Genomic DNA, 140,552 nt, shown 5'->3' with positions numbered 1-140,552 from the left:
GAACACAGTCTCTGTGCTTGGCTCTCCAACAGTATTTCCCCATAGCAGCCGCAGGTTGTGACCTATTAACACATTCGTGTACTGGAAACCCGTTCGGTGGGTCAAGGTTAAAAAACGGAACAGGATAGAAACGGTCAGATTTTAGGTATGTGTGAGTGTGCATTCGGTCAAGATGTAAAATGCATTTCTCACCGTAGGCCCCTTGGACGAGGTCACAGTGGTGGTGATGGAAGGGCCCTGCAGACCGTGAGAGAACGAGGTCAAGGTCAGAACTGATTCCTGGAAAGGCTGACTTCTGAGGACTCGGGCTTGGAGGAGCCTGAGGAAAAGAAGGCAGGGGTCCTTGCAGCCCCCATCCCCAGGCTGTGCCTTGTGGACGATGACTCACAGCTGGACTGAATGATCCAGAAAGACCCAGATCAGCTCAGAGGTGGCCCAGGTGAACCAGGCTTTTCTGGGGCCCGGGTTGAACTGATGGAGGTTGAGTGTCTGGGCCCAACTAAATACGGGCTCCAGACAGAAATCGAGTTATCCTTTTTGGAAAACACAAACAACTCTAAACTCAGGATGCCTCGGGTTCGAATCCCAGCTCAACCACCTACCAGCTGTGCAAAGGCTGGGAGGACCACTCCAGCCCTGCTGACCCGGGGCTGGGGGAGGGTCCTGCCCCTGGTACAAAGTCAGTGTTCCAGAAAGGGCAGTTGGCTTTTCCACATATCTTCTGATGCTGTGGAGGGATTGGGGAAAGAAGGGCACCAGGGTGTGGGGTCATGAGGCTGGATCTGACCTCCTGCCTCCATAAACTGGGGATGACCCAGGTTTTGTAACACTGACTCATTTGGCCCGCATGCTTGCCTGCTACAGTCTGGGCCCTGGGATAGAGCATTGTACAAGCCAAAGACCCGCCCTCCCCGGGCTTATCCTCCGCGGGAAGAGAAACTATGAAGAATAAAACTAAGCTACAGTGTCTTAAAGTAGGAAAGCCCTGCGAAGAAATAGGAGGCAGGGGAGGAGGGGAGAGAGAGGTGCAGGAGAGACGGCGGGGTCTACAAAGATACCTGCCCAGTCCTCGAGACTGTCAAGGTCATCAAAGACCAGGGAAACTGGAGCAGCCATCAGAGCCCAGAAGAACCTGAGGAGTCATGTGTCATGGCAATGTCACGTGGTGCCCTGGCTGGGCTCCTGGCACAGAAAGAGGACAGGAGGTAGGAACGAAGGCAGCACGGGTTGAGTTAAGAATAACGTCTCGACGTTGGTTCATTAGTTGTGACAAATGTGCCGTAGTCACGTAAGATATTAGCAAGAGAAGACACTAGGTGTGGGGTATGTGAGAACTCTCTATCCTCTGAGCAGCTTCCCTGTACATCTGAAACTCTTCTAAAATTAAACATTTATTTAAAGAAAAAAAATAATAGAACGGGGAGGTGTGGGAGGGGGAGAAGGCGTTGTGTTACAGCGTGGGATACGATGGTTTGGGGCGGGGGTCAGAGTCCCCGGGGGGGGGGGGCGGTTGCAGAAAGTGAAAAGGCGTGGCCCTGGAGCCTGTTGGGGTGGAGAGAGTATTTTTGAACCTTCCCTGGGGACCCTGAGACCCAGCCCTGCCCCACCCCACCCCCAGCCTGTCCCCTCCTTCTTAAGATGGGGTTTATTACCCCAGCTTCAGAGAGCTCGTAAGACCGACAAGAGATGTTTCGGTGAAAGTGGTTTGGAGACAGACGCCGCTTTGCAAACAGGGTGCAGACGAGCGGTGCTGGGTTTTGCTCGCGAGCTGAGCCCGGCCATAATGCCACCTGCATTATGCATCTAGACCTGTTCTGTCTAGATAAGTATCCCTCTAGATAGGTATCGATCATTAAAGGCATTGTGTCTGAGGAGCACCCCCAGGTGAAACCCCAAAAACCCCAAATGAGAAGGCATACGTCTGGTGACTTTTTTCCCCAGACAGGAAAATGAGACGCAAAGAGCATAAATGCTGAAGGAGAGAGAGAGGAGTTAGAAGGAGGACAGCCATGTTCTTCCTGGACGGGGCTGAATGGTGGCCTCCGAAAAGGTATGTCCAAACCCCACTCCCTGAGACCTAGGAATGCGACCTTATTTGGAAATAGGGTCTCTGCAGACGTAATTAAGTGAGGGATCTGGGGATGAGGTCATCCTGGATTATCTGAGTGGGTCCTAAATCCGGTGACAAGCATCCGTACGAGAGGAAGACAGAGGGAAAGTGGAGACAGAGGAGGCCATGTGCAGTTGGAGGCAGAGGCTGGGGCAAAGCGGCCACCAACCGAGGAACATTGGGAGCCACCAGAAGTTGGAAGAGGCCAGGAAGAATTCCCCCCTAGAGTCTCTGGAGGGAATGGCCCTTGGTTTTGAACTTCTGAACTCTCCCTGAACTGTGAGAGAATAAATATCTGGTGGTTTTTTTTTTTTTTTTTAGTTAGTTAATTTATTTATTTGTTTGTGTATTTATTTATAATCTCTACACCCAACTCGGGGCTTGAACTCACAACCCTGAGGTCGAGCGTCACATGCCTGGGGCGCCCGGGGTGGCTCGGTCGGTTGAGCCTCCAACTTCGGCTCAGGTCATGATCTCACGGTTCACGAGTTCGGGGCCTGCGTCGGGCTCTGTGCTGTCAGCTCAGAGCCCACTTTGGAGCCTCTGTCCCCCCCCCCCCCCCGCCCTTCCCCCGCTCGTGAGCTCGCACGCGGGCGCGCGCGCTCTCTCTCCCAAAATAAAATAAACATTAAAAAAAAACAAAAAAAAGTGTCACATGCTCTACTGACAGAGCCAGCCAGGCACCCCAAATTTCTGTGTGGTTTTTGTTTTTTTAACCACAGGGCTTGTGGTGCTTTGTTACGGCAGCCACAGGAAACTAATACACACTCGTTTCTTCGGGGGATTGTCATGGAACCGGTAAATCTGGCTACACGGCAAATGAACCGAAGCAGAACGATGGTGAGCGGTCAGCATGATCATGCTTTTCAGGCTATCCTGTTTCCTCCCCTTGGAGCCCCCTATGGAGCACATGCTGTTATTATCCTGACTTCACAGGCAAACAAACTAAGGCAATGCTGTAGGTAACTCGCCAAGGTCACCGGCGGGCAGGTGGGAGTGCCCTAAGTGGCAGCCTTCCTAGGCCCCCGACGTCAGGTGACGGGAAGAGTGTGAGGTCTATTGGCCGAGCAGCAGCAGGAGGTTGGGCACTGAACCAAAAACGGGAGGACGAAAGCGTGTCACCTTAACCCTGTGAAGGGCCCGCCTTCTCCCCTGGGCCAGAATTGTCCAGAGGAAGCCATGGCACGCCCACCTGACCGAATGGTGTGCAGCCATCGAAGACGGCCTTCTGAAGCCTGTAGCATCATGGGAAAGGATGACGTCGCCAAGCGAACAACGCTCCCTGCAGAATTGCCTCTGTGCAGGGTCGCCCCCCTGGCAGTGTGACGTGTGCACGTGGGTGTAGCTGGAGGGGACTCTTGAGCCACGTGGCTCTCCACACCGTCTCTGGTCAGATGTCCTTGCCTTTACGCATGCCCAAGTTGATGGCCCGGGGCTGGTCACCTGGCCCCAGGTTCGCCAGCCAGCGGTTCCCTTAGGAATACAGAGTAGTGATTCCTCGGGTGCCTGGAGCTTGGGTGCTGTGCACTCACGCGAGGGAGCTGTGGGTCGCTTACGCTGCTCAAAAGGACTGAAGCCATCAGAGAAGCTGCTGTGCAGAGACAGAGACTGAGAGAGAATCAGGAAGCAGATGTACAGAGAGGAAGAGACAGTCACAGGTGAGAGATACGATTTCAGGCAACTTTTCAGCTCCTTTCCGTGTATCTTGTTGAGGTTCCACTGCATTCTTGCCCTTGGGTTCTTTTTTTTTTTTAAGGCTGATCTTAGGGGTGCCCCGGTGGCTCAGCTGGGTAAGCATCCGACTCGGGCTCAGGTCACGATCTCGCGGTTCGTGAGTTGGAGCCCCGTGTCGGGCTCTGGGCTGACAGCTCAGAGCCTGGAGTCTGCCTCGGATTCCGTGTCCCCCTCTGTCTCTGCCCTTCCCCTGCTCACACTCTGTCTCTCCCTCTCAAAAATAAAATAAGCTTTTCAAAAAATTTTTAACGTTTATTTATTTTTTGAGAGACAGAAAGAGAGCATGAACAGAGTAAGAGCAGAGAGAGAGGGAGACACAGAATCCAAAGCAGGCTCCAGGCTCTGAGCTGTCAGCACAGAGCCCAACACGGGGCTCGAACTCACGAACCGTGAGATCGTGACCTGAGCTAAAGTCAGACACTCAACCGACTGAGCTACCCAGGTGCCCCTGCCCTTGGGTTCTTCTGAAAGTCGCTTACACCCTTAGGTTTTATTCCCTTATTTTGCTTAAAATCTGTATCCATTTCCCAGGACCGCTGTGTCAATTTAGCACAATCTGGGTGGCTTAAAACAACGGGAAGTTATTCTCTTATCGTTCTAGTGGCCAGAAGTCTGAAATTGAGATGTTGGCAGGGCTGGCTCCTTACAGAGGCTCTAGGGAGAATCTGTTCCAGGCCTCTCTCTTATCTTCTGGTGCTGCCTTCTTGGCGTTCAATGCCTTGTTGATGCAACACTCTGATCTCTCCCTCCGTCTTCACTGGCATTCTCCCCATGTGTCTGTGTTTGTGTTCAAATTTCCCTCTTCTTATAAAGATACCCTAATCCAGGATGACCTCATCTTCTTTCATCTGCAAAGACTCTATTTTCAATTAAGGTCACATTCTGAGTTTCCATGTGAGCATGAATCTGGGGGGGGGGGGATAATATTCAACCCAGTACAAACCCTCTTGAGTTGGTTTCTGTTTTTGTTTTTTAAGTAATCTTTACACCTAACGTGGGGCTCGAACTCACAACCCTGAGATCAAGAGTCACGTGTTCTACTGACTGAGCCAGCCAGGCTCCCTGATTTCTGTTTTTTTGAAAAAAAAAACAACCAACAATCAGAATTAATACAGAAATGGGCATCAGAAATGGAATGGAAAGAAACAGCTTTTTATTTTTTCTCGTTTTTTTAAATGTTTATTTATTGATTGATTTTTAAAATTTTTTTTAACGTTTATTTATTTTTGAGACAGAGAGAGACAGAGCATGAATGGCGGAGGGTCAGAGAGAGGGAGACACAGAATCTGAAACAGGCTTCAGGCTTTGAGCTGTCTGCACAGAGCCTGACACGGGGCTCGAACCCACGAGCCGCAAGATCATGACCTGAGCTGAAGTCAGACGCTTAACGGACTGAGCCACCCAGGCACCCCAAGAAGCCGCTTTTTATTTTTATTTATTTATTTATTTATTTATTTATTTATTATTTATTATTATTATTTTCCAATATATGAAATTTATTGTCAAATTCGTTTCCATGCAACACCCAGTGCTCATCCCAAAAGGTGCCCTCCTCAATACCCATCCTCCACCCTCCCCTCCCTCCCACCCCCCATCAACCCTCAGTTTGTTCTCAGTTTTTAAGAGTCTCTTATGCTTTGGCTCTCCCCCACTCTAACCTCTTTTTTTTTTTTCCCCTTCCCCTCCCCCATGGGTTTCTGTTAAGTTTCTCAGGATCCACATAAGAGTGAAACCATATGGTATCTGTCTTTCTCTGTATGGCTTATTTCACTTAGCATCACGCTCTCCAGTTCCATCCACGTTGCTACAAAGGGCCATATTTCGTTCTTTCTCGTTGCCACGTAGTATTCCACTGTGTATATAAACCACAACTTCTTTATCCATTCATCAGTTGATGGACATTTAAGGAAGCCGCTTTTTAAAGAAGGTATTGAAACTTGGGTGACTTGAGAGAGACTTGAGGGAGAAGGGTGATGAGGATTCCCACTCCCTGGACGAACATCAGCAGTTCGTGCCGGTGGTAACAGATCAGTTCATCTGTCTTCAGTGATCTCACGGGACTCAGAACATGTGCCAACCAAGGGGGACGCTTTAAGAAACTTGTCCGGCATGTTAGTATGTGAATTCCTTCTAGCAGCCTTCAGAAGGTGCCACAACATGAGCTTTTGTTCCATTCTGCTCAAGATCGGGGGGAAGGGCGGGGCAAATATTTAACTATGTTGGGGGAAGTCCTTTTTTCTATAGCCAGTGACAACCACGCATCAAATAGTCATGAACCTGCCGCATAGCAGGAGCCACATTGTGCGTGACCCTAAGGTTAACGCACCAAACACAAAAGTCTGTGAGCTTGGCAAGTGGAACAGGGATATTTGGGAAGAGCCACGGGAGTGAATAACCCTCAACCTCTGGCCCTTTAGCCTCTCATTGTCAAGTGCCATGAAGGCAGGTAGGGGTAGCATTTCAAGAGAAATTAGGGGTGCCTGGGTGGCTCAGTCGGTTAAGCGTCCGACTTCAGCTCAGGCCATGATCTCACAGTTCATGGGTTTGAGCCCTGCATCAGGCTCTGTGCTGACAGCTCGGACCCTGGAGCCTGCTTTGGATTCTGTGTGTGTGTGTTTCTCTCTCTCTCTCTGTCTCTGCCCTTTCCCTGCTCACACGCTGTGTCTCTCTGTCTCTCAAAAATAAACAAACGTTAAAAATAAAAAAAAAAAAAAAGAAGAAGAGAAATTAGATAAAAAGCCTGCTTTCCACCCAAGTTAGACGATGATTTCCTCTCCTCACCTTTAGGCTGAAAGAAGAAAACCAGCCACCATGCTTGCTGTTGAGAAACCCCAGCCCTGGGGGATGGCCCAGTCTGTGGCTGAATGTTCTACTGGACAGGATTTCATGGCAGTGGTTGTTGGGTCAATGACATGACCCAAAACAAAACTGACAGCCAATTAACTAAGCTTCTGTGGGAATTGAAACTCCAGGAAACCCTAAAACCTGGCAAACTGGGGCTCGTGACGGCTTACCCTCTGGGTGATTCCTAAGCCCACGTCCCAGCACCAACGTGAAGCAGGTTCCCGGGTAGCTGTGTCCCCTCCTAGAACAAGGTGTCCCAAGAATCTCTCAAGGGCGGGTCTGCAAGACCCCAGAGAAGGGATCCCTTCCCAGTGGGCAGGACCAGGGGCGGCCATGTTTGCCGACGAAGAAGCCGAAGAAGGTAACCAGTAAAGCAAACCCCGTGAATATCTTGTTCCTGAGGTTTAATTTACTCCTCCTGGCTAGAAGACCAGGATGTGTGCTCTGTATCTTCCTTCCCTTTTCTGCTCTAGAGATCAAGCATGGAAGGAGAGGTTAAACTGATCGCTTAGCCTACAGATGGAGACAGATCCAAGGAGCCACCTTAGATGAGACTCCGTAGAAATAGACAGGACCGGGTGTCAGCTGAAGATACCAGCTCTGAGAATGGAGCCCTGGACGCAATAGTTGGACCTGACTTGGATCGCCTCCCATTTGGCAGGGGGACGAGATATTTGCGGTGGACTTTGTGGCATAACGATTAAGCAAGAGCAATCAGAATGGAGACATCTGGGGAAAGCCGAAGGAATTAAGCGTGTGTGCGTGTGTGTGTGTGTGTGTGTGTGTGTGTGTGATGGAGAGTGGATGCTCTTGGCTGTCCATCTGGCCCCCTCTTCTCGTAGCCCTTCCTCGCTTTGTCATGACAGAAGTGTAGCATATAAACTTGACCGCTGGCCATAACCGATTCCTGCTTCCCGGGGTTTGGGACCCGGACACAGTTCTCTCTGGGAGAAGGGATCCAGGCCACATCAGCGTGGCAGGTGTGACGCAGGTGGGCAAATGGGACAGGCAAGCAAGCGGTGCTGAGAAAGAACCCAAGAGCTCTGAGTTCTCGTGCTCCAAACTGGGCCGGGTGTCTGGGCTCCATGAGAACATCCTGTGCCTTTGCTATAGAGTCTCCTTTCCTGCTTGAGCAGTCAGCGACTGATTTCTGATTCTTGGGGTCCCTCATTTGCTGGGACAGCGACCTACCCTGGGTCATGCGGCTGGAGAACAAACTTAAGACATCTAATAATCAAGAGAGCCAACTGGACTAGCCCCCCCCCCCCACCCGGGGTTATCTCCCACCACCTCCTCCTGCCCTTCAAGCTGCGCCAAGGGCTGCGACTTGTGGCTCCGGACCACCCCAAGCTCCCTGACTCTGGGCCTTTGCTCAGGCTGTTCCCTTTGCCTGGACTGCCCTTCCCAACTGTTCCTCTTGCCCTCTCCGCCTCTTTCCTTGCCTGGCCGGTTGGCACAGGTATCGCCCACTTGGCCCCTGTCTAGAAGGGTCTTTGTTCCAGGCTGCAGCATCCCCCACTGTAGCACTCGGTCTGCTCGGTTCCGACTGCCAGGGTGCTGGCTGCTCCTCAGAGCGGGGCCTCCGCATGGATCGGGCTGGCATCCCGGCGTGAGCTCGGTGTCGGCACCCAGAGTGTTACAAGCGAGTCTGTGGAAGTGTGGGATGAATGAATGAATGACCCAGTCATGGCTGGACAGGCTTTGCCCAGCAGAAGGGTCAGGGGTCTGCAGCCGAGGGAGAGGAAGGACAAAGGTCCTGGTCCTGCCAGCGTGGGAACAGCTCCTTCCTTTCCTTCCAGCAGGCGCCCAACACCCAGGGACTGGGAGCCAGATGCTCAGAGGCTTGACAGCCTCGGGGAGTCCAGACTCACCTTCCAGAGCGGCCCCTCCACCCCTCATATCACCAGACATGGGGGTTCAGCCTGGATCGGTCCATCCGGAGGTTCTGCTCCCACGTCTAGGAAAAACCACTGCTTCCAGAATGAGGATGGGAAGGAGGGCGCCTCTGCTCCTCCCATCTGGCAGCCGCACCCCCCCACGCCCCCCCCCCCCACCACCCCGGCTTCCCCCACCAGCCTCCCAACCTCCGCTGCTGCCTGTGCTCCGAGCTGGAGACCACAGAGCCCAGAGCCTGGCAGCTGGATGGCACAACGCATGGAATACACTGCTCTCCCCAGCTCCCTGAGGCCCCCACCCCTGGGATCCTCCGCCCCCCAGGGTTCCTTCCCCCGGCGGGCTTGGGCCTTCACCTTCACCTTCACCTCTCCACCCCCCAGCGTGCGCTGATGAAAGGGCAATGGTGCAAAATTCGTTGGGGAGAAAAACAGGAAGTGAAGGCTGCAGAAACGCTCCCCGGGCGTTGGCCGCCCTTCCACCCGCAGCCTTACAGGAAAGTGGCGAGGGGGCAGCCCCAGCCCGGGCTGTGGGGGCGTGGGGTGGGGGTGCTGGTGGGAGAGTCCAGGAAAGACCCTTCCGCTGTATTTTTAGGGGCTGCGTCTTACAGAGCAAACGCTACATCTGTGTTCTGCACTTGACATCTCTCACCTGTTCACAGCGGCTCCTCAAGGTTAGTACGCCCACCCCCGTTTACAGAACGGCCAACAGACTCAGAGAAGTTAAGCGACTCGGCCAAGGCCACACAGCCTTTCCCACGGCCGGGTCATGGCTCCTTGATTCTTTCTCAGACTTTGATTTCTATTTGTGGTGTGTTTTTGTTCTGGGCCTGTGAGCGGACAGGGGGGCGGGGGGAGGGCGGAGGGGGAGCACTGTTTCTGGCTCCTTGGTCTGAGCACATCGGAACGGGTGGTAAGAAAAGGCTGCCGACTGACGGCTCATCCCTTGAGAGCCTGTTTCCTGCAATGTGTGAGCGGGAAGGTCCAAGTGTCCTGGTTCCTTTGTTAGAGACGGGGGTGGCGGTACCAGGGAGGGGGTTCAGCCGGCTGACAGCCCAAAGGACTCAGAACTCCAGATGAGTCCAGAACCCTCTTTCCCTTTCAAGCCGGGGACTCGGGGTAGCCCCAGTCCTCTAGCTTCACACCTGACAGGCATCGTCAGAATGAGAGCAAGGAGAAGAGGTACCCAGGCAGGGGTGAGGTCAAGGAGCAGGGAGACAACGCCCCGAAGGCCCTCCCCCCCACCGGAGCCCTCACTTGGACCCCAGCTCTCCCGGCCCCGGGACACGACGTCCAGGTCCCCGTCATCCCACAGAGTCGTAGATGGAGCCCCCCAGGCCCACGGAACCTGGCCACCGGTACAGAAGGCACCGCGGGCCCCCACCCCCCATCTCTGAGGTCGAAACCACAATGTCGTGCTGTGGCCTTCACTCACCCGTCACGACAGGGGTCCCTTTCCCAGAAGCCTCTGGGGGCTGCCAGACCACAGCAGAAGCCAGGTATGGACAGGCCCGGAGGCACCATCTGCGTCACCGGTCCCTCTGCTGCTCTCTGGGCCGTGGGTGGGCTCTGCGCCCCCCCCCCCCCCGCCTCTGCCTCCGCTCCCCATAGGCCGGGCTGCTGGGTTGCAGACTGCAAAAGAGAGAGGCCCTCCGGCCTTCAGCCTCAAAGGCGTGCCCGCCCCTTTCTGCCCTCTTTGGATAGCAGTCCGCCCCCCAGTACCGAGCAGCTCCCCGGGGCCAGCGGGACGCCTCCTTCCCTTTGCAGAGGAGACCCAGCCTCGGGTCACAAGCCGCTCCTCGTAGAAGGGAACTATTAACATGAGGTGTTATGGGGGCACCTGGCTGGAGCCTGCAACTCTTGACCTCAGGGCTGTGAGCTCAAGCCCCACATTGGGTGTGGAGCCCACTTAAAATAAATTAAGAAATAAATTAAATAAATAACATGAGGTGTTCTATGTCAAGCGGTTAGAACAATGCCCCGCCCTTAGGAAGAGCTCAAGACAGGGCACCTGCGGGGCTCAGTCCGTTAAGCATCCGGCTCTTGGTTTCACCCAGGTCATGATCTCACCGTCGGTGGATTTGAGCCCCACGTCGGGCTCTGTATTGACAATGCAGAGCCTGCTTGGGATTCTCTCTCCCCCCCCTCTCTGCCCCTCCATGCTCTCTCTCTCAAAATAAATAAACTTAAAAAAAAAAAAAGAGCTCACTATATGTATATCACCATCACCATGTGATTTAATCTCTGCAACACCCCTGCGAGGTCGGGATTACGCTGCTATTTGCAGACGAGGAAACCGAGGCAGACGTGAAGCCACATGCCTCTGTTCAGGCAGTATTAAGTGGCTGAGTATACGGATAGAAGGCTAAGTCTGCTGGGGGCTCGGGCTACCAGTGCCCTCTGGTCCGGAGGCCAGCTTTGGGTGAACCCCACCCCCACCCCCAAAGGAGCGCAGGGTGGGACGCGAGGCTGCTCCCGACAAAGACGCCGAGGTGGGTCCGGGGCGGGGCCTCCCAGCTGGCCAGTCCCTCCAGTCCTCCCGCGGGGCGCTCAGCTCGGGGCCTCCCGCTCGGGCTCCAGGAAGGCATGGGCGCCACCTGGTGGCCGCAGGAGGTCAACGCCACCACCGTCCCATCGGCGCTCAGCGGCGTCCCGCACGCGCTCCCGGCGGCGCGTTGGGCGAAGGCGCCCGAAGAGCCCGCGCGCAGGCAATTCCTTTTCCTCCCTGCCCAGGGTCCTCCGGGGGTGGGGACGTGCGCCTCCACCCCGGGGTTGCCATGCTGCTGCTGATTTGGGGGCACGTATTGCAGCAGCGAAGCTCATTTTGCTGAGAACATATTGTACGTTCCCCCAGACTTCCTATTCCTTTCTCAATTCCTTCACGCAGGAGGCAGATTGTTCCAGAGCCGCTCTCTGCCTGAGCTTGGTGCTGGGCCGCTCCGCCCCGGCCTCTACCTTCTAACTCTCCCAGCAGCTCCTGTGCCCAGAGAGGGGAGCCCTCCGGCGCTTCCCTCCCAGCTCCCCAGCTCCTCCCCAGCAGCCCTGTGGCATCTCCACCTGGACGCTGGCAGTCCCCTCAACGGAATCTGACCCCGGCCCAATTTCCTGCCCAACCTAGCCCGGTCCTTCCCTTCCTTCCTGCCGCCGTGAAAGCGGTCCCTCTTGACACCCTGGCCAAAGCAGAAACCCGCCTCACGGTTCACTTCTCCCCTCTCCCCCGCTGCCCCTTGCAGGTGTCACCAAGCCTCGCGGTCTGGGCCACCACCAAGGGACGAGGCTCCAAGTTTCACTCATCCATTCAACACACGTTGTCAAATGTCACCAGACACGGTCCTGTGCCCTGAGGATACTGCGGTGACAACGACTCTGCCTGCGGGACATTCAGGTGGGGGGCGGGGCAGATTCGGAAATAAACAAGAAACAAACAAACGCATCTGTAATACCTCCCGTGGCAGTTGGTGCTCTGGAGAACGAAGCAGGGGGGTGCCCTCCTCACCCTGCTCGGGCTGCACCCCCCCACATCACGCAGCTGCTGCCCTCACCACACACATTGCCTTCCTCACTCTCTGGGCGATGACCCCATGCAAGGATTCCCCCCCCCCCATTCCTCCCCCAGGCTCTGATACCTCCCACCAGGCCACCCTCCCGTGTGGACTCCCCCCTCACCAGACTGTGGGTCCGACACCCCACCCGGCCACCCAGGACAGCTGCCTCCCCCCCTCCACCGCCCCGCTCCCCCCTCGTGTCCTTTGGACCGAATTGTAAAGGAGGGAAAGGCAAGGAACAGAAGGGGAGCAGGCAGAGAGGGCGGCCCCTGAACGGGATATTAAAAAAAAAAATTCAAACCCTCCAAAAAGCAGAAAGAGTAGCTCAGCGAACCCCATACACCCTGAAGAAAGGTGTTTTCCGGTAGGAGAAGAGCGGCCTGGTGGGAATAAGGGAGGGAAGAGACAACAGCGCCTGCAGGGGGCGCTACCGCTGGATGGGGTCGCGGAGCAGCAGGGAGCGGGAGCGGGTGCCCCGCAGAGGGGCGGGGCCCCGGGTGTCTGGACAGTCCAGCGACAGGCAGGGGGCGCAGGGGCAGGCGCAGCTGTCCGTAGGCTGGTGGCTGCATCGCGCGAGTGGGTGGACTTCTCTCCTGGGTTTTGTGGGTTTTTGTTCTGTGAAGTAGGAAGCGAGCTCGTTGGCTGACAGAGGAGAGGGGAGGAGATGTTGAGAATAGGGGCGGGAAGTGAGGGTGTGGAAAGTCCCCCCAGGGGTGGGCCTTCGGGGCTGCAGAGGGCCCCTCGAGGTTTTGTGGTCATGCAGCTAAAGTGAGAGCCAACCGCATGGCAGCCCTTTCCCCCCACTTTGGTCTTTGGTCCGAGTGGGTGTGCACCTGCCCTGTCCCCTCCATCTCCTCTTGCTGCCGCCTTGGGCTGCTGCCCCCGCCCACCTGCCCTCACCCAAGGAGCACCCAGCCCAGTTACCGGTCCCCTAGCGACAGGGGTCTGGGCTCAGCGGAGAGAGGCGGTAACCGGAGGCCTCCCCGCTGGGCGCTAAGTACAGAGACAAGTGTGTTGCTGCGAGGTCCTGCAGGGGTGGGGGTGGGGGGGCTTCCCATCCTGGCACAACCAAGCTGGATCCTCTCTCCCCCTGCCCAGGGTCTCTGCCGGCTGAAGCTGATCGGAGTTGGTTTCTCCCACTTTGTCGCCCAGAATGTTTCAGCCGGGACTTCTGACCCCAGCCTCTTGTCTCTGGTCGCTAGTGGGTCCTCCAGGGCACTTCTGCCCCGCCCGTCCCCCGTCACGCTCACCCAGTAACAAGCAGCGGTTTGTTACCCGTGTTCCCGACCAAGCACCTTCACACCGCGGACTCATTCCATTCGGGCAGCTCTAGGAGGTAGGACACAATTCCCAGTTTGTTTGCTTATTTGTTTTTCCAGGAGGAGAGACTCTTGGCAGAGTAATTAATTTACCCAAGGTGAGTGGACAGGTAACTAACTCACTTGCTAGAAACAAGAAATCCGCCCAGCTCTGCCCGTTCCCAGCCCACACCCTCTCCACTGGGGGCCTGGATTCTCCCTAAACATCTCCCCTCACGCGCTGGATATACACACATAAGTTACCCACGTTTGAGGGTTTGCAGACATGTATACGGTACAGAAGGTTACGAGAGAATCTTCCTGCTGTCATTCTTCCCCAGGGTTAGGTGTTGCCACCAGTCAGGACCGGCCACATAATTGGGGGGCCTGATGCAAGATGAAAATGTGGGGCCCCAGGTTCAAAAATTATTAAGAATCGGGGCGGCGCCTGGGTGGCTCGGTCGGTTAAGTGTCAGACTCTCGATTTCGGCTCAGGTCACGATCTCGCGGTTCGTGGGGTTGAGCCTCGAGTCCGCACAGAGCCTCCTTGGGATTCTCTCTCTCTCCCTCTCTCCCGGTGCCTCCCCTGCTCTCTCTCTCTCTCTCTCTCAAAGTAAATAAACTTAAAAAAAAATATTAAGACTTTCAAGGTGGTACAGGCAGAGCATTAAGTGGCACGTGGGGCCTTTGTGAACACGGGGTGGGGGGAGGGGGCTGTGTCGCTGCGTGGGTCTCATGCCCCTGAAGCCAGCTCTGCCCTCTGGTTTGCACCTTAAATACACTCATAAATACGTGCAGGCCTTCACTCGTTCATGAACCTCCTGACGTGTGATTCAGCAAACGGCTTTTGCTTGTTTATTTCTGAAAAGCCCCAAGTGACCCTAGGTAGCGGGCACTTCACACGCCTGTGTCGCGTTCAGCGCCGCGAGGTAGGCCCTGCGGGATATGGGAGAAACCGTCATTTATCCCCGTTACACAGTTGAGGGAACTGAGGCACAGAGAGGAGCAGCTCGTCCAAAGCTACGGTAGAAGCGGCGGACGGAGGACTGGACGTCGGGAAATTTGGTCTGGAGTTTGCGCACCTGATCGTATTTAATCAGTCTCCTGACGACGGACACCAGGTCGCTTCCAGTCTGTCAATGTCACGACCAAACCCGCAGCGGCCCTCCCAGGCTGCTACCTCTGCCTATTTCTGGAGAAAGGATGTTTCCGGGGATGTGGGCCCCCGGAGCTCGCAGTCTGAGCTGAGCCCCAGCCAGGGGGAATGTGCGGTCGTCAGGAAAATGAGAGCGCTGTGCCAGGGGAAACACTTGGCCTGGAACAGCCAGGCCGAGGACGAGAGTGTGGAGGGTCCATTCGAGCCCCACTGGGTGGAGAGATTACTTAAATAAAGAAAGAAACTTAAAAAGGGGGGGTGCTTGTCTCAGAGGAGCACGTGACTCCTGATCTTGGGGTCGTGAGTGTGAGCCCCTTGGCGGGTGTAGAGATGACTCAAACAAATAAAACAGAAAAGGAGTGTGGGGGTGCCTGGGTGGCTCAGTCGGTTTAAACATCCGACTTTGGCTCAGGTTCGTAGGTTCGAGCCCCGCGTCGGGCTCTGTGCTGACGGCTCAGAGCCTGGAGCCCGCTTCAGATTCTGTGTCTCGCTCTCTCTCTGCCCCTCCCCTGCTTGTACTCTGTCTCTGTCTCTCTCTGTCTCAAAAATAAATAAAACATTAAAAAAATTAAAAAAAAAAGACTTAAAAAGAAACCTTTTGGGGGCACCTGAGTGGCACAGTTGAGCCTCCGACTCTTGATTTCAGCTCAGGTCATGATCCCAGGGTCGTGGGATACAGCTCCACGTGGGGCTCCGTGCTGAGCAAGGAGCCTGTTGGAGATGCTCTCTCTCCTATCTCTGCCCCTCTCCCACTCTCTCTCTCTCTCAAATCAAAACTAATACTAAAATAAACCTTTTGGAGTCATAACTTAAGAACTGTAAACTGCATTGGCTGAGTTTTGACAAATGTACTCAACCTTGAAACATGGCCTCTATCAGGATAAAGAACATTCCCGTCATTCCTGAAAAGATTCTGTGGGCCTCTTAGTACCAGTCTCATGTAACGACTGATCTGTTTTTTTATTTTATTTTTTTAATATTTGGCTTTTTTTTAAGTTTATTTATTTTGAGAGAGAGAGGGAGAGGGAGAGAGAGAGAGAGAGACAGTGAAGGAGGGTCAGAGAGGAGAGAGGGAGAGAGGGAGAGAATCTGAGAGTGCAGAGCCCAACGCAGGGCTAGAACCCATGACCCGCAAGATCGTGACCTGAGCGGAAATCAAGAGTCAGATGCCCAACCGACTGAGCCCCCCGGGGCCCCTAAAGTTTTGGGGTTTTTTTGTTTTTTAATTACAAAACCTGATGTTTATTGAGGACAAAGGAAACCAGTTGGCACAGAGGTCCGATTTCACGTCCTCAAACTTCAGCCGAGGGGGGCGGCCAGCCCCGAAGTCACCCTCCCTGGGAGAGAGGGGCTGTCAGGCCTCAGGGCCGCGTGGGGTCTCTGGCCCAGGAGCATGTGAAGGAGGAAGGCGAGAGAGGACCGAGGGCCCTGGGTGGGGGCTGGGAGCAGCAATGGAGGGGCTGCTGAGGTGGTGACGGTCCAGGGGGGAGGCGGGGAGAGTGTGGTCCACTCTCAGGGATTGACATGGGGCAGGGAGCTGAGCTCAGGCAGCAGCTGGGGGGGGGGGGGGGGGCGGGAGGGGGGCTTATCTTGTTGTTATTGTTTTTAAATGGTTTGCTTATTTTGAGAGAGCGCAAGCAGGGGAGGGGCAGAGAGAGGGGGACACAGAATCGGAAGCAGGCTCCAGGCCCTGAGCTGTCAGCACAGAGCCCGAGGCGGGGCTCGAACCCACGAACCGTGAGATCGTGACCCGAGCCGAAGTCAGTCGCCCAACCGACTAAGCCACCCAGGCACCCCGACAAAACGTGTTTAGAAGCAACATAAGCCTGCGGCACTTGGGTGGCTCAGCTGGTTGAACGTCTGACTCTTGATTTCGGCTCAGGTCGTGATTCCAGGGTCGTGGGATTGACCCTGCGTCGGGCTCTGTGCTGAGTGTGGAGCCTGCTTGGAATTCTCTCTCTCTCTCTCTCTCTCTCTCTCTCTCTCTCTCTCTCTGCTCCTCTCCTGCTCTCTTTCTAAAATAAGTATAAATAAATAAACAAACAAACAAATAAATAAATGCAACTTAAGCCTGCTGCTTACTCAGCATAAAGGCAGAACAGGGGACCTGCTAATTTGGTCTCTTTCTAGACTGCTCGATCGTGCCAGGGGTCACCTGGGGACATTTATATCAGCCTTTTTGTCAAGTCATCAGCGAATGCAGTCAGCAATTTGGCCGGTTTGAGTGAAGGGGACACATAAAAATGAAATATTAATTCAGCTTCCCCTCTTTACTATTTATAAAGTCAAAACAGAGAAGGCTGTTCCTCAAGCCCGACCACAGTGGGTGTGGAAGCTGCAAGTTCATGGCAAATTGTCAGTGTCTCGGCAAAAAGAAAACTAAATCTTTAGACGAAATCCCAGCTCAGCAAACCCCTCAGCAGCTGTGGGGAGGACTCAAGGTCACAAAATGCCTGGACCATAAAATACAGTGACGGCCGCTCTGTACTAGACTTTGCCGTAAGGTCAAGCTCAGAAAACCACCCCGGTCTTCTTCCTGTGTCAGGTGTGCAGCAAGCTAAGAAGGGGAAACCCCGTATCTCCTTGCTGGGACGGAACACCTAGCAGGCCCAGGGGTCTGCAAGTTGGGGCCCCGCAATGTGGATTTGTGCTAATGTGTAGCATTGGCGTGGATTAATCTGGAAAGTTCCACTAATATTAAATTTCTTTTTTTTTTTAAAGAAATTTTGAGAGAGAGAGCGTGAGTGGGGAAGGGCAGAGAGAGAGGTGAGCAGAGGATCAGAAGCGGGCTCCGTGCTGACAGGCTGACAGCAGCGAGCCTGATGCGGGTCTCGAACTCACAAACTGTGAGATCATGACCTGAGGGGATGCTCAACCCCCTGAGCCACTAGGTGTCCCTACATTTTTTTTTTTTTAACGTTTATTTATTTTGAGAGAGAGAGAGAGCATGCAAGTGAACGGACGGGCAGAGAGAGAGACTCCCAAGCAGTCTCCACACCATTGGTGCTGAGCCCACGTTGGGGCTCGATCCCGTGAACCTGGGAGATCATGAACTGAGCCGAAACCAAGAGTCCGATGCTTAACCAACCGACTGAGCCACCCAGGTGCCCCTCCACTAGTATTAAAAGGAAGAGTTAGATTCGTTTACAGAAATTATTTCTGTAAAAGGCACCGAGTGGACCCAGAAGCCTGTCCGTGACCCCTGTAATTTCTCGTGTTTACTAGTTTATTAATTTCCACACAAGATTCAAGCTAAGTAAGTGAATGTTTGATTCAGTTCGGCAGAGGAAAACACCAAACACAGAAAATGCTGCTCTGCACGTGGATCTCGGACTCAGACCTTTTTTGGTTCTCCAAAAATTGGACAACTTTTAGTTAAAAAAAAAAAAATCAGCACCTGGGGCACCTGGGTGGCTTGGTCGCTTAAGTAGCCGACTCTTGGTTTCGGCTCAGGTCATGATCTCACGGTTCCCGGGTTCGAGCCTGGCGTTGGGCTCTGTGCTGACAGCAGGGAGCCTGCTTGGGATTCTCTCTCTCCCTGTCTCTCTGTTCCTCCCCCACTTGTGCTGTCTCAGTCTCTCTCAAGATAAACTTCAAAAAAAGATCACCACCTGAAAACCCTTCCCATCTGCAGAATCCGCAGAACGATAAGACCTCCGTGAAATCTCACCTGCACCCCCAGCCCGGAGTTGGGAGACTTTACTGCACTGAGTGGGGCAGAGAAACAAAGCCCTGGGAGTCACCCCCCAGAATTGTTCTCTGTAAACCCAACAGTATAGAAGAGAGATGTCACTTCTTCTGTCCCAGGGGCACTTTGACATCGTATGTGCTTTTCCTGGGCAGCAATGACTCAGTTCTCCGAGGTTTTCTCCAGGGAAACCTCCAGCCCCGGGGCCTGCGCCGATCCAGTGGGAAACCTGGTCCCCAGCTCAGGAGCTTTGTTGACATTAGCTTCTTATTTGGCTTTAGGGGGTCAGGACAGATACCCCAAGGGTCAACCGAGGCTTCATGCCTGGTTCTGTGCAGGCTCCGCCCACAGCCTGCATGCTCCCTCCCAGGTTGGAGGTCCATCTCTGGGGGTGACCTTGGGACCTCGGAGGGAGGCCATCCCTCTGCCCCTGCTCTCCTCTCTGTGATGGCCTCCCTGCTGGCCAGAAACCCACTGTCCAGTGAGGTCCCGCCCCGCAGCCCCAGATCCAGCCTGTCTCCCTTAATCTTTGTTAAGGTCACAGCAGGCCGGTGGCCAGACCAGTCGGGCCATTCCCAATTGCCTGTCCTCTCTTCCTCCTCCTGAGAGACTCCCCCGTCCCCGACCGGCCGACCCCCAGCCAGTACCGGTGGGTGCCTCACCTCTGAACGGATCCAGGAGGTCGAAACTGCCTAAGTCAGACCCGTCCCCCAGTGACTTCCAGTAGGAGACTGGAGGTGGGTTTCCACCCGCCCTCATGGCCCGGGGACCATGCACCCAGGGGCAGCTTGTGTCACTCAGCTCTTTGCAATCTGAAATGCTACAGATCCTCAGGACCCCTCCCTCAGATCAGCCCCCCCGCCCCCCCCCCCCCGCCAGGGTCATGGGCGTTCAGGGTATGAAGGGGTTTTGGCCCCTCCCCACCTCTGCCATGGAGATAGGATACGCTCGACCCCAAGCCTCCCTGGGGACCTGGTCTCAGCTCAGCCCCCAGCTCACCCCCCTCCTTGTCTGCTCCTGTTCTGTCCTCCAGTTCTGTGAGGGTCCCACCAAAGCAGGTGCTGTTAAGTCTCCGCTGCAGGTAGCATCTGGCAGTCTCCCCTGGCTTCAGAGACCCCCCACCCCGTGTCCCCTGTCCCCTCTCCTCAGAGCGAGACCAGGAAACACCTGCGCACCAGCTTCCTAGTGGACGTTCATTCGTTCACTCAACAGTATCTTGTGAGCCAAGGTCTCTGCTCTCGTGGAAGTTACTCCTCCGAAGGGGAGGCAGCCGCTGCCTGTAACTCAATGGAAGCAGTAGGACGCTGAGGAGGAGAATGACAGGGGAACCCAGACGGCTGCGGAGGCCTCTGAGAGCAGGTGGCCTGTGAGGGGCGCCTGAAGCTTGCGGCTGGGGGAGGAGGGCTCCAGGCAGGGCTCAGCAGGGGCAGGTGCGCATCGGCTGTCTCCAAAGCACCCAATGCAAATGCTCAAAGCTGAATTTTAAAACTCTCCCGTCCCCCGCCCCGTTTCCCCACATCAGGAGGGGCCCTCCATCCAGCCGACGGTGCACGCAAAAAGCCTAGAGGTCAACCTGGAAACCCCTCCGCCCTCACCTCCAATAGCCAAGTCCTGTGGGTTGCCCCTGCTGACTCCTCCTTTCACTCTTTTTTTTTTTTTAATGTTTATTTTTGAGAGAGAGAGAGAGAGAGAGCGCTTGAGTGCAGGGAAGGGTCAGAGAGAGAGGTACAGAGGATCCGAAGCGGGCCCTAAGCTGACAGTAGATAGCCCGATGCAGGGCTTGAACCTGTGAAACATGAGATCATGACCTGAGCCAAAGTCGGACACTTAACCGACTGAGCCACCCAGGCGCCCCCCTCATTTCATCTTGGGCTCTTCCAACCCAGTCTTCCTTTTCTGCCGAGCGGCCCTTTAAAAATGCACATTTGCTCCTGTGACTCCCTGGCTTGAAATGCAGCATTGGCTTTCCCTCCCTTCTTAGGATGGAATCTAAATTCCCAGCAGTCTTTCACGGGTGACCTTCTGCTCTCCTCTCTCCTGGACTCTTGCCACACTAACCTTCCAATTCCTTGAAAGCTGGCCCCAGGGCCTTTGCCTTGCACACAGCGATCTCCCTCTTGTCCTTAAGCTTCACGTCCGGCATCCTGACTATTCACACGAGACACCGTGTCCCATTACTTCACAGCCCCTCCGCCGCGAATGCATGGACTGTATGCTTACCCAGGCCCGCCTCCCTGCTCTGGGTGGGCTCCCTGGAGCAGGGGCATCACCATTTTGCCCACCATTGTTGCCCCAGCGCCTGGCGCAGCCGTGCACACGCTAGGGGCACCCTAATACTCATTGAGCAAATCTGGCCAGAGACAGAGGAATGAAGGAAAGAATGTGCCGTGGAAATCCTGGGACCCTCTCTTCCGTCACCGTGACCCAGCTCTCTCACCTAGTGAATGGGGGGGGGGGTGTGGAGCATAAACAAAGCCAGCAAGTGTGCACCGTCCCACGGTGGCCCTGAAGCCACGCTGGCTGCACCCTGGTGCCATTCCCCACGTCCACCCCCCCAGCAAAATGTCCTCAGAGTTGCTGCCACATAAAAACACTCTGCAGTGGGGGAACCACTCTGGACCCCCAGCTGTGCCCTCCGTGGTGGCGGCTCTCGCCTCTGGTCACCTCCGGGAAGGGCCAGATGAACTAGGTCCTGCTGCTCGGAAGGGTCCCCGCGTCACACGACTTCTTGGTAAGAGGCGGTGGGACGCCAACGGCGGTTTCCCGAACTTTTTAAAAGATCAGCAGAACTTTTCCTGACGGAACAACTCAAGTGGAGCCCGGCACCGAAGTGGGGGTGGTGCCGGGCCCCCCGCCCCCCACCCCCACGTTCTCTCTGCACAAACATTACAGAATTCCAACCCGATCCCTTGCCCATCCCGCCACGTAAGCTGTCTGGTGACTGGTGACCGGGGGAGCAGGTTTGCAAAGCAAAGTCAGCTGAGGACTTTTGGAAGGGAGAAAACAAACACCAGTGCAAAACCCCAGGACGACACCATTTTCTGTCCTTTCTAGGATGCGAGCAGCCAACACATAGAAAAGCCGGAAATACAGAAGCCGCGGGCCCGTACAGAGAGGTTTCTGGCGGCCCCAGTTCTAAAAGCGGGGAGAGCGGACAAGCCTCCGGCTCGGCAGGCGGGGACAATAAGCCAGAGCCGTGCTGCACGGAGACGGCCTCTGGGTGGACGAGAGCTCCCTCGACGGCACGGAAGTGGACATTTGACGGAGCCGGGAGAGGAAGAAAGTGACAAAGTGTTGGGCACAGAAAGCCTGTTTCTGTGAAAGTATATGTATGTAGTAGACACAAGTTGGGGGGCGGGGGGGGGGAGAGCAGGCCAGTACTTGAGTTGTGGGACTGTGTATGGTCTTTCTTGCTCGCTATTTCCAGATTTTCTACGACGAACAGGTTCCCCTTTCATAAGGAAACAACAGAAGACGTCAGCAAGGACAACGCAAGGGGACTGACCCTCCGGTTCCCTCCTCAGCACAGGCCAGGGGACCTGGGAGCCCCCAGCTCTTCCCCTCCTTGCAGGGTGGTCGGTCAGGGCCTCGGGGCAGGAGGACCCTCGCTGTCAGTGAACTCCGGGGTCTGTTTGAGGTTCCACCTGCCATCCCAGAGGGCCAGTTTCTGGGAAGAGCGACTGGCCCAGCCCAGCCCCCTCCCGGATGCCCCCCGGGGAGCCACCCCACCCCCACTCCCCATCCTCCCCTTGGGGCTGTGCCCCTGCGTTGTGCTGCGGTTTGATCATCCCCTCACCTGTTACTTTGGAGTTAAACTGAGCCCACAGAAACACAGACCCTGTGGTCACCGGGCAGCCCGAACAGAGCTCATACATAGGACACTAAGGAGGCCCACCCCTTGGGCCCTGTCCCCAGTCTCCTGGCTCAGTCTCTGTCCAGCGTGGCACCTTCAACTGCTTTCTCCAGGCCCACCCTGCACCTGCCCAGGCCGGGCCTGAAGCTGGGTCTGCTCACCTGGGGGGCTGTGAAGCGTCAGCGGCCGAGGCCGAGCCCCAGCTGCTGGGAGGACCAGGGGGCCATCCCGAAGGGGCTCAGAAAACAAGGTCCGTTGCCCCTGTAGCTCTGGGGTCAGGTTGGGGACTGCTGGTTAAGATGGGCTTTTCTGCGGCGACAGTCAGCACTTTCTGCCAGAGCCCTTGCTCATGTGATCCTTGGTTCCGTGCTCAGCAAGCTTCTGGTCGCCCCTCCTGGGCAGGCCTGCCCTGCACAGCTGGTCTCCCGTTCAAATCCCTGAGCCTTCCAGGGGCGGCACGCTGCACTCACATCCCCGCCAGCAGCCCCAGGACCCCACCCTCAACGCTGTACTGAAGGCAGGAGTGACTGACTTCCAAGGGCAGCCAGGACGCTTCCCCCAGGTCTGAGCCGCCCAGTGAACAGAACAGACGAGACGGACTAAGGTATAGTTCAAAGGTTGGTATCTTTTTTGGTTTCCTTTTTTTTTTTTTTTTTTTTTTTTTTTTTGCTTTTGTAAAGAAAAATAAGGTTGTGTTTTTTGTTTGAAAGAAAACAGAAGCCCCCCCTCCCCACTTGGCCTCTCCCCGGCCCCTGCGGGGTGTGGGGACCGGCGGTCCCGGGCGGGAGGGGCCGAGGAGAGGAGAGGGCACTCTTGGGGCTTCCTCAGAGCCACAGAGGAAGGGTACTAGGGAATGGAGTTTGGCTTTGTTAGGCAAAAAAGAAAATTTAAAAACTTGGACACACGTGCCCACTATACAAATGGGGGCCAAGAAGCACCATCTTCGAGTTGGAATCATCTCTGGCAGCTGGACTCAGGGTCCTGGTGCGGCCCCTGGCCCCCCCACCCCCACGTCCTGGGGCGGGGGGCAGGGCGGGACACAGCTCTCAGGACAGGAGCGGGGGGAAGAGGAGCGAGGGAAAGTCAGAGCGACTCCTTCCCCACATGGTAAAAAAAATCACTAAAAAAGCACCCAAGGCTTAAAAAAACGAAACCTCCCTGGCAGGGAGAACTGGGGGCATCCTGCTTACCGGCAAAATGCCTTACCTGGCAAAAATGCGTAGAAAAATAAAATTAAACTTTATCCCTGAATGATAAAGACCCTTCCTCTTGCCCTCACCACCACCACCCGCCCCCAAGTCTCAGGATTCACCAAGGCTGCCAATTCCTCCCCGGGTGCACATGCCTGTGTAAGACACAGGCTGCCGGTACCTGTGTGCGAGGCCCCGGGTGGCAGGGGCCGCGGGGCTCGGACGGCCACGTGCACACACACACCCCCTCCTCACAGCAGTGGGGGGGGGTTCCCCGTGCCAGACCAAGGGCCCTCCTTCCTCCTCTCGGGGACAGGACAGGACCCCGGCACGGGTGGGGAGGGGAGGGGGCCGGGCTGTAGGAGCAGCGGCAGGGCCTGAGGGGGCGGCGGAGTGGGAAGGAATGAGAGCTCAGGTGGCCTGGAAACCGAGGCCACACAGAGCCCATGGAGGCAGCAGAACGAAAGGGAGAAAAGTAGGGTCTCAGGGGCTGAGAGGGGCCAGGCTCATGGCGGGGCAGGGGCAGGGCAGGGAGTGGTCTCACTGGAGACTTGCAGGCTGACGGGGCCCGTCCCGCAGTGCAGGCCGGGGGCTTGAGCAAGGCCCCTGTGGGCGGTGCGCGAGGGAGGGGCCCAGAAGCACAGGCGTGGAAGCGGGGCAGGGTGGGCCCTGGGTAGTGTTCTCGGGGTAACGGGCCGCTGCCCGGGAAGGTCACGAGAGGTAATAAAATAGGGGCACAAGCGGGCAGAAGGGAGGCTGGCCGGGGGCAGCAGGGTGCTTACACTGGAACTCCGAAGGGCCCTGGCCCGGGGACCCCAAGTACCCGCCTGCCCACCCAGGAGAGCCAGGGGGCTGGTAGAACGGGGGGAGACACGGGCAGGTGATGCCCATCCTCAAGGGGGCCTGCCCAAAGGGGTCTGTTCTTCACCGGGCAGGGTCGAGAGCGAATGACACAGGGACCATCCCTCCACCCTCCCCCACCCCCCGCCAGGGAAGCCGAGGCAGCCGCAGAGGGACGGGGAGATACAGTACGAGATGCGGGCACAGCCCCGCAGCACAGGGTCCAGAGGCGGCCAGCTCCCGCTGTAGCTACAGTAGTGGCACTCCCGCCGGGCGGGCCGGGTGGCAGGGAGGGGACCGCAGGGCCCCACGGCCCCTCGGGGATCCCTGGCTTCAGGATCAGGGTCAGCACCAAACACAACTGATCTCGGCCAAGGAGACGGGCAGGGAGGAGAGTGACCGCACGGACACGCTCAGCCCTGCGGTCGGCCAGGTGAGGTGCAGGGGTCCCGGAGGCAGGACCGGCCCAGCGAGGTCAAAGGCCCTGGCGAGGATGGCGGAGCCCCTCAGGGGGGCTCTGAGGCCGGCAGTGGTGAAAGCAGCGTGCACCTGGGCGTCTCCAGGCCCCTCCGGGCGCTGGGGGCCGCGGACCGCGGGTCAGCGCAGGACCTGGTACAGGTAGGCCGAAGTGAAGAGAACGTTGGCAGCCAAGCTCACGGCCAGGAGGCCCCGGACCAGGGAGGGCCCAACGCGACCTTTGAGAGAGAGAGTGAAGAGACCCGGTTAAAGGGTCCCCGTGCAGCAGCCCACCGGCCCAGCCCACCGGCAATGCAGCTGTGGGGCCCGAGGCCCTGCTCCCAGGAGCCTCCCTGCCCAGAAAGACCCCTGAATCTAGGGTCAGTGGGCCTAGTCCTGCCTCCCGGAAGGCACCTCGTCTCCTGAGCCCGTGCTACCAGGCGAGGACTGGGTGTGCTGTACTCGTATCCCATGAGGGGGCCTGGGGGCATGACCCCACTTTACAGACAGAAAAGAGACACTTTAGAGGAGCAGTACCCTGCCCAGGCTTCCGGACCGGGGTTCCCGCCCCAGGTCTGTGCTCTGGGGACAGCACCCATTTCCTGTCGGCTCCAAAGACAGGGAACCATCTTTGCAGAAAGACTCCCCTCGTGACTGTCCATCCATCTTCTCCACACGCGTGTCCCCTGGGGACACCGGCAGTTGTGCTGGCCTCTGGGTGCTCACAGCGTGCCTGGTGCTTTACCTGGAACCAGGATTTGACCTCATACTGTGCCTGCAGCCCCCGCACTAGCCCCGCGGTGCGCCAGGCTCTCTGGCCAGCGTCTTCCCCCCGTATTTGTGCTGGCGCAGAGGAGCCACTGCCCACACAGGGCAATGGGGACTTGAGACGTGGCTGGAAGAGCCGAGGACCTAGGTCTTTACTGTTACGCAATGTTAACTCTGGTAAATGTAAACAGCTCCCAGGGCACCTGGGTGGCTCAGTCTGTTAAGCGTCCGACTTCGGCTCAGGCCATGATCTTGCAGTCTGAGTTCGAGCCCCATGTTGGGCTCTGCACCGACAGCTCAGAGCCTGGGGCCTGCTTCGGATTCTGTGTCTCCCTCTCTCTCTGCCCCTCCCCTGCTTGCTCTCTGTCTCTGCCTCTCTCTCAAAAATAAATAAACATTGGGGAGCCTGGGTGGCTCAGCCGGTTGAGCGTCCGACTTTGGCTCAAGTCATGATCTCACGCCTCGTGAGTTCGAGCCCCACGTCGGGCTCTGTGCTGACGGCTTGGAGCCCGGAGCCTGTTTCGGATTCTGTGTCTCCCTCTCTCTCTGCCCCTCCTCTGTCTCATGCTGTGTCTCTCTCTGTCTCAAAAATAAACAAAAACATTAAAAAAAATTAAAAAAATTTTTTTCTTAAACGTAAACAGCTCCCTATGACCTTCCGCTGATGGGGCCTGATCCCAGGGTGGCCACGTTGTACGCCGGGCGGTAGCTGGACCTAGAAGGCGCTGGGTGGGTTATCTAGTTGCCCTCTGCCACTCGAGGGCCCTGGAGGGCTTTCTCTCTCAGGGTCCCAGACGGACCAGATGACCGCGGCTGCGGACCCACAGCCCCTCCGCCCCTCCCCCGCCCCCCTCCCAATCGGAGCACAGACCTTTCCAGGCGGCGGCCTCCTCCACGCACCCCTGGGTGGTGGTGTCCACCACGCAGGTGGATGACTGAGAGGAATCATCCTCCTTCTTGATGGAGCGGCTGCTGCAGGCACTGCCTCTTTCTGGCATCGACCTCATGTCTGCAGAGAGAAGAGGTGTCTCAGCGGGTGCTCACGGCTCACCCCCAGGCAGAGACGTGGGCCAGCTCTACCTCCAATCCCAGGACAGTCCTCAGATGTGGCCAGCCGTGCCCGTCCCAGCCCACCTGCCCTACCCCGGGCAAGGGGAGGCCGGGTCCTCATTCATATCCCGGCTACGTGGCTGCCGCGAAGGGAGCTGGTTATAGATGTGCAGCAGCGAACTCGGTCGCCAACAGGCGGACGGCGGCCACAAGGAGGCTTCTGGGGGCACAGGGTGGGGCACGGGGTGGCAGAGGCTGGGACTGGGATCTCAACCCATCCTTCCACCTGTCTGGCCAGTGTTCAGACCCGCTGTGGCCGGGCCTTCCGACATTGTAAGAGACACAGGAAATCCACATGTTAACGTGAAAGTTCAAAATTTTAAACGCTGAAGCCTAATTTTAAAAATTTAAAGATGCTTTACAGAACAACATCACTTGAGCACAACAAAAACATCTGTGACCAGACAGATGCAGCCCAGCACGGTATCACGCGCTTTTGACCCATCCCAAGGAACAAAGGACCCTCAAGGTCAATTGCAAAAGAAGAAAATAAAATCAGCCAACAGAGGGCCACGTCCTGGAGCGTTCAAGGTCACCAGAAGCCAGGCCGGGAGCGTCTGGAGCTTGGGAAGAGTGGCTGCACACGCTCGGTAAGAGCAAGGACAGACCCCGTGTGGCCGCCTGCAAGGCCGTCCCAGCGCCGCACACGACCACAGGCGCCGTCACGGCCCTGCTGGGCTCTCCCACCTCCTGGGAGGGTGGCCGGGGGGTGGGGGGGGTGCTCGTACCCACAGGGAGCTTCGTGTCCTGCGCCGGCGATCTCTGTGGGACGTGCGGCGGCTCGATGGGGAAGAGGCTGCCGTTGTGGGGCGAGTGTTCGTCTGAGCTGCTGGGGGTGTTGGGGCCCTCCCCGGGGGGCGACGGGAACAGCAGCAGCTTCTGCCCCTTCAGGTTGAGCCGGGCCGGGCTGATGAGGGGCCTGCGGTGGCGCAGAGAGCCAGAGCTGGAGGCCACGGAGCCGGCCACGGAGGGCGCCGGGGAAGGGAGTGGGGACGAGGCACAGCATCCCGACAGGAGAGAGAAGTAATCTGGAGGGCAGGAGGAAGGCAGAAACGACGGCTTACGGTAGGAATGAAAACAAGGTTGAATGTTTGCTACGGGCACCGTTATCCCTGATACGGCTGCGTGGTTCCCGGTGCTTTTCCTCTGTTAACCGGAGAGGAAAGATGAGGCTGTACCAAAACTTGGGGACAGAGGGGAGCCTGCCAGGAGCTGAGGGAAGGGAGAGGATCTCAGACCCTTAGCCGCGTCCCCCCGCCCCCTGAGGGCACTGACTTAATTACTGTCGGCTAACTCAGCTAATCCCGAGTGTGGTCTCCATCAGTCATCACTGATAAGGGTGACAGCATTATAGCTAATCCTAGAAACCACCACGCCCGTTTCACAGAAGAGGAAACTAGAGGAAACTGAGGCACAGGGCTGTTGGTCACTTGCCCAGGGCTGCAGAGCTCGGAGGCACAGGACTGAGACTCGAACACAGAACCCCGTGGGACCCCAAAGCTCATGTTTAACCAGGCTGCCGTCCCATCCCACAGGATGCTCTGGGGACCCTGGCCCACACTTCCCTGTCCTCCTTACCTGGAACAGGAACCTCTCCAGATCGAGACACCTGAGACGGTGGGCGGCTCCCACTGAACAGATACCCTGAGTCTGGAGAGGAAACAGAAGGGGGACAGGTCAGGCCCGTGGTAATGACAGCCACCCACCCTCTCCATTCTCCAGCCCCCGTTCTGCTGACATCCAGCCTTTGTCACTGAGGCCGAACTTTCTCGAAAACACAAGCTCTCAACGGACTCCCTGAACTACTGTTAGAGATCCGCTTGGCCTGCTCTCGTTTCAGGGATAAAGAAACCGACACCCACCCTCTCCCCCCGTAGCCTGCTCTTTCTGGGGTCTTGCCCCTCCACTACCCTGTGCCTGCCGGCCTGCACTGCCCCTCAGGGAACACTGAACACGCTGCTCTTCCTCAGTCACGTGCACCCCAAGGGCAGAGACTAGGCCCCACGTACCCTGTGTTCCCCCAGCGCTTAGCCGAGAGCTGAGTGTGGAAAGATCCAGCGACCACCGTGTGCCACCACGAGCAACTGCTGTTCCACCACCCTTGGGGCTCTGAGGGTCCCTTGGTCACAGCACGCTGCCTGCCCCTTCCCCCCGCCCCTTCCCCCATAAGGCCCAGGGACACAGATTCAGGCCAACCCATGTGTCTGGCTAAGGGTGGTCACGTGGCCCAAGCACAGAGTCCTTTCCAGGACTGGTTGTATGGATGCTAGGAGAGCAGTCTCTTTGCTGGGTGTGAGCTGTAGGGACGCAGGGATGAGCCTGCATCAGGGAGGTGCAGGGGCGAGTAGGGCGAGAAAGAGAGACACAGGAAAGCAGAACCTGGCCCAGTGCCTGAGCCCCAGACCACCAGTGCCTCCTGGTTACCTGAGCCAAGGAGCTGCAGAAATCCTCGTTAACGCCCCCCGGCAGTGGAGACCCTGGGGTCCCTCCGACCACTGAACGTTCCGAGACCAGCCTGTGTCCACAGAATTGCCCTGCTGCCCCTGGGGCGGGGCTGCTCCCGAGTCCCCTTGCCTCACATCTCACAGGGCAACAGGGAGACCGTGGGTCCTCCACGGTGGGTGGGATGCCACCCACCCCTCCCAAGGGGTCTGAAATGGAAGCTCCTCGGCTCTGCTGTCCTGGTGGGTGAGCACAGAGAGTCCTCCCAAGAGTGTCGGGCCCAGGGCAGGGCTGCTCCTGACGCCCCAGGCATCTCCCCTCTCCACGTTCTACTCAAGAGCCACCGGGGACAGAGAAGGACGCCTCTGCTCAGGGGAAACGAGGAAAGCCATCCTACTGTCAACTCGGGGTACAAGCAAAATGGCCTTTGGCCACCTTGGAGGAGCTAAGCCTCTGGTCGTTGCTGTTACGGGTGTTCTCATCCCATACTAACGCCAGCAGCCGTGTCTGCTGAGGGCTTTGTTCTAGAAGCTTCCCTGATATGCCTACCTCAGCCCGGAGACACGGCCGTCCATATTAGACCCTCCCAGGGTCACGGGCTGGGGGCCTGCTTGGCTGCTCCCGGCTGTTGGCTCCTGGCACTTGGCTGCCACATCAGGTGCTCACAACCACCCCGTGACGTGTGTATTATCGCCAAGCCTGGCTTACAGCTGGGCAAGTCTGAGCCCCCTCATTTTGCCCCCGTCAGACTGGCAGCTGCTGGGCTTTTCTCCAGAGGGAGGGGCGGTGGGGATGCGCCTCAGTTTCTCAACCCTGCGTCTGCTCTACAGGGAACAGGAGGAGCAGGAAGGTGCCTCTCGGAGGTCCGGTCCCTGCCTTGCACCCTGTGGACATTAACTGGTCTTTTTTTTTTTTTTTAAAGTAGGCTCCACATTCAGCGTGCGGCTTGAACTCACGACACGGAGATCAAGAGTTGCATGCTCTACTGACTGAGCCAGCCAGGTGCCCCAGTTATTTCATTTTTTTTTTTTAATGTTTATTTATTTTTGAGACAGAGAAAGACAGAGCGTGAATGGGGGAGGGTCACAGAGAGAAAGAGACACAGAATCCGAAGCAGGCTCCAGGCTCCGAGACGTCAGCACAGAGCCCGATGCGGGGCTCGAACTCAAGAACCGTGAGATCATGAGCTGGGCCGAAGTTGGATGCTCAACCAACTGAGCCACCCAGGCGCCCCTCCTTTTTTAAAGAGCAAAAACCAAGGGGCGCCTGGGTGGCTCAGTCGGTTAAGCGTCTGACTCTTGATTTCAGCTCAAGTCATGATCTCGAGGTTCATGAGTTCGAGCCCTGTGTCAGGATCTCTGTGCTGACAGTGTGGAGCCTGCTTGGAATCTCCCTCTTCCTCTCTCTCAGCCTCTCCCCTGCTCACGCTAGCTCTCAAAATAAGTAAATATTAAAAAAAAAATTCTTTACATAAAGAGCAAAACGAGACTGCTGTCCTCTGCAGTTGGCACCTCTCTCCCCAAGAGGGCCCTCAGAGGGCTCTGGCAGGATCTGAACCCAGCTAGTCCCACAGAGTCCTGGGAGCTTGGGCCCCTGTCCCCACCTTGGGCCCCTTTAGCCCCATCCCCACCTGAAGGCCTGATGGAGAGTTCTCGAGAACACTCCGGGGGAAGGGCTCAGCTGCTGGGCCTCCCGGGTTCCCACACCCAGGGAGTTTCACGGTCGCCCCCACACCCCTAGATGCCGTTCACAAAGAGCCCACAGAGGTCCCACCAGCTCCAGGGCCACAGGCAGGGGGTCAGGAACTCTGCTGGATGACCATTCCCAGAGGAGGAGTCAGCTCGTGTCTGGTTACACAGAACTATCTGGAGTCCAGGCATCTGGACTCAGGGCAATCCCACCTTGGATCCTACCCACCATCTGAGCCGTTCCTCCTGCGGTACGACCCACCCCCTATGCGGGAGGCCGCTGACCTGCACGTGACAGGGCCAGGAACCTGAGCTCAGGCACAAAGCTCAGCTCCAAGCTGCAGGGGGACCCTGGGCAAGTCACGGGGGTAAGAAACGGGAGCTCAGAGGGGCACCTGACTGGAGCTGGAGCCCCCAACCTGGCCGAGCTGCCGAGGGGCTCAAAGGAGACCCTGGCCGCAGGTCACCGAGCCCGTTCTTTTGTTTTTTGTTTTTCAATGTTTACTTTTGAGAGAGAGAGACACAGTGCGAGTGGGGGTGAGGCAGAGAGACACAGAATCCGAAGCAGGCTCCGGGCTCCGAGCTGTGAGCACAGAGCACGACACGGGGCTGGAACCCACGAACCGTGGGAGATCACGACCTGAGCGGAAGTCGGACGCTCAACTGACTGAGCCACCCAGGCGCCCCTACCAACCCTGCTCTAACCCCGATGCCGCCCATATTCTTGGAGGCTGGGATACTTCCTCACGGCGGCTTCCCACCCCCAAAGCTGCTACCCCGGGAGCCAGGCATCAGGACCCACCCGGAGGAAGAGGCAAGCCCAGTCTGGCCAAGTGGCTTCCCAAAGAGCTGAGGGCGACGAGGAAAGAAAAACTGGATTTGATTTGCAACGGACTTCCCAGGAAGATTCCACCAGAGAAGGTGAAGGAGACAGAGGGTCTTGAGGCAAGGACCAGGTGGGTCTCAGCCACACCAGAGCCCACGTGCAGCCAGCGCTCGATAAATGCGGCGGACCCGAGCCACCCCCGGCCCTCTGGGTCACACCAAAAGGCTAGGGGCAAATCTTCCAGCCCCCAGGGTCTCAGAACAACGGCAGCAACAATAACAGCGGGAATGGTGGGAAGAGACAGCCCCCAACGTGTGTGTGGACGTCGACCGGGTGCCCGCTGCCCTTCCAGGAACCTTACACGCGTCACCTCACTTGCCCCAGACACCCCCGGGGCAGGTTCTCCTCTACCACTGCCCTCGTTTTCTTTGAGGGCAACTGAGGCTCACGGCGGTGAAGACCCTTCACCGGAGGCAGCCGCTGAGCGGGATGCACTGGGGTTTGACCCCAGCTCTGCCCGTCTCTACAGCAGGAGCTCTAACCACCTCCCGCCCCCAGCCCGCCCCGTGCCCGGTGGGCGCCCCCGTGTCCCCCGCCTGCCCACGCTGGAGCGCCTCTTACCTGCCCGAGTCAGGGAGGGTATGGTCCCCAGCGAGAGGGCCCGGCTGAGGCGGCCCGGCAGCGAGGAGGGCGAGGCCCGTCGAGGCGAGCGGAACAGCTGCTGGCTGGCGAGCGGCAGGAAGCCGGGCGGCGTGGGGATGAACAGAGACGGCGGAGGGCCGGTGGCGCTCGGGCAGGGCACGGCCAGGCCGGGGCTCGTGGGGAAAAGGCCGGCCGAGTCTCTCGGGAAACACCTGCGGGAGCCCGTCGGGCGCGGGAGAGAAGAGGAGGGTCAGCCCCGGGAGGCCCTGGAGGCGGCCTCCACACAGGTCCCGTCCCCTCTCCCCTGGTGCCAGGCGGGGCCGGAGTCGGGGTCCCAGGGAGGCGTGCGTTAGTTGAAGCGGAGGAGCGGCTCGACCACAGTCACGCCATTAGGAGCGGGTGGCTGGGAGGTGCCAGCGTGACCCACCCCTCCCGGCATGCCCCCTCGGGTCCCACTCAGCCTCACAGCAAACTAGCTCCACTACGAGTCTCGGGATTAAAGTGACACTGTCGCCCTTGCCAACCTCATGCCGACCCTTCGCCTTGAAGCAAGAACGCCCGACCCCCGCGCCAGGCGCTCAGTAAAAGGCCAAACCTCGGGCTCCCCCTCGCCGCTCTGTGCTCCGTGCCCAGAGCCTCCTGACAGGACGGCTGAGCTCAAGGCGCCCCCTGCTCCCTGGGGCCGGCCTCTGGGAACCCCACTGCTGCTCTCTGGTCTGGGACGCTCCTCTAAAGCCCCTTGCGGAGCGGAGGGGGTGGGGGCGGCCAGGCTGGGGACTCCCCGGGGAAGAGCTCTTGCGGGACGCAAGCCTAACTCCAGCTTAGAGAAGACCCGTCAACGATCGCAAGGCTGCCCAAAAGACGGAAGGTGACAGTGTCTCTTTAACTCGAGAATGGGACAGATCACACGATGGGACCCGGTGGCCCCAAAAGCCAGAATGTCAACCATGCTTCTGATTAAGGCAACCGATTATGGGGGGCGGGGGGGACGGAGGCAGTTAATACATTAGTCCGCCGTCTGGACGGAGCTGGGGGAGGTCCAGCCTTACCTCAGTGCCAAGGGACAATTGGGGCCATGGACAATGTGCCGATGGAGGGGCAGGCTGGCTCAGGCCCTGCAGCAGAGCCGGGGGCCTAAGGGACCCGCCCTGTGCCCATCACGACCACACTCTCAGGGCGCTGTTAGCCACACTCCACTCCACTGACTTGCTCGCTACTTCTCACCCCCATCCCCTTAAACACCCCTTACTACGGGGCAAGTGTGGGGTCTGCTGCTGCCCTCCTAGAGAATCATGGGAACTTTTCATGCCTTCCGGGAGCACCAGGAGACCACCTGGATGTCAGAACCAAGGGCGGGGCCCTGCATTTGGGGGACATGGGGAAACCGAGGCAGGAACTCATCAAGCCAATCACCAGAAGGGTCTGGACAACCCCAGGCTGGACGTGCCCGCACTCCACGTGCTAACTTTGTCCTGCCCAAGCTTGTCTGACACCTCCCTCCCCACCCCCACAACAGCTGGGATAGAGTCTGCCTTTTAACAGAGAACAGGATTTTGTGTCGTCATTTGCAGAGCAGTGACACCGTATGGCAGAATGGCGCCACCACCTCGGGGATTAGCTGGGGGCGGAAGGGACACTGAACTCACTGAAGATGCCCTGGGACCGTTGGCCAACTTGCTCTGATCACGTGTGAAGCCGTCCCCTGCCGGGGCCTGCACCTCCCAGAGGATGCAACGGGGGCAGGGCTTGCCAGTGCCCGTCGGGCAGGCGGTAGGACCCTGCGCTGGGCTTCCTGCACCCGCCCCCACCGCCCACCCCCGGTAACCAGCGAGTGAGGGGAGAGGCTCCAAGGTGGGCTGTGGGGTCCAGAAGTGGTCAGCTGTGCCCGGGAGAGGCTTCCAGCGTCTTTCCGGCTCTTCCCTGCTTTTCCCAGATCCTGCTCACACCTGGGGCCGCCACCCCAGTGCTTAAAGCTCAGTCTCTCATCCATCTGGCACGGGTGCTGTTCCCAATCTCTGATCCCACTAAGAATGTTGGCACCGAGCAGGAGACACTTCTGTGGTCTGACCCCTCTTGCCGTGACACGCAGTGACATCAGTCAACCAGCAGATCCTCATAAAGTGCCAAGCGAGCTCCCATCGTGGCTCTGTGGCGGACGGTCCCTGGGAACCTCCCGTAAAAGAGCCCAATCTCTGCCAGGCTTCGGAGAGCTCACAAGTATCGAAGCTTCCTCTGGCAAGGCCCCCTCCTCCCTCCCCCACCCCGACCACCCTGCACCCACGCACCCCGTCTCAGAGAGGCACTCAGCCCTGAGTCCGAATCTACGTCCACTGGGATAGACGGGTTCCGGGACAGGCCAGGAGGTTGTACCGTGTCCCATCTGACACTGAGGGGGCTGTCTGGTCTTTTTCGACCCAATCCCAGTCCGAGACGGGAGCAGAAGGAGAGAGAGAACTACATTTTACGTAGCAGTTTATTGAGACGGAGGAAAAGACGACCCAGCAGGGCACGTGAGGGCAGCCAGGCCCGGAGCCGCCCGATGCCCACGGCGCCAGCACCCAAATCTGACCCCCCGTGGGCATGCCTGTACCCCCGAGTCCCCTGCCCCCGGCACAGAAACCTCTGAAGGAACGTGAAAGAAAAAACAAAAAAGACATGGTACCTGACGGCCGCCGGTGAAAGCAGAGTCCCGGAGGCATTTATTGAAAATACAGCATGAAAAACAAGACATCTACGGCCAGGAGTTACGGTTACAGCAAGCGTCACCGGCCAATCGTCCACGGTTCTACTACACGACCAGAGGGCAAGACACTGCGCAACAGTCACGGACAGAAGACACACGGGCTCCTCCCGGGCAGGTGCGTCGAGGCGGTGGCTCAGCCCGTGGCGGGGACCCCGGACGCCGAGGGAGAGGACAGCCGGGGGGGGGCCTCCCTCGCGTCTTGGAGACGGTCACCCCGACCCCAGGCGGTCTGACAGTCGTCCCCAGTGGAGGGGACAGAGGTCCTCGGTAGGGGCAACACACTTCCAGTTAATAAGCCATGATCCCAGTGATGCCTGCACTTCCTCAGCTGTTGCCAGTAACATCAGAAGGTGCTGAGAATATGCTCCAGGTCATGAACTTTAAAGGACAGACACGTAATTTTAAAAAGTCACACAAAACTCTAAAAAGCGCAGGAAGCCTCCCTCCTACGAGGCTCGGCTCACGAGGGCGTCTTTCCGTCCCCGGAGAGGGCAGGAGAGACATCTGCTCGGCAGGGGCTCCTGGCCAGCACGAGAGCCGGTTATGGTTATTATAAATAATTTAACTTAAATACACACATACACACAGATGTCCTGCTTCTACTCAACGCCAAGAAAAGCAGTAATTAGCATCACGCCATCAGTTTCCTTGAGAACAGGGGATCCACACAAGAGGGTGGCTCTGCCGTCAGACCAGCAGTTCTCCGCCCGGTACCTGCCGCCTCCTCTCCCCCCTCAGGCAGGCTGACTGGGGGAGAAGGGACAGGCGGACGGGCAGTCCCCCCCACCGCCCCGGCCCAGCAGGGTCTGCCAGTCACCTAGCGCCTCGCCCTCTACAGAGAACAAGCAGAGCCCAGCCAGGCAGGGCCCTGACTGAGGCCACACGGCTAAGGGGGCCGCTCCAGACCCATCCGGATGCCAGGCGGGGCGTGAGTGGTGTGGGCTGGCTTCTTAGGGCCCCAGGAACACGAGGACCATGACGGTGGGGCTCAGGCCCCATGAGGGGCCCGTCGGGCTGTTAGTTGGTGGCCCCTTGCCGAGTGTGACCCTCACACGCATGGAGTCTGCCTCTGTCCTCCCCAGGCTCTGATGTGTTGTAAAGGGGAGAGCACGGGGTCACTCCTGGAGGGAGACTTATACTCAGAGTGACGAGTGGCAGGGCACCCCGGCTCTGGAAGGATCTGGGGCCCAATGTGGGATCAGCAGAGGGCAGAATGCCTGGATGGAGACAGCCTTGGGCCGCCTGCTGCCAGGGCGGGTGGGGGGCGGGGGCACTCAGAGACAGTGCCCCGGGCTAAGTGCTTCCTCGCACGTACCCACATCAAGGTCAGCATTCAAAGACCCTGGAGAGAGGCCCACCTTGCATTTCACAGATGGTAACCGGAGACTGGGAAGAGCAGGGGCCCTGCCGGGACCACACAGCTACTGAGTAGCAGCCCTGTTCCCCTGGAGCGGTGACTCTGGGTCAGCACTGTCCCTCCCTACCCTCCCGCCTGACCCACAGAAAGGAAAGTGCCTCACAGGGAAGCACAAGGCAGGAGGCCCGGTACCCTCCACGAGGGGCTCCAGGGGTCAGGAGGGTGGTGACAGGCCAGAGAGGGACAAGGTGACAAATGACCTGCTGCCATGTGTGTCGCTCTTGGGCCCTTGCCCTGTGCTGCCCATAGGGAGCGAGAACTTTCCCCAGGCATCCCGTGGGGGTGAGCGGAGGAGACGGGACGTACCAGGCGTGGGGTGGGGGAGCAGGCCGAGGGCACTCGGGTCTCCACCGCCAGCCAGCGAGGGCAGCCTTGGCTCAGGAGGCCTCACCCCAGCCCCTGCAGTCCTGCCTTTTCAGGGGAGAGCCAGGCGCGTCTCAGAAGAGGGAGCAGCGCATGCGTGCCCTGGTTCCGTCTGGCCCCCAGCAGTGCCCAAATCACAGACGAGTAAGACTGCTCAGAACTCCAGCTGGGCGAACCCCCCCACAGCCTGGCTGCTAAGACGCTTGCTGACCACAGGGCCAGTGGGCCTCTCTACGGCCCACTGCGAGGAGAGCCTCACCCCACACACCCGTGGCCAGTCTGGACCCAAGAACTGTGTTCTCTGTTCCCAGGACAGGAGGCTGAGGGACAATGGGTCTCAGGAAGGTCTTGGAGGAGGAACTGAGCTATGAATCCTGGGGGGGCGGCAGCGGCGAGCCCTGTGTCCTCTTGGGTCCCCGGCTCCGTGAGGGCTGGCTGGACAGTGGGCAGGACCGAAAGGACAGACCGGGGAAGTGACGTGGAGACAGGGTGGGGGGCTCTGCTCTGGCCCCTGCTCAACAGCACCCGCCCACGCCCAGCAGCCCGAGTAGTCAGGCCACACGGCAAGGGCCCAGCCCGCAGCCACTATCACCAGCCCCTGAGATGGGGCAAAGTGAGAGGAGCAGCAGGCAGCAGGGACCTGACCCCCACCGCCCGCTCAGGACCGGGGCGTGGCCTCTTTGCACTGCCAGCCAAGGCCCCCGGTCAGAGGCAGGTCGTGTGGGCCACCCGTGTCCCAGTTTGGGGGCAGCGATGGGCTCTTTGGCCAGAGAGGTGCGGCAGTGGTGGGTGGCTCTAGGGCACTTGGGGAGTGGGCGGGGAGGGTGGCTTGCTGGTGCTGGAAAGCACGGGGGGGCTCTAGGCTGGGCGGGGGCAAGAGTGAGGCAGGTGACAAAGACGCAAGTCACAGGGGCCCTGCTCTGGGCCCGTCCGTCCGTCTGTCCTCCCCCCCGCAGTCACTGCTGCTTCTCTGACCTTCGGGGCCGGAACCTCCGCGTGCCTGTCGCCTTCCTTGTGGCCACGGCTGCCGTGAAGCCCACCAGGCAGCACAGGGATGTGGTACTGAACTTGAGCGTCTCCAGCCAGCCGGGCGAGGCGGCCTGTAGGTACTGCTCCGCCAGGTGCAGCCCCAGCAGCAGGGCCCACAGGCAGGTGGAGAAGGCGTCGATCCTGCGGAGCCTGCGGGGCAGAGTGGGGGCGGCGGTGAGGGCCCCCAGCAGCAGGACAAGAACCCCCCCTCCCTCCTGTGTCCACTCCCCCCCCCAACCCGGCTCGGAGGACAGAGTCCAGGGCCAAGAGGAGAGCGGGGAGCCTCGGACTCCCACTTCAACACCTCCACGCTGCACGGCTGAGCAGCTCAGTTCCTCCCAGTCTATACAACCGAACCTCCCTCAGAACCACTGAGCCGACACGGATGCCGCTCATTACAGGGTCTGCAACCGCACAGGGGGCACAAGGGCCCCACCGGACCCCCGACGACCGCAGAGGCAGGTGACTGTCATCACCCGAGGGGGGACGAAAGCACGCCACGAGGCCCAAGCGCACAGCGGTGAGGGGCAGGCTGGCTCTGGGTGCCACCACTCCCTCTCAGGCAGGCCACCTGCCTTCCTCTCGCCCCAGACTCCCAGCTGCCGGGGAAGAGAGACCGTGTCTGGCTCCAGCCACACCGCGGAGCCTAGCGCGTGGCCGTGTGCCCGGCAGAGCCTCTCGGCTTCAACCCGAGCGCGTTTCCTCCCACCGAGTCCCGGCCCTGCGCGGCCCCACACGCACCTGATGCGGCCGGCCAGCAGCATGGCCAGCAGGCAGGTGAGCAGGCCCAGGGCCACGACGCCCATCTGGTGGCTCTGCCCGAAGGCCCAGGCCTCCCGCAGCTTCTCTGCCGCGTGCTCGGGCAGCAGACCCAGCAGCTGCTGCCAGCCGTCGACCCCGGGGGCAGTGCCGTTGTCAGGTGTGGCCGAGCCGTTGCCACCAGGAGGCAGGGCCGGGGGCAGGGTGGCCTCTGGGGCGAAGGGGTTGCTGGTGCCACAGAACGCGATGGTCAGCAGGAAGGTGCAGGCCAGGAAGGCGAGGGCGCGGAGCGCAATGACCTGGACTGGGGCCTTCGCCGCGGAGGAGAAGCTCTGAGGGAGAAAGACCGGTCGGAGGGGTGGCCAGAGCCGCCGACAGCCATTCCCGGTGCCCACTCTGCACGAGGGCCTGGCCAGCGCCCCCGAGCGCCCGCCGAAGAGTCCACCTGGTTCCTGATGGTCAGAGGCGGCGTCTTCCTCACGCCTTAAACCCTTACATAATCCCAGCTTGGTCTCTAGGTTTCCTGCTGGGTTTCACTCATCTGCCTCCTTTCTTGGCCTTCACCCACTGGGGAAGTCACCCCGGCCGGCAGGGGACTGCTCTACCACGCTCTTCAGAGAAACCCTTTTGGTGGTAGGGTGATCGGGTTTCTTTCAAGTAAGTTTTTTAATCATTTCATCAGGTTCTCATCAGAAATCCCTATTGTGATTTTGAGTGGAATTGCAATAAACAGAGAAGAGAACTCCGGCCAAACTGAAGTTAAAAAAACCCAGTCAAAAAAACACAAAAAACGAGTTGTTTGGTCTAGGAACACAGCGGTGAGGGGGGAAGCTGAAGGTCAGCGTCCTGCTGTGCAAAACCGGCCGTGCGGGCCGGTGGTGTGGCCTCGCGGTCAGGGGCCTGGCGCTCAGACTGGAAACCACATGCCAGCTGGACACAGAGCACATCTGGGCAGGAACGTCTCTGGCAGGGGATGGTTTTTACTTCTAAATCCACTTGCTACTACCTCAGGCTTTTTGAAATTTTTTTAACGTTTTATTTATTTTTGAGAGACAGAGCACGAGTGGGGGAGGGGCAGAGAGCGAGGGAGACACAGAATCTGCAGCCTACTACCTCAGGTTTTTTAAACCAGAACGTTCCATTAACCAAGTATAGTGATAATTTAAAAAGTTTTTGGCCAGGTAGTCTTGGGTTCAAATCTTGGCGTCCAGCCCTCTGCAAGTTCTGGAACTCCGAGTCTGGCTTCCACAGCTGTAAATGGGAGTCACAGGGCCTCGGGGGGTATCCACCACGAAGGGTGCTGGGGGGAGCGCGTGCCTGTGTCGGGGAAGTGCCCGGGTCCGGTAGGACCCTCACAACCCCTGGCTCAAGCACACAAATACACATGTATTGGGGCATCTGGGTGGCCCAGTTGGTTAAGCTTCTAACTTTGGCTCAGTCATGATCTCGTGTCTGTGGGTTCGAGCCCCGCCTCGGGCCCTGTGCTGACAGCTCGGAGCCTGGAGCCTGATTCGGATTCTGTGTCTCCCTCTCTCTCTGCCCCTCCCCCACTCATGCTCTGTCTCTCTCTCAAAAATAAATAAACATTAAAAAATTTGAAAAAACATATGTGCGTATTACAACACTGACCCACTCTTCTTGGGATACCTGCTCAGGCCAGTGGCACGAAGGGGCCTGTGAACAGCTGGGAGAGGGGTCCCGGGGGAAGGCTACTGCCTCCAGGAGAAGGGTCTCGGCTCTGAAGAGCTGCCTACAGTCTCGGGGGGCTCGGCCCCCCAGCAGGGGTTTCCTGCACAAAACCAAGGGCCGTGACTCCCCAAACGCCCCGCGGGGTGCCTTGCTCCAACCTGCGTGTGGGTCTGGTCGGCTTCCCGGCGCTTGAACTGGTGGCTGAGCAGCAGGGCACGCAGCTGGCGGTTCTGGTGCTTGATGTAGTACTCGACGGCCGCCTGGCAGGGCCGGCACAGCTTGTACATCTGCTCCAGGTGGTGCCGATACACCTCGATCTCCTCGTCATACCTGCCCTGCGGGGGGGACGACAGAGGCTCAGGGTCCTGGGGGGCGGGGGGGGGGGCCACTGGGGCCGCTCGTGTCGAGCAGGTCAGATCTGGGTTCACTTACGAGGGCGGTGACCACGACTAAGTCGTGCCCACTCGCAACCTGCTTCCTCCGTGCCCAACAGGACCGGTGGCCTCCTACTGCCTGCGGCGATGTTGGCCACGGGGGGCGAGGCCTGGCGCAGAAGCCGACACACAGCGGGGGCCCAGAGGTGACAGGAGCCACTCTAGCCGAGTCCTGTTGCCGCACAGGATGCACCCGGAGGCCAGGAGCTCGGGATGCGGTCCCTGCTTCAGGTTCCGCTCCTGGGTCCCAAGAGCTCCAGCAGGGCAGGTGAGCCAAGGGAGAACCCAGCTCTGGGTGGACGCTACTTAGATGGAGGCAGAGGCCAAGGGTCCAGAAAACACTAGGGAACCAAGGGCTTCAGTGGGAGCCGAAGGGTTCTTTGGGCTCCAGGAATATTTCAGAAGATTCGAGTCCCACACCCCCTTCTCCCAGAGAGGCAGCAACACACCTCTCCTTCCCTGTTGCCAGGGGAGCCTAACATCAGTCTGCAGTGGCCAGGAGAGTTATCAGTCTGATCTCTGGCTGGGACTGAATGTGCCACCAAAGCTTCTCTGCTTGCCAAACTGCACACGCCTTCCCTTCTTTATGCAGGTTCCCGGTCTCCCCCTGCCTCCTCCCCTCCCGGCGGGATCATGGGAAAGCCACAGTCTCTGGGCCTCAGCCGGGCTCTTCTCCCGCGGTCAGGGAACCCCTGGGCCGGGCGAGGCCTGGCGGGGGGCGAACTCCTAACATCAGGCTGCTCACCTATCTTCCTCTCCCCGGAACTGCAGGGCAAACTGCCTGCCCGGCCAGTGGACAAGACGGACTCAGGGACGCGGACAGGACTGGTCCAAGAGGGCCCGCGTGGGGCGCCCAAGGACCCGACCTCCCCCTGCCCCGGGACATGCCCCTCTGGCAGGCACTGGGGTTTCTACGACAACGTCCCGGGCTTGGAGCCCCGGGGCAGCAGCAACCGCGAGACGGAGGGAGGGCGAGAAGTGTGTTCCAACGGGGACGGAAGAAATAACACACCCGGAACGTGGGGCCGGCGCGGGAGGGGGAGGGGGCCGGGGCCCCGCCTCGTGCCCACCTCACCTCGTCACGCGGCGCGAAGGCGGCCAGCTGCTTGATCTTGGTGGTCTGGTGGTGGCTGCACCTGCGGCACAGCAGCACCTGGCTGCTCACCCACTGCTGCGGCTGCGCGGGGGGGCGGGGCCCCGGCACGCTGCTCACCACGTGGTTCAGGTGCTCCAGGTACTGGGCGGGGATCGGCTTGTTGTAGTCGCCGTTCTGGGGGTGGGACGGGACGGAGTCAGCAGCGGGGAGAGAGACTCAGGAGAGCCGCCACGGAAGCCCCACACAGCAACACCCCGGGGGGAAGTGGCGGCGGATCCCAAACACCCCCTTTCTTTACAAGCAGCGGCGGAAGACTTTCTTTTAAAGCAGCTTCGCGGGGAGCCCGACAGGCAAGACGCCGCGAGTGCGGCCTGCCGCCTCCCTCGGAATCCTGCCGTGGGCCGGCCGCCTGTGTTTGTGTTTTCAGGTCTGCACCACCTGGCAGAGCAGGGCCGCTGCAAGGACAGCCCGCAAAACCGAAAACACGATCTGGCCTCTGCAGAAAGCCTGCCGACCCCTGGTGTAAGGCAAAGCGGTGGATGGGCCTCAGAGCCGGAAACATCTCGGTCTGAACCCTGATCCGCTGCTTTTCGGGGCAGGGACACTGGACAAGCTGCCTGGGCCCCCGGCCCCGCCGGCCCCACCCGGCCGTACCTCCTGGAAGCCGTTGTACTGCTCGCAGTGCGGACAGTCCCAGCAGTTGCGGTTCCCGTACGGCACCACCGTGTCCTGGTTGCAGAACCAGCAGTTGACGATGGTGTGCGTCGGCTTCATCCTGTGGACGAGGACACGGTGAGGTCAGCCGGGAGGGCGCCGCCACCCGTGCTATGGGGACCAGAGAAAGCATGGGAAGTAGGACGGGGGACCCGGAGCTGAAGACGCCGCAGCCGCGAGAAGTGACAAGGCGAGGGGCTGGGCTGCAGGTTGAGTGCTGGCCAGAAGGACCTGCAGGGAGGCCGAGGCGGGGACAGCGTCTCCTCAGGCCTCCAGGCGAAGCCTGGCCTCCTCCCTCCCAGCGCCGGGGGACGGCTGAAGACGCACCAGATACCATGGCACCAGCCCCTGGTATCCTGGGGCTCAGGCATGGGGGCAACGCGGACCAGAACCTGCCAGGCCACAGGGCCGAGAGTGACCAGGCTCGAGGACCGCCCTCCCAAGGCCCGCAGACCTCCTGAGCCTGTCCCTGGGCTGTGCAAACAGTGCTCCTCAGGGAGTTTGCAGACGGCAGGAGCCTCCTGTGCTCCAAAGATGAAAAAAAAACCCCAAGAGGGTAAGGTCAAGGAGGCTGAGGGGCGGGGACTAGGGACAGCTGCTCAGACTGGAGCCAACCCTCTCTGCTGGAGGGATAGGGCAGGCAATCCAGTGGCCCTCGTTGGCCACACATGTGGTGACAGGTGGGGGCTGTAGGATAATCCCGGCCCAGACACTGGGGGATCTGTGCTCTGGGCCCCTCCACCCACCTCACTGGCTGCAGGGTGGAGTGAGGGGGAGGGAGGAGGGGGAGTACAGCAACTGCCCAACAAACGCCTCCAGTCCCAGGGATCTAGAAACAATGCAGGCAATGGGTGGCAATTGCTTGAGCCCTGGGGTCCCGGCCTCATGGCTCCTAATCCCCCTTGTCGTCCCCCAGAGGCCACCTCCAGATCTGGGGCGCTGCCTGGGCCCCCAACGTACTGGGCAGCCGCGCCACACGTGTTGCATGACCCCAGGAGTCCTGGCTCTGCCAGCCTCTAGATGTGAGCCCCAGGAGGCTCCTCCTCTCCGAGCCTGGCCTGCCCCTGCAAAACGCGAGCGGTCACAGAACCTGTGCGTCCATGTGTTACAACCATCCACTGACACGAGACACGTAAAGGTGCTGTGCGACACAAAGGGTCACTCTGTCACCCTCCTGTCCCCGGGCCTGTCAGGGGCCTCAAAGGAAGCTCCTGACACCGTAGCTGCCTCCTGGCCGTGCCCCTCCATCATCCCCCACTGAGCACGGGCAGGTTATGAGGGTTGTCCGGGCCTCAGTCTTAACCACCCGCCAACCGGGCACAAGAGCGTGTCAAGGATGGGAAGTAATGCCAGTCTAAATGCCCAGTAAGTGGTAGTTATGGTGAGAAGGGGAGGGGGGAGAGGAGGATATGCATCCAGGCGCCGCAAGGAGGAGCCCCAGGGTCCACAGAGGGCACCCTGGATCACCCCCAGCAACCACAGCGGCATACTCCCTGCCCCTGCTCAGGCCAAAGCCCTCATGAGGGACTAGGGACCGCCGCGTCTCGTCAACAGCAAGAGGCCAGAGCAAAGCCTGGCCACGGCAGCAGTGGGCAGTGTGGCACTGTGGTCACGGTTTTGTGGTGTGGCCTTCTGCGGAAACGCATCTGCCTCCCGGAACCTCCACTTCTTTATCTGGCCGATGGAGATAATGATAAGCCTTGCCCCGAAGGGAGGCTGCTGAGAGGGTAAACCAGGGAATTTAGGAAAGTGCTGAGCCCGGCAGGTGCTTGGCACAAGGCAAGCTGACGGCGTCCCTGGGCTCCACGCTAAGAGCAGTGGAAGGCGGCGCCAGGCAAGGTGAGAGGCGGGGAGACCCGCTCTGCCTGGATGCTGGCACTTTGGCTTTCTCTTTGTGATCTGCACCTGCTTTACGGGCTTCTTTGTCATAGCGCGGCGGGGAGGCGGGGGGCACGTCCCAGTGAGTGACGATGCAGGGTGAGAAACCTCTCACCTGACCCCCGGCTCCCTCCATTCTCACCACGGGCCTCCTCGACATCCCTCCACGACACACTCAGCCTCTGGAGAGAAGCCAAGCAGAGGAGCTGGAGGTCTGAGAATAAAGAGCGAGCTGGGCAGGAGATAAAGACGCAGGGCCCAGGAACCCATGCAGGCCGTCAGGACCTGTGGCTCTGGGCCCAGGGAGCCCCCGGAGCCCCTCCTGCCCCAGGAAGCCATCCTTTCCACTCTGAACCTCCAGCCCTGTTGCTCGGGAAACGAGCCTGGCCTGGAAGCGGGTGGCAAGAAGGGGAGGCAGGGGATTAGCTCTGGTCCCGGGGGCCAGTGGCTCTAGCTTGTCACTCTCAGCCCGTGGTAATCCCTGCCCAGGGTGGCGATGAGGCTGGGGAGGTGGCGGGGGGGGGGGGGGGGGGGTCCACGGGCCACCGAGTCCTCCCCCACAGTTCCTGCGCAGCCAGCCCCGAAAGGGTCCGGGGCCTGGAGCGGCGGACGGGCCAGCGAGCGCTCGGACGCCGGGCCCGAGTCGGCTCCCCCGCCAGCGACGCCTCTCCGCGGGCTCCGCGCGTGAGACACGACCTGGGCTGCGCCCACCTCCACCTCTACCTGTACCAGGCCTCACGCGGGAGGGTGGGGTCTGTTCTGAGCCAGCTCAGCGCCGGTCCTGCTCTTGCTCAGGAGGTCCCCCCAGGTCCCTTCATAAAATCTCCAAAGCGCTTCTCCCCCAGCCACCAACCCCCAGTCCAGGGAGGTTCTCGGACGCACGGCTCCGAGCCGGGGAGGAGTTCTGAGGTAACAAGACGGCACATCCCTGTGACACAGGCAAGACTGAGACGGTCCCCGGCCAGGCGGCCTTGGGGGGAAGGTTGGGCCCCGGCAGGTGGGCGGCCAGGAGGATCTGGAAGGGTTCACCCAGCTTCTGCCGCCCGCGTGCTGAGCTCCCCGGCTCTGCTGGAGCCAGAGGAGACCCGAAGCGGCCAGGAGCAGGGTGGGCCCCTTGGGAGGGGAAAGGGGCAGCTACGTGCTCTGGACCCACCCCTCCGCAGGTCCCAAACACACCCCACCCCGACCACGGTGTTGCCCCACCAGCCCCGACGCGCATTTGGTTAAAACAAAAGCTCGTGCCCGGGCATCCTGCCATCTCCTACAGATGGGGGCAGGGGTGTCTGCTGTAGGAGGGAGCCCGCCATCGGAGGGATGCGGCTTTAGGTCCCGGGCGCCTGCTGTGAGCCCAGCACGGTGCCGCACGGAGGAGACACAGGGATGGGGCTTAATCCCTATCCGAGGGGGTTTCGAGTCTGGGGAAGACTGTCGTGTCAATGTTCCCACCAGGCCGTGAGAAGTACCCAGCCTCCCAGGAGGGGCCTGGCATATATATAGCTTCTGACCCTGGGCACCGTGCATCAGCTGGGTGGGGTCTGGGAGACCGTCTCTAGGAGAGTCAGGATGGTTCCCTCAGGAATCAGGAGGTTAGCCTCTCGAAGGGCCCCAAGACGACAGCCCAGGACAGCCTCACAGGTGAGGGGGTCCTTGCTGGACCCCCAGGAGGCTCCTCACTTGCTCCTCTGTGCCTTGAATGGACAACACACGTGACCCTGCCCACCAAGCAGGTGTCTCCCGGGCTGCGGCACCAGCAGCGCCGAAAAGCTACTTGGTGTCAGAGCGCCTGGGTGGCTCAGGTGGTTAAGTGTCCGACTCGCGATCTGGGCTCGGGTCACGATCTCACAGTTTGTGACTTCGAGCTCCGCCGTCAGCACAGAGGGATTCTCTCTCCCCCTCTCTCTGCCCCTTCTCTACTCACTCTCGCTCTCTCTCAAAATAAATAAACTTAAAAAAAGAAAAAAAAGGCAACTTGGTGTCGCCCGGGGCCTCCGAGGCCTCACACCCAGCCTCAAGGCAAACCTCAGGGAGATCCACGGCAGTCCAGTCCTGCCGACACAAGACAGCCCCCGGGGCCACCTCTCCCAGGGGAGACCTGGCCTGGAGACGGCCGAATGCCCTCCTTCCCCTCGGCGCAACCTGTGATTACGGAGCACACGCCAGGTGTCTGAGAGCCAGAAACAGGCACCGCTCTCCACTTCTGATCTGGACACGAGGACAAGAACAGCAACTTCGCGGGGCAGCTGGTGACAGATGTCACAGGAAAGGCCAACAAGCAGAGCATTTGCCATCATCCTGAAGAATGGTCAGCAGGGTGAAGTGAGCAGGTGGCATTCAAACAGACGGGACTGCTAGGCCCAGGGGGGAGGGGACACCCCGCAGGGTTCCAGGGAGCGGGCCCCGCAGCCGCAGCCGGCGTGCGGTTCCATGAGTGTGGCCAGAGGTGGGCGGGAAATGGGGACTCTGGGGGCCAGGAAGAGGCTCTGCTACTTAACCCAGGAGGCCGCTCTCTTCGGTCTCCAAACACCAGTGGACAATGCAATAAACACCACGGGAGGGGAGGCCCCTGAGGCCCTGAGCAGACAGGAGCTGGCACGAGATGGACCCTGGACACAACGCTGAGCCCCAGAGTCCAGAGGTGGGGGGTCTGGGGTGGGGGAGGCCCCAGGAGCCATCATGACCACCTGGAGGCAGGGCCAGCAAGCCCACGGAAGTGTAAGTCGGGCTCCCACCCCACGCTGACAGTGCTGGCCTCCCGCGTGTGCCCAGCGAGTGTGGGGTCTGGTTAGGAGCTGAAGGGCTAGAGTGGATCTGCTGCCTTTTGTTGTTGTTTGTTTTTTAATATTTTTAAAAGTTTATTTACTTGGAGAGAGAGGGAGAGAGAGAGGGCGAAAGTGGGGAGAGGCAAAGAGAGAGGGAGACGGAGAATCCCAAGCAGGCTCAAGGCCATCAGCGCAGAGCTCGACGTGGGGCTCGAACCCATGAGATCATGACCCGAGGCGAAATCAAGAGTCGGGACACTTAACCAACTGAGCCACCCAGGCACCCCTTTGGATCTGCTGTTTAACAGTCGGGCACTGGAGGACAGGAGCCCAACTCCTCCAAGCCCTGGTTTCCTCATCTGGAGAATGAGTTTCTCGAGGTAGCGGTGTGCAGGTGCCTCCGCGGGTCGTCAGCAGTGAGTTACTGATGATAATCTGGGAAAGACTGCGGCGTTGGGAGGGCTGCAGCCCTTTGGGGAGGGAACTGGCCTCTCCCCCAGGCTCGGGGGGGGGGGGGGCAGTCTTCCCTCTATATCCCTCTGTCATCTCCGCCACTGCTGAGCCCACGAACACCCACCTGGCCAAGTCACTTTCCAGAAACAACTCTCACATGACCTCCCGAGGGTCATTCAAAACCCATGTGCGGCCAAAGCCAACGCTCCCCAGTCACAGCGTTCTCCCTGCCGGAGGGAGAAGGGCTCAGTCTCTGCAAGCCTGTCTTGCCTGTGAATCGTGACAGTGGCCAATTTATGACGCCCAGACAAAAGCCAATGCTTTCTGAAAATCTCAGAGCATCCTGGGAAAGGTCTGGTCCTTCTCAGCCCAACCAAGAGGTCCCGATGCCACACCGTGACACCCTGGTGTCGTGCCGCTGGAGTGAAAGGCCTTCCAGGTACCCTCGGGGCTCCCCTCGGAACCAGCTTGGCCAGCACTGCACCAAGTCTCCAGACTCCCAGGGAGGAAAAGCCGTGGCTGCTGGCCCGGGCGGGGAGACAGCACCCCTGAGAACAATCATAGCAGCTCGAGGGACGCTGAGCAAACCCAGTCAAAATTCAGCCACACGGAACACAACTGAAGCCTGGCCCAGGCCCTGATCCTTAGCGCAACACGCCCCATCCCAGCGTAACTGGGAGGCAGCGGCGTCCGGGAGACAAACCGGGCCCTGGCCTCTGCTCTGCTGTCCACATGCCCCGGGAAGCAGAGCAAATGGCCACCTGCCTCTGCACTTCAGCTCCCTTGCATAAAATGACCACTCTGAACCCGCTGGCCGCGCTTCCAGAAACTGGGCAGCGACTGGGACACTGGGAGACGTGGGGTGTCAGAGGCCCCCTTGGGAGCTCCTTCAATCCCAGCTATCTTCCCCTGGGAGGCCACCCCCTCCTCCGCCTGCCAGTCTGGCTCATCCTGCAGATGCAGCTGATGTCCCTCCTACCCTTCCTCCTCCAGGAAGCCTGTGACTCAGTCACCCTCACTTCTCTCTCCCTTGGGTGAGAAGCAGTACATAGGGGTGATTAAGGAAGAACAGCCAGACTGCCCAGGTTCAAATCCCAGCTCTAGCCGCTTGCTACATGACCGCAGGCAAGTTCCTTCTCTTCTTTCACCTCATAACCGAGCTCTGCAGGTCCCTTGCAGATCCCATTCTGTCCCCAGAACGTTCGCACAACCCCACCTTTTCCCCCCTGTCCTCTGAGAGCCTGGATCAGATGGGGAAACAGCTGGGCTGCTCCCGAGGCCCTGGCGAAGCAGGAGGCCACTAAGCTTTTTAATCCCTGATCTTGGGGGCCCCATCAGAGAGGCCAGCTCTGAATATGGGGGTCAGCATGATCTCTGAGCCCTGCCAAGGGCTGGGGCAACTATCGAACCAGCTCAGCTCAGCAGCAGCCCCAGCCCATTTAAGAGTATCAGGCTTTCCAGCTCTTGGGGGCAGTGTCGCCCAGGGGTTAGGAATACAGGCTCCAGGGCCAGGCTTCGGGTTCACACGGTGGCTCTTGTAATTAGTGGCAATTTAGCTCTTTTGTCCCTCAGCTTCCTTCTCTAGAGGGAGCAAGGGGTTGTGACTCTGACCGGGCCCCCGAGGAATCAGAACAACGCCTGAGACCGCGTATGCAGACCAGAAAGTGCCGGCTAGTGCCCTGCCACCCCAAAGCGCGCCCGAGGAGCAGGAAGCTGGGCTGAAGGTGGAAAACCGCGCAGTCCGATCTCCGCTGGAATCTCCCGCGGGTGTCGGGCGCCGAGGTGGGCGTGGGGCGGCCCTGCAGATCGCGCGGCTCGGCAGGCACGCGTCTCCGTGGGGGAGGAAGTTTGTAACCCACGCGCTGGCTGTCGTCGTCCGCCCCGCATTCCTGGGATCCCCCGGGCCCACCCCTCCACCCCGGCCGCTTCCCGGCCCCAGATTCCCAAGCCGGCCCCCACCCCGGGGACGCAAGCGTGCAGAACGGGTCTCCGCGCGGGGGCACACGGGCCGGGCCCCCACCCCCACGCCGCGGCCTCGCGGGTAGGGAGGCGCCGTGCGGCCCCGGAGCCGGCCGGGGCGGGCGGTGGGCGGCGGGTCGAGGCCGCGTGGGCCGCGCGCACTCACCTCCGCGCGATCCGGTAGAGCAGCACGCCGGCCGCGGCGCACGCCGTGACCCCCAGGCCGCCGGCCAGGCCGGCCGTGGGGCAACGGGCCAGGAGCGCGCTCACTCCCTCCATGGCTCCCCGCGCGGGCTGCGGGAGGCGGGCGGCGGGCCGTGGGCCGCTGGGTGGGGGAGGCCGATGGCCGCGGGCCGCAGGCGGGACGCGGGGCGGCGGCGCGCGCCTGCTCGCGCCGTGACCTTCGCCGCTTTGTAGCCGGCGCGGGCCCGCCCCCTGACTCGGCGCGCTCCCGCCGCGCAGCCAATCGGAGCTCGGGGCGAGCCCGGGGGGCGGGGCGCCGGCGGAAGCCCAGGCGCCAGCCTGCGCGCGCCCCCAAGCGGCGGGAGGTGGGAGGCGGCACGGCGCCCGGCAGCCCCGCCTTCCTCCTTTCCCGCCGCGCACGCCGCCTCTGGCAAAGTCCGCCAACCTTAGCGCCCGGGGCCACAGACTGCGTGTAGTTTCTCCCGCCGGTGTGGTCTTCCCAACGCGTGGCCCAGCCCGGCTTCTTGCAGAGCTGTTTTGCCCTAAGTTGCCGCTCTTTAAGCCACTCCGCTGGACAAAAAATTAGCTTATGGAAACATCAACATGCACCCACCCATAGGGACGAGGGCGAACAAATCACAGGATGTCCATGGGTGTCGTTGGCCTGGAGGGAGGATAGTGTTCAAGAAAAAGGGACACGCACATTGATTTCGCTAATAACAACGTTCGAATTAAGAACCCCCTAGAATATGTGTATCCTTGTAGGGAATCGGAGACTGTTAACACTGAGCTGGCAAAGTCACCCCGGGCAGGTGGATTTAGAGAAGATTCACTTGATGCCAGTTTCTAGGTTACTGGCTTGAGCTGAATTACTTTCATAACTAAGAAACCTCTAGCTGGTTGTAGATATTTGTGTTTAATTACACAATATGCGTCTCGGTGCACTTTTCCAGTGTTTTCTGACGTCAACATCAGAGTTCTTCCTCTGGTGGACAGTGTCGGTGTCCCGGTTATTTAGCAGCAAATGCTTCCTTTGTTTCCTGTTGCCAGTTAATCTGTCCCGCACCCTCGTCATGCATTTACTAGGACCCGCGGAGGCAGGAGGCAGGGAGCAGGGCCTGGAAGCTGGGCGGTGGCCGCACTGGCCCTTCCCTAACAAGCGGGTGTCAGAGCCAGGGCCTTTCCTTTGGCGGGTTGCTGCCTTCACCACAAATGGATGAACAGCAGCCGTGAAACCTCCTTCAAAACTGGTGGCACTCTATTTAAGTACCGTTTTCTTTCCAAGTTCAGAGTCAGTGACCGCATCACGTCCCCCACTCACAGGATGGGCTCAGAGTTCTCCGTTGACAGAGAACGCACCCAACGATTCCGCCCTGGGTGTCACTAGTATCGTGTCACTTGCGTCGGTGGTAATGCCCGTGAGCTCGCGATCCTTAAGTGAACGGAATGCTCTGCTAGAACTTGGCTTCAGTCTGACCATTCCACAGGCTCAGATGCCCCCTCTACCTTCTGGTCATCTGTTCAACGAAGCCACTATTGGCCATTTTACTACTTACCGTCTCTCGGACCTCGAGCACGTCATTAAACTTGAGGCTCTCTTATTTGTAAACTGTGGAGGGTGGTTAATGCCTGCCTCACAAGGTTGTGTCAGAAAGAACTCAGATGAGAAAATATGGAACCCCTTACACGGTGTGTGGCACCCAATGGGTGAACAATGGGGCTTTTACGAGTCTTAGGACAACTCAAAAATAATGCCATCCCGTGGACTAAGCCTGTGGAGAAGAGAGAAATAAATCGTGGGATCTCTCCCTGACAGCTCAAACGGTGACAATTCCCATTTCAAACAACAAACCCCTTTATAGAGTTTCCTGCTTATTTTCTTCCTATTTCTGGGGCTCACCTGTCTCATGTCAATGTCCTGGTGCAGGAGAAGCAAGCAGAGAACTAAATTATCCTAGGTCAGCATCCAAGTTATTAATTCGAGAACGCAGAAATGAAAATGATTTCCAAACAATTCTTGTGACCAATTAGTGAATATTCAGCGACCTTTTTTTTTAAGGAGGCTCCACACTGAGCACGGAGCCCAATGCGGGGCTTGAGTTCACGACCCTGAGATCAAGACCTGAGCTGAGATCAAGTTGGATGCTTAACCGACTGAGCCACCCAGACACCCCAAGCAACCTAGTTTGTATTTATTTAATATTTATTTTTGAGAGAGAGAGGGAGCGAGCAGGGGAGGGGCAGAGGATCTGAAGTGGGTTCCGCGCTGACAGAAGAGAGAGCCCGAGGTGAGGTTCGAACTCCTGAACAGTGAGAAATGACCTGACCTAAAGTTGGACGCTCAGCCAACCGAGCCACCCAGGCGCCCATAATTTTTAAACTTCGTATTAGATAAAATCTTGAGGAAAAATGCAGGTTTTAATATGAATAATAAAACAGGAAAATGTTGTTAAACGCCACTATCCAGCAGTTAAACTGAGCTCCTGGAATAGAAATCTCTTGACTGCCATGCATTTTATACATTTATTTATTTTTTATTTTTTTTAACATTTATTTTTGAGACAGAGAGAGAGCATGAACAGGGGAGGGTCAGAGAAAGAGGGAGACACACAGAATCTGAAACAAGTGCCATGCATTTTAGAAGCACTGATGCTTGACTAAAGTAATTTATTTTGACTTTTACACGGTTGTCGACTGTTGAAGTAAATTCTACTAGTGAGCTCAAGCACACCGATAACCTTCATGACTAAAGGTGAACAAAATTAAACTCTAATATAAACACAATTTGAGGGACGCCTGGGTGGCTCGGTCAGTTGAGCGTCCGAGTTCAGCTCAGGTCATGATCTCGTGTTCGCGGGTTTGAGCCCCACACTGGGTTCCGTGCTGACAGCTCAGAGCCTAGAGCCTGCTTTGGATTCGTGTCTCCCTCTCTCTCTGCCCCTCACCTGATCACGCCTTAGTCTCTCTCAAAAAAGAAAACGTTGAAGAAAAAACTTCTTTTTAGGGGCGCCTGGGTGGCTCAGTCGGTTAAGCGTCTGACTTTGGCTCCGGTCATGATCTTGCAGTTCGTGAGTTTGAGCCCCGCGTTGGGCTCTGTGCTGACAGCTCAGGGCCTGGAGCCTGCTATACATTGTGTCTCCTTCTCTCGTTCTGCCCCTCTCCCACTTGCGCTGTCTCTCTCTCTCAAAAGTAAATAAACATTACAAAAAATTAAAAAAAAATTTTTTGTTTAAACACAATGTGAAAACATCCTGCTTTCATCCCCACCAGAGCATCTACAACCGGGTCTGAAGCTACTGTGCGTCAGTCATTGGAGTCCGGCATCTTTCTGGATATTCAGACTGAAAACCAACCTTCGTGAACAAATAAGCAAGTTCCAGGGAAAGAGCTCTTGAAAGACCATTGGTCTTACCCGCCTTCTGTATTGCTTTTTGTCCCTTATTAAATTTCCTTTAAAAGCGGGGAGTGGTGGGGGTGCCTGGGTGATGCCTCAGTTAAGTGTTCAACTCTTGATCGTGGCTCAGGTCATGAGCTCACAGTTCGTGGGTTCGGGCCCCATCAGGCTCATGCTGGCGGCGCGGAGCCTGTCTGGGATTCTGGCTCCTCTCTCTGCCCCTCCCCTACTCGTGTGTACTCTCTCTCTCAAAACTAAATAAAGTTAAAAAAGAAAGGGGGAGTGGTGACTCAGTGTGGCTAAAATTCTGGTAATTTGTCATTTCTAGGTGTTTAATTTAAAAAAAAAAAAAACATTTAAATACACCTCTTGTAAGAATAAAGTGAACTCTCCAAGGGGTGGGCACGCAACCCTGTGTCAGGTTCTTCCCCTCCAGTTCTAGGGAACCAAGAACAGGGTTAAAGACCTGACAGGAAAGGTCTATTACTCACCAGATTCCACATTCACAGCCGACACTTAACAAGGTACCTGGGCTTGACCAGGCTTAACTTCTGGAAATAGGTCCAGGAGTAAGGCAATTGGTACACAGTTCGTTAAAACTCTTGCCTTTGGTTCAAACTGGGGATAAAGGATAGCTTTAGAAACATGTTCACAGTCTAAAACATTTGGTGGCAGAAAGTTTTAATTAATTTACTTTTTTTTAACTCGGTAGCCTGAAAGCTTAAATTATCAATCTGCACGAGACTTGGAAATGTATAGAAAAGAAAAATGGCTGGGAAGTCTGTCCCAGTCCACCCGGTGCCACCAAAATGTGACACCTCTTACTGTTCAGCAGTGTGGCTTCAGATTACGAAACAAGTTGGATTCTGATTTTACAGGTTCTCTCTGCATTTCTAGGGTTACATTTCACTAAATTCCTTAGCCATAGTTTATAGCACAGTGAACATAAAAAAAGGACACAAACCAAATTTATACTGAAATTAAATAGCATGATTTAATTTAGCTGCTGCTCAATCCTGAATCCTCTTAAGTTAAAAAACAAAACAAAACAAAACACCAAAGTTATAATTAACTATTAACGTTAATGAATTTAAACCTTCCAGAAAACACGAATCCAAAAGGAAATGTCCGACAGGTGATACGAGCCACAAATCTTACGGCCTTTCCTGTTTCCGTCCCAAACGTTCTTAAACATCAACGGAAAAAAAAATTCTCTAGAGTTTTTCAATTTTATTGTAGAGCACAATTTTCTGGCCTCTTACTGAGTACGGTCTTCTAACAGGTACACAATTAACTCATAGGTAGACAACACGATGGCAGTATTCGGTATCTGCCGGATGAGCTGGGCAAAGAGTCCCCTGTAAAAGGCAAGGTAACCTTCTTCCCGGAAGACCAGCCGAGCGGTCTGGATGAAAGACTTGTACTTGGTGCCTTCCTCCCGGAGCCGTGTCCTTATGACTTCTGCAGAGAGAAACACATACTTTATGCTACGAACGGACCGCATTATCAGGCAATACGATGAGAGAATTCAAAGCACACGGCCCCAGGACTGTCAACGTACATCTCCGGCTATTTGCCATCTCGGCTCTGTTTGGACAGCACGGTCACTTCGGAACAATGAGAAGTCACAATCTTTTTAGAACCTTTTCTGACTCTGGGAAATGGTCCATTAGGGACACTGCATGTAATACAAAAGTACAAAGTAATTTTTAAGGGATTAAAAAAAGCTTGGTTTGAATGGGACTTCATTTAAAGACAGTCTGTGGTTTTCTACCCTCAATTAAACCAACACTGTAATTTCACGGAAGGTGTAATTTTTATTAAGTGTGACAGTATCATTAACACGATTTTTTTTTTCATGTACTCCCCAACCTTCTCTCCTACTAAAATCCTTCTCCACTCTGTCCAGCTTAAAAGCCGCCTCCTCCATTCTCAAACCTTTGCACACCTGGCCCTCCCCCGCCCAGGCACCCCCAGCATGACACCTGTCACTGCTTGTCTCGCAGACCTCAGTGCACACGCTTCTGTCTCCCTACCCCACGGGAGGTGTCCCGCCCTCTTCTCCGTGAGCCCCGTGGGGCTGCTTCGTGCCCTAGTATATGATGGGAACTCAATTACCTGCTTGTGAAATGACAGGTACATTTGTCATAGCCGACAGTGTAGCAGGCTTTTGAAAACAAAACCTGTTTTTCGCGGTACAATAAACTAAGCTATTTTTTTTAAGTAGGTCAATGGAACATTACGTCTATAATTCCTTAAAAAATGGACTTAGCAGAGTAGCCTTACTCAGCACAAAGTGGAAGCTGAGAGGTTTGTTGTTTTGTTTTGTTTAGTTTGGCACTCGTATCATTTTTTTAAATCGAGGAATGTTAAATAAAATCCAGATTTTTGGCTTCTTTGAAAACATCTCAAGTTCTACAACACAGGGCCCACATTCTGCACAGTACATTTTGGCCACAATTAGCTGGAACGGAGTAGAGCTGAGTTCCTGCCACTCGTGTAACCTACAGGCAGCTGAAGCCAGTTCCACACGTCCCCTGTTACTTAGCACCCGCAGGTGTCTGCACCTCAATGTGAGCTGCGGATACGCTAGATAATACCGCCAAACGCCACGAACCTCACGGCTGTTCTACTGTTTGGGAAGAAAAAGCAAAACACACCGTGTGGATAAGCAATGCAGGAAGCACATCCTTTAGAAATAGCAGCGGCTGCCATAAGTCCAAAAAAACTCGTGGAATTTTTCTCAGTCCCATTTGTAGAAGAGGCTAATGGAGCTTCTTTCAGATACTTCTTTAAACTTTCATAAATAGCAAAACAGATGATGGTTTCTGAAATCCCGGCATACGAGGCGGTTAATCCCCTGTAGAAGCCACGAACGCCTTCCGTCTGGTAAACGTAGCGAGCACACTGGAGTGTGTTCATCTGCTTGGAGCCTCTCACTCTGTGGACACAAGACCAGCGAAAGCCGTTAAAAGGCACACTCACGAGCCCGGTTCCCGTCCCAAGCCGCAAAAACTGAGCGCTGAGCATAAAGAGAAATGATACGCACGGCAGGTGACATGTGTCTTCCTTCTTCTGTGTTTGGCTGAGCCCTAGCCCACCAGATGGGACACCTGATAAGCCCACAGAACACTACGTGCATCTGTACCAAGAGTCCTAAAAACATGTCCAGAGCTTCTGACCTAATTTTGCAAACAGCTATACAAAGGAAGATGTTCATCACAGAGGAAAACACAACCGCAATATAATCAGAACAATCCAAATATCTAAAAATAGAAATAGATAAGTAAACCATGATACACACACCAGATTGAAATAGTTGTAAAGGCAGGAAGCTAGGCGGAACCGCGTGAGCAGAAAGCAGGACAAAATTACGTGCAGAGTGAAATTACAATCATGGTACAAACAGGTTTTAAGAAAATGCTGAAGGAAACCTCACCAACATTCTGACTGGGCAGTGAGTGTAAGGGAGTGCTTTCTTAACCTGAGTCTCCAGATCCCATTATTTCTCAATTTATGAAATTATGAACATGGAAATGCTGCCCAATAACTAATAAAAGGCCTTAGGCTTGGCTGCTCTTGGCTCATGATAGAAAGCATCCGAAACTGCCCGATGCAAGCCGAATCCTGGGACCTGACCCTGTTTCCACTGGCCCCCATCAAAGACCCCTCCCTTGGGGCTAAAGCCCACCGCTTCCAACCGGTCACAGCAGGCTCTCTCGCTTCTTCACTGTGTCTTTCCACATCCTAGCTGGAGCGACCTTTCTAGCACCGAGCCAACCACACCACTGCCCTGCTTAAAATCCTCTAATGCAGGGCTTCTCAACCCGGGCACTGACACTCTCAGCTAGAGGATTATCTGTTGTGGAAGCTGTCCTATGCATCATGGGAAGTTTAGCAGTACCCCGACCTTTACCCAGTAGATGCCAGCAGCACCCTACCTGAATCGTCACAAGGTCTCCGCACACTGTCAAACGTCCCCTGGGGGACAAAGCGTTCCCCACTCCTGCCCTGAACCATGGCTCTAATGGCTCTCCATGGCCCTCGAAATACAGCCCAAGGCCAAATTCCAAGCCCTCCCAGGGTTTTTAAGAATGTGCCCCCCCACCCCCCCGCATTTCTGCAGCCTTGGCTCCTCCCCCTGCTTTAGCACGTGCAGGCGCAGCATACTCCAGATGTTTCCCTTCTTTCAGCTCCCTGCGAACAAGGCTTCTCTAGACATTCCCACACTCCGTTCTCTGCCCGATGCACCTGCCGTGCGGCCCACCCCCAGTTATTTTCCAGAAGGTAAGGGGCCATCACTGCTGGAGGAGGTCCTCCCTGTGCCCACCCTGCCTGGAGTGCACTAGGGACCCTTTGGGGTCCTTACCATTTCCAGTCCCTATCTCGTTAGACTCTAATGCTCTTTATTTCTGTAAAGCTGTGAGCTTCTGGAAGGCAGGGCCTAGGTCTTACTCCCTGCTGTTTCCCCAGTGACCAGTGCACAGCAAGCATCCACGCTCGTTGTTGCAGGACGTGTTAGCAGAGCCCATCCAAACAAAGCTTTAAAATGTCCTCAACGTGGAGCGTTCCCAGGCGGATTTAAAAGAGCGCACATAAAGGCTCTGAGCTGACTTGCACACGGACGTGCGACTAAGCAGGAGTGACTCTGTGTGGCACACCTGAAGTGCGGAGTCATCACCAAAGGTTTCCAGGAGAGGATGCGGCTCAGAAGCCTCAAGGACAAGCAGGTGTTCTTGAGGGACCGGAGGGGGAGAGGGAGTCCTGGCGAGGGACAGCACACGGGGAGACGGACGCATAAGAGCACACGACAGTTTTAGAAAACTGCAAAGGACCTTGGATGTTAAGCCCAGCAGTTAGGATGTGGCCGTGAGAGAAAACAAGACTCCTGGAAGGAGTGAGCAAGTGATCTGTCCAAAATAATGAGATCTGATACATTCTAGAAGGTTCTTTCGCACAGAATGGCTCGGGGGCAACATGGAATCTGAGACCAATTCAGAGGTTTTTGTGGTCACTAGAAAAGCTAAGGCAGACCCCTAGCTACGCTTCCAGGGGATGTTCTAGTTCTCCCTTTAGAGGTGGCTCAGAGTTAGACTAGACTAGCTGAAAGTTTCCAGAGCCCACACGCATTTCCCCACGACACAGTCACACAAGAGTTCTTAGAATTCTAGTACAGGGGCGCCTGCGTGGCTCCGTCGGTTAAGCATCTGACTCAGGCTCAGGTCATGATCTCACGTCCGGCTCTGTGCTGGCAGCGTGGAGCCTGCTTGGGATTCTCACTCTCCCCCTCTCTCTGCTCCCTCCCCCCACTTTCTCTCTCTCTCAAAATAAATAAAAATAAACTTAAAACATTTTTTATTAGCGCCCTGGAGGCCTGACAGCACTTGCTGTCCTACCCTTGTCCTACCCTTGTCCTACGCTTGTCCTACCCTCTGCCCACTTGAGAGAGAGGCCATCTGGAGGAGATCCCTCAGGGCTCCAACTGGGGGTGGGGTCGGCCTAGAGACCCACCAACCATCCGAGAGGAAGTCAGGAGCACCTCAGGGGCCACGGGTGAGTGAACTGCTAACCTCTGTTGGGTGTTGTTTCTGTTGGCCTTCACCTCCCCACGGTGCCTGGCAACACACATCTCAAAACAAAAGGGGTTTCTACATAGGCTTATGTTCAGGAAAAAAACCAGGATGGGGATGGCTAAGGACTCCGTACCCATCACTTCACCACTGGAATCGGGAGGAAGAAAAAGATCCCAAGAATATTAAGGAAGGAACAATTGGTAACTTACTTCCGTTCCAGCTGCATCCGGGTTTTAACCATCCATATAGGATTCATTAAGGTATTTGTGACAAAAGCTGGAAGATAAAATCCAGAAGATAGCATCATTGAACACAGTCCGTGTTTATTAAAGTTGTCTATTTCATATGATAAACTTTGAGGTCAGGAGTTAAATGGCTTAATACTAAAAATAGATACGGGCACCGGGATGGTTCAGTCGGTTGAGCATCGGGCTTTGGCTCAGGTCATAATCTCACGGTTTGTGCATTCGAGCCACACATCGTCCCCCATGCTGAGTGTGGAGGCTGCTTGGGATTCTCTCTCTCTCTGCCCCTCCCCTGTGCTCGCTCTCTCTCTCGAAATAAATAAACTTAAAAAAAAAAAAAAAAAGGAATAGTAAGAAGCAGTTCTATACTCAGATGGAAGTTACAGTCCCCTAAAATGTAACATCCATTGTTATGCTGGACCTAAAAGAAATCTCTCAATTTTCTAGAGCCCTGTCAAGTCTCTCCAACCTGTAGGTGGTGCTGTTGATATTTTGGTAAATCTAATCTCTATGGTAAATACGGAAACTATTCTAAACCTCAATTTATAGATTTCAGGTCCAGAAGTATGTTTTAAGAAGCTGGTGATCTAACCCAAAAAGGTCACCTTATATCAAATGTAAAACAGAAGCCACGAAATCTCCACTTATCTGAATTCAAACACCTACATTTTAATACCCAACTCATCACTTCAAGAAATTGAAGTTTTAAGACTGATATGCTTTTAGGAACCATTTTTTTAAAGTCGGTCTTCCTCATCTTAATACTACTGACTGTTCCAGACCAACCAAGACGCACAGTGTCGCGGTGTGAGCCTGACACACAGCGAGTTCTGAATTCCTCGTCCTCTCCACGGTCTGAAGCGGGTTCATTAGGAACCCAGACAGTGGTTTTGAAAACTCCTTCTGGGTCCGCTTTCCTTACCAAAGGTTCCTCGGAGTTAATGTGGCAAAAGTTACAAAACCGATGACAGGGTGGAGCTCCGGGCTCGCTACCGCCCTCGGAAGTGAGGACCCACTGGCTCCCGCTCCGCGTGTCCCCCCGCCCCGGACCTCCATGTTCAGTGGGGTCCCCTTTCTCTTGTGAGAAGCAGCTCTGCGTTCACTATCCTCCTGCTTGGGGTCCAGTAATTATTATCCGTGACTACTCAGATGGGCTACTAGAACTTCCGTCTGGAGCGACAGAGGCAGACAAGACTGGTGGACGCACACCTCACAGGCCGGCAGAAGGCAGAGATTTTTCACAGAATGCCAATTTAGGTTCTCCGAAATACCTTCTATCTACACAAGTCATCAAATGACACTTAGGGGCTCCTGGCTGGCTCGGTCAGTGTAGTGTGTGACTCTCGATCTCAGGGTCATGAGTTCGAGCCCCAGGCTGGGGGTAGAGATTACTTAAAAAAAAAAAAAAAAAAAAAAAAGATCTTTAAAAACAAAAAACGAAAACCGCATACAATATCCGTAAAGACGTAGCCTTCCCTCAGCAATCTGCAAGTCCGTGGTCTTTTCCAAGTATTTCCTGGGGGAATAAATCCTGTTACGAATTTTCTAGAGTAAGTGCAATGACTCCCTCAAGAGAATAGATACTATCTGATCTGGTAGGAGCCTTACTCAAAGAACACTCCACAAGCCCCAAGCCCCCGTCACAGTGTCCAGTTGTTAAGGCCAGAAATGCCAATAGTACACAGGGTAACGCTGGACACCGTGGGGAGTCACAAAAAAGCCCTCGAATTTTTCAAATAATTTAATGAAACAGAAAGACATGAAAATGCATTAATATGCCTTTATTTTTATTTATTTTTAATTTTTTTCATGTTTCTGTATTTTTGAGAGAGAGAGAGACAGAGAAAAAGAGTGTGTGTGTGGGGGGGGAGGGGCAGAGAGAGGGAGACACAGAATCCGAAGCAGACTCTAGGCTCTGAGCTGTCAGCCCAGAACCCAACGCGGGGCTCGAACGCACAAACCGAGAGATCATGACCTGAGCCGAAGTCGGATGCTTAACCGACTGAGCCCCCAGGCGCCCAATATTCCTTTAAAAGAAACAGAACACTGACCAGCAGTACGCATGGGCACATGTAAATTCTGAGGGAGAATAAAAGTTTTAGTTACCGGGGAAAATGGAACCAAGTTACAAACTATTCTCGAACATTCATGCTTCCTTAGTTCTAACATGAAGCGCCAGAAAAATGGTTTGAGGCAAAAGAGGAAGAGAGCGAATTTCGAATTCCTGGACAAAGCTGCATGGCACAACACGTGCTTCAGGAAAGCGAGAAGCTTGTCTCCACTCACTGGGGGTGACCTACCTGCAGAGCCGGCTGAGAAAATATGCACAGTATTACTGTTAGGCACGAAAATGCCATTGAACTGCTCTTTGGCTTTGGAGTAACACGCAAAGTACACAGCCCTGGTGGAAGAAAGAGAGAACACTACAGACATTGGCATGGCACTATATGCGTCCCTCCACGACCTCTGAAAAGTTTAGGAAATTAGGAGAAAGAAGGTTAACATGTAACCAAAAGCTGGACCTTATCTGTCAAACCAAAAGCTGCTGCAGGCACCTGCAGAAAGCTCCTGCGTGTCCCTCCAGAAAGTGCCCGGTGATGGTCAAGTATCCAAAATAACTGAGGCCGGTGAGATTTGGGTAATATACACGGTCCGTTTATATTCTTCATTGTGGATAAATGTCAATCCTTTAAGCATCAAAATACACACCAAACCTTCTAAAATCTCTAATACTACTTCTAAAATACAGCACGCTTGTCCTGTCTTACACCACAATGAGTACGTCAAATGTAATTTGACCGGTTTTTGAGGACTCAGGGTCAGTAGGAACTACCAGCATAAGTGTTTTCAGTGCAGAGCTTCCGCCATTGGACACGCACACCCCCCACCCCCACCGCCACCCCTATAGGTGGAGTCTGGCCTCCCCCACGGCTCTCTGGTCCGGTCTCTGCTTTCCCTCTTCTGACTCGGCTCTTACTGGGGCTGGGGAGTAGGCGCTGGTTGGTATTTTCCCCGCTTCTTCACCAGCAATGCCAGGGAAAAATGCTTCTTTAATTTGGCCGGCCAGTGCATCAATCATAGAGTGTATTTTTCAACTTAGGATCCGGACTACTTATCTGTTATTTAACATTAGTCTGCTTTTTATAGGACCCCACTGTTCTAAACAGGTGTGGCAGCCAGGAACCTACAGCAGGTTAACAGGCGTTACCAAACTATCCACAAGGAGATACAACTCAATTTTCTTTATTTGCTATATGTATCCACCATCTATTAATAATGCAAACCCTATATAATCTCACAGACTAGTACTTGTATTTCTTAAACAGCTTATACACCTATGCTATAAAATTCTAAAGGAACAAAGGGTTTAATAAGAATCTGAATTGTTACAACATTCTCAGGTGATTTGTGTATAAGTTGGGAGCACTGATCTGCAAGAATTCTAGGAAGCTTTTAGTCTTTACCTTGTACAAGACATTTTTGTTTTTTGATCTAAAAAATAATTCCCTTTAAAGTCGACCGGAGTATTATATGAAATAACAGAAGTACCTTACTCGTCAGCCAGCTCCCCGCCGGGCCTCCAGGCCATTTCTAGAAGCAGTTTCTCATCTACTTTTCACAGATATGCTATACACACACTCACCTATTATTCAGTCTTGTCAAACAGACTTTACAGGGCATTAAGCCTTGTGCTAGAAAGGAGGATGTTTTAAATCAAGTAAAGCCTAGAAGCCTTGAGAATTGCTTCAGATCAGCGGTTCCAAGCGCATATGAATCACCAGGGGATCTTGTTAGAATGCAGATTATGATACAGGTCTGGGGTACAGTCCGAGCGTGTGCAGTTCTAACCGGCTCCAGGAGACGCCCACAGTGCTGGCCACGCACCATACTTGATGTAGCAAACACTTGTCCAGAGAAGATCCCAGGTGACGTGAGCAGATGAATTTTCATTTAAGAATAAAAGAACTAGATTCTTTCACACACACACAGACACGCACACACAACACACGTGCACACACACCCACACTAAAAGACACACCAGCACTTAGCACTATTCCACGTGTCAGATGTTTATAGGCAAATCCCATACTGAAAAAGACACTGGCCATCTAGAAGCAATGCGCTTCAGTAAGAAAGAAGTCAGTATTATATACTACAGGTAGCGAGCCAGCTGAAAAGTTTAAAGCTTACCTTGATGGTGCCACTCCGACCAAATTTGGACCCAAGCCTCTGAAAAGTGACTTTGGTCCCTCCTTCTCCAAGATCGACCTAAATGATAAGAGAAGATCTTTAAAATCCTGAGGCAGAGCCTAGGCAAAACAATGAGGCGTCAGCCCGCACAGCTCCTGGAAGAAAGAACAGAATGTTTACAAGACCCCAGACTCTTATCGGATTATAGTACAATACAGCATCCGAAATCTGAAGAATACTGCTTTCATATTACAGTGAAAAAGCAGGTTTCAAAAGCATCAGTCTGACATGTTTTCAAGGAGCCTTTTCCCGGGCTCACACGGGACCGAGATATTCAGGGTCTGTACTCCACACTGCACTCCTACTAAGGCAGGACAAGCATCCGGCAGAGCATCTCATACAGGGAATGATGCCCTCATTGTAGCAAAATTCACTGAGAAACGGGTTCAGAGATCTCTCTGGATGATATTTCTTTGGGATTTTTTCCTGATTTCTAATAATCCTATCTTCCAGATATTGACTTATTGTAGAAGAGCCCCAACCAGGGATCTACAGAATGGAAAAACCTAATGATTTTCATAGGCTGGATGAATGTTACTTAATTTTTCTTCTTGAACATTTATTTTTGAGAAACAGAGAGAGACAGAATGTAAGTAGGGGAGGGGCAGAGAGAGAGAGGGAGACAGAATCCGAAGCAGGCTCCAGGCTCCCAGCTGTCAGCACAGAGCCCGATGCAGGGCTTGAACCCATGAACCGTGAGATCATGACCTGAGCCGAAGTCAGACGCCCAACCGACTGAGCCACCCAGGCGTCCCTGGATGAATGTTATTTAAAGCCAAAGCATAGTATCTCAGGGTCAAAGAGAATATCCCTTTCGCTTCTTAATTTTTTAAATTCACGGTGACATATACACAACATAAAAATTTACCATTTTAGCCATTTTTTAAGTGTACCGTTCAGGGGCATTATGTATCTCCACAAGGTTGTGCGACCGTCACCATCCATCTCCAAACCTTTTTCATCTCCTACAAACAGAAATCCACACCGGGTTAAACACGAACTCCCTGGGGCGCCTGGCTGGCTCAGCCTTCAACTCAGGTCATGATTTAACGGCCTGGGGCCTGCTTCGGATTCTACCTGCCTCTCTCTTTCTCTCTGCCCCTCCCCTACTTGCGGTCTCTCAAAAAAATGAATAAACATTAAAAAAGAAAAACCACCCCATAACTCCCCATTCTCCTCTGCCAGCCCTTGGCAACCACCGTCCTGCTTTCTGTCTCTCTGAATTAGACTACTTCAGGGACCTCATAGGAGTGGAATTGTACAGTATCTGTCCTTTTGCGGCTGGCTTATGTCACTCGGCAGCGTCACTGAGGTTCACCTACGTCGCAGCAGGTGTCAGAATGTCCCTTTTGAAGGCTGAGTGATACTCCATTGTGTGCCTACCACGTGCGGTTTACCCATTTATCTGTCAATTGCCTCCACCTCCGGCTACGGTGAACCAACGCGGCTACGAACGTGAGTGTCCAAGTATCCGTTCAGGTCCCTGGTTTAAACGCTTAGGGGAACATGCCCAGAAGCGGAATTGCCAGCTCGCGTGGTAATTTCGAGGTTTGATTTTTTGAGAATCTATCTACCACAGCGGCTGCACCATGTTCCATCCCTACCAACAAGCACAGGGGTTCCCATTTTCCCACACCCTTGCCAACACACTTAAAAAAAAAAAAAAAGTGCCAATGTGTTTTCTTCTTTTTCTCTTAAGTAGGCTTCATGCCCAGCGCAGGGCCCAATGCGGGGCTTGAACTTACAACCCTGAGCTGAGAGCAAGAGTCAGACGCTTAAACGGAGCCGCCCAGGTGCCCCGTGTTCTGACTGCAAGCGACTAAGGAAGGACTGTGTAGAACATTCTTTAGAGGCATTTTCCCACTCCAACATAGGATTCAAATTGAAGAATAAATTTGGTTAAATGTATTCTTTTTAATGGCTCGATTTTCATGGTGTCCAAGAGAAATTTACAGTTACATTGAGGTCTTCTCTAATTTAATCTCCTTTTCTTACTGCAGATTTTTCTGCACTCGGTAATTAGGGCCTCCGATCCGACAGCATTCTGAGTTTATCTAGAATTGTCGTCAACAGTTTATATAATGCTTTACCTTCATTATGACATTGAGAGTAAAATAAAAAGGTGTCTTCCCACTTCATGGAAAAGCTATTGGTAAAGTGAATCCTGCCAATTCTATTTCTGCTACCTTCCACTTTTCCCATAGAGAAAGTCTCTAAAAACAAAGCTGAAATTTTTGGTGAAGAGGTTAAATTGATGTTTTGGTCCCTGGCACGCTGGAAAATGTTCAAGTTTTATCCATTTGTAGCTTTCTTTCCTTTTTCAGGTCAATGTAATTTTTCATGGTCTAGAGTCCTTGAATGTACAAACTTAAAAATATAAATCTTCGCTTCTCGTCTTCAAATTTTTAGATGTTTATAAAATATTTCAATTGCTTAAAAATGAAAGAATATTTGTACCTGTAAGAGCTGCCCTCAAAAGTAGCAGATCAGCAGTTAGGTAAGAAAAAAGAAATAAAATATCTAGACTGGAAAGGAAAAAGCAAAGCTATCTTTATTCATACAGACTACATAATCTTATTACATGGAAATACTAAGGGGCGGCCGGGTGGCTCCGTTGGTTAAGAGTCCAATTCTTGGTTTTTGGCTCAGGTCGCGACCTCACAGTTGGTGAGATGGGAGCCCCACGCTGGGCTCTGTGCTGACACTGTGGAGCCTGCTTGGGATCCTCTCCCTCCCTCTCTCTCCCTCCTTCTCTGTCCCTCCCCTGCTCTTGCGTGGGTGTGCTCTCTGTCTCAAAATAATTAAGTTAAAAAAAATACTAAGGAATACACTAAAAAAATTACTATGGTTAAGTTCAGCCAGGTTACAGGACACCAGATCAACATATGAAGCAACTGTATTCAAACACAGCGGCAATGAACAATCTGAATACGGAAATAAAAAAACAATTCCATTTATAACATCATCAAGAAGGGTAACATTCCTACCCACAGAGAGATGAAGCAGATCAGTGGTCGCCAGGGGAGGGGTGTGGGGCGATGGGAAGGACTATTAATGGGTACATGTTTCCTTCTGGAGTGATGGAAAAGTTCTAGAATTAGATAGTGATGGTGGTTACAGAACTCTGTGACTACACTAAAACCACTTGTACACTTTAAGAGGATAAATGTTATGGTATGTGAATAATAACTCGATAAAGCCATTATTTTAATCTTTATTTATTTTTGAGAGAGAGAGAGAGAGAGAGAGAGAGCGTGAGCAGGGGACAAAAAGAGAGAGAAGACAACACATAATCTGAAACAGGCTCCAGGCTCCCAGCTGTCAGCACAGAGCCCGACGCGGGGCTCGAACTCATGAACTGTGAGATTGTGACCTGAGCCGAAGTCGGACGCTTAACCGACTGAGCCACCCAGGTGCCCCAATAAAGCTATTATTTTAAATAAGTAATAAACTAGACCTCGGTTCCACCGAAATACTTAAATTACTTCAAAATATTAGGGAGACAATAATCTTATTTTCTAATCATAGAATGTTTTCCTTACTGGCAGTTATCAACCCAGGCCCTTTTAAGTGATCCCATGACATACTCTGGTTTGTGTGCAGCCCAGCCTGAACCCTCTGGCCACCCCTGAGTATCACATGAAGGGCCTCTGACACACTGGACAACTAGACAGCACATCTCGTTAGAAGTACAATGGACATTTCTTTCTTTTTTTTTTCTTTCATGGCATCTGGGGAATGTCAGAGCAATGCATTTAAAATGAGACCTAGTTACACAACGTAATATTACTCGGCAATAAAAAAGGAAGGAAGTACTGTTACACAACACCAAGGCTGAACCTTCGAGAAACATTAGGTTACATGCAAGAAGCCAGACACCAAAGGCTGTGTGTTGTATGATTTCACTTATGTGAAATGTCCAGAGGACGCAAATCTGGAGATAGAAAGTAGACGGTGATTGGTTGCCTAGGCTGGGGCAAGCGATGGGGAGTGACTACAAATGGGTGAGGGGTTTCCTTTTCATAGGGATGAAAACGTTCTAAAATCAAATTAGGGGTGTTGACTGCACATCCTAAACACAGTTGAATGGTATTCTTTAAACAGGTAAATTGTATGGTATATGAATTACATCTTCATAAAGCTGTGTTAAACCAAAAAACAACCCAGCGAGGAGGAATGAAAGGCTCACTGAAAAAGGTCTAGGAAGCAGAAAAGATCTTGGCGGGAACAGAGTTTTAAAATTTTGTTCTTCTGTGAAATCAATCACTTATGGTGACTGCTTCATCGGAGTATGGACTGTAGATCACTTAAAAAGCAGTATATGAATACTGAATGTCTTGAATTTGAAAACCAATTTGAAAATTGGTGACTTGAGGTATAACCAAGTTATTTGTACCGTTTCTGTAACTCTTCCATAAGTCTGAAATTCTTCCAAAGTAAATAGTTCTTTAAAAAAAAAAAGGTATAGGTCATAGGTTATAAAAATACCAAACTCTTGACGATAGCTCATAAATTCACAGAAGCAAGGGTTGGGGTAAAGCTGGGTTTCTGTAAAGCTAATCCACCAAATGAAGCTCATGCCCTCCGAGTAACCTTTCACACTGGCTGAGAGATAACTGGCTCTTAATCGAGACGTGGCAATTTAGTGTTTTCAACTGTAAATACTTTTCCTCTTTCTCAAAACAGCCCTGTGCTTTTATTTTACTTTTTTTTTTTTTTTTTTTTTTTTTTTTTTACTAAGCGCAGCAACTTTTCATCCAGAGAAATCAGGACCGTGCTTTTAAAAAGCCAAGCTGTCTGAACAAAAACTTCTCTCAAGCAACACCTTGAAGTGACCTACAATTCAGAATACAGTATGTAAAAGATTTCAAACGGTCAGTGTGTTCAAACATTTTGAAAGTTTGGACTCGGTCTGTGGCCCCCGTTAATGTGCCCTGGGCAGCCAGGCCCGGGAGTCAGTCAAACACAATTAAGGGCGTCTCTGGCTCCAGGAAGCTGGAAGCCCTCATCTATAATGCAGCAGAGAACGCGTGTCCTCAAGTGACTCAGGCCTTTTAAGAACTGCAGAAAAACTGTCTCCATAGTGACGCATATTAACAGTGGGCAAAAAGTCAAATCTGTTACATAATTCAAACTTCTAACCTATCGGGATGTTTACAAAATTTTTCTGGAACAATCAAGTTTCTACTATAAATGGCACACTTCAAGCTTCATAATAAAGCATGTTGGGATCCAGACTAACTTTCCCACAGTCATATAAACTTTCACGTAGAAAAGAGATACAAAAGGAAATTAGGGTCTTGTTTGGAACATTTCCTTGTCTTCACTAGTTTTAAATCACAGCACGCATACTACGGACTAATCCAGAACAAAGATCTCATCGGAACAGGTACCTAAGTTTTCACAAGATCGAGACTAGCTCGCTAATAAATTACTTTACAGATTAAAAAAGGTACCTGAAAAAATAAAAATAAGGTAATGACGGCATAGTTTACAGAATAGGAGCTCTGACTGAAAAGGAAAAAAAAAGATTAACTCACACGATTGTTTTAAAAGCAGACCTCAGAGATAAAACGGATATATTAATACTCCCTTTAGCGAATCTAATAGAGCCTAAATATGCTAGCATCTTGCCTTTTTTAAGTAACTATGAAAAATGTGAAGGTTCCTGGTGCTCAACGGAGGATTCTTTCTTTCCTTACATGAGACACACGCAAACACTGACTTGCAGCTTGAAAAATAAACTCCCCGTAAACAAAGTCTGTTGGCTGTTAAGTCTTCTAAACTGGCACCGCCTGAGAGAGTAAGACTAGAGGGAAGGTGCTGAGTTTTAAATGAATAACCATTTTATTCGTTTGGGTTTCCGGTAGCAGTGCTTCTAAAACCTTGCCGGGCTTTGTGGTCTAGAGAAAAGGCCAGACACCTGTCACTTAGCAGGTCAAAAGCCCTGTCTGCGGACCATCATCGCTGCCCTTAGCTCAGCCGCCCTTAGCTCAGCCGCCTCAACAGAGGAAGGAGGAAGCTACCTAAAGATCTAGGTGCAGGAGGAGGGGGAGCTTCGACCAGGGTGGAGGCGGAGAGTGGCGGAGAGCAAAGTCGGAGAGTGGCGGAGAGCAAAGTCGTCGGGGTCTCCTGCGCCACCCTGAAAGACCTCTCAGGCCGGCGCTCTCGCTCTCTCCACGCCAGTGCTGAGCAACAGACTGCTTTCGGAACGTGCAACAGGGAAAGACACACACTTCCCCCGAAGAGCAAGTATGCTTTCTTCAGACGAGAATTATGTAATACGATAGATATTTCCCTTTTTGCCTTGGCCACCAAAAAACCCAGTCGTAAATCATGTTAAAAAAGCACAGGAGGTACCTATTGTGACAGCAGTTGGTATTCTTTTTTTTTTAATTTTTAATGTGTGTGTGTGTTTTTTTTTTTTTGAGAGAGAGACAGACAGACACAGCATGAGCAGGGGAGGGGCAGAGAGAGAGGAAGACCCAGAATCCGAAACAGGCTCCAGGCTCTGAGCTGTCAGCACAGAGCCCGACGCAGGGCTGAACTCACAAACTGTCAGATAGTGACCTGAGCCAAAGTCAGACGCCTAACCGACTGAGCCACCCAGGCACCCCAGCAGTCAGTATTCTTTACAAGGCGGGACGTGTGTGTGTGTGTGTGTGTGTGTGTGTGTGTGTGTGTGTGTGTCTGTTGAGCACTTTATACTCCGTATCTTCCCAACAGGCCAAAATTCATTCATTTGATTTGTACTGAAAGCTTAAGCTTACTACGTGACAGGCAACATTCTAGGTGAGTGGCGACACCTCAGGGACCAAAACAAATCAAAGTTCCCTTCTGGTGGGGGTAGAGAGAGAAAATAAACAATATAAATATGTAAACCACACTGTTGGATGGAGGTGAGAGCTGTAGATAAAAATAGAGCAGGAAGAAGGGATGGGGCGTGAGGGGAAGCTGTTTTAAATAGCATGGTCACGGCAAGGCCTTCCCGCAAAGGTGACTACGCGAGCCAGCCATGCAGATGACGTCCGGTACAAAGGCCCTTCCCGGAAAATGTTCCAATGTTCCCAGTTGAAAAGACTGCGAAGGAACAGCAAGGAGGCCAGGGTGGCGGGGTGCGGGCGGGGCGACGTCAGAGGTGAAGTGGGAGAAGTCATGGGAGCGGTGGCACCTGTGCGGAGCCTCGTGAGGGGGTGAGGGGCGACTACAACTTTGGCTTTCCCTCGCAGGGAGAGGACAGCCCCTGGAGGGATCTGAGCCAAAGACCTCCCGACTGCTCTGTGGAGCACACACTGAGGGCTGGGGTAGGGGCGGGGGTGGGGGTGGGGGTGGGGGAGACCACCAACACCGGTGAGATATGGCGGCTTCCATCAGGACAGTGGCGGAGCGAGGGGCGCAAAGGGGTCAGAGCCTGCACGCACTCTGAAGGCGGAGTTGGGAGGTTTTCCCGTGGGACGGCGAGAACACTCTCAGGATGACTCTGGGCTTCAGATCCGCACAGAAGGAAGGATGGACACCGCCTTTGATGGACACAGACAAGACTCTGGGAGCAGCGGGTTTGGGGCAGTTCAGTGGTGCACAGGTTCCGCTCTGGACGCCCGCTAAACACCCGAGCAAACAGGCAGGGGGACTAACGTGCGAGGCTCGGAGGAGAGACACGGTCAGCTTACAGATGGCACTTAAAGCCGCAAGACTCAATGCGATCCACTCCCGGAAGGAGGGGCTGCCGCTAGGGCAGGGCCCTCCAACATCAAGAGGTCACCGGGAGACTCGGAGGCGGAGCAGAGGCAGCGGCCGGCCAGGCGGGACTGTGGTCCCGGGGGACTCTGGCTGGAACTCGGCCGTCTCCACGCGGCAGCGGCGTAGCGTCAGGGGGCCTGCCGTTGTCTACTCTTAGCTGCTTCCGGTCGTTCTCAGAAACAGGTGAATGTACACGGAACGACACTGAGCAAGTCGATTTGCCTTTCCTCATCATAAAACAGGGGTAACACCACGCCAGGGTGCTAACCTCAGGGTTCTTGTGAAAAATCGATGAGATGATACCACATAAGCGTAGTCATTTTTTAACTTGAGAGCTAATAAATATCAGTTGAGAATCTTAAAACTATATATACACCAAGTTGAGGGCATAAAGCTTAACGAAACAGCTCTTGGGTAAAAAATGCCACTTTACAAATACTTTTCTGACAAAATATCACTATGACAAAAATTTTACTTAATACTTCCATTACTCCTATTTTGATGTGAATATAGAATAAGCGGTTTTAAAAAGTATTCACGTGTCGAGGCGACTGGGTGGCTCAGTGGGTTACACGCCGACTTCGGCTCAGGTCATGATCTCACGGTCCATGAGTTCGAGCCCCGCGTCGGGCTCTGTGCTGACAGCTCAGAGCCTGGAGCCTGCTTCACATTCTGTGTCTCCCTCTCTCTCTGCCCCTTCCCTGCTCATGCTGGGTCTCTCTGTCTCAAAAATAAATAAACATTAAAAAAAAGAAAGTATTCACGTGTCAGTGATGGCTCTTTTCTGTGGAGCTGAGGCTGCACGAACTGATGGCTGCTTTGGGTCCACAGTGAAAACAAATTGTCTTGTGTGTAGCGTGATGTGGGCACTGTTCCTGTATTTTACAAGATGGACAGGCTTTTTTCCCTTTGATTTACATTTTAATACATAATTGTGCCCATTTTGGGAGGGGGGGAGGACATACATATAGAGAGACAGGCAGACAGAGACAGAGCAGAGATTTACAAGAGATGGAGAGACAGATACCCGAGATATAGAACAGACACCCTAGAAACTTCAACTAGAGAAATATTCTCATGCCACATGTGTGGCCCTGCTGATACCCACAACTTCTGGGTAACAGTTTCCCAGTTACTGTAAATATATAAATCTACTTGTCATGAGTTATTTGGCAAGCACCTAAGAGGAAGTTCTTTTTGGATGTCAGTAAAGTTGGCAAATTACCTGTCTGTCTCATTATGTCCAAAGCACTTTGTGTTCCTCAGAAGAAAGGTGTCATTTGAGACACTGCCACCGCCCAAACATATAAGAAGGCAAACCAGGATGGGGATGTTCTCACAGCCATGGATTTAAGGATGCGGGCTTGTCTCTCTCTCTACTGATCTCGAAGTGTTACCTCCACGTCTCTGTGTTTCTCTTTCCCGGGCCTACCTCCAGGCAGGCTTTCCGCCTTTCACGTCTCCACTCCTGTCCTCGGTGTTTATCTGAACTAGCTGATCCTCCTGGAGTCTTGGGGACCAGCCTCCTTTTTCTCTAGCTGATTCTCTCACTTGGGTCCTTGCCCTCAGCGGCTGGTTTTGCTGTCCAGTTTTGCTCAATAAACTCAGAGGCTCCTTCATACACATGTCTGGCATGGACACCTGGGTGACTCATCAGTAGACTTTACAAACAAAATGTCCCTAAAAATAAATGAACCACTTTCCAATTCATTCCACCTTATCTGAAATGTGACTGAATTCTGTCCAAAGTGCTAAGTGATGGGGTTATTAAGACAGAACATTTCCATTTTATGGCATCTTTTTCTGATGTTTCCCCAGTAAACATCTACATTGATAAACAGCATTGTCTTCCTCGAACACACCCTTTCCCAGTGATGTCTCAGAGGTCTGACAACCACGTTTAGCTCCGTTCAACGGCACCTCTTTTCAAGTACACAGCCCCCCGCTAAAATGCCGGCATTGCCAGGCGCCCTTCTGAATTTCTGCTTCTGCCTTAAGCATAGAGACTAATAAGCCAAATTCAGCCGATGAATGTTCAGCCACTTTGTAATCAAATAAGACATATTTAATGCAGTAAAAATAATACACCACGAAGGCAGCCTCAGTATTAAACAAACACGGGAAAAAACAATTTCACCAAACAGGTGTTGCAACTTTTCTGTAAATGTAAATGATCTCCAAACAAAAAGTAAAAAACCTGAAACATTTTGTTTCTGTGTTGTTTTCTCTTAAAATAGTCACAATACTTCTCTGGTGCAGCTTTAACATTTTTAACTTCACTCTGCCACCCCAGATCTTGCTGGCCCTCAAAAGATCTGGGGCAAGAGCAACTCTGATGCAACACTTTCAACATGGATTTTTGGTTTGCTCTCTTAGGTTTACTCTGACCATCGCCGGATGATCACAGGCAGCCCCGCTGCCAGGGGAGGTCAGAGCTCAAAGGTTCTGGTACAGAAACCAGATTCTTCAGTTTGGACAGAGACCGCAAGCGGACCGTCTCATCTGACGGGCCCGATGAGAGCGGGGGCAGGGGTCCAGAAGGGGAGGGAACTTACTTCAGAACCTGGAAGAGCCCGGGCGTCACCGATGCTGGTCTCACCATTCCAGCCCCACTGATGGTCCCCAGATGAACCTGAGGGTAATAGACTGTCCGAAGAGCTAATCTGGAAGACTGCAACCGTGTCTTAATGACTTCCAGCGGACAAGTGAAAATAGCACCAACCGTGCCCCCACACCTGTCAGAGAAGAAATCACAACCGCATCAGAAATGCTATACCATTCCTTGTACAAAGAAAATGTAAAATTTAATGTTCCCCTATTAAGAAAAAAGGCACCGAGGTTTATTTCATAATTAGAACATGCTGGGAGGGCAAAAGAATTTGTTGAAATCCCAGCAGGTAAAGAGAGAACCATGGTTAACACATTAGCGCATCCTTTAGGGTTTTCATTACTGACTTTTTAATCCCCATGCCGCCCCCCCCCCCCCCACTTACCTGGATGCTGTGATGGTCTCTCTGTGTCACATCCACACCTACATCATCACTTGTAATGACAACGTACTATCACTCTGTGCCAATGTTTAACATTTTAGCCTGTTACTATTAGTCTTTTCCAACTTCACTGCCATGCTGCAACGAATATTCTAGAAAATGCAGCTTTTCACAGTCGAGTATTATTCAGGTAATGCTACTATTTTGAAAAATCAACGTTGACCACAACACAGACTTCTAATAAAATAGGATTGATTTGGGGGTGCCTGGGTGGCTCAGTCAGCCAAGTGTCTGGCTCTTGGTTGATCTCACAGTTCAGGAGCTCAGTCCTGCATTGGGTTCTGTGCTGACAGCGTGAAGCCTGCTTGGGATTCTTTCTCTCTCCTTCTCTCTGCCCCTCCCCTGGTCATGCTCTCTCAAAATAAACTAACTTAAAAAATGAAAAGAAATAGGATTGATTTGAGGGCGCCTGGGTGGCTCAGTCGGTTAAGTGTCCAACTCTTGACTTTGGTTCAGGTCATGATCCCAGGGAGCTTTAGCTAAAGTTCCTTTTTTTTTTTTTTTTTAATTTTTTTTTTTTTTTTTAACATTTATTTATTTTTGAGACAGAGAGAGACAGAGCATGAACGGGGGAGGGTCAGAGAGAGGGAAACACAGAATCTGAAACAGGCTCCAGGCTCTGACCTGTCAGCACAGAGCCTGACGCGGGGCTTGAACTCATGAACCGTGAGATCATGACCAGAGCCAAAGTCGTACACTTAACCGACTGAGCCACCCAGGCACCCCATAAAGCTCCTCTTAATGATGAAGTCCTCACGTGTCCCTCAGTCTCCCTGAATCAGGGCTCTCCTAATCACCCTTTACCATTTGTTCAAATCAAAATATTACCGCAATTAAGAATTTAAGTATTTTTCTTCAAAACAACTCACCTGTTTATCCTAAAATACTCACTTTCACTTTTCTTAATAATATCCATGAAATTAGGAAACAATCAGCAAAACTAAAAGGCAACTGACGGAATGGGAGAAGATATTTGCAAACGACATATCAGATAAAGGGTTAGTATCCAAAAATCTATAAAGAACTTATCAAACCCAACACCCAAAAACCAAATAATTCAGTGAAGAAATGGGCAAAAGACATGAATAGACACTTCTCCAAAGAAGACATCCAGATGGCCAACCGACACATGAAAAAATGCTCAACATCACTCATCATCAGGGAAAGACAAATCAGAACCCCAGTGAGACACCACCTCACACCTGTCAGAATGGCTCACATTAACAACTCAGGCAACAACAGCTGTTGGCGAGGATGCGGAGAGAGAGATCTCTTTTGACTGTTGGTGGGAATGCAAACTGGTGCAGCTGCTCTGGAAAACAGTATGGAGGTTCCTTAAAATCTAACTACCCTACGACCCAGCAATTGCACTACTAGGCATTTATCCACGGGATCCAGGTGTGCTGTTTCGAAGGGACACATTCATGTTTCTAGCAGCACTATCGACAATAGCCAAAGGATGGAAAGAGCCCAAATGTCCATCGATGGATGAATGGAGAAAGAAGATATGGTGTATATGTACACAATGGAGTATTGCTCAGCAATCAGAAAGAATGACATCTTGCCGTTTGCAACTATGTGGATGGAACTGGAGGGTATTACGCTCAGTGACATTAGTCAGTCAGAGAAAGACAAGTGTCATATGACTCCACTCATATGAGGACTTTAAGAGACAAAACATGAACATAAGGGAAGGGAAACAAAAATAACATAAAAACAGGGAGGGGGACAAAACAGAAGAGACTCTTAAATATGGAGAACAAACACAGGGTTACAGGAGGGGGTGCGGGAGGGGGGATGGGCTAAATGGGTAAGGGACATTAAGGAATCTACTCCCAAAATCATTGCTGCACTATATGCTAACTAATTTGGATGTAAATTAAAAAAAAAAATCCATGAAATTGCACGTTTGACATGCTAGTTATAATTAACAACGTGACATATCATCTAAAACCATCCTACCACCACAAATAAATGTTTTATTCTTTGGAAAACACTGATGATCAAGATCCATGTCTGAATCATCTTTGTATCCCTGGCATCGGGACTCACAAGTTCACAAACAGTATTTGCTAAGCAAAGGAATTATTAAATCGAGATTTCAAGGAGAATGTCTTTCAAGGGATCTAAATGTTTGAAAACGGCACATACTCTCTACCTTCTGTCACAGGCTCCCTTAGCCCAGGAGCTCCGCGTGGGGAGGGACTGTGTATTTACATGTTCTGGCACTTCAAGGACAGCACCTGGCAGACAGGTGGCTCAATAAAAATGATAAGCACCAGCACCTGTGATTGGGAAACAGTAACAACAGGAAAGGACAGGCGCTGGCAGACACAGAATTACTGAAGTTAGCTTCCCTACCCCACCAGAAAGAAGTGTTGGAAATCTGGAAGCGAATCCAGCACCCGGCACAGACCCTGAAGTAGTAAAACCCCACACAGTAGTAGTAGTAGTAGTAGTAGTAGTAGTAGTAGTAGTAATAATAATAATAATAATAATAATAATAATAATAGTATTACTATTTTGAAAGAGAGAGAAAGCGAGAGCATATACATGGGGAAGGGGGCAGAGGGAGAGAGAATCTTAAGCAGGATCCACATCCAGTGAGGGATTTGATCTCACAACCGTGAGGATCATGACCTGAGCCACAATTTTGGCTTAAGAGTCGCACTTAAGAGTCACACTTAGCCACCCAGGTGCCCCTTCACAGGCAGTATTTTAAAATCAAGAGCCCGAAGTTTGATAGAGCAAGTGAAATATAGATAACTAAGAGTTGGAAGCTAACTAGCTTCCAGTGATTATTTGTCACTTTAAATAATAGCATTACTGCCAATGACTGATTATCTTACAGTAGGCATTCAATCCTCCAACAAGCCTATGAGGTAGGAGTTATTATTTACCCCAATTTACCATGAGGAGTATGAATGGTAGAAAAAGAAAACGATATATACAGACTGGGGGGTGGGGGCTGTGGGAGGGTGGAGAGGAAAACAGTAAGTTTTGGCTATTTAGGCAAACCTGCTTTAAAAACATGATAATAACACACCGTAAATGACGCTGTTCATGCAGCGGTGTTTTCTGAACTGTGGGCCAAAGCCCACCAACCATAGATGCAATTTAGGGGATCACAATTGGCACGGGAAGGGAGAAAGGCAGGAAGGAGCTGAAGTATCAAACCACTATCATTTGACCCTCACGGACTTTGCAGGTGGCATTAGCCTTACTTTTTAGATGGGGAACATGGGTCTCAAGGAGGTCACACACTTTCTCAAAGTCACAAAGTGACTACGTGTCTCAACGGAGACCCAAATCCAGACCGTCTCCCTCCAAAGTCAGCGCTCCCCTCACTATACTCTTCGGGAGTATGACAGAAAGATGGTTTTGTTGGCTCATTTAGGCTATTTACTTTCACACTCAAAATGGGAAACGGCTGATTAGACAACTAGGCCTTTAAAACTCTGTGTTCTTTTGCATCAAGAAAAAATTGTGAGCCTAACTGAATACTGGCCTGTGTAACTTGCTCTAAGCACTGGAATATATCCAAAGAAAATGGGTCACCACTAAAGAAAGTGGTGGTGGTGAGGTGTTAAAAAAAAGAGATAAAAATTAACTTTCTAACTCAGGTATATTCACACAAAATAAATAACCCTGACTTATGAGAAAAATGACCACGTGCTTAAAAGGTGTAACATTTGGAAATACTGGAAAACTTACACACTGCAGAGTAAGATAAAGACATATCTGCCATCTCTTCATGTTCAATAACACCACTCCACACCGCGGGGAAAAGACAGAACTTCTGGGTAGTCTTTCATAAGTCAGTAAATTCAAACACAGGTCAACCACCTTTGCTTTGCCCCCTTGTCAGTTACATTCCTTCGTCGGCCAACCATCAACCAAATCCACCACCGATCAAAGGAGGACCCCCTGGAAGGTGCGCTCACCCAACAAAGCCAAGTGCCCCACTGAGAGCAGGGCGGTGACCTCTTTGAGGGCAACAGACCACACTCAACGCCAGTCACCTTTTGTGTTACACACTGTGCCTATGGCAGGAGGGGCAGGGGTGTGAAAAGGCCCTGGCCTTCTAGACCACTCACCAGGCGCCTCTTCTACCAGACAGAGGGGATGCCGCCTCAGGCTGTTACAGGAAAAGACTAAAGGGAAAAACACTGCCAACTGTAAACAATGGTAAGAAGTCACTACTCTGGGTGAGGCCCTCCCTACCTACTAGGAAAAAAGCCCCTCAGATGAGAGAAATGACCATCTATTTTAAGACTTTTTTTTTAAAGTTTATTTATTTTGAGAGAGAGAGAGAGAGAGAGCGCGAGCATGAGCAAGGGAGAGGGAGACAGAGAAGGAGAGAGACAGAATCTCTCAGTGCAGAGCCTGACATGGGATGGGGCTCGGTCTCACAAACTGAGCTCATGATCGGAGCTGAAACCAAGAGTCAGACGATGCTTAACTGACTGAGCCACCCAGGTGGCCCTAAAGTCATGTTTTAAGTCACTAGAAAACATTTTAAGTTATTAAGCTGTGATGGATACATAGCCGCTAAAATACTCAATTTTAATTAGAAGGAAAGAAGTTCCGATACTGAACTGAAATTCCCAAAGAAGATTCTTCCTGAAATTCAGGACATTTCATAGCAGAATTTTTTAAAATACCTTTCAGCTCAACTTTTTTTTTTTTTTCCTTCATGAACCAGCAAGTATAAGACCTTCACCTGTCTGAGAATATGAATAGAAATGTGGACTTCTCTGAACTGGCTTTCCAACTTTTTCTAAAAATATTTAATCACGTTGGGTCCAAAGCACTTATGATTACAACAAATTAATTACATTAAATGTAGGAAAAAGTTGCTGTCAATTCTCAATTCTATGATACAAAGACGACCTGTAATATTAGCTTGGCTCCTAACCGTGGTCACCTCAGCTCGGATAAAGCCCTGTCCACCGTGACTCTGTATTTATTTTTTTAAATGCTTATTTATTTATTAATAAGAGAGAGAGAGAGAGAGAACACGAGTTGGATAGGGGTAGGGAGATAGGGAAAGAATGCCAAGCAGGCTCCACGCTCATCAGCATGGAGCCCGACGTGGGGCTGGATCCCACAACTGTGAGATCATGACCCAAGTCGAGACCAAGAGCCAGACACTCAACTGACTGAGCCACCCAGGCACCCCATACAGTATTTTTTAAACTGGGCTCTTCCTGAGTCTCAGTTCAGAAAAAGGCATTAACTCTGTCCACCAGCCCTCTCCCATCTCTGCTCTTCAGGTGCACTCTACTGGATTCCCCCCTTTCTTATCTATGACAGACACCGTGAGCAGATTCCATGATTTTTCCAGTAACTTTCAGACCCTCAAATTCAGTCCTAAAACTTCAATCCCAAATCTGACCCAAAACGTCCCTCCAGCACCGCCAGCTGGAAGTGTGGCTTGATGGGACTCGGTCCGCTTTTTCTTCCCTTTCTTCCAGGGTGTTCTGGGCACGAGGACAGAGAGGAGCGCAGCGGTCTTCCGCAATTGGTTGGTCTTGCCGCGGGTCCACCTGGCTGTGTGTTACGTTAATGGCCTCGGCAAATGTTACGATTCCAGCGTAGATGCTGTGCAAGCCTGCCTGGAATGGTGTTCGATCTCCACCGCGAGCCCCAACACCGGGAATCCTACTGGTCCGACCAGCAATTTGTCCCCCGATTTCCTTTCAGCTTTACCTGCAGGCAGCACTAGGCGCCTTTCCTTCCTCTGCTCCCCATGCTCCGTGACGCCAAGCCAATGGGCCCACCAGAGTATTCTCCCATGCCAGTCAGGGGGCAGCAAAAACACCACACCGGTCCCTTCTCATCCATCTGGCATGGCTAATGCAGCAGCCTCCCACCTGCAGGGGGCACTGGCCATAGCGCAAGGTACCAGTCAGTCCTTTATGCTTCTAGTCCCCTCAAACTCTAGCCCAGATCAGTAGGGACCGGGACAGGGTATGGGACGGGACAGCAAAACCCTCTCTCAACACTCCACATCGCTGACAGCTATAACCTGTCTGCTCCGTATATACAGTGTGGGGTGAAGTGGTCAGCGGCAGTCAGGCAGATTCTGCCCCCTTTTTCTAAGTTTTAGGATAGACTCCTCTGGGTTCAGCTGTGGGGCGAAGGCAGCGGACGCACGGACAACAGGAAAAGTCACACCCGTGGTGACAGTGTTGGCATCACATCGTCAGGAAAGCAAGTCTGACTGGATACCAATATTTAAGACCACTCATCTCCAAAGCGGGGGACATGCTCTAAGTGTGCACAGTGGAATACAGGAAAATAATTACAGGAAAAATAAAATAAAATTCCAGTTTATTTCTAATCTCCACCATTTACTTTCTATGTTGTGTATATGCTTTATAATAGGTATGAAATCCACAGAATATAAACATATACAGATATGCGCAAACATTTTAATCATAGGGCTGTGTGATCAAGATTTGCAGAACACTACTCTAGGCCGGTGGTTCCCAACGGTGGCAATGATGCCCCCACCCGAGTGACATCCGGCTGGGTCTGGAGACATTTTTAGCTGTTGCTCTTGGGGGAGGGGGTACTGGGCATCTGGTGGGGAGAGACCAGGGATGCTGCCACACATCCTGCACGGGGCGCACAGGAAAGCGACAGTAACACCCTGCCCCTCCCCAAAGGATGATCTGGCCAAGGCTGAGAAACTCTGTTCTGTATCAGCAAACTGGACATTATATGTGAAGGCAGTAGAACCAATGTGGAGGGCACTGCTGTTTGCCTCGCCGGCCTCCACTCCCCTCTTCCTGTCTTCATAAGACGCCTAATTTCTTAAGTCATGCAGTTTGGACCGTATCGAACCCATTTCTGGTTTTAGCCCTGACTCACTCAATCAACGTAATACCATCTATGTTGCCATGTCATCTGTTCGGAGTTGGGCACATGATTCGGCCCAAAATAAACAGCATAATCCCCTGGGAGCAGTAACTGGTTTAGAGATGGGTGCATTAGAGTCGGTCCAATCAGATCAAGCTCAAGACTTTTCAATGGTGGAGAAATACTAGGAGCTTCTGGAAGCCATTCTGCATTCATGATCTCCAATCTTGGAATCATGCGGATATTTCTGGAACACAGGAATCACTGAGGGGTCCTGCAGTGATGATGTTGAGCCGTTTAAATAAGCCCTCCCCGAAGCCTGTTCTCTCTCTAAAATTTAGGTGTATGTGCCAATAATCAAGCCAGTTGGAAGTGAATTTTTATTACTTACAAATGAAAGCCTCCTAAATGAGCCTAGTCAATAAGAAAAAATTTACACCCTCACTAATTCAAGAAACCACTTACAGAATTTGAGTATTATCAATAATCTTCCAAAAAGCAGTTAGGACTTGTGTTTCTAGGAGGCTATGTTTCTTCCAACAGTTATGAGGAAACTCCCTGGATAGGATTTTGATTTTGCTCCTAAGGTAATACTGCTCTAACTACTGATGCCCAAGTTCAGAGATAACTCTCTGTGGGATATCCCACTCAGTGAAACCATGGAAAGGGTTTGAACAGGGTAGCAGAAAGGCCATGAGCAGCGAGCGGTTAAATTATGTCTTGAAGCGGTCATGAGAGAGAGCTGCTCTCTAGAATCTATTTGCCCAATTTTCTAAAAAATCTATTACCTGGATTTTTCTGTGTCTTCTCCCCCTTACTAATTATTCTTATATGCACCCCCCCCCCATTCCTTCAGCCCAGAACTGAAGTCTTGTGTTTATCACATAAACATGTATTTAACCTTTTCATTTTACCCGCATAAGCCGTACCTGATTATTTTCCCGCTATGGACTAGGTTTCTCTCTTCCAGTTTATGCAGAACAAAGCTAGACTATCACTATTACAACATTCACACTAGATTTTTTTCTATCTTTATTAGACCAGCGACACAAAAAACGTTTAATTATGCAAATTTTTACCTTTTAAACTCTGAGTATCAAGTAACAAGGACAGCTTTCAAAAGCTAGATGTTTTCAACAAGAACCGGTCTTCTACATACACAGTCACTCATCCTAGACACTAAAGCCGAGATCAATATGCTCTTTATTATAATTGCTACCCAACTGAGAGTAAACTGTTTTCCAGATTCACAGCTTCTACGTAATAGCTACAACGTGGATTCCACCAACAAATGATACCCGCCAGACAACCTGTGATCCCAATCTATGGAGTTTTCAGTAATTCCCCTCTTCATTGGCTACCTCTATAGTCACGACTTGAAAACACTAGTACCTGTTTCTATATAATATTCTGGAATGTCTTATTTGAATACCTGGCATAAGGCTTAGAAGATTTCAGTTATGCAAATTCTGTATTTACTCAAAGCAAAATGCATCGTTTTTATGCAGCTAATTATCTTTTAGATGCTATTTCCTATATTCTGTATCATTTAGAAAGAACATTTAAATAGCACCCTACTTTCTTTTTTTATTTTTGAGACAGAGAGAGAGAGGGCATGCGAGCGAGCGCAAGTGGGGGAGGGACAGAGAGAGAGAGGGAGACACAGAATCTGAAGCAGGCTCCAGGCTGTCAGCACAGAGCCCGCCGCAGGGCTCGAACTCGGGAACCGCGAGATCATGACCTTGAAGTTGGACACTCAACCGCCTGAGCCACTTAGGCGCCGGTAAATAGCGCCCTACCGAATGAATAAAAAACTCTACAGTATTTTCTAAACCTGAGGAGAATCATTTTTAGCAAGTCCACGAATCCAAAATAATGTTACTGTATGCCAATTAGAGTTTCAGCAAATCTTAATAGAGAACCATGTTCCCAATTCATAAATAATCAAAGCACTACTTTTATTTGGGACAATTTAACAGAGCACATAAATCTAAACCCCAGATAAGCCACACACTACCTTTTATTCAGTTAGTCAATCATTAAGTAAGTATCGATTAGGCATCTGTAACAAGTGTGATACTGTACTTGACGTGTAATGGTGATGAAAGGTGATGAAAACCGACACAGTTGCTATTCCCATGAAGGCTACTTCCAGCGGGAATCCCTCATACAAACACCACACGGCCTTTAAAACCGTCTGTCACAGGGGTGCCTGGGCGGCTCAGTAGGTTGAGCGTCCGTCTGTCCAACTCTTGATTTTGGCTCAGGCCCTGATCCCAGGGTCTCGGGATTGAGCCCTGTGCCGGGCTCTGCACTGAGCATGGAGCCTGCTTGGGATTCTCTCTCTCCCTCTCCTCCCCCCACTCTGCCCCTCTACCCCGCTCTCACGCACTCTCTAAAATAAAATTAAAAATTAAAAAAAATGTCTGTCACATATGTAAAATACACCGAAGAAGCAAAAGCCAACGTATATTCTCGATATACGTAAGTCTTCTATAAAATATTATGTGCACACTGTAACGTGTCTTTTACCAAAATTTCTTTCAGCACGGCAGGCCCCCTGTCAAACACAACACGCGCCTCACACTCCCAAGGTGACCATTAGCTGATACAGATTACATTCCTAGGCACAAGCAAAGTACAAGTACACCAGGTGACAGATGTCCATAATGCAGGCGGGGGTGGGGGGGGCGATACTCAATCTTGGACACACCTTGGATTACCTATTTTAAAACCTTAGAGACATACTATAGTCCCACTAAGATACATTTTAAAGGCCATGGTGAGTATATTTGACGACAAAGGAAAAAACACATGCCACCAAAATAGGACTAAAGCATATAATCCAGGTCATCTGCCTCTAACTCCCGGGACAGCTTAGCCCGGCTCTTCCAGGTGCTGAGCACGTCTACTAAGTCGTCGCCTGGCTGTCACTGCTTCTTCAGCAGCCGAAGGGTGTCACTAACATTATATGGACTGCCAGAACCCCCGAGACATCTGAGAAGGAAAGTTTAAAGGATTTTTCTTGTATTTTTTTTAATGCTTATTTATTTTTGAGAGAGAGAGAGAGAGAGAGAGAGAGAGAGAGAGGGAGGGAAGGGGGGAGGGGCGGAGAGAGAGGGAGACAGGATCTGAAGCAGGCTCCAGGCTCTGAGCTGTCAGCACGGAGCCTGACTCGCGGGACTTGAACTCACCTGAGATCACGACCTGAGCGGAAGTCAGACACTTAACTGACTAATCCACCCAGGCACCCCATTAAAGGATTTTTCTTAATAGGTATAACGTCTGGACCCAGAAGGGCCACTCCAAAGGATTTCGGCGTTTCTCTTCCTGAGAATGCTTAAACAGTAGAAAAGGAACCACGGGTTTTGTTATGTAGTAACAAAATCTGTTTAAATATGCTTTTTATTTTGATAACAATACAACCCAGATTTGGGGACGAGAGGGAAGAAAGCAGAAAACTGCAGTATCCCTAAAGATACTAAAAATCAACATCCAACGAATGACGTTCACCCATGCAGAAGTAACACATCGTAAGAGCTGGTTACGAATGAATGTGCGGGTAGGTGTCAAAACCTTAAAGATGGGTTTTGCCTCGGTGATTGTACCTTTAATGGTTTATCCTAAGAAACCGATCAGAGACCTACACATACATGTACACGTAAGGATGTCCAGTTATTTGTTTTTAAAAAATTAGACATAAGATTAAAAAGAAATTATCATCAGAATAAGTTAGGGAGCCCTGTCATAAAATTACTTTAACATCCTCACTGAACTCCAGTCACTGGGCTTGGAAATTGTGTTCACCTTTTTCATGGCAACCACTGAACAGTAGAGTGACTACAGGTACACTCAGAAAATTCACTCCCGTGCTGTCATTAAAACTCAATATATTACTAAGAAGAAAGCAATTTAAAGAATACGAGCCTATTTTAAAATTAGCTATGAGGGGCGCCTGGGTGGCTCAGTCGGTTAAGCATCCGACTTCAGCTCAGGTCACGATCTCCCGGTCCTTGAGTTCGAGCCCCGCGTCAGGCTCTGTGCTGACAGCTCAGAGCCTGGAGCCTGTTTCAGATTCTGTGTCTCCCTCTCTCTGACCCTCCCCTGTTCATGCTCTGTCTCTCTCTGTCTCAAAAATAAATAAAAACGTTAAAAAAAAATTAAAAAAAAATTAGCTATGAAATTACATTTGGTACACATATACATGCAGAGAACCTTTTCCAAAGAGCTTATTTTTAGGTGTTGCTTTGTGGGTGGTTTTTCCTGCAGTTCTCTTTTTTAAGGGTAACACTGTGTTAAAAAGAGGACTACTACAGATTAATGTAGGAGTATTTTTTGCCTTTGCAAAGAACCCAAGAAACTGTCTTTAAAAACAAAGTGAAAGAAACTTAAAGGACTAGGAGTTGTTTGGGACGCAGTTTTTATTTCCCAGGCTCTAATGTTAATTTTCAACTTAGTCGTAAGCCTCTTATACCTGATAAACATAGTTCTTCGATATCATTAATTACTGATAAGTTAAACTTGCTTGGTATTAGTTCCCAAAGGCTATTCACTAAATGGGAGGAACGTGACAAATTTACAAACAAAGGGCTCTGACTTCCTTACAAAGATAATGAATCTTAGAGTATTGGAAAGATGCCAGCTTCACAACAGTGGAAACTACTAGTTAGAGCAAAGCAGGGAGTCTGCCTTTGGGCCAGGTGGCCCCACTGGGTTTACTGATTTTAACTATATGACAGACTCATGTTCTTTCATAAAAGGAAAGGGAAGTAACATACATATCCTAGGCTAGTGGGAATGTATCAAAATCCAATTCGTTACTGCCAAAACAGCCCTTCGAAGATTCATTCTGTCTTGAGTATCCACAAGAAATCCGGAGCTGCTGTAGAAGATGGAACTGAAACCTGTTAAATACGATGGCTTCAGGCACCACCCTAATCAACTCTATATTTTAATCAGTCCGTGTGAGTTGTGCCGGCTGCTGCAATCTTCCTCCATCACCAGGGAAGAGGCTGGAGCTCCAGTAGGAGAATTAGCAGCCAGAGGGCACTGTGAAGGGCAGGTAGGGAAATTCATCAAGACAGGGCGATAGATTTTTGCAGTAAGCCTCACAGAAGCTGCTCCAGACCAGGTAACTCTCCTAGTCTGGGATACAAAGAATTTTTTTAAAAAACCACCTCACTAAAAACAGGAAATCAAAATTACGGAGTAAGAAATCATTTTTAAAAATTACCCTTCTTGGCTTGAGAAATGACTTTTGCACGGCCAACCTGTTTCAAACTCCCCAGAATGAAAATTAATACACTAGATTAATTTAGGAATACACCCCCATACCCGTTACTCTCAGGAAACACTGGGGGATGATGTGACCAGATGGAGAAGGAAGGACAGGTTAGAGATGAATGAGAAATTCTTCCTATCTATGAAGAACCAAAACTTTTTGGCTGGAGAAACAAAGTGGGTGATCACCTACATAAGAACAAAGAGTTCAGGAACATTTTCATCCCTTACTTTTGGGCAGGTTAAGTTCTCAACCGTTACTGGTTTGTAATAAGGAGCACACTTCAGGCCAAGCTGCAACTAAAATACTCAAGTCAAGATGATAATCCACAATAAATTCTATTTTATGCAGACTGTCCCACACTTAAAAAATTGCTGTGCCAGGCCTCTTATTTGAGGTCCTCAAATAAGACCAAATTCCTGGAAGACTGCAAAAGGACCCAAAGCCACCAGCTGTATTAAAAGGAAAAAAAAAAAAAATTACTAATACTCAAAAATATTTTCACTACTATTTTCCGAAGAATCGAAAGATCAGCTCCCTTCCTAACCCCCCCTACCACCCAACCTCCCTAAAACCGCGTTGCCACCGCTGAAAAATACAAGGTGCGTGACGATCAAAAAAATGCAGAGCTCTCGAAACAGGGCACATCTTACGGTGGACGCGTCCACCGGCAGGTGAGAAGCATTTCAACACACCGCCCTGACCTCATCCCCCCACCCCCACCCCAAGGCCCCCAGAGGCCCTCCCGCGGGTTGCGGGTCAGCATCGCGGCTCGCCAGCGCTACCTTCCAGGCCCCTGCTGATGCCCAACACCTGCAGCCCTCTAGGCTGGCTGAACTCGCCGCGGCGCGACCCCGAGGACCCCCCCCGGGCCCACCCCAGCGCCCGCAAGACTGCCCAGGCCCTTGGGAAACAGGCCCTGGAGCACAATCCGGGCAGAAGGACAGCGAGTGCAGCACAGCCAGGGCGGCCGGCCGGGAGGATGTGGGGCGGACCGCGCCACAGTGGCCAGGCAGGACCGCCCCCGAGTGACACTCGTCACGCCAGCCTCTGATTGTTTAAGAGGAGAAAAAGCCAGACTCGCCGAGGCGGGGGAGAAAGGGCGTGGGAGCGCGGCGGGCTCGGGGTGAAACCACCCCCGGGGGATGCGGCCCGAGGTGGGGGAAGGCCCGCGCCCCCAGGGCCTCCCCACCGCCGGGACTTCCTCCTCTGGGAGCCGGCGTTCCGGCCCGGCGAGGGCGGGTAACCGGGGGGCAGGGGGCGCCCCAGGGCGGGGGGGGGGGGGGGGAGGGGGGCGGGGACGCAGGGTCTGGACGGGACGCTCACCCGCCGGCGAAGAGGTGAAGCAGCGTGTTCTCCTTCTGCTGCGTGCCCGTCGCCATGGCCGCGCCGGCTCCACGGCCCGCCGCCTCCGGGTGCCCGGGGAGCGAGGCCGCTGGAGGGATGCGCGAGGTGGCCCGCTCCGCTCTCCCCGCGGCCCTCAGGCGGCTGCCGGCGCCGCCCCCATGCGCGCGCGGCCGGACAACCCGCTCCCTCGCCCAGCGCCCTCCGTGGCGTGGCCGCCGGCGCCTCACCGGCCTCTGCGGCGCGAGCCCAGCACCAGCCGGAGCCCGGCGCGCGGCCGTCACGTGGCGGGGGCCGGGCCGTGACGTCACGCGGCGGCGCGAGCCCGGGGCGGCACGCGGCGGGGGTGTGGGCCCGGATCCCGCGCGCCCATTGGCCGGCATGTGAGCGTGGGCGGGGCGACGGCGCAGCCTGGGCGGGCGTCTGCTCCGAGCGAAAGGCTGGGCGGGGCCGGCCTGGGCCGAGGCACCGGGAGCGAGAACCGGCCGACGCCGCTCGGTCCGCGCTCTGATGCAGACAGAGCCGCCTTGGCAAAGCCTAGGGGGACCCGGGGCCGGGACTCTTCCTTTTTTTTTTTTTTTTAGTGTATTTTTAGTTTAGTTTTTGTGATACGATGTGCAAAAAGGTGTGTAAATTACATATTGCATCCCGCAGCTCTGTATTCAACGTCCAGCTTAGGGAAAACACATAAAACAGCCTAACTTATTTTTGATTTTTCTGTAATTAGCATTATGTCCTGCAAAAACGCTTTTGGCCTATCCTTTCTGATCATCTGCCACCCAGGCTTCTGAGCTCCAAGCTTCTATATTCAAGCTGCTTCTCTACTTGTCCTTGGGTCACTGTCAAACTCAGCTGGCATCTTACCTCCAAGTCTGATAGGCAGGCCTTCCCTGGTCGCCCTGCAGCACCCTCTATCACATGATTCCACTTCATTTGCTCACATAGGCTCCTGCAGTTACTTTGCTGATTTATTCCTCTAAGCTGACCGTCTACCCCTGGAGTGTAAGCTTCAGGAGAGCAGGGATCTTGTTTCTTATTTCTGGTTGTTCCTGACAAGGTACCTGCCGCCAGTAATGACCCGAGAAGCTAATGAATACTTGTGCCGAACTGAACTCATCTTTCCATTCTTCCCCTTCCCCAAACCTGCCCTGCCTCTTGTATTTCCTGTCCTGGTGGTGACACCAGCATCTGCACAGACACTAACACCAGAAACTTTCCTGTTACCTTGGACTCCCCACTCTCTGTTTCTCTCAGCAGGCCCTCACTCACCTGGCATTTCTGTCTCCTGAAATTCTCCCAAAGCCATCTCCTTCTCTGTGTTCCTTCCATTATTGCTGTTGAAAGTTTTCATGCCTCTCACCTACTCTGCAGTAAAAAAATCTGCCCCTTTACCCAGTCTGTCATTCCCCGCTTCCATCCCCCTCCAGAGCACTACGTACAGAATATACCATGTTTTCAATCTCCAGAGTTGCTAAAAGCAGTACCTTGACCTAACCAAGCTGCTAGATGTCCAGTGTGTAAACACAAAGAAAGCTTAAGCAGAAGGGAAATTGTGTGCAAACACAGGAGCTGGGTATTTGATTGCTGGGGCTCTTTAAAAACAGCTTTTAGGAGCAGTCATCCAAAACGCAAATGCAGTGAATACTCCATATTAAAACCATTACTCCCAGGCTTAGAAAGAGGGAAAGCCATACGAATGCTCCATGATAGGAGGAAAAAGAGGAAAGGAAGGAAATAAGGCAAACAGGAAGAAAAAAAAAATCAAGTTTCTTCGTGTTTCCTGGATCTCCCAGATCCCTTGCTTTAGCTGCTTGTGAAGTCAGCGTTGGTCTTAGCTGAAGATGATTTATGGGGCATGAGTACAAGGAAGGAGAAAGTAATACAACCCTGTTAACCAGGAAGGAACCTCTCTCATCTAGGCAGGATTCTAACCCGAGGGGATGCCATCCTTGAGACACAGCCCTCCACATTGGCTGCTCTCACGGAAGTGTCTGAGGCTGGGACCCAGGCTTCTAACACCAGGGCTGGGTGCCAGCCTCTATTTATTTATTTATCTTGGTGGTGACTCCACGCTCAACGCAGGGCTCGATCTCATGGCTCTGAGATCAAGAGTCACATGCTCTATCAACTGAGCCAGTGGGGTGCCCCCAGCCTCTGGCTTTTTTTTTTTTTTAAGTTTATTTATTTTGAGAGAGAGAGAGAGAGAGAGAGAGAGAGAGAGAGAGAGAGAATGTGGACGTGCAAGTGGGGAGGGAGCAGAGAGAGAGGATCCGAGGCAGGCTCCACACTGTCCGCGCAGAGCCCGATGCAGGGCTCGAACCCATGAACTGGGAGATCACAACCAGAGCAGAAGCTGGATGCTTAAAAGACTGAGCCACTCAGGTGCCCCCAGGCTCTTGCTTTCTTTTGCTCAGCTAGCCTAGGCTGTGCTGGACGCATGCACAGCCCTCCCCACCTCCTTGTTAATAGTAACTCTGCCTTCATGTTAGAGCTTTTCCAAGGTCTTTCACGTATATTGTCTTGTGGGATACTCACCATGTCTGGCAAGCCCTGTTGTTTTCGTTTCCTTTTTATGGATAAGCAAGACAAATTTGCCCAAGGTCACACAGCTAGTTAGTGGCTGATGCAATGCTCTTTCATGCCTCTGTGCCTTAGAACATGCTGTTGCCTGGGATGCCCCCTTCCTCTGCTGGCCCAATGCCTTCTGGACCTCATTTGAGACCAGCTCAAAAAATCAGCTTTTCTGTGAGGCCACTGCTGTTCCCGTGGGGGCATCGAGTGCTTCCCTCTCCTGTTACCTGTCACTCAGCAAAGGGATCATGGCTGTGGCTACCAGGTCATGTTGCTGTGCATTCTTGCAGTGCAGGGCACCAGTGTTCCCTCCCTGCCTGGCATACGGGTTGGTGGGAGTGAAGGCTGGGACAATATTTTCAGAAGGAAGTCTGGACGTTTTGCCAAAATGTTGAAATGTGCACATCCTTTGACTGCCACGTGGAGGAAGAGATTTCATTCATTCATTTATTCAACATCTATTTATTGAGCATTTACTCTGTTTAAGGTAGTGTGCTAGGCTCGGGGTACATCAGGGGTTAAAATGGGTAAAAATCCTTGTCAAAACAGGAGCGCTCAGATCCAGCGACACATGAAAAGGATTGTGCATCAAAGCAAGTGAGAGATGTCCCCAGGATGAAAGGTTGGTTAACATTTGGAGGTCAATCAATATAGCATAGGAACAGAATAAAAGAGAAAAACCAGGTGATTGTGGCAGTAGATGCAGAAAAAGCATTTGACAAAACTGAATACCCATTCCTGAAAAAAGCTCTTGGCAAACTGGGAATATGAAGGAGTTCCTCTCCCTGAATAAGGGCGTCTACAACAGCTAACTTCATACTGGTAGTAAGATTGCTTGCCTGCCTCCCCAAGATCAGCAACAAGACCATCTATGCTTACCACTTTTCAGTGTGGCACTAGAGGTCCCAGTCAACGCAATAAGGCAAGAAAAATAAATACGAGACGTAAAGATCAGAAAGGAAGAAGTAAAATCGTCTTTAGTCACAGATGATATAACGGTTTACTACGGAGTCCTAATGAATCTGTATAACAAGGAATAGAACTAGTTAGTGAATTTAGTCAGATCACAAGAGACAAGGGTAATTATACAAGAAAGAAAGAATTTTTGCTAGCTACGAGCAATTTGAATATGAAAAAAATTTATTTTAGTGTTTATTTATTTTTAAAGGAGAGAGAGAGACAAAAAGCATGAGCGGGGGGAGGGGCAGAGAGAGAGAGGGAGATGCAGAATCAGAAGCAGGCTCCAGGCTCCGAGCTGGCAGCACAGAGTCTCGGATGCGGGTCTCGAACTCATGAGCTGTGAGATCACAACCTGAGCCAAAGTCGGATGCTTAACTGACCGAGCCACCCAGGCGCCCCCCAAAAAATTCTATTTACAACAGCATCTGAACAGCAGCAACCATAACAAAGAAGTCAGACATAAAGGAATGCATGATTCCATTTATATGAAAATCGAGAAAAGGCAAAACCAACGTATAGTGACAGAGAGCAGATCAGTAGGTGCCTAGGGCTGGGGCTAGGAAGGGGGTTGACTGCAAAGAGGCCAGAAGACATTCTTAGGGTGATGAAAATGTTCTCAAGCCTGATCGAGGTATACATACTTGTCAAACTTCAGTAAAATGGTTGCATCTTATTGTACGTAAATTATATCTCAATAACATTGATTGGAAAGGAAAAAAGCCAAGCAGACTACATGTATAAGCATACGTCCAACATATCAAGTTTAGGGATGAGGAAGGGCACAGACAGATGGTTCTACAGGGAGATCCACTTAGGCGCTAACCCCATTTAAGCCACCACTCCCAGACTTGGTGGGTGGGGGAGGAGAGGCTTGTTTGGGTTTTTTGCAACTGTTCAAATTTTGAAGGGCCTGAGGCTCCCTGCTGACCCGTTGCTGGTTTCTTCTTGCTTTCTTCCTCTGATTGGTGGCTGTCAAACCTCTAATTGCTTCTTTAATCCTTGTTTTTCTGCAAAGCTGCCCGCTCCTGGGAAAACACCTCCCACTGCACCCCCACAGGCTGGGATTTCAGATCTTTCCAGGGAATTGTAAGGAGCATTTTGCTTCCTTATTAAGCCTAAGGTTGGAACAGGGCTCTTTTCCCTCCTGAGAGGCCTCACCTAGAATGAGCTGATGTTCAAGGCCCCTGTCTTCCCAGGGGCTGGTGGGTAGCAGGAGCAGGGGGTATGGTTGGGGGGCAAAGGACAATTGCCCTGCGGGCTGCTGCACTCCTCCTTTTGTTTCTCCTTAAGAAATCCAGCCAGAGCCAAGTTTCTGCCACAGTCCTAATGAGGCTCTGCCAGCCCAGCCTCCTTGCTCATAAAAGGCCTGTGTTGTCCCGGCTCCCGCAAGGATAAGCTGCGGCCAGCAAGTTGCCCTCTTCAGGTCCGCCAGGCTGGAACCTGTTTGTCCAAGCTCTTTGTGAGCCCATCGCCCCTGCCCCCATGCTTCCCTGTTCCTTTCTCAGAAGGAATGCACTGTAGGGGAGGCAAAAGAAATTTGCTTCTACCCCTCTAGGTTCTTGGCTGTGACACCTCCTGTAATAAAAGAGAGATTCACAGGAGAAAAACGATTTAATTTCATACGTTTGGGGCCCCCAAAGACATCAGACCCAAAGAAGTGACCGGAGCAGATAGGTTTTCTACCTTTTTGACAAGGAAACCATAAAATTTGTGAAGAACTGACAAGACAAAGAAGTTTGGGCTTTTTTGGAAATTGGAAAGGAAGTACCAAGGTTTGTTTATCGGGCCTTCAGTACTGAGCAGCAGACCCTGTTACGAGGATTCTTAATTTTTTTTTTTTTAACGTTTATTTATTTTTGAGACAGAGAGAGACAGAGCATGAACGGGGGAGGGGCAGAGAGAGAGAGGGGGACACAGAATCGGAAGCAGGCTCCAGGCTCTGAGCCGTCGGCCCAGAGCCCGACGCGGGGCTCGAACTCAAGGACCGCGAGATCGTGATCTGAGCTAAAGTCGGACGCTTAACCGACTGAGCCACCCAGGCGCCCGTTACGAGGATTCTTCCTCATACCTATTGGCGGCCGTTGAAATGCACAAGAAGTCTAGTTCCAGAGTGGGCTGGAGACAAAGAGGTTAAGGACCTGTGTCACCCTAAAAGAAGGGAGGGTTGTCTTTAAATGACACCCCCAGGGCACCACACCCTCTTCAAGCTCCAAACGGTTTTGAATAGTTCTCCTTCCTGGGATTTAACGACCCCCTGTAAATGGCCTCCCGGTCAGGCAAGGTCAGGGTTTGCCATCAAATGGGGCGGACCAAGGTCAGGCTCGGCTGCTGCTGGGGGAGTTAGCCTCCGGGCTTCAGGGCCGGAGGCTCCTCACGGTTCCTCCAAGCTCCTTTCACAGATGAGCAGACCGAGCTCAGGAGAGGCTGAGGACGCTACCCCTGCCTGCAGAATGGGGGCGCTTCCCCGCCAAGCTGAGGCCGAGGTGAGCGCACCCACCCTAGAGTCAGGCCGTGTGGGCTCAAGTCCCAGAATCTGGGGCAAATCAGCCTCTCTGAGCATCTGTTCCCCAACTGCCAGAGGAGATGATAAATAATAGTACCTGCCTCCCGGGGCTGTGGTGAGGATTATGTAAGGTAACGGCGCCTTGGCCAGAGGAACACAAGCCTCGTTACAGTCCTGCTTCTGGCTCCCCAGCCCCTCAGTATGGGATCAAGTCACATTATTGGTGGGACGTGGCGGGCAGCTGGAAAGGCTGTATAGGGCAAGAATCTTTGAGGACCCTTGGTATAGGAAGTGGGGTCTGGGTTCTCGTCCCCAGCGTGGGGCCCTGAACTGAGGAGAGGCCCGTTGCCCTCCTCAGCTCGACAGCGCTGAGTCCTGAGGGATGCTGGGCCGGGAGCGTCCACATGGGTGTCGCCGTTCCAGAAGCAATGGTGACCGGACCCTCAGCAGCTTCCCCCCGCTGGGGGCGGGGGGGATAGGGCAGGGCAAGAGAGAAAAATGGGGTAGACACCACTCACTCACTCATTCATTCCACGGGACAAATGCTGCCTTGTCCCCCACTCTGTTGTATACCCGGGTATGGCATGGGGCCTCCGTGGCGGGTGAACTTCACGGTCCCGCCTGCCTGGAGTTTCGGTCTTGCAGAGAAGAAAATCCCGGGTGGGGAAGAGTTCTTGTTCTCCGGGCAGCTTCACCTCAGCTACACCTGACAGAGTTTTGACAAGTAACAGCTCTCTCTGGCTTTCTGGAAGACAACACAGAGTTGCTAGGCAAAGGATGGAGAACGGGGCCTGGAGTCCCAGCGGCTCAGGGCACGGGTCCCCACCTGGGTCCCGGAACCGTCGGTGAAGCAGAACGAGCTTTTTTTCTGTTTGTTTATTTAATTTAATTAATTAATTTATGTTTAACCTTATTTTTTTTTTAAATGGCTTATTTATTCTTAAGAGAGAGAGAGACAGAGAAAGAGCAGGGGAGCGGCAGAGCGAGAGAGGGAGACACAGAATCCGAAGCAGGCTCCAGGCTCCGAGCTGTCAGCACAGAGCCCGACGCGGGGCTCGAACTCACAAGCCACGAGATCATGACCTGAGTGGAAGTCGGACACTTAACTGGCTGAGCCACCCAGGCGCCCCTAATTTATTTATTTATTCTTGGAGGGAGAGAGAGAGAGTGAGAGCGAGCAGGAGTGGGGGAGGGGCAGAGAGAAGGGGAGAGAGAGAGAGAATGAGCAGGGGAGGAGCAGAGAGAGAGGGCAGTGCGGAACCTGTTGTAGGGCTCGAACCCACGAACCGTGAGATCATGACATGAGCTGAAATCAAGAGCCAGCTGCCCAACAGACTGAGCCACCCAGGCGCCCCCGATGGGTCCCTTTCCAATGGGCTTTTTTTCCGGGCCTGCCTCCCTCCCTGAGGGAGGGAGAACCAGGCCACCCTTCAGAGGGCTGAAGGGGTGATGTGCCAACAAGCCCTGGGGAGTTTGAAGAATTCATTAGCTCCTGGAAACAATCCCAAGTTCACCGTGCTCCCTGGGGAGCCGGCTCCGGTTGCCGGCCTGACGTTGCTTCGGTCTAAGTAGGGCAGAGCTGGGATGCCGGGGACCTGGCCCTGGTCAAGGGAGGGGCACAGGTCTGCAAAAGGGACCCAGAATCCTAGCTAACATTTATAGAGTGCCCATGCTTGTGTTAAGTCACCTGACTATTACAACAGCACGGTCAGGGGGAGACTATTATTATTGTCCCCATTTTACAGAGGAGATCACTGAGGCCCAGAGGATTTCAACCAGTATGTTTTGGTTCCAGGGTCTGTACTGCAACCTCCTCCCAGGACTGGACTAGAGGCTCTAAGCAGAATGCATCCCTAGACTTTCTCCCTCTGACATTCAAGTTAAGCTGATCTGTGAGCCACTTTTCTTGGCGCTGATATGCAAACCTGTTAGAAGTGAGGGAAGAGGGAGGCAGGGGCAAGGAAGGAGAACAGGCGGGGGTCTCATTACCACGGGCTTTATCTGCCATGGCCGTGGCCATCCACATCAAAGCTAAAAATAACTGGGGTGGTGGCAGAGCCAGGGTGGCTCAAGTCAGTTAAGCAGCTGACTTCTGCTCGGGTCGGGATCTCATGGTTCTGGAGTTTGAGCCCTGCATCGGGCTCTGTGCTGACAGCTCAGAGCCTGGAGCCTGCTTCCGATGCTGTGTCTCCCTCTATCTCTCCCCCTCCCCCACTCATGCTCTGTCTCTCTCTCCTTCAAAAACAAATAAAAATTAAAAAAAAAAAAAAAAGATAGCTGGAGACACCTGGGTGGCTCAGTTGGTTAAGCGTCTGACTTCGGCTCAGGTCATGATCTCACGGTTCGTGAGTTCGAGCCCCGCTTTGGGCTCTGGTCTGACAACTCGGAGCCTGGAGCCCACTTCGTATTCTGTGTCTCCCTCTGTCTGCCCCGCCGCTGCTGCTGCTTGCATGCTGTCTCTTGCATTGTTTCAAAAATAAATAAACATTAAAACAAACAGACAAACAAATAAATAAAATGCTTGCCTCTCACCAGGTGACTCAGAATCTTCCCAGCACAAACCCGCTCTGAATTAGAAGCGGCCCCTCCTGCTTCCTTGAGGCTCAGCCCACTGTTTCCTTATAGATCTTATTTACCTCTGGGCCTCTCCCACTAAAAGGGTGGGGTCCAGGACAGGGCGTAGTGTTCCCCAAACCAGTGCTCAAGGGCACTGGGGGAATGTGGTTTGACTGTTGACAGATAAGGTGGGTCATGTGGCCCGTGGCGATTTTACAGATGGGGAAACTGAGCTCTGGGAGTTGCAGGTTACTGAGCTGTACAGCTGATAAGGGCAGAGATAAGACGAAAGCTGTCTTATCATTCCAGATTCCAGGCCCCTTCTGTCCTATCCTGATGCCCACCCCCAAAGGGGTTGTTCTGGGCAGTTGACAATGTGGTTTAAAATGTGGTTCCTAGGGGCGCCTGGGTGGCTCAGTTGGCTGAGCGTCCGACTTCGGCTCAGGTCATGATCTCGCGGTCCGTGGGTTCGAGCCCCGCATCAGGCTATGTGCTGACAGCTCAGAGCCTGGAGCCTGCTTCGGATTCTGTGTCTCCCTCTCTCTCTGACCCTCCCCTGTTCATGCTCTCTCTCTCTCTGTCTCAAAATAAATAAATGTTAAAAAAAAATTAGAAAAAAAAAATGTGGTTCCTACAGCTCAAATATTGCCAAACTTCCCACTCTGTGATTGAGGGGCCACACCCTCTCCCTGGGTGACCTTACCCAACCTGATAAGACTTTAAAAACCATCTATCTGGCCCCCTATGACCCCACCTCTTCCCTGAGATCTGTTCTGGAGTATTCACTTACACACACAGGTTGCTTTCTAGGTCTGGAATCAGTCCGGCTCTTAATGGTGTCATTGAATCATGAAAAGTCTGAGTTATATATATGGTTTTTTGGGAGGGTATACCTTTTTTTTTTTTTAAGCTTATTTATTTATTTGGAGAGAGGGAGTATGAGCAGGAGAGGGGCAGAGAAAGAGGGAGAGAGAGAGAATCTCAAGCAGGCTCTGCACTGTCGGGACAGAGCCTGACATGGGGCTCAAACCCACAAACCACGGGATCATGATCTGAGCCCAAACCAAGAGTTGGAGGCTTAGCCAAATGAGCCACCCAGGTGCCCTGGGAGGGGTAGAACTTCTGCCTGAATTCCTCCTGATCTGGGCACTAGGGACTCAGGTAAGAACAAGGAGTGATTCCCATCTTCGTGGAGGTCAAATTCCAGTTGGGGAGACTGTCAACCACAAAGAAACAAACGGTACATTAAATCATTCCCTGGCGTCCAATACTGTAAAGGAAATAGGTAGGTTCTGGGATGGTTAAGGGTGTGACGTATCTAACATTCCCTTTGGAAAGGGCGGTTAGGGGAGAACACACAGCAGAGGTGCTGAGGGACTATGGGGCCCTCCACTCTTTGGTTCCAGAGCCTCTGCCCCTGGGAAGTGGCTTATTTGGGATCCCAAAAGACCCCTCGCTAGAAAACTCCTCCCAATCCAAGATGAGACACAACAAATAACTTTTATTTAGTTTTAAAAAATATTTACTTATTGGGGGGCGCCTGGGTGGCTCAGTCGGTTAAGCGCCTGACTTCGGCTCAGGTCGTGATCTCACCGTCGGTGAGTTCGAGCCCTGTGTTGGGCTCTGTGCTGACAGCTCAGAGCCTGGAGCCTGCTTCATAGTCTGGGTCTCCCTCTCTCTCTGCCCTCCCTCGCTCATGCTGTCTCTCTCTGTCTCTCAAAAATAAATAAACGTTAAAAAATTAAAAAAAAATTACTTATTTTGCGAGAGAGAGAGAGAGAGAGAGAGAGAATCCTAAGCAGGCTCTGTGCCGCCAACTTGCTCCCACGAACTGTGAGATCGCGCCCTGAGCCGAAATCAAGAGTTAAAAACATTCAGCCGACTGAGCCACCCCGGCGACCCCAATAACTTTTACAGCACAAACCTGAGTTATTCTCGGCTTCATTTATTTTTAAGAATAATAACACGGATGCGACAAAACTTGCCATTGTAACCATTTCTAAGAATACCGCTCCGTGGCATGAAATACACTCACGTTATTGCACAGCCCGCACCAGCATCCGTTTCCAGGACTTTTTTCATCTTCCCGAACAGGCACTCTGTCCCCGTGCAGCGCTAACTCTCCGTGCTCCCTCCCGGAGTCCCTGGGAACCACACTTCCACTTTCTGTCTCTGTGAACTTGACAGCTCTAAGTGGGTGGAATAATACGGCCTGTCTCTTTGCGGCTGGCTCGTTTCACTCGGCATAACGTGTTCCCGAGGTTCATCCGTGTCGCAGCAGGTGTCAGAGCGTCCTTTCTTTTTAAACGCGGAATACTCGACTGCGTCCTATGGGTCAGCCACACTTTGGTTGTCCATTCGTGCGTTGGAGGTCACTTGGGTTGCTTCCGCATTTGGGCTGATGTGAAGAAGGCTGTTAGGAACACCGGGGTGGGGGTGGGGGTGGGGGCTACAAATAATCTGTTCGTGATGCAGCTTTCAGTTCTTCTGGGCACGTGCACGGGAGTGGAATTGGTGGATCACGTGGTCATTCTATGATTACGTTCTATGATTCTATGATTACTTGTTTGGGGAGCTGCCATAGTTTTCAGTAAAACCAGGGGAAACCTCCAGGGGTCAACAGGCAGCGAGCTGTGACTCCCCTCTGCTTGCTGAACTTTATGACCCAGGCGTTCAGGGTCAGATGGTTGCGGGAATAAGGGTGCAGGCGGGGTCTTCCAGGGGCCACGGGCTCTCTGAAGGGTGGACTTTAACCCATCTGCCAGCAAAGGTAGGTGAGGAGGCTCGTCTGTCATCTGGATGCAAGGAGGGGGGAAAGAAAAAAGCTCCTCTGGAAATGGGCGTTCACAGGCTTGCCCCCATGTGAGTTTGGGGCTTGAATTTGCACCGCCTTGTGAGCCAGAGAGAACCAAATGGGAAAATTGTGCTTGCCTTTGCTTTTCTCCAAAGCACGGATGGGACGGTGATCCCAGGCATTGGAGTGAGATGAGGGAAGGAGGAAGGGGGTGAAGGGGGTGCCAATGAGCTGTTAGCACTGGGGGCACAGGGGGCCAAATCCTCCTGGGACCCCAGGGAGGCTGGGTGGGACCTCAGAATGTCCCCCTGAGGGACCTGGAGGCTGGGTGTCTATCCACCAACACCTCTTTCTCAGGGGCCCAAGGTTGCTCCCATGGGGCTGACTCCTGGATCCCTCAGACTGCCGGCGACTGGCCTCCCGGAAGATTCAGGAAGCCACAGGGGCCTGCCTAGGTAGTGTCTGCCCTGACTTTTGGGGCTGGCCGGGGACACAGGTGGGTCCCTGACAATGTTTGATCCATTAAGCTAATAGCTCCGGGGGGCGGGGGGGGCAGTGCTGGAAGGTCTGACGGAAGCCCCACACCTCCCACAGTGGTTTTACAGGATTCCCACCCTTCAGCGCTCAGCTGAATGTGAGCTCAAACCCACCATTTCAAAACACAATCTGCCTCTGGCAATATTTCCAGATTCTTCTGTCACGGGACACTCCTGCATGCCTCGTGCCTTCGTACACGCTGTGCCCTCTGTCTGCACCCCTCCCCTTTCCCTGCTGGTCCATCTACCTCAAATGTCACCCCCCCCCCTCCATGGGGCCCTCTGCTGTTCTGCCCCAGCTTTGGCTAAGCATTCCTCCCCCCCGGGGGTCTCTGGGTACCTCTGCTAGAAGTCCCAACCCGGGAGCTTTTGTTTACATTTGTCTTTTCTGCTTTAGTTTTTACTGCACGGCCTGTGCCTCGGAAAATATATGGAAATGACCAGACAACAGAGTTGTCTGGTACCTTCTTCAGGCGAGCCTTGCTACACAGAAGCTGGCCAACTTAGTTTCGATAACCCCGCGTCCTCGAAACTCATAGCACTTAATTCTTCTTTTTTTTTTTTTTATAAATTTTTGAATTTTTATTTTATTTTTTATTTTTACATTTATTTATTTTTGAGAGACAGAGCACAAGCAGGGGAGGGGCAGAGAGAGAAGGAGACACAGGATCCGAAGCGGGCTCCAGGCTCCGAGCTGTCAGCACAGAGCCCGACGCGGGGCTGGAACCCACAAACCGCAAGATCATGACCTGAGCTGAAGTCGGACGCTCAACCGACTGAGCCACCCAGGCGCCCCAGCACTTAATTCTTTAAAACAGTCTGGGGATTATAGATCACAAAGTGTGGGTATCAATGTTTTTGTTTCTTTTTTTTTTTTTTTAACGCTTATTTATTTTGAGAGAGAGAGGTAGAGAGCAAGCAGGGGAGGGGCAGAGAGAGGGGGAGGCAATCCCAAACAGGTGCCAGGCTGTCAGCACGGAGCCCAATGCGGGGCTCAAACTCACCAACCATGAGATCAAGACCTGAGCCAAGCTCAGGAGTCGATGCTTAACTGACTGAGCCACCCGGGAGCCCCTTGTTTTTGTCTTAAATGAGCTCCCCCTGCTACTCAGTGGGGTTTTAAAAACAGGCAACTCTGGGCTCAGGACTCAGGGCTCCCGGGGCCCATCCCTGGGACACTGGCTCCTCCTGGCAGTGGCCCAGGAACTCGCTGTTCTGTGACAACAGCGTGGAGAAGCTTCTTCCCCAAGGGCTTTCCCCTCGGGGAGGGCAGGGGCTCGGCTAAAACTCTAGGACAAGCCTGGGGTTGCCAGCACTCCTCGGAGCAACCTCGGGGACAAGCCAATCTTTCCACGGAGAGGCACGGCTGGCACTTCAACCCTGGTTGTTAAGGACACCGGGCAGGGACTTGGCCCCTGTCTGTGCCCTCACTCGCAGCCCTGACACTCACAGATCACGTTGCGATCCTGAGGCCTTTAGGAGTTCCTGAAGGGCAGATTCGGTCACAAAAGTCTTCCGTGAGGAGTGAACTGGGAAAGGGAGTTGGAGTGGGTGTTTTTTTCCTTTCAAATGTTTGTTTTTGAGGCCGGGGGTGGGGGCAGGGGCAGAGAGAAGGGGACAGAGGATCTGAAGCAGGGTTCGCATTGACAACATTGAGCCCGACGACGACATGGGGCTTGAACTCACAAACTGAAGTCAGACACTTAACCGAGCCACCCTGAGTGGGTGTTTTACCCCAAGTCCCCAGGTGGAGAGTGGAGGTGGGGACTCCAATCCCACAGAGACCGCCCAGCTGATCTTTATGTTTTATAGCTCAGATTTGACATCAGGAATCATATCCATCAACAAGGACTGAAACAAAACCCTGATGAATTAGTTAGACTTAGGGTCATTTCATTATACATCTGGCTTGATTATTATTCTTTTTTTTAATTGGAGTGTCCTCAAACTATAGCCGCAAAACCTGCTTTTGTACCACCTGGGCTTTAAAAATGGCTTTTACATTTGTAAATGGTTGGTCGGGGGAAACACTAGAAGAATATTTCACGACAGGTGAAAAGTATAGAAATTCAAATTTCCCCATCCTTAAAAAAATTTGTTTAAGGATTTTACTTTTTTTAAATTATTTTTAAACATTTTATTTTTATTTTTTTATTTATTTAAAAAAAATTTTTTTTAACGTTTTATTTATTTTTGAGACAGGGAGAGACAGAGCATGAACAGGGGAGGGTCAGAGAGAGGGAGACACAGAATCCGAAACAGGCTCCAGGCTCTGAGCTGTCAGCACAGAGCCCGACGCGGGGCTTGAACTCACGGACCGTGAGATCATGACCTGAGCTGAAGTCGGCCGCTTAACCGACTGAGCCACCCAGGCGCCCCATTTTTTAAACATTTTAATATTTATTTATTTAAAAAAAAAAAAAAAAAAAAAAAGAGGTTAGAGTGGGAGAGAGCCAAAGCATAAGAGACTGTTAAAAACTGAGAACAAACTGAGGGTTGATGGGGGGTGGGAGGGAGGGCAGGGTGGGTAATGGGTATTGAGGAGGGCACCTTTTGGGATGAGCACTGGGTGTTGTATGGAAACCAATTTGACAGTAAATTTCATATATTAAAAAAAAAATAAATAAAAAAAAAATATTTATTTATTTTTGAGAGAAAGAGAGAGACAGAGTGTGAGCAGGAGAGGGGCAGAGAGAGAGGGAGACACAGAACCCGCAGCAGGCTCCAGGCTCTGAGCTGTCGGCACAGAGTCCGACGTGGGGCTCGAACTCATGGACCGAGAGATCATGACCTGAGCCGAAGTCAGATGCTTCACCGACTGAGCCACCCAGGCACCCCGAAGGATTTTATTTTTAAGTAATCTCTACCTATGCTCAACGTGGGGCTTGAACTCACAACTCCTGACATCAAGACGGCAGATGTTCTCCTGACTAAACCGGCCAGGCGCCCATCGAATTTCCCCATCCTTAAATAAAGTTTTACGGGGACACCACCATGTCCATTCAATTACATAGTATCTGTGGCTGCTTTGCCTACAAAGGCAGAGGGCTGTGTAGTTGAGACATAGATTGGATGGCTATAAAGCTGAAAATAGATACTGATTGGTACTTTACAGAAAGTTCACTGAGGCTTGGGTTAGAATATTGGTGCTAAAAGACTTAATGCTACCCATCCGTAGCACCTGGTAAAATGCTGGGCGACCCTGAGCATTCGGTACATGTGTGGTAAAAAAGAAAGAAAGAGAGAGAAAGAGAAAGAAACAAAGAAAGCAAGGAAGGAAGGAAGGAAGGAAAGAAGGAAGGAAGGAAGGAAGGAAGGAAAGAAGGAAGGAAGGAAGGAAAGAAGGAAGGAAGGAAAGAAGGAAAGAAGGAAGGAAGGAAGGAAAGAAGGAAGGAAGGAAAGAAGGAAAGAAGGAAGGAAGGAAGGAAAGAAGGAAGGAAGGGAAGGAAGGAAGGAAGGAAGGGAAGGAAGGAAGAAAGAAAGAAAAACAAGGTAACTTGGTCTCACACAGAGGTTTAAATACGGTTGTCCCCAGATCCAGGCTGCACCCATGCTGGGGCTCAATACAGGAGTGCTGGTCATGGAGGGCAGGGTTGAGCCAGTGTGCTGGGCCTCCGGGCCTCAGGAGACTGCCCTCTGGAGAGTCACCAAGTCAGCTCTGCTGGGGACCACACCTGTGCCAGTGTAAACGCCACTCCCTGACTCTCAGAGCTAGGAATGTCCGGCTACGCTGACATTTGCCCCGCCTGCCCTAACAAGTCCCGGATGCAGGTACCACCAGGTTTGGCTTTCATGGGAGGCCTCTCTGCTTGGCTTGCGGTGGCTCTCTTCTCCCTGTACACTCCATGAGTGGACACCCCTGATGCCTCTCTCTCCTTGTGAGGACACCAGTCAGTCCTATTGGATGAGGGCACACCTCTATGGCCCCATTCAACCTTGATCACTTCCTTACGGGTCCTGTCTGCAAATACAGTCACGTTCCGAGGTACCAGGAGTTAGGATTCAACATGAATTTGGGGGAGGGGGGGGGAAACACAGTCCATTACACTTAATTTTCTTTAAATCAAAGTGTAGCAGGCACTAAAGCCCCCCCCCCCCCCGCCCCTCCCCGCTGCAGACGCCCTAAGGGTGTTCTGAGGCCCAGACCCTGGGGCCAGGACCTGAGGAACTTGGGTCTTGCTGGCAGCTGCCGATCAGCGGCCCTGCCTCCCAGCCACCTTCTTCTGGGGGAAGCCGGAACCCCACGCCCGCCTCCTCCAGGCAGTGGTTCCTCGACGGCCCTCGTCGGCCCTCCTCTGCTTCCCTCAGCCCCTAGCCTCAGACAGTTCAACGTTTTTTGGAAACGAAAAAAAAAAAACTCTGAGCTTTGTCCCAGAGCAGAGAAGCCCTGAGTTTCCAGTCTCAGAGCCTGTGTTAAGGTGGGGAGAGAGAGGAAGGGAAAAAGAATGGCAATCGTTCTTCCGAGAGTAGGAAAACAAAATGCTCATTGTTCTGCAGCTCCCTAGGTGATGCCCCGTCCTCCTCTGGGTGCTCCCCTCCGCCCCGCAGTGGCCTCTGTAAATGTCCTTTTTGCTCAAGACCCCACCAACTCTTTCTGCCTCCAGTGAACACTAGCTTGGCTTCAAAGAGAAAACAGATGTTGGGGCTGCTGGCCTCCAATTCCTGGGGCTTCCCGCCAGGGATCCACTCAGCGTCAACCCCTCTCCTTCCTTCCATGCAGTGGGAGGGGGTCCTCCCTGTCTCTGGCCGATCGCTCCCCCCAACCCCCTCCAGCTCCACCGATGATCTCTTCTGCATTTAAGCTTTTTTTTTTTAATTAAAAAACATTTTTTTAATTACAAAAAAATTTTTTTAACATTTATTTATTTTTGAGAGAGAGAGACAGAGCATGAACAGGGGAGGGTCAGAGAGAGAGGGAGACACAGAATCGGAAACAGGCTCCAGGCTCTGAGCCGTCAGCACAGAGCCCGACGCGGGGCTCGAACCCACAGACTGCGAGATCATGACCTGAGCCGAAGTCGGACGCTCAACCGACTGAGCCACCCAGGTGCCCCTAAAAAACATTTTTAATGTTTATTTATTTTGAGAGAGAGAGACAGGGAGTGTGTGCACGATTGTGTGTGCTCGAGTGGGGGAGGGGCAGAGAGCAATGGGGGGGGTGGAGAGAATCTCAAGCAGGCTTCGCACCGTCAGTGCAGAGCCCGACTTGGGGCTCGATCCCATGACCGTGAGGTTGTGACATGAGCCGAAATCAAGAGTTGGTCACTTAACTGACTGAGCCACCCACCCAGGCACCCCTAAGTGTTGTTTTATTTTTTTAATTAAAAAAAATTTTTTTTTAATGTTTATTTATTTTTGAGACAGAGAGAGACAGAGCATGAACAGGGGAGGGTCAGAGAGAGAGGGAGACACAGAATCGGAAACAGGCTCCAGGCTCTGAGCCGTCAGCACAGAGCCCGACGCGGGGCTCGAACCCACAGGCCGCGAGATCGTGACTTGAGCCGAAGTCAGACACTCCACCGACTGAGCCACCCAGGCGCCCTGGTGTTGTTTTTTAATAAAACCTTTAATTTTAGAATCGTTTTAAATTTACAGAGAAGCTGCAAACATAGTACATCGAGTCCCCCCCCCCCCCCACCGCCGTTCCCCCACCGCCAATATCTTACATGACTATAGTCTGTTTGCTACGACTAATGAACAAGCATTGATACATTATTAATAACTTAGGTCCAACCTTTATTCACATTTCCTCAGCTTTTACCTAATATCCTCTTTCTGCTCCAGGATCCCCTCCAGGACACATGACATTCATCGTGATGTTCTCCTCAGGTTCCTCTTGGTTATGACAATCGCTCAGACTTCTGTGTCTGATGACCTTGACAGTTCTGAGGAGGACTGACTGATGAGGTGTTTTGCCGACCGTCCCTCCATTGGGGATTATCTGATGTTTGGCTCACGATCAGACTGGGCTTGTGAGTTTTTGGGGAGGAAGACCACAGAGGAGCAATGCCCTTCTCATTACATCATATCAAGGGTAACTGCTATCAGCATGACTCACCACGGTTGGTGTTGATCTTGGCCGCCCGGCCAAGGTAGTGTTTACCAGCCGTCACCACTGCGAAGTTCCTCTTTTCCCCCCTTCTGCGGTGTCCTTGTTCGCAAAGATCACTGTGCATAGCCCACACTTAAAGGGTGAGGGTTATGCTTCACCTTCTTGAGGGCTCAGTGTCCACATCCATTATTTAGAACTCCTCTGTACGTGTTTGTCTCTCCAATGTAGTTGTAATTATTCAATCGCTTATTTGTACCAGTATGGACTCACTGAGCTTGGTTTTATACTTCGAGTTGTTATCAATACTACACTATTTACTTTGTTGTTCAAATTGTTCTAGAGCTAGCCACCAGGAGCCTCCAATTGGCACCTGTCTCTTTGACCCGGCCCCACGGTTTTGCTTTTCAAGCACCTCCTTACTTTCTGAATCTACAAGACGCTTTAACTTGCTCTTACCTATTCCCCCCTGCCTCATCCTAGCACCAGCCACCTCTCCAAGGAGCCTTGGTCCCTGCCGTCGAGGAGACTGGGATCAGAAATCCAGGTCCGGGAGCGCCCGCGTGGTTCAGTTGGTTAAGTGTCCAACTTCAGCTCAGGTCATGATCTCACGGTTTGTGGGTTCGAGCCCCGGGTGGGGCTCTGTGCTGTCTGCACGGAGCCCACTTCGGATCTCCTGTCCCCTTCTCTTTCTGCCCCTCCCCTCACTCGTGCGCATACTCTTTCTCTCTGTCTCTCAAAAATAAATAAACGTTGAAAAAATGAAAAAAGAAAAGAAAAGAAAGAAACCCTGATCCGGGAGCTACGCGTGCTCGTGGCCAATGGGTGCCATTCCCTCTAGCCCTCCTCCGGGACAAAACTGAAGATGTACCCAGAAACACAGTAACCTGTGCATGTATGCATAGCTACGATTTGCGTGTTCATCCACCTGTACTTACACGAGGCTGAACTTGAGTCCCTACTGATGTCTCCAATGCCAAACCCACACCGATCGCCTGGTTTGTTCCACGTTTTCCCGGGGCTTGTCTGTCACTGCCGGTCCATCAGGGAGAACCTGGCTCCCACCGTCCACCAGGCACTGTCTTGTTCCTTGAATCCCGGCACACGCGTGTGATGCTGGAGAGCAGTTGGCCCGCACACCGTGAGCAGCGACTTCAGCGACCAGAGGGCAAGGGCTTTTCCCCTGTCTTTAGTCCTCTGTTCTCTGGTGTGTTAGGTGACTCCAGGCGGGCACCGCCCTCAGCGAGCTCGTGTCACAGGTTGTAACACGGTCAGGTTCTTTCCTCACTGTCTACCTTCCATTCTGGGATCCCCCAACCTCCCCATTGAGCTTTGAAAATTTTGCCTCCATTAAGGGTCTCCCATCGTGCCAGCGATCTTGAAATACAGTGCCACACGGAACAGGTTTGCTGCCCCCGCCCCCCCAAGTCCCCTGTGCGTCACCTACTCAGCCTTCCTTCCAACCCTGGCAACCACTGATCTGTTTTCGATCTCCCTCCTCTGTGTTTTAACTGAACTTGACTTTCCCTGTGGCTTCCTGTCCTCTGGCATTTAGTGTCTTTGAAAAACCTTCTCCCCCAGCACCTTGGGTTCCTCCCACCGTGGCACCACATGTGTCCCCCCCGCCCCCGCCCTTTAAAAACATTTTTTTTAATGTTTGTTTATTTTTGAGAGAGGGAGAGACTGAGTGCGGGTGGGGGAGGGGCAGAGAGACAGGGAGACACAGAATCTGAAGGAGGCTCCAGGCTCTGCGCAGAGCCGGAAGCGGGGCACGAACTCACGAACCACGAGGTCACGACCTGAGCCGAAGTTGGACGGTCAACCGACTGAGCCACCCAGCTGCCCCTTGTATCCCCCTTTTACAGCCAAACTCTGCATGTGGCCTCAGCCTGACTTCTCGCCGCTGAAACTGCTCCTGCCGCGGTCACCAATAGCTTCCTTGTTGCTAAACCCAGAGGGCCCTCCGTCCGCCCCGTGGCCACCTCCCGGTGCAGGAAGCCAGCCCACCCTTCTCGCTCTGCACTGTCTCTCCCTGTGACTCATTTCCTCTTGGGTAATACGCACCCACGTGCTGGGGCTCCCACGTGGACACCTCCGCCCAGACTTGTTTTCACTGAGCTCCTCCTACTCTCCTTGCAGGTGCCTGTGACACCACGGGACCCGCAACAGCCTCAGTCCCTTGTTGCCCGTCCCGATACTAGAAGTCACCACAAGGTGGGCGACAGGGAAAAATTGTGTTTAAATCCAGAATTAAAAAGTCACTTAAAAGTTAATCCGCGGGGGCCGGGGTGGGGGTGGGGGGTGGCGCCTGGGTGGCTCAGTCAGTTAAGCCTTTGACTCTTGGTTTCAGCTCAGCTCCTGATCTCCTGGTTCATGAGTTCGAGCCCCACGTTGGGCTCTGCACTGACAGGGAGGAGCCTGCTTGGGATTCTTTCTCTCTCTCTCTCTCTCTCTGCCCCTGCTGTGCACTCTCTCTCTCTCTCAAAATAAATGAATAAATTAAAAAAAAAAAATACAAGTGAATCAGCTGGCCAGCAGCCTGCTGCATTCTTCTCCCTGCATCTGGCTGCACGGTCTTGACCTTGCCAACCGCTGTCACCGTGTGGGGTGAACTGCTGCGAGCGGTGGAAGGATTTCTAGAAGCCTTTTCTGCCGTCACTTAACATACACAGACTTGGCTACGGACCATATAGACAAACTCCATGAAACCCAACCCGGCGACCTCCCCTCACCAGACCCTGGAATATGGCCTGCAGTCATTGTAATAAACCCTGAGAGACGGGGCGGTGTGGGGGGGGGAAGGGTGTTGAGTTGGGGGGGGGGTCTCAATAGGAAGAAGCAATATTTAAAAAAAAAAAAAATTTTTTTAATGTTTATTTATTTTTGAGACAGAGAGAGACAGAGCATGAGCGGGGGAGGGTCAGAGAGAGGGAGACACAGAATCCGAAACGGGCTCCAGGCTGTCAGCACAGAGCCCGACGCGGGGCTCGAACTCACGGACCGCGAGATCACGACCTGAGCCGAAGTCGGACGCTTAACCAACTGAGCCCGCTAGGCGTCCCTGCCCATGGTTCTCTTAAGGACATTTGCACATTTTCTGCTTGTGGTCCCGAAAGAAATGCAATATTTTACAGACTTATTTACACGAATACTCACAGCAACATTATTCATTAGCCAAATAGCATAAAAACCCAAATGTCCATTATCCGATGAACAGATAAACAAAACGTGCTCTATCCGCACGATGGAATATTACTCAGCATAAAAAGGAATCGAGTACCGATGCCCGCTACAATATGGATGAACCTTGAAGACATTACACCACCTGAAAGAAGCTGGACACAAAAGGCCACATATTATATGATTCCATTTGTATGAAATGCCCAGCCATGGGCAAATCCATGGAGATGGGAAGGAAGTAGATTAGTGATTGCCAGGAACTGAGGGGAGACAGGGATGCCTGGGTGGCTCAGTCGGTTGAGAGTCCGACTTCAGCTCAAGTCATGATCTCATGGTTCATGAGTTCAAACCCCGCGTCGGGCTCTGTACTGACAGCTCGGACCTTGGAGCCTGCTTGGGATTCTGTGTCTCCCTCTATCTGCCCTTCCCCCACTCATGCTCTGTCTCTCTTTCTCTAAGATAAATAAACCTTAAAAAAAAAAAAAAAAGAAACTGAGGGGAGACAGAATTAGGGGGCAATGCCTAAGGCTTCTCTGTGGGGTAGAGATGTTCTAGAATTGATTGTGGCTCTGGTTGCACCTATCTGTGAATATATCAAAAGCAAACGCTACGCTTTAAGTGGGTGAAACGGACGGTATGTGAATTACAGCTCCATAGAGCTGTCGCTCAAAACCAAAACAAAATAAAACGCTCACTGCCTTAAGACAGTCTTCATTTAGAGGAGTAACACTTCTACTCACAACCGGGAGGTTGTCACTGGGTAACTTCTCAGGCTGACTCAGTGACAGTCGTTTTCCTGACAACCCCCCCCTTGGGTGGAGCCGCTTTCGATCAATCTATGACCAGCGGGTGGAGGCCTATTCAAGGGTGTGTAAAACCGCCTGGCCCGGGGCGGGGGTCGGGGAGGAGGGACTGGTGGTATAAACCTGTGAGGTCCTGGAAACTGAGTGGGAATAAAAAGGGAACAGGTTGTGCACAAACCAGAAACAGTCACCCGGTTCAGCTTCCGATTGTCACGTCTCTCCCCTCTAAGGCACGAATTTGGGATTGCAGCCTGGGACAGTTTTGCAAGCTACAGAATTTTCACCCCCTCGGCAGAACCCTTGACCTGCCTTGGAGGGAGGCCACTTTCCTTTCTTCTTTTAAAAAAAAAAAAAATTTTTTTTTTTACATTTATTTATTTTTGAGAGACAGAGAGAGACAAGAGTGTGAGTGGGGGAGGGGCAGAGAGAGAAGAGACACAGAATCGGAAGCAGGTTCCAGGCTCTGAGCTGTCAGCACAGAGTCCGATGCGGGGCTCGAACCCAGGAACCGTGAGATCATGACCTGAGCTGAAGTCAGCTGCTTAGCCGACTGAGCCACCCAGGTGCCCCTCTTTTCTTTTAACTGAAAAAAAAATTTTTTTTAATTTTAGGGAGAGAGAGAGGGAGCACAAGCAAGGGAGAGGGGCAGAGCGAGAGAGAGAGAGAGAGAGAGAGAGAGAGAGAATTTTAAGTAGGCTCCAAGTGTGGAGCCAGACACAGGGCTCGATCCCACAACCCTGGGATCATGACCTGAGCCGAAATCAAGAGTCGGAAGCTCAGTGCACTGAGCCACCCAGGCACCCCGGGAGGCCACTTTCTGCCGCCAGATCAAACACAGACATGGTCACAGCAGCTGAATTTAGGAAATAGCCACAAAGCAGCCAAAGGATTGGACTGCAGAGGCTAATCTGAGAGGGAATGTCTCTCACACACAGCGTCAGACGCATCCATTCTCATTGAGAGTGACCCATCACAGGGGGGTTGAGGAGAGAGGTCTGGGGGTGGGGGGGGGAGCTCTCTCTGCAGACTTTTCCGCTTCGTTTGTGACCTCTCAGCACGTTCGAGGTGAATCCGGGCACCGTGTGGATTCCTGGTGCCCCGTTCTCCACGCTCACACCCATTGGACACTGAAGAGGCTGGTTTTAGTGCCCCTTTCCCCATTAACTCACCCTGGGCATTAGGCCTTGTGCTGGCTTGAATGGTGACCCCCAAAACGTGTGCATTCAGAACCCGTGAACGTGACCTTATCTGGGAAAAGGATCTTTCCAGATGCCACTGAGCATCTCTAGATGAGACCGCCCTGGATTATCTGGGTGGCCTTAAGTCCAATGACTGGTGTCTTTATTCAAGAAAACAAGACACACACAGAGGAGAAGGCCATGAGTAGGGGAGGCAGAGGTTGGGGACCGTACTGTCACAGGCAAGGATGGCTGGGAGCCACTGGAAGCCAGAGGAAGTAAGGAAGGATCTTCCTCCCGGAGCCTCTGGAGGGAGCGAGGTCCTGTGGACGCTTGATTTCTGACTTCCAGGCTCTGTGGCTGTGAGAGAGTCCATTTCTGTTGTTTGAAGCAGCTCAGTTAGTGGCGATTTGTCACAGAAGTACGGGAAATCAATACGGCCCCTTCCGAGCCTCTGTACCTCATTTATAACAAATTTATCTTAACATAAAGCTGCATTCACCACATGCCAGGAACGATGTGGGTTAAGCATTAACCTACTTACGCCATCTAATCCTCGGGATAACCTGCACGGTGGATATGTTTCTCTACTCCCGCTTGGCCGTCGTGGGAGGCAGGTGCACACAGGTTGAGTGGCCTGGCCGTGGCTGGATCAGGACTCGAGGTATCATCAGCTCCCCCAGGGCTCCTGCCTTTGACTGCGTAATCCTCAAGCCCTGGGAAGCAAACACAGACACCCTCTGTCTTTGCCTGTCCCTGAGATCTGAGATGCTTTGTACCCGCTAGTGCTGCAGGGACCCGAGGGGCCAGGGTGGTTCGAGGGCTCAATCCAGGCCTTCAGTGCCCGGCCTGGAGATGATCCCGGGGGGTCTCCTGCCACCTTGCCCAGCAGCTCTTCCTGCCCCTGCCACCCCCCTGACGTGCCCTAATCAGAGGAGAAATGCTGAGTCAGGTGGGAAACGAGAGGAAGAGACCCTGGGCCCCACCCTCGCCTCGTACTCGTGGGAGTCTGGCCCGGAAGGCGAGACGCTTGTTGGCCCCTTGCTGTGTTTCGCTGTGCGTGGGCAAGAGTGATGGCAAGATGTTGCAGGCTTGGCGGGCACAGACGGGGCCCGGTCACAGGGACAGGGGCCATGCACAGTGCACAGGGAGGGGGCGGGCTCATGCCACCCCTGCCTTGGGAACGGAGACTCCTTGTCCCTGCACAGAGACCCCGCTTCTAAAGGTGGATGGCTCTTAGAAGGCGTCCAGATGTACCCCTCATTGCTCATCCTTGCATCCGGGAAGAAAGCAGCATCGGCTGTTAACAAAACACTTAATAATAAAGTAAACAAGTGCGGGTCCCGGGTCCCAGGGCTCTGACGGACACCCATTCAAGGCAAGTAACTTTAGCCGCGTGACCTTTCCCACGCCGGCCAGGAGCACAAGTGCATCCACGAAAGTCATCGGAGCCTCCCCCCCCTCCTCCCCTCGCGCTCGCAGCAGCCCATGGACGCCAAAGGGGAAAGCTGGGCCTTCGGGACAGACTGTGTGCACCAGCTTCTGCGGGGCCAGGCCCAGAGCCGGTATTTATAAACCCTGGCTGCCGCCCACGCTCCTGGATCAGACGGGTTTGTTTGAGTCTCCGGCGCCAAGTTTTTTCTCTTCTTGTTTCCTTTTCCAACGAGAATCTGAACCTGAACAGAGTCAGGTGAACCCAGAATCGAATCGCTAGATCGATACTTGCTCGCCACTCACCGCCAAGGCCTCCGGGGTTCAAAAGCATCTTTGCCTTCCATACCCTCCCCCGGGCACAAATCCCTTTATGGCGGGCAGGAAGCAGAGGGGCTGTGGGCGAAGGGCCGTGGGCTCCCAACGGGCATCTGCTTAGGACCGGTCCTGGGTGGCGTCCTTCTCAGGGAGGGACATAGTAGAGCTTCGTTGTTGTTTACGAAGTAGACGGAGGTTCCCAGAGAAAGGCCCTCCGAGCAGGTGCGCGGTGGGGCTCGAGGATGGGCCAGGACTTCCAAGGTCTCTGGGCGCTTTTGCTTCCGTGGGTCTTTTGTTCTCCATAAAGAAATCATTAAAGGTTATATTTTATAACCGCATCAGTACAAAGACAGACATAATTCAGGCTGGATTTGCTATCACGTATTTATTAGTAACGTATTCACTTTTTCTGATTTCATAAAGTTACTGAAACCTCTTTGTGAGCTCCCAAAAGTAGCAGGGCCTTGTGTCTCCTGCGCTCTGCCCGGGGCTGCGGGGGCCCCTCGCCCACCGCTGTTTTATTCTTTAATGGAGGTTTCCTGTGCTCGGCCGTCTACACGCAAACTCATATTTCTTCGCCACGACAGGCCCCTGGGGTGGGTACCCTTGCTACCCCACCATCCACGGATGTGGAAGCTGAGAGGTTAGCTGACTTGTCCGAGGTCACACACAGCTAGGGCTGACCCCGTGGCTTGCACGCTCCACGAACCCCGCTCGTCCTTAACCTCTATGCTGGATGCCTCTCTACCCACATTTGACTTTGAAAAGTTCACAGCCCGCAGCTCATTGTAAAAGCCTCACGCAGGTGCCTAGAGGCCTCCGTTAATCAGTAGCCACCTGCACCTGGCCCAGCGGCCACCGCCAGGGCGGAAGGCACAGCTCGAGGAGAACCGTGGCGCTGTGTCTTCCTGCCCACCCCCTTCTCTCGTCTTTGCTGGACCCAGCGTCCTCAGTGTGGACCAAGGTGGCTTGTTCCCTCCAGCCTCCGCTACCTCAGGGCCAGGGCCATTGCCCTGAGAGAATCGGCAAATGGCAGCCCTTCCTCAAGCCCCTCAACTGTCAGGAAATCAGTGCAATAAACATACAGCACGGCCAGCCCAGCATGGTGCGAACAACACCCTCTTTTAACGTGTGCTGTGCACATCCTGCCCATCCATACAGGGTGACGCTGCTCAGGCCTCCAAAGTGCCTCAGCGCCATTGCCTGCTTCCAGGAGTCCCGGATGTCAGTGATGATAGGCCAGTCCTGGGAGGAGGCTGGCGACTGAAGCGTTTGCTGCAGGAAGAAGGGGGAGACTGGGAAAGTGACGTGGTGGCCACATAGGGACACTGGCCAGCACTCTACTATCCCAGGGAGTTGTACTTGGCATCAGGACCGTCCAGGATAGTGTGCACTGGAGGTGGGGCTTGAAGCCTGTGCCAAGTGCTATAAAAACAAAGATGAAGAGGAAATTAATTCTGCTCGGGCAGAAGGGACAACCAAGAAAGTTTTGGTGGAAGAGGGAACATTTGAGCTGGGCTTTGCAGGATGAATAAAAGTTTGCAGTGTTAAGAATCCAGGATGAACATTTTATTTTATTTATTTTTGAGAGAGAGACTGAGAGAGAGTACAAGTGGGGGGGGGGCGGGCACCAAGAGAGAGGGAGACACAGAATCAGAAGCAGGCTCCAGGCTCTGAGCTGACAGAACAGAGCTGGATGCCAGGCTTGAACTCACAAACCACGAGATCATGACCTGAACCAAAGTCGGATGCTTAACTGACTGAGCCACCCAGGCACCTCCAGAAAGAACCTTGTAAAAGGAGTGTAGAGGAGAAGGAATGGAGAAGCTGGGGACTGCAGAGCCACCCCTGTTGTGGCACTGACCCCCCTGTGTTACTGGTTTGTTTACTCAAATCTCCCTCCCACTGCACTGTCAGCTCCCGAGGGCAGGGACTGGGTCTGTTGGCCTTGTATCTCAGAACCGGACTTAGGGTCTGGCACAAAGGGGCTCTCGGTACATATTTGCAGGGTGAATGAGCCACCTGTTAATTTGTTGTAGCCAGATTTTAAGGGGCTGGGGGTTGCAGGGAGGACGTAAGAGGAAGCAAGGCTAAAAAGGCAGCTCGAGACATCGTGTGGGTCTGGGGGCTCTACCATTGAGCCTGGGTCTCACCATGTAGGGGATGTAGAGTCAACAGAAGGGTGATCCAGACTTGCCCTTCCTCTGTCGCATGGGTTTGGGTGGCCCCCAGTTCAAGTGGGCAGACCCCGAGCGTCAAGTCCGGAGATGCAGAGGAGAGAGGAGGAAAGTGGCGGGACTGTGGGCTTCTGGCCACATTTACCTGCTCTGAAATGGCGGAAAGAGTCCCATCGAGGGGAGAAGGGAGTTCTCCAAATTAGAGGCCTGAGTCAGGAAAAGCATCACTTTCTCCTGGGTCAATTTCATTGGAGCAGGTGGGTGTGGCCTAAGGCGTAGGGGACCCATAACCTGTCACAGGGCTAGTGCGTGAATCATTCACTCAGCACCACAATCAAGTAGGATTTATCTCGGGTGTACAAGGCTGATTCGACATTAAAAAATCAGTTGAGGTAGCCTGTGACGTTGATAGGCCAAAGAAGAAAAATCGCATGGTCATATCACCAGATGCAGAAAAAGCATTTGACAAAATCCAACACTGATTCGTGATTAAAAACTCTCAGCAAACTGGGAATAGAGGGGGACCTTTTTCAACTTGATAAAAAATGTCCACAGAAAACCTACAGCAGGTATCATATTTAATAGTGAGAAATTTGAAGCTTTCCTGCTAAGATCAGGAACAGGGCAAAGATGTCCCCTACACTATTTCTTTTCAACCTGGTACTGGAAGTCCTGGGTAATGCAATAAGACAAGAAAAGGAAATCAGGGGTATATAGGTGACATGATTGTGTAGAAAATCTGAAAGGGTAGACAAAAAACCCTTCCCGGAACAAAGAATCAATTTTAGCAAGGTTGAAGGATACAAAGTTGATATACGTCAGTCAATTGCTTTCTGGTATACCCACCACAAACAAGTGGAATTTGAAATTAAACACCTATTACTATTTACATTAGCACCACCACAAAAAGAAATACTTAGCTATCGATCAAACCCAGATCTATAGGAGAAAAACTACAAAACTCTGATGAAAGGAATCAAACAGGAACTCAATAAAAGGAGAGAGTTCCATGGCTATGGACTCAACAGCGTCACGATGTCAAGTCTTGTCAAACCTGATCCATCTATAGATTCGATGCGATCCCAGCCAAAATCCCAGCAAGCGAGTTTGTGGATACTGATAAACTGATTCTAAAGTTTACACAGAGAGAAGCAAACGATCCAGAATAGTCAACTCATCTGTGACAAAGGAGCAAAGGCAACACAATGAAGAAAAGATCGTCTCTTATACTCTTCTAAAAACGAACTCAGAATGGGTGATAGACCTACATGGAAAATGCAAAGCTGTAAAACTATGAAACAGGAGAACATCTAGAGGACCTTGGGCACAGTGACAAGGTTTTAGATACGATACTGATGACGCTATCTGTAAAAGAAAGAGTTGATAAGCTGGACTTCATTAAAATTAAAAACTCTGTGAAAAATAATGTCAAGAGAATGAGAAGACAAGCCGCAAACTGGGAGAAAACATTTGCAAAAGACATTTCTGATAAAGGATTATTATCCAAAATTCACAAAGAACTTGTACAACTCGACAATAAGAAAATTAACAACTCCTGGGGCACCTGGGAGGCTCAGTTGGTTGAGTGTCTGACTTCAGCTCAGGTCATGATCTCACGGTTCACGGGTTCGAGCCCTGGGCTGACAGCTCAGAGCCCGGGGCCCGCTTCGGATTCTGTGTCCCTCTCTCTCCCTGCCCCTCCCCTGCTCACACTCTGTCTCTGTCTCTCGCTCTCAAAAATAAATAAATAAACGAAACAACCCCCCCCCCCCCACAAAACCCTGCACAGAGATGTTCATGACAGCTCTATTCATAAGTGCCAAAACTTGGAAGCCACTGGGATGGCTTTTCCGTCCATCAGTAGATGAACGGAAAAACGAACCGTGGAACAGTCAGACAATGAGGGTTCACAAGAAATGAGCTATCAAACCATGAAAAGACACGAAAGAACCTTAAAGGCATCACTAAGTGAAAGAAGCCAGTCTGAAAAGGCTCACGCAGTCTGATTCCAACTATGTGACATTCGGGAAAAAGCAGAACTGTGGAGACAGTGAAAGGATCAGTGGCTGCCCCCTGGGGGTTTGGGGGAGGGAGGGAGGAATTGAAGGAGCACAGGGGAATTTTAGGCAGTGAAACTACTCTTTAAGATGTCACAGGGGTAGCATGTCATTATATATTGGTGGAGACCCTCAGAATGTAGGACACCAGCAATGGGCCCCAAAGCGACAGACGGACTTTGGGTGATGGTGTCTGAATGCGGGTTCACTGACTGCAACGAAGGCACCGCTCCGGGGGGGGGGGGGGCTGCGGATCGCAGGGGAGGTTGTGCATGTGTGGGGGCAGGAGAACGTGGGATCTGTCTGTGCCTTCTGCTCAGTTTTGCCGTGAACCTCAAACTGCTCTAAAAACGAAAGCGCATTAAAATAAATTATTCACTCAGCCAAGAACCTCTCAGCGAGTCCCCCTTACCTCCCCCATCAGCACCCCCCCCCCGCCCCCCCAGCTGGGAGTGGAAGGGAGGATGGGGCTTGAGGGGGACGGTGGGGGGGGGGTGGGGGGGTCGCTGATGGTGACTGTAAACCTGGGAAACTGGGCAAGTCGGCGTCTGTCTGTAAAATGGGTGCAGTTTTTAGGTCTCTCATCCGCGCGGGTGAAGGTCACCGCGGTGACACAGGACCCAGCGCCCTTGGAGGATTTGCCGCCGTTCCCCCGGGCGCCACTTCGCCCCCTGGTGGCCACGTCGGGGAGCGGTCGCTCCCGGCTGCTTGGGGCAGGATCACACTCGCCCTTGCAGCTTCCTCCGCTGAGGCTTTGCCAGAGGTGGGCACTACGATATACCGATCGAGCGTCCCCAAAGATGGCCACGTTGAGTCTCTTCCCGATTCCTCTCTCTCAAGTCTTGGGCCATCATCCTCAGGACAGGGTTGGGGGATGCTTGGGGGTCGGTATGCGGGATGGTGTTCCAGACTCCTTCATCCACGCATAACCAACCTCACCTTGGATGGAGAACTTCCTCTCTCCTACGCCTATCCTTCCCTGTCCCCCACCTCCCCCATGCCCCTCAGGCTGTGCCAGGACTCAGCCCCAGAGGTGGAGGGAGTCAACCCTTCTCCCCCTGGAAAGCCTGCACCAGCCCAGGCGGGCCAACCCCACCAAGCCAGTTGCTAGGGCTGGATACACAAAGATGTCCTCTCTTGGGGCCCTCCATCAAGGGGTAGGAAAGTCCAGGGAAGGGCGCTGCCATTTGGTTTTTGAGTAAGGCCAAGTGCCAAGACTTGGGGTGGGTGATGGGCAAGGAGCGAGAGTAGCAGGGCTTTACCCACACCCCCATCTCCAGCAGCCCCAAATAAGGATGAAAAAAACTGGCGAAGTATGTGTTTCAAATTCCCGAGTTGACGGTACTGTTTAATTCATGAAAGGAAGAAGTTAAGAGAAAGCGATAATCTACTGGTGAAATAATTGATTGGCCATGAGGGGAAAATTCTAGATTCCATTAAAAAAAAAAAACCCTATTAGGTAGCCAATTTGTGAGGATAAAGTATTTACGAATAACATCTTTCTGGATTATTTCCTAGTGCTGCCTTCAGATGACTGATGACACATTTCACGTAGCTCGAGCCCGTTGAAATAGCCACCCTGGAGCCCTCCGTGCAAGGACCCCCTCCCCTGCCCCCATCCCCACCCCAACCCGGGTCTTTGATCTTAGTAAAGGTCCTGAGTGCCACTGGATTCTGGAGTAAACTGGAGAACTGACCGCAAACAAATGGAACCAACCCCCCCAGCTGGGAGAGCAGGGTGGGACCGCAGGGCAGGGAAAAGTGGAAGGTACTGTGTGCCCGTGTTTGGGTTCGAGTCTAGACCCGAGCAGGTTGTGAAATCAGGGCATTTGAGCCATGTTTGTCTGAATCTCGAAGGGCACAGTTGGCCCACAGTGACACCTAGGTCAGTGACAACATTGAATGTCATCGGTGTTGTCTTAGACGTCATGATGCTACCAGCACGCGGGCCGTGTGATGGCGCCATCAGGGATCAAGAATGGAGGGTCGTTCTGGAAGGACAGCAGGGCACCCGAGCTCAGGGAACAGGGGCAGCTGAGAGAGAGAGGGGTCGAGGGCTCCCAGTGTAGACTGTGGCCACACGAGGGGAGTTGAGCGAGGGCCTCACCTGCTCAAACCCAGACTCAGCCTCTTCTGATTCTTCGAACTTCACACCCCTGTGTCTTCATGGACAGAATTATTCTTCACGGGCTCAGAGGTCTCAGGACTTTGACAAATTTTGGGTTCAGGTCATTTGAGAGAGGTCCGTTGGGCCGTGCTTTTCAGTTTTTTTCTCTGGCAGTGTCTCAGGTGCATTTTCTGTTTTTACAGATTTGTTTTTCTATGATAAAAGACCTAGAACCATAGAGTCACGGGAGCTGGGGGACCTGGAGAGAAAGGGCCAGTAAAACCTCGGGAGCTGCAACCGTAAAACTCAGCTGGAATGTGGCTCGGTTCCCTCTGTTCATTAACGTGGCTGCGATCCCAGGCCACTTGCAAATTTAAATCATGTGTTAAGGGGCGCCTGGGGGGCTCAGTAGGTTGAGTGACCGACTTCAGCTCAGGTCACGATCTCGCAGTTCATGAGTTCGAGCCCTGCATGGGGCTCTGTGCTGTCAGCTCGGAGCCTAGAGCCTGCTTCAGATCCTTCGTCCCCTTCTCTCTCTACCCCTCCCCTGCTCATGTGTGCTCGTGTTCTCTCTCTCTCTCTTTCTCCCTGTCTCTCTCTCACAAATAAATAAACATTAAAAAAGATTATGTGTTCAAATAGAAAGACACTAAAAGAACAGATCTTCAGTGTTCTCAACACACACACACACACGCACACACAGAGGCAACTCTGTAAAGTGATGGGTATGTTAATTAGCCTGATTTTGGTCATCATTCCACAATGTATGCACATATCAAATCTTCTTCACCTTAAATATAGACATTTTTTTAAATTTGCCGATTATATCGCAATAAAGCTGGAAAACATAGGAAAGCAAGTTTCTTCAACAAGTTGCAGGATGAACAGAGAGGCTGTAGATAAAGAGACATTTGAATGGCACATCAACTAATCTCAGTGGATCCGGATGCAGATTGTTTGAAAAAAAGAAAAAGAAAAAGAAAGAAAGAAACACGTTTGGCATTGACGCAACTGTTGATAACATGACACTGTAAATGTGATAATGTTGAAGAAAATTATTTTACGTGTGATAATAGTATTGTGGTGATGTCAGAAAGAGTCCTTATCTCTTACGCAAATATTTACGCATAAATATTTACAGATACGTAATGTGCTCTCTGGGATTTGCTTTAAAATAATACAGATGGGGGCGCCTGGGTGGTGCAGTCGGTTAAGCGTCCGACTTCAGCCAGGTCACGATCTCACGGTCCGTGAGTTCGAGCCCCGCGTCGGGCTCTGGGCTGATGGCTCGGAGCCTGGATCCTGTTTCCGATTCTGTGTCTCCCTCTCTCTCTGTCCCTCCCCCGTTCATGCTCTGTCTCTCTCTGTCCCAAAAATAAAATAAACGTTGAAAAAAAAAATTAAAAAAATAAAATAAAATAATACAGATGGAGGGAACTGTACTGACCTCCATCCATTCCCTTCATCTGTATAATTTGGGGTCAAGATGAAATGAGAATGAGATTGGCCACCAGTTGGTTAATCATCCAAGGGGAGGTTCATGGTGGCGGTCGGTTTATTAGACCATTTCTGTATTTAAAAAAGTATTTTTGAGATTCTCCATATAAATGTCTCATAATAATAAAAGTGGGTTTACAAATTAAAAAGGGGGCTTCTTTTGGTGCAAGGGGGCCCAGTCCCCCGAGGTATCTTTGCGGGCTGGGAGGGAGCCCTGGTTGGTCCCTCCAGATGCCCCTTTCTGTGGCTCAGTCCCCAGTGACCGCCAGGGGGCGGCCAAGACCATGTTAACCCACCCAGGCGCCGCCCCGTCCTTCCCGCCCTCCTTTCTGTCTTCCTTTCCCGCACCCTCTCTGAGATCTGCGGAGGTTTCCGACTCCTCCAGGGGGGGAAAGTTGAGGCACAAACCTAAGAGATGTGCATGAGGTCAAGGCCAAGGCCAAGACTGCAGGCACGCACTGCAAACCTGGACTTGAAAACCGGGCTTTCCTACTGTTTTCTTAGCCCGGGGTCCCTCCGGAGAACTTTATTTCTTCGGCTTCTGCCCCAGAGTTTTTCCAGTCTCCCTTGTGTGTGGGTTTTATTTTATTTTGTTTTTTTTTTTTGAACGATTATTTTGGGGCTATAATTCACAGGTCATACAAATCACCCATTTAAAGTGTGCGCTTCGATTGTTTTTAGTGTATGCAAATACATGAAACTATCACCTCCGTCAACGTGAGAAGTTTTTATCACCTAAAAAGGAAGCCGTGTCGCCTTTAGATCCCCCTGTCTATCCCCCTATGCCCTGCCGCCAGTCCTGCGTAACCACTGATCTACTTTGTGTCTCTAGATTTCTCTATTCTGGACATTCCCTTGTGGTTTTGATGAGCAAGCAGGCTTTTTTTTTTTTTTTTTTTTTTTTTTTTCCCACCCTGGAAATGAGAGCGTTATGGGGGCTCCTGGGGCCTCCTGCCCCTTCTCTCAGTGAACTCGATCCAGATCATGGAGCTTGCAGGCGGCCATGATAATCCGTAGCCTGCTCAATGAGACTGGCTTCTCCCAAGTTCGAGTCTAAAGAGTTAGGGTTTGTTGAAGTGGATCCCCCCCAACCCCCACGCACGCGTGCACGCAAAAGGGATTAGATCAGGGCAGTGAGCAGGTACAGTTCAGAAAGTCCCGACCACCCTCACACCCGGCTGGGGGATTGTAAAATGGTGCGGCCACTGTGGGAAACAGCCTGCCGGTTCCTCAAGAAGTTAAACATAGAGTCTCCATATGACCCAGCGATTGTACTTCTAGGTATACACGCAAGAAAACTGAAACCAAATGTCAGTGCTAAAGCTTGCACACAAATATTCGTAGAAGCGTTATTCGTGATAGGCAAAGAGTGGAAAAAACCCAATGTCCATCAACAAAGGAATAGATAAACAAAATGCGGCACAACCATACAATGGACTATTTATTATTCAGTCATAAAAAGGAATGAGGTCCCGATACATGAATGAACCTTGAAAACACTACGTAATGTGAGAAAGCTAGGCACAAAAGGCCCCGTGTTGTACGATTCCACTGATATGAAATGTGCTGGTCATGCGAGTCCATGGGGACAGAGAATAGATCAGCGGCGGCAGGGGTCAGGAAAGGCCGAAGGGCCTGGTTCTTGGACCCCTTCCCCTCTGGTCACCCCCACGTGCCACCCAGCCATCAGTCCAGCCTGAACCGTCCACTGACTCCAGACCCCCACGTCCACCGGTCCCGCAGCCTTGCTGGGATGCCCAGTCGGGAGCTCAACCTTAATTTCTGCAAAACCACTGTCGCCTTCCCGTCTGAGCCTGCTCCTCCCGTAGAACTTCCTGACCGCTGTCAACAGCAATGCTGTCCTTCCAGTTGGAGGCAGCTGTGGGTGGAATATAATTCCCTTGTTACCAGAAGGACCGGCCCCCTTGGGTCCTGTGACGATCAGGCGCGAGCATCGAGAAATTGCGGCTTCTGGGGAAAAGGTGAAGGTCTTGGGTTCAAATCCCAGCCCTACTTCCTGACTGTATGGCTGTGTTTGGTTACCTACACCAGCCCAAACCTTCTCTTCCCTGTGATGGTGGTCGCGAATCTTCTAGGATGGTTGTTTCAGAAGAAAGAACATGGCAGAGCCCTCTGGTGGGACCTGGCGTGTGGAGGATGCTCCGTTGACTCTCGCGGGGGTCCTGGGCTGCCGGAATGACCAGTGGGGTGGTGGGGACGGGCCCAGGGCTCCAGGGGACCCCCTGAGACCCACACTTTGCTCTTCAGGTTGCCGGCGCTTGAGGCAGAAACAGAGAGATCGTGACACGAGGCAGCTTCCTCGTGGAGCTTGAGGAAAGCATCCCGGGGGCCACAGACACGTTCCCTGGGCTTGACTTTTTACAAGATCAAAGTCATAGGAAGTGGTCTGCGGGGAGCGGCCACCACCTGCCCGCCGTCCGCGAGCTCCCCCTCCCTGCCTCTCTCCCGGGTTTGTCGGGAAACGCCGAGGTGGGTTTGCAGCCTGGCTCCTGGGGCTGCGGATGGGCTCGGAGGAGAGCTTTGGACAGCCGGGCAGTGGGTGGGGTAGGCCGAGGGAGCCAAGGGCGGATGAGGCTGCCCGATGGCGGGAGGGGGTGCTCCCTGCATACTGGGTACCAACCAGTGGGCTTCCGGCCTTTGGTCCGAGTGGAGCAGACACTTGGTGGTTCTTTCTGGGCCGGTGTCCTTGACTTCTCTGGTCCCGGCCCGTGGGGTCACAAAGTCTCATCGTTTCCATGCCTGTTGCTGCCTCGGTCTACCCGGTGCCACTCGTTGGAGCAGAAACATTTCTGGATCACCTTCTCTGGTCCCCTTATTTGCTCGTGAGGAAAGTGAGGCCCTTCCGGGGCAGCCAGCGCCCTGGGACGGGGCGTGTGGGACACCAGGCCCTGGTGGGATGACCCCGTCCGTGCCTGTGACGCGTGCCAGGGCAGCGCTGCGGGGGGCCGGGATGTGCCAGGAGCCGCCGGGTACGGTGCAGACTTTAACGGGGCCTGAGACGCCACCTTTCCCACGGGCCTCGAGGTGATCCAACGTGGCAGGTCGGTGAGTGGCGAGGGGTTGGGCCCTGCGCCTTCCATTCCTGGGAAGACAGGACTGACGCAGTGTCAAAGCCAAACGGCGCCAGGCCTCCTCTGCCCCCCTCCTGGTGGCTACCTGCGCGGCCCGGCACGCGAGACTGGAAGGACCGAAACAGAGGCAACTCCTTTTATCTCCTGGATGGCCCCCCCCCCCCCCCCCCGCCGGGATGGTGGGTCTTCAGCCAGCTCTTCTGGACCTTTCTGTGCACCCAAATCCCAGGGTGGGGTGGGAGGCAGAGATTTGCAAAAACCCAAGGATGCTCGGGCGGGCTTCACTCCCCACAGATTCTGTTTCAATTGGTCCGGGGTGGGGTCCAGGCCCCCTTGTTTTCCAAAGCTCCCCGGGGACTCGGCACAGCCAGGGCGAGAACCACGGCTCTTGGCGGTAGGGTTGATACTTAACCATTCATGCAATTGCTCGCTTGTTCCTCCCTCCCTTCATTTATACAGGTAGTGAGCATTTTCCAAGATCCAAGTCCTGGGATCTGTCCTGTTGGGAGTGACCACCCCTTCCCCCAGTGTTTACTGAGCTCCCCCCTTACTCCGGGCCAAGCACTGGCCTAGGCCCTGCGGACACACGGGCCCCTGAGCGGGAGGTAAGAGGACCCTTGAGAAAGAAAAAGCCGGGACCTACATGCCAGGGTGGTTCTCCGGAAAGGTGACCTCTGAACTGAGACAGAGAAAGCGAGGGAGGGGGTGTGCACAGCCGGGAGGAGCACTCTCTAGCCGGGGAACAGTTTGCAAAGGGCCTGGGGTACAGTGTGTGTTTGATGTGTTTGAGAAGCAAGGAAGGGGGCAAAAATCCAGGAATACGCTCAGCAAAGCAAAATGCAGCACGGTGCGTTCTAAGCTTGCTGTAGCTGTGTATTTACTCGTTTATTTTATTTTATTTATTTTATTATTTTTTAAAAATGTTTATTTAGTTTTTGAGAGAGAGAGAGAGAGAGAGAGACAGAGCATAAGTTGGGGAGGGACAGAGAGAGAGGGAGACACAGAATCCGAAGCAGGCTCCAGGCTCTGAGCTGTCAGCACGGAACTCGATGTGGGGCTCGAATTCACAAACTGTGAGATCATGACTTGAGCCGGAGTCGGACCCTTAACTGACTGACCAGCCGAGGTGCCCCTTATTTTATTAAAAAAAATTTTTTTTTAATGTTTATTTATTTTGCAAGAGAGCAGGGGAGGCGTAATGAGAGAGGGAGAGAGAGAATCCTAAGCAGGCTCCGTGCTGTGAGCACAGAGCCCGACGTGGGGCTCAATCTCATATGCCATCCTGACCTGAGCAGAAACCAAAAGTCGGATGCTGGACTGACTAGGCCACCCGGGCCCCCTGCCTATTTTAAAATGAGCTCTAGAAGTTTGCCTCGGGGAGGAGTGAGTGGCTGAGGACAGGGGTTGGAGAGAGGCTTACTGTATTTCCCTTGTGTACATCTTAAATCTTGGGCCGATGCCTGCATTGCGTATTCAAAACTAAATCAAATTTAAAAGAAAGAAAGGAACAAGGAGGGGACTAGTGTGGCTGGGGCTAAGGGAGGAGCGGATACCAGGGAGGGAGGGGTGTGATCAGGAAGGCCATCTTAAGGAATGGAGCTTTATCACTGCTGTGTGACCCCGGGAAAGCTTCCTAACCTCTCTGTGCCTTTGTTTCTCGGGTCCCACCTGAGGACTGTGGTGAGGGGTAATGAGCAGCAATAGTGCCTGGCACACACTCGGAGCAGCCCCATGAGATGGGAACCACCAGAGGGTTGGAGCTTCTGTGGCAACAGGGCCCCCCTGGCCACCGTGTGAAGAGAGGTGGGGGACAAGCAGGGCCCCGGAGGTAGGGGGCCATTAGAGGCCTCTGCACTTATCCAGGCGGCAGGCTGGCGGCTGGGACCAGTGGGGGCATGAAGGTGCTGTCTGTATTTGAGATAGAGCCGGCTGGGGTTTCTGATGGTCCGACCGGGGCTGTGAGGGGAAGAGAGGACTCGGGGGCAGGGGGTGGTTTCGGCCTCAGCACCCGGAGAATTGGTGCTGCCATTGACCGAGATGGGGAAGCGTAAGAGGGACAGGTGTGCGGTGTGGAATACTCAGGATGGCCACCCCACAGCCACGCAGACATGAATGGGGAGCAGGATGTCTGGGTCTGGGGTCCATGGGAAAAAGTCAGGAGTGATACACGTTTGGGACTTGTCACCGCGTAGGTGGCCCTATTGTAGGGTGAGGTCACATAAGATGAGAGGGCCAGTGGAGAAAAGGAGACTTTCTGAGCCTGAGCCCTCAGGGCCACCAACCTTAGAGGCTGGGAGAGGAGGAGGAGGGGGAAAGGGAAGGAGGAGGGGAGGGAGAGGAGGGGGGAGAAGTGGGGGGGGAGGAGAAGGAGGGGAGGAGGACGGGAAGAAGGGAAGGGGGAGGAGGGGGAAAGGGAAGGAGGAGGGGAGGGAGAGGAGGGGAAGAAAGGAAGGGGGAAGAAGGAGGGGAAGAAGGGAGGGGGAGGAGGAGGGGGAAGGGGGACAGAGGAGGGGAAGGAGAGGAGGGGGGAGGAGGGGGAGGGGAGAGGAGGGGGAGGGAGGTCGGGGGATGGGGGATAAATCAGTCCAACAAGCATTTACTGAGCCTGGAACATTCTGTTTCATGTGTCCCAGAGGTGCCGGGACAGGGGACGAAAGGCCCAGACCCTGTGCTGGGGACCTTATAGGCTGATGACGGAGACCAAGGAACAAGCTCACTAAGGGCCTAGTTTTGAGGCCTGATACGCAAAGAGAAGAGTACCCTAACCTGACTTGATATCAGGAGAGGGTCCCCAGAAGTGGAACCCCTGAAGTGAGACTTAACAAGTGTTGGAGGGGCACCCAGGTGGCTCGGTCGGTTAAGGGTCTGCCTCTTGCCTTTGGCTCGGGTCGTGATCTCGTGGTTCGGGAGTTCGAGACCCGCGCTGGGCTCTGTGCTGACAGCATAGAGCCAGCTTGGGATTCTCTCTCTCCCTCTGTCTCTGCCCCTCCCCGACTCATGCTTTCTCTTTCAAAATAAATAAACTTAAACAACAAAAACAACAAAGCAAAAGAACAATCAAGTTTTGGAAAGGGAGGAAGAATGTTCCAGAAGAAGCCACAAGAGCAGCGCGAACGGAGAAGTACAGACGTTAGATGGGGTCCACGAGGGGGCCAGGGGACCCTGATCGCGGTGTCAGGAGCCCCGTGTTTGCGTCTGATCCCAGGGGTCGTGGTCCCCAGGTCAGCCGATCGCAGCCAGTGAGGCCAGATCCCGACCGCCGTCTGTTTTGCAACACCTACAGCTTAGGTATGGTTTCCACGTTTTTAAATGGTTGGGGAAGGACAATCAACGGCGGAATAATGTTTTGTGACATCTGAAAATGACAGGAAATTCAAAGTTCAGCGTCCATAAAGAAAGCCTGTTGTTCAGACACGGCCGTGGCCATTCTTTCCACAATGAACAAGGCTGCCGTGGCTGTGCCGTGGCAGAGTGGGGCGGTGGCCACAGATGCCGCGTGGCCTGCAAACTTTACGGGGAAATTGCGGGGCTTTGTGATCTGGCGTTTCAGAGAGGCATAGCAGAGAACAAGACAGAAATCAGGATTCCAGCCTGCTGGGGCTGTCCGGCTCCAGAGGTGGCCTCTGAGGGCAGGGGCCCTTTGGAAGGTGATCCTCTCCCGCTTCTAGAATTTCTCCAGTTCCTCTTCCCTGGAGCAGAGTCAGCTGTCACGAGGGAGCCAGTGACCTCCGAGACCAGGCCCTGCCCTGTGAGGCTCCCTCACAAATCCTCTGGGAGAGGTGATGCAGGCCAAGGGGGGCCACTTGGAACATTCTCTCTGGTCTGGAGTTTATGACGTCACTGGGGCTCCAGGCCGGGAAGGAACCACACCTTCAGCGTGCCCTTCTCGGGAGCACATTCTCTCTCACCGGTGGAGCGAAATCTCCCTTTACCTGGAATCAGGTTTCGTTGTTTTGTTTTTCCCTTTAGGAGCAAACTGTTCACTTAAGGGCAAGTGTAAAATCTTGTTTTCCTTTCTTTCTCTTTCTTTCTTTCTTTCTTTCTTTCTTTCTTTCTTTCTTTCTTTCTTTCTTTCTTTTATTCTTTTTGTTTTTAAGTTTATTTACTTATGTTGAGAGAGACAGAGAGAGTGGGGAAGGAATAGAGAGGGAGGGGGGAGAGAGCGAGAATCCCAACCAGAGTCTGCACTGTCAGCATGGGGTCCGACGCGGGACTCCAACTCAGGAAACCGTGAGATGGTGACCTGAGCCCAAACTGAGCGTCGGATGCCTAACTGACTGAGCCACCCAGGCGCCCCTTTCTAACTTAGTGTTATGGCTCCAGGGTGGAAACGGCCTCCGTGTTTGTGTCCTACACATCACCTAGCACAGAGCCTGGCTCGCGGAAGGCTCTGGATGAATGCTGGCGGATAAACGAACGAATGAAACGCCACCCTTCCCCCCAAAGTCACAGACTATTCCCGAAAAAAGGAACCCCTGAGAAGCAATCTTCCATGGTAACCCTGCCACCAAAAAACTTCCAGAGGTGGGCCTGGCACTCTTCTGCGGGGTGGGGGCGGGGGGGGGGGAGTCTGGCTGGGCACTTGCGGGGTCTCTGAGTGGTGCCAGAGGCAGCACGTGGCAGGACGGGAAGTGCAGGTGCCGGAGGCATGGAGGCAGGACGTGTCCAGAGACAACTTCTGCTCCCCCACAAGGAAATGGAAGGACTCGCAGAGGAAGGGGGTTGTCCCCGGAGCCATAACTCATCTCGCCTACAACTCGGGTCGAGGCATCGATGAATCTTCACCCTCTGGCTCCTGCGCTCCCTGGCTAGCCGCTTCCCAGGCAGCCCTGAGGCATCCAGCTCGGGCCCACGCCGGCTGTTCACACCTTCAATGGCATCCAGGGGGGACGGTCCCTTCTGGGAGCCTCAGAAATAAAGAAGAATGAGCCGAGGAGGCTTCTGGTCCTATCTCTGCCAACGTCACCTTCTGAGCTCCTCTCTGCTCACGGAGGCCCAGACACTGAATCAAAGCTCATGGGGCCAGCTGGCAAGAGGCAGGCAGAGGCCTGACCCCACTGCCTCGGCTTCTCTGCAAATCAGAACCACCCGGTGAGGAAGGGGGGACGACGGACGGATGGCCTCCTCCGACAGTGCGTCCCAAGACATTTGGTTCATTCATTTATTCAGCAGACATGCATTGAGGCCTTGCTGTGGCCCAAGCATTGAGCTGGTCAGCAGTGAGCCGGGCACAGATGTGGCTTGAAAGGACCCCCGTTTGACCGTGTTGGGTGGAGAGAAGGCACGGACGGGTCATTAAAAACACCGCACAGGCCGATGCTGGGACTGAGCCATACACAGGGCTGCGGGGAGCCCCGGATGTGGCTTCCAGCTGGAGGAGAGGTGGGGCAATTAGTCAGGGGAGGCTTTCTGGAGGAGGTGATGCCTGAACCGTGTGATAAAGGATGAGTAAGCATTTGGGGGGGGTGGGGGTCAGGCTGGGGGTGATGAGAGCATTCTGGGCAAAGAAGGCAGGAAGGTGTGTGCCCAAAGGCTGGAGAAAGTATCATGGGTGTGCACGTGTGTGTGTGTGTGTGTGTGTGTGTGTGTGTGTGGGTTGTGTGGCTGGCATATTAAAGGAGAGCTGGGCCGTACAAAGGATAAAGGGGGGCAGCAAGGGGCTGATCAGGATGGCCTCAGGCTCCTCGCTAAGGAGTTGTGTTTATTCCATAAGGGATGGGGAGGTGCAAAGACAGGAGAGTGAAACAGAGTCACGTCTGCCACGGGGACTGTGTGGGTTCCATGTCACGGAAACCGAGTTTCAACTACCTTGAGCACAAAAGGCAGTTATCAGCTTTCAAAACTGCGGCGTCTGGGGACAGCCCCGCCTTCAGGAAGAGCTGAATCCAGGTGCTCAGCCCGTGTCGGCAAGAACTCCGCCTTTGTCTCCACCTCCCTCCGTGTGGGCTCCATTCTCAGGTGGGCACTCCCCGCAGAGCAGCAACAGTGGGCCCCGGCCATTCCTGTCACCCGGCCCGGACGCCTGCTCCAGGGTAAGTCCTGCGGCTGCTCTCATTGGCTGGGAGCGAGTCACGAGCCCGTCCCTGAGCCAATCGTGGCGTCCGATCACGTGCCACCGGCGAGCGGTGGGTGGGGCAGCCACGCGGATTGAGGGGCGTGGGGTGGGATGCCGTCCCCAAAGTGAAATACCCGCGCTCCGATCAGGAACAGGGAATTGAGGGGCCGGCCGGTGAAAATAACAGACGTCCAGTCACATAGTGTATGGTTCCACTTATAGGAAGTGTCTGGAAGAGGTGAGTCCGTAGAGACGGAATGAAGATTGGTGGATGCCAGGGGCTGGGAAGGAGGGAGGTGGCGAGGGACGTTTAATGGTAAGGGGTTTCCTTTTGGGGGGACGAGTGGGAAGTAAGTAGAGGTGATCGTTGCACGACAGGGTGAATAAACACTCTGCGAAATGCCACTGAATTCTTCCCTTGACAATGGTTCATTTTATGTTATGTGAATCTCACCTTAATACGAAATAAAAACACAGCGGATGTCCATCGGCAGGGATCCTAGGATGCGCCCTCATTCCACAGGGCCTGCTCGCTGGTGAGACTCCTTTTCTTCCCTTTACTCCTGCTTGTTCCCTTAAAAAAATTTTTTTAATGTGTATTTATTTTTGAGAGAGAGAGAGAGAGCGCACTAGCAGGGGAGGGGCAGAGAGCGAGGGAGACACAGAATCCCAAGCAGGCTCCAGGCTCTGAGCTGTTGGCACAGAGCCCGATGGGGGGGCTCGAACTCAGGAACTGTGAGATCACGATGTGAGCCAAAGTCATACATTTAACCGACTCAGCCACCCAGGTGCCCCCTGCTTTCTCCCTTCTTAAACCTCAGAGAGTTTGGGGCCTGCAAGCAGATTGTAAGTCAGAGGTAATTCTAGGCACGGTCGCCCGCAGGGCCACTGCCCGCGGCAGGGGCCCCGCGGAAACCTGGGCCACTGGTCCAGAAGCTGAGCTCATGTATTTTCGTGGGACCTGGAAAAGGAGGCCCGGGTGAGATGCCAAGGACGTCTTGTTCACCAGCTGTACCTGTTTTGCTCGGGGCTCTGGGCCGCGGGACGGAGCTGCGCTGCATGGGGCGCGTGGCCGGGACCCCCGCTGGCAGGGAGAGCGAGCGCTGGGTCTCCACGGTCGCTTGGCACCGAGGAGGCGCAGGTGACGCCAGCACGGGAACGGGCTGGGCCTGGGGAAAAGCTCTTTGCGCTGGAATGGTAAAGGGGAAAGAGGGTTTTGGCTCCCTCTCTGGGCCTTTCCGCATCCCCCATGCTGGGGTTTGGGCAGAGCCCAGAGCTGCCTTGGGGCTCTCCCAGAACGAGCCTGCCTTGGCTCCTTCAGGAACGGGAGTTTGACTCCAAAGCTGGCCCTGGGTTGCTCAGCGCAAGCTGCCTGCCGCGGGCCGAGGGCTCCTGGTCCCCACGGGGCCCCAGCGGGGCTCGTCTGGCGTGGACGGGGGACGAGTCTCCCCGGCTGAGCTGTGCTCTCTGCTCCTACCTTGAGCCGGAGACGGGCTGATCTCCAGTCCGGGGTCTGGTCTCAATGGATGAGTCTGGGATTCTCAGGACGCGGCGTCAGACCCCGTTGGTACCTGCCTGTGCCGAGTCACATGCGGTTTGGGGCCTTGTTTACGGTGTGGCTCTCCCCTCCCCGCCAGCCAACTGGGTCAGAACCCGCGAACGATTTTACAAGCTCCTTTCGGGGATTCGCCCGCAACTGAAGCTGGAGAACGACTGGCGTGTGGGACCGTGCTTTGCTCCCGGGAGCTGAGATTTCCCACGTGGCTCCCCTCCTGCTTGGATGTGTCCGGGTGTCAGTGGACACAGCGGGGTGGGTCGTGGCACCACGTGGAATGGGACGGACTGAAGAACAACCACTTTGCCGGTTCCGTTTCCTCATCGGTAAAAAAGGGGATCCGCAAATTCGCCTCCACCCCTGGGACCTTACTGGGAAGTCGGGCCTTTGCAGATGTAATCGGTTAAGGATCTCCTGCTGACATCACCCTGGCCTGAGGGTGGACCCTGAATCTGCCTACTGGTGTCCTTGTAAGAAGACGAGAGGCCACACGGAGAGACGTGAGCAGAGGGGAGAAGGCCACCCGAAAGCAAAGCGGAGAGTGGAGTCATGTGGCCAAAAGCCACGGGATACCTGGAGCTTCCAGGAGCTGGAGGCGGCCAGGAAGAATTCTCCCCCGGAGCCTTTGGAGGGACCGTGGGCCTGCCGGCACCTTGACTTCCGACTTGTGGCCTCCTGAACCCGGAGAACTGATGTATGTTGTTTTCCTCGCCCGGGTTGTGGCACTTTGTCATGGGCCGTCCCGGGAGACAAACACGCCCCCTCAAGGGACAGCTGTCACCGCAAGCATTGGACACACGGCACATAGGAGGTGTCCCGTGAACGACCGCGAGCATCACTGTGCTGCCTGTGGCCCTGCAGGGGCCCAGCGGGTCAAAAGGAGCATCGCCAGCGTCCGCGGGGACACCCGGCCCCCGTGGTGCCCTGTGTCACCCCACGCCCTCCTGGCTGCCTGCGGCTGGAGCCTTAGGAGGACCGAGCCGGAGGGAGAGAAAACAAAGAGGCAGCTGGGAAGGGCAGCCGTGGGCTGAGGGTTGAGGTCTGCGGGAGGAATGTTCACCGCCATGAATCACGGCTTCCAGGCCCCTCTCAGCCTGCTGACACATCACGCCCCAGGGGGAGGGCGGCGATGACCTCATGCCGGTGGTCACACACGCCGGGCTCCTCCCAGTACCGCCCAGGGCTCAGCGTTGGCCCAGAGGGAGCTGTCCCCACCCCACCCCTGCCCAAGTCTGTGTGCTCTCTCCTCCCTCACACACACAGCAGGACGAGCTGACCTTCGGAGCCAAGACTTCGGTGGAGGTTTATTATCTGGATGCTTTTGGAACGGGCCAGGCGAGCGCGCTGAACATCTGCGTGGGGGGGGCCTGCTGGGAGGAGCTTCGAAGGGACTCGTTCCCAGGGCCGGAGTCCCACTCTCTCGATGGCTTACAGACGGGGACACCGAGGCCCGGAGGAGTCAAGGGCTTGCCATCCGCCTCCAAATCCGAGGTCTTTTTGGTTGCAAAGAGCGAGGATTGGAATTCAGAATTTATCTTGGGCAAGACTCTGTTCTGCCTCCTGGACCAGCGGCCTCATCTGCTCGGCTGCCGCCGTGCATCTCACTTCCCCGGCTCCCGGTCCCTGGACGTACCCTCTAGAAACGACTCAATTTCCTTTGCCCTGGCCTTCCGAAAAGCAAGCAGGGCTGCTGATAGCAGTGATCTTAGCTCTACGAGCTGCCCCCATGCGCGCCCCGCCTTCAGAGACGGAGAAAGTTTTTCCCCAGGCCCCCGATTTGGGTTCCTGGCCACTAGATCGCCAGACCACCGTGAGCAAGAATCTTAGGAGAGTCTATTGAGACAGGACATCTAGCGTGGAGAATGGGTCCCTGAGCATCTGGGGCACATGCAGCCCCTAACCTATCTTCTGTCCTAGCTGGAGAGACCTAGAGACTTCGGTGAGCTGAGCCACCATGGTGCATGGGCTTTGACCAGGGATCTGGGACAACAGGCTGGGCCGCTTTGAGCTCCCCAAGGCTCCTGCTTATTTATTTTACCATTATAACTCCAAGCCAATATTTAAGCATTACCAAAGCAACAGCCCAAATTCTCCAGCCCTTGGCCCCCGTCCAGCTCTACACGGTGGGGACGGAGCAGGAGGGAGGAGCAAGGAAAATGAGTCAACCATGCCCCCCACCTCCCAACCACCTGGGAAAACAGTGACCCAAAAAGCAGATCTCAGCTTCTCTTGCGGGGCGGTTCTTTTCCGTGGTCCTACGACTCCGCACTTTGCACCCAAGCAGAACCAAGTCAAGCGAGACCTCGGTCTCCCGGGGTTTTATTTTACTTTTGTTGTACGGTTGGAGCCAGTAGGTTTTTCAAACTTCATATTGGCATTTCATGTGACGAAGAACGTGGACAAGCCATGAGGGTTCAATTTTCTTGTCACCGGCTGGATGCATCTTTCACCAGGACCCAGACTAAGCAACGGCACACGGGCGGCACCCTCTCCCCAGGCCCCCTGGTCCCCGCTCCTCGTTGGGGGTAACCGTTGTGCTCGCCACTCACGGCCTCGCTTAGTTTTGCCTGGTTTTGGACTTTGTATACATGGAATCGTAGCCTATGTTCTCTCCTGGACTGGAGCCAATGGCATTTTCGGTTCTCGAGAGACCTGAGTGGCCCTTCTCGCCAGCAGCTCTGGGGAGGAGCGAACACAGAGAAGGCACCTTCCCTGTCCCACAAGCCAGTAGGTGTCAAGACAGGAACTGGAAAGCATATATAGAAGGGGAGGGGGCAGGCAGTGATCTTGATTTAAAAAGAAAGGCACACCGTCCTTTTGTGCCCCGTGTAACTGGCGTTTCTATCTGGTGTTCGGGGAAGGAGACAGGAGGGGAAGAGTAGAGTCATAATGAGCCCGATGGCTGGGGTCTCCAGAACCTGGCCCCCCCCCCCCTCAGTTTTTCTGGCGGATGCCGGGCTGGCTCCAATAGCCCCTGGGTTTATGCCTGGGCGGCTCAGGGCACAGATTTACCAGCTGCGGCCCCCGTGTGTCCCTGTGGTGGCTCCTCGTGTCGCCCCGTGAGGCTCCTGGGCTCCTGGCCGCCTGATCAGTGGCCCCGTGCGCCTCCCCCAGGGCTGCCTTGGATTTCAGTGTTTTTTGGTCCCAGGACTGGGGAGTGGGGGAGGGGTAGTCCTTGGTGCTTCATAGCGCGGGGGCCACAGGGAATCTCAAACTATCTGCAGAGAAGGCCCAGCTTAAGAAATGTCCCGTGCGTCACAGACGGCTGCCTTTGTGAAATATGATAACCGTGGCATGCTCAGGAAAATGAAAGGGAAGAAATAAAGGCCATACAGGCCCCCCCATTTCTTTTTTGTTACTGGAGTCAATGGTCACAAAATTGGCCTCACAAGATAGAATGGGACCAACCTAAAAAGGGGAAAAGGGCATTTGGGGATTCTCAGCATTTACTTTTTTTTTTTTTTAAGTTTATTTATTTATTTTGAGAGAGAAAGAGCAAGCAGGGGAGGGGCAGAGAGAGAGACAGAGAGAGAGAGAGAGAGAGAGAGAGAGAGAGAGAGAGAATCCCAAGCAGGCTCCAGGCTCCCAGCTGTCTGCACAGAGCCTGACATGGGGCTCGAACCCACGATCCATGAGATCATGACCTGAGCTGAAGTCAGACACTTAACCGACTCAGCCACCCAGGCGCCCTTCTTGGTATTTATTCTTGATCGCTACCCCTGTTTTGATGTCCTTGTGACAAGCTGTTAGCTGACCAACACAGGCCAGTGGGTCACCTTTGTAACAGCACCACCCTGAACACCCTCTGCCCTGCCCTCAGCTGACCTTGTCGGGTCTCCGTGGTTTGTATCTGTCTGTGACCCCTCTTCGTCTCCTCGGCGGCCCCATCTTCTTCCTATTTCTTTATATGTTGCTTTAGCGGAAGTGAAAGAGATGTGAGCCTCTGCCCACCCGTTTTGGGATCCTTGTATAAGACCCTAAGCACACAGGCCACGCTCTCTTCGGTTTCTAGCAGATTCTAAGGAGTTACGCTTCACTTCTTTCTGCCTTTTGTGGCTTCTCTCTCTCAGATGTGGGACAAGGTCCCTCCAGAGCTGGGTTGGAGGATTATACGGTTGACAAGAAGACGGTGCCACACTCCGATCCTCTCTCCTCCCTTTGTGCCCACCCACGTGCTATACTGAATCCTGGCCCCCCAGTGTGACACAGGCACCCCTAGAGCGGGAGGAGGGATCATTTACCCCCACAGTCCAGTCCTGAGCCCACACGTCCTGGGCTTTTCCTCTCTGGAAGGCTCTAGGACCCCAGTGGGCTGGCAGCTTTATTCCAGCCGAGGTGACCACCAAGCCCCCTGTCCCCAGTGCGCCCTCTGCCTTCGCAGGATATCGGTGATCTCAGCGCCTCTCACTGCAGGGAGCTGTCTGAGGTCGCTCAGCCCCTTCCTCCTTACCGTCTGGTCATCTCTCCCACGGCCATCTACTGTGCGACCAGCCTCCCCCAAGGACTCTGCCTCATCTGACCCCAATGTCAGGAGTACGTGTGGGACAACACACGGGAAGGGGGATGGCGAGGAGGGCGGAGTGCGTTTTCTCCAAGAGATTGGTCTAACCGGGGCTTCCTTCGGGCTCGGTGAGGACGGCGTCGCCCCGGCCAGAGACCCAGGCAGAAACAGGCGGCGCTGGGATTTACGAGCTGTCACCGTCCCTGCGTGTACAAGCCGGCTTGCTTTCCCTTTCCTCTCCTCATTATTCAGCTTTGGTTCTGTTTAATAACCCTGGCCGCATACTTCTCTAAACCAAACCAGCTGCTTACTAGCTTTTTATAAGCAGCAATAAAGACGGCGAAGACCCAAGGGCCCTTTGGTCTCCAGGAGGCCGAGGAAGAGGTTGAGGGCCCCGGAGGGGGCCTGCAGGGGACGCGTGGGCGGGGCTCTGTCCTTCTGCCGGCGGCTGCCTGTTCAGAGCCCGGTGTCCCTGCAGGGGATCTGTGGCCGGCGCTCCACTGCTCCCTTTCCTGCGGCCACATCAGAGGACTTGGGGATCCCCTGCCTCCTGCGGGATAAGGAGCTGGTGCAGAGGCGCTGGGGGATGATCCGGGCTCGCGAGGTGCCAGGAGGTCACTCTGAGGGAATGTTCTGAGCCGTGAGCGAGCCCAGGAAAAACAATTCGACAACAATGCCGAGTGCCTAGGTGACAGAGAAAAAAAGAGGAGCCTGTTTGGGAACAGATTTCGGCCTCCGCTTCCAATTTACTTGGGAAACTATGAAAAGTCTCTAACAATGTTCTTCTCGAAGCTTTCATCATGGGCTTGCTGGGTTCCGAGTGCAGCCAGCACCCTAATCACAAACAGAGGTGCTCGCCGCCATCTGGCAGAAAGGGGTCAGCGCGCTGCGTCCGCGGGGAACCGAGGCCCTCCGCGTGCCAGGTTCCTCCACGCGGGCCCCAGGAGGCCCAGGACGACGGGTCCCACCCAGCCACTGCCCCAGGGACTGCGCACCGCTTGGAGAAAGAGCAGGGGCAGGGCTGCCGACGATGACGGTGTCTGGCCCAGTGCTTTAAACATTTTTCAACTTATTTTATTTTTCGGTGGGGGAAAAGGGCGGGAAGCAAGAGGGAGGGTGGCCAAAGATCCCGGTTTGCCTGGAACCGAGAGGGTTTCTGGGCTAAAGAACTTTATGTTCTACAACCAGAGAATTCCCAAGCAAACCGGAATGAGCTGGTCACCCTGGTGGGAGGGGATGTCCACGGGGTAGGAAAAAGCACAGACCTTCGATCAGCATGTACGGTTCCCCCCTGACTCGAGGTTTGTCCCCTCTGGGAAGTCAGGTCACCTGCCAGCGCTTGCCTGTAAAAGAGGTCAGACCAGTGTGAGGAGATGCGAATTCACAGGTCTACAGTCAGGGCAGGTAACCCGTGAAGGGTGCCCTGTTGGGGGGTGGGAGGGCGGGTCCTTGGAGACCTGGGAGGAGGGCAAGGGGGAAGCTCCGCCCCTCGCCCAGCCACGCCCCCACCCCAGCGAAATGCGGGCCCTGGTCTACCAGACGTCTGTGTTTTTAAAGAATTTTCTTTTGCGAGCGCTCCCAAATTCGGAAATGTTGGCTCACATATTAATGACATCCTGTATCGGCCACACAAACACGTCCGATCGCCAAGTTGGCTTCTGGGCAACTGGTTTGCAACCTCTTGACTACGCATTTTCTGTTTCCTGTCAGTTCGAAAGTTCAGTGATTTTATAAACTCCGGCCAGCCATCCCCTCAGTTAACTGGAAATGAGTCACGTGGTTTACTTTGAGAAAGAATAAACACATATATATGTTTCAAAAGCTGATTTCAGGGATTTAATCCTAGACAATGCTGTCCGCGGTGTCCCAGCCTGGCATTTCTCTCCATTTAGGTAGGGGTGCCGTGGGCTCGGTGTTGTTAAGACGTGCCACAACCTGGGTGAACCTTGAAAACATGGCTGGGAACAGAAGAAGCCAGACACAAAAGGTCACGTGTTGTCGGATTCCATTTACATGAACTGTCCAGAACAGGCAACTTCATTGAGACAGAAAATACATGAGTGGCTGCCAGTGGCTGAGGGCTATGGGGGTTGAAATAACTACTCATGGGGATGGAGTTTCTTTCTGGGTTGACGAAAATGTGCTGGAATTTGATGGTGGCGATGGTTATACGACCTTGTGAATATACTAGAAACCACCGAACAGTGCAAGTTAAAATGGTGAATGTACGGGGTGCCTGGGCGCCTCGGTTGGTTGAAAGCGCGTCTGACCCTTGGTTTTGGCTCAGGTCATGATCCCAGGGTTGTGGGATCGAGCCCCACCTTGGGTTCCACGCCGAGCTGGGAGCCTGCCTGGGATTCTCCCTTTCTCCCTCTGTCCCTCCCCCGACTTGCACACGCGCGCGCTCTCTCTCTGAAATAAAGATTAAAAATAATAAAATGGTGAAGGCTGTGGCATGTGCATTATATCCCAGTTAAAGAATATATTGTTCAAGTGTTGATTCTCCTCACACTGATCTGTAGGTTCTGCGCAATCCCAGTCAAACTCTCAGCGGGCTTTTTGGGCAGAAACTTGGCAAACCGATCCCAAAATTCAGAGGAAATGGGATGGACGTAGAATCGCCCAAACAACTTTGCAAAGGAAGAGTGAAAGAGGAGGTCTCATAGCATCTGGTTTCAAGGCTTATAAAGCAACAGTAATCCAGGTAATGTGGAACGTAATTGTTTGTAACGACAAACAAATAGATCGATGGCACAGAACGGAGAGCCCAGAAATAGACCCGCACAAATACGGACAACGGATTTTCAATGCAAGTTCAAAGGCAATTCCGTGGAAAAGGGGTATTCATTTTTTTTTAAGTTTATTTATTTATTTTGAGAGAGAAAGAATCCCAAGCAGACTCCGTGCTGCCAGCATGAGCCTGACTCGGGGCTCGCTCTCACGACCCTGGGATCAGGACCTGAGCCGAAATCAAGTTGGATGCTCAACCGACTGAACCGCCCAGGTGCCCCGGAAAAGAGGTACTCATTTCAATAAATGTTCCGAAATAACTGAATATCCCTATGCAAAAAAAAAAAAAAAAAAAAAAAAAGAACATCAATCCATACCTTGTGTCATATAAACATATGAATCCAAAACAGATTTAAATGTAAAACTTAAAACAACTTCTAGATGACAAGACAGAAGAAAATCTTGTCACCTTGGGTTAGGCAAGGATTTCTGAGGTACGGCACCAAAAGCATATCCATAAAAGAACAAGTTGATAAATCGGACTTAATCCAAATTGAAAAAAAAAAAAACAACCAACTTCTGTTATTTTGAAAGATACTTTTACAAGACTGAAGAAGAAAAGCCACAGGCCAGTAGAAAACATTTACAAATCATGCATCTGATAAAGGACTTGTATTCAAATACTGTATATAAAGAACTCTGAAAAGTTATTAGGACAACAACCCACTTAAAAATGGGTAAAATATTTGCACCAAAAAATGCCTATTTTGTTTAATAAACATGTTTTTCCTTATTGGATGGCCAATAAACACATGAGCCACAATGCTAAACTCACTAGTCACTAGGGGAATGCAAATGAAAACCACAATGTGATATTACTATACATCTGTTTGAGTGGCTAAAATTAAAAAGACCGACCATGCCAGGTGCTGGTAAAGATGTGGAACTCAAACACTGCTGGCCGGAATGTTAAAATAGTACAACCACTTTGGGAAAACAGTTTGGTACTTTTTTTTTTTTTTTTTTTTTTTAGTTTATTTATTTATTTTGAGAGAGACAGAGACAGCCAACACGGGGCTTGAACTCACGAAACCATGAGATCATGCCCGGAGCCAAAACCAAGAGTCAGACGCTTAACCGACTGAACCACCCAGGCGCCCCAATAGTTTGGCACTTTTAAAAAAAGTTCCACACAGGGGGCGCCTGGGTGGCTCAGTCGGTTAAGTGTCTGATTCTTGATTTTGTCTTTGGTCATGATCTCGCGGTTCGTGGGTTCGAGCCCCGCATTGGGCTCTGTGCTGACGGCACGGAGCCTGCTTGGGATTCTGTCTCCTCTCTCTGCCCCTCCCGTGCTTGCTCTCTCTCTCTCTCTCTCTCTCTGTTTCTAAATAAATATTTTTTTAAAAAGTTCCACATACAACTGCTATATGGCCCAGCCATTCTATGCCTGAATATTTACCCAGAAGAAAAGGAAACATACGTCACACAAACATTTGTAAACCAATGTCTGTAGCAGCATTATTTATAAAGAGCAGAAAACTGAAGATACCCTGAATGCGCCTAGCAGATGAATGGCTAAATACGTTGTGGTATATCCATATAATGGGATATTATTCAACACTAAAAATAAACAAGCATATGCAAAAGCATAGATGAATTTCAAAAGAAATATGTTGGACGAACGAAGTTAGACATAAAAAAGGACATACTAGTCCGCTGGGCATGCCATAACCAAGGACCCCACACCTGGTGGCTTCAACCAAAGAAATTTATTCTCTCCCAGTTCTGGAGGCTGGGAAGCTGAGCTCGAGTCATTGGCAGATCTTGTCTCTTGTGAGGTTTCCATCCTTGGCTTGTGGATGGGTCTTCTGGTGTCTTCACCTGGTCCTCCCTCTGTGTGTGTCCTAATTTCCTCTTCTAAATTTTTTTTTTCTAATGTTTATTTACTTCAGAGAGAGACAGAGACAGAGTGTGAGCAGGGGAGGGGCAGAGGGAGAGATACACACAGAATCGGAAGCAGGCTCCGGGCTCCGGGCTGTCAGCACAGAGCCCAGTGTGGGGCTTGAACTCACGACCCGCGAGATCATGACCTGAGCCGAAATCTGACGCTTCACCGAATGAGCCATCCAGGCGCCCCGTAACCTCCTCTTCTTGTAAGGACACCAGTCCTGTTGGATGAGGGCCCAACCTAATGACCTCATGTTAACTCAGTCACCTCTTCAAAGGTCACATCTCCAAATATAGTCCCGTTCTGGGGTGCTGCGGGGGAGGGGGTCAGGGCTTCCGAATAGGAATTTTGGGGTGGGGGACACAATTCATCTCATAACAGAACTGCGTGCTTGCATTTGTATAAAAGTCGAGAAAATGCAAGCTAATCTGGAGGGACAGGAAGCAGAGCAGTGGCTGCTGGGGGCTGGGGGAGCTGCAGGGGTGAGGGGACGAGGTGACAAAGCGGCCTGAGGAACCTTTTGGGACGGATGTATCTGTTCATTATCTTGGTTGTGGACACGTTTTCACGGGTGTCCAAAGTTACCGAATTACACACTTTAGACACGTGCTGTTTATTGAATGTGAATTGCACGTCACACCCGGAGGTATT

The 140,552-nt window shown here is 53.1% G+C and overlaps 2 protein-coding genes and 2 long non-coding RNA genes across 6 annotated transcripts; 1 reads left to right on the top strand and 3 right to left on the bottom strand.

Annotated features, from left to right (window-relative positions):
• Nucleotides 1-7,845: 7,845 nt before the first annotated feature.
• Nucleotides 7,846-8,721, bottom strand: LOC107179275. The gene is made up of 2 exons (XR_001509868.2): nt 8,560-8,721; nt 7,846-8,336 (listed from the first exon to the last, which is right to left on the bottom strand). It is a non-coding gene; the product is annotated as an uncharacterized LOC107179275 (long non-coding RNA).
• Nucleotides 8,722-24,312: 15,591 nt separating this feature from the next.
• Nucleotides 24,313-49,679, bottom strand: TMEM201 (transmembrane protein 201). Of its 3 annotated transcripts, XR_006221227.1 has the most exons (12): nt 49,542-49,679; nt 42,267-42,387; nt 41,592-41,786; nt 40,241-40,417; nt 38,376-38,725; nt 37,581-37,784; nt 32,062-32,294; nt 28,063-28,134; nt 27,213-27,512; nt 26,246-26,383; nt 25,144-25,351; nt 24,769-24,845 (listed from the first exon to the last, which is right to left on the bottom strand). XR_006221227.1 is itself a non-coding variant. In XM_042996528.1 (11 exons), the coding sequence occupies exons 1-11, from the start codon at nt 49,652-49,654 to the stop codon at nt 24,748-24,750; spliced, it is 2,001 nt and encodes a 666-aa protein (XP_042852462.1). In that variant the 5' UTR covers nt 49,655-49,679; the 3' UTR covers nt 24,313-24,747. The 3 variants fall into 3 exon arrangements, 2 of the variants coding, with proteins under 2 accessions (XP_042852462.1, XP_042852463.1); XM_042996528.1 differs by lacking the exon at nt 25,144-25,351 and having other exon boundaries at nt 24,313-24,845; XM_042996529.1 differs by lacking the exon at nt 24,769-24,845 and having other exon boundaries at nt 24,865-25,351.
• Nucleotides 49,680-53,924: 4,245 nt separating this feature from the next.
• Nucleotides 53,925-87,552, bottom strand: SLC25A33 (solute carrier family 25 member 33). Its single transcript, XM_042995460.1, has 7 exons — nt 87,286-87,552; nt 73,317-73,496; nt 62,962-63,039; nt 61,071-61,171; nt 58,735-58,801; nt 55,613-55,893; nt 53,925-54,413 (listed from the first exon to the last, which is right to left on the bottom strand). The coding sequence occupies exons 1-7, from the start codon at nt 87,339-87,341 to the stop codon at nt 54,211-54,213; spliced, it is 966 nt and encodes a 321-aa protein (XP_042851394.1). The 5' UTR covers nt 87,342-87,552; the 3' UTR covers nt 53,925-54,210.
• Nucleotides 87,553-126,966: 39,414 nt separating this feature from the next.
• LOC122241278 lies at nt 126,967-128,046 on the top strand. Its single transcript, XR_006221321.1, has 3 exons — nt 126,967-127,054; nt 127,436-127,636; nt 127,806-128,046. It is a non-coding gene; the product is annotated as an uncharacterized LOC122241278 (long non-coding RNA).
• Nucleotides 128,047-140,552: the final 12,506 nt, after the last annotated feature.

Source organism: Panthera tigris, chromosome C1 (assembly GCF_018350195.1).
Source record: "Panthera tigris isolate Pti1 chromosome C1, P.tigris_Pti1_mat1.1, whole genome shotgun sequence".
NCBI lineage: Eukaryota > Metazoa > Chordata > Mammalia > Carnivora > Felidae > Panthera > Panthera tigris.
Note: the sequence above shows the minus strand (reverse complement) of the source record. Positions and strands in the feature narration are given on the sequence as shown.

What these genes read in the sequence shown, in the direction of transcription:
- TMEM201 (XM_042996528.1), bottom strand. Translation starts at nt 49,654, where the DNA reads ATGGAGGGAGTGAGCGCGCTCCTGGCCCGTTGCCCCACGGCCGGCCTG. An exon ending in CTGCTGGCCGGCCGCATCAG is followed by an intron (nt 37,785 to 38,375) that starts GTGCGTGTGGGG and finishes TCTGCCCCGCAG; the next exon opens with GCTCCGCAGGATCGACGCCT. An exon ending in GGAGGCCGCCGCCTGGAAAG is followed by an intron (nt 24,846 to 26,245) that starts GTCTGTGCTCCG and finishes TCTCTCTCAAAG; the next exon opens with GTCGCGTTGGGCCCTCCCTG.
- SLC25A33 (XM_042995460.1), bottom strand. Translation starts at nt 87,341, where the DNA reads ATGGCGACGGGCACGCAGCAGAAGGAGAACACGCTGCTTCACCTCTTC. An exon ending in GTCGGAGTGGCACCATCAAG is followed by an intron (nt 61,172 to 62,961) that starts GTAAGCTTTAAA and finishes TTCTTCCACCAG; the next exon opens with GGCTGTGTACTTTGCGTGTT. An exon ending in CGGATGCAGCTGGAACGGAA is followed by an intron (nt 55,894 to 58,734) that starts GTAAGTTACCAA and finishes TTGTGTCCACAG; the next exon opens with AGTGAGAGGCTCCAAGCAGA.